Genomic DNA, 113,722 nt, shown 5'->3' on the forward strand with positions numbered 1-113,722 from the left:
TGTAAGAAATCTAAGAGTGGTAACATCAAAAGATGCTAAATTAAAATCCTTTTGGGCCAAAATCTGATTTCTAAATTCTTTTGGAGATATACTGTTTATTCAGTGGTTCTATTATATAAAAATAAATGATGTAAGTGGATGACAAATCAGGTCAAAGTGTGAGCCTGAATATTAACAGAGGAGGAAGTTTTAAAACGGTGAAGATAGAGGCAAAAACCACTTTGTGCTTTAACTGGCTGAACTGGGAAAAATGTTCAGTGCAATTTGTACGTCATCCACCGTTTGGTACATATTTTATTAGATTTTTTTATAACATACACATATTTTGAAAGCAGGTCAAAATATAGAAATACATATTGGCTTGTATTTCTATATGGGGGTACAACATCTATATTTCTATACTTGTATATGTATACAATACATATTTTGAATACAGGTCTTTGAAAGCATTTATTTTTATTATTTGGCTCTTTTTTCTTTTATTGTCAACCCATTTTCAGAGACGTAGTCCAGTGGCATGTCCTCCAAGCCCAACTTTACATCTGTTTATCATTGAGTTTGTTTGTATTTGTCAAAGGATCAGGCATGTTACAGCTTAATCTTTACGAGACAGAAGTCGTTGTTTTGGTCCCAAAATACGAGGATAGAAATCAGCACTTGTCTTGAATTAGAGCTTATGCCAGATATCTAGACGCAGTAACGAGCACAGACAGAAACATGAACCAGATGTCTATTATTTGGTCTATTTATGTCTAAAAAAACTTTGCAATCATTAAGGAGCCTCTGTCAAAACAGCTCACCCAAGATCACCAACACAAAGAAAACCCAAGTACAGCCATTTCCAAACCACCACTTCCCTTTGGTAATAATGGTGGCCTTTGGTCATAATATATTTCAAATAATACTGATTGATTAAAATATTACTCTCTACTGCAATCTTTCTGTAAAGGTGAAACATGGTTTATAATTATTCAGTTTGCTACAAAGGAGATGGAGGGCATTATTATGTATTTTCCAGGAACATATTGACATTTTATGGCTCAATCATGTTACTTTCAGTTATTGAAATGCTCAATATATCAAACAATAACCTAAAAACAAAAGTGACTTCGCATCATAGCTGCATCTCTGTCTTTTTAAAATCTCCTACTGTTTCCAACGCTTCACCATCGGAAGCAAAGGTTTGCCGTACTCTAAAGTCCAGCTGTTTGTGTTGTTTTTCTTTGCAAAGAAACAAGAAAATAAAGGCTAACGTACCACCTTGCCAGCATCAGCTTTGAGAACGGTCACTCATTGAGTCCTACAGTTAGCAGAAGGCTTTTACATGCTGTCTGTTTGTCTGTCTGTCTGATCCATTAGGCCGCATTTGTCACACAAGGGCCATTCAGTTAGCGCAGCGCTGTAAAACCGGCTTTTTGACATGGCCACCAGCACAAAGGCTGCTCTCCACTGTGGCGGCCCGTTTTCAAGTGCAGATGGTCGAGACAGCTGGGACAATTTAGTGATCTGAGGCTTTTAAACTGCCCCCCAGGCATGATAAAAAAAAAAAAAAAACAGCTTGAGTACCCCCTTGCATATTCTACACCACAAGTTTAAGATTGCGTCTGCAACACAAACACCATTTGTTCTCCGAATCTAGAAGACGAGACAACCCCTTCAAGACTCCGGGAACCTTAATCGCAGAACCTCTTCCAAAGTTTTAGAATCACTTGTCTTGTTTTCCTGAATGTATTTTGCTGTCTAGAAATAGGTACACAAGAACATCTGCATCATCTTGTTGGGATGTGGGTTTTGAAGTTGCTGGTAGCCGCTCAGTCAGAGAGGAACGCGCAGCACATGACGGAGCGGCTCTGATTACCAGCCGTCTAACCAGCTGTTTAATGAACACAGGGACCTCTTTCTCTGGAAATTAGTTTTCCCTTGAATACTGTGGAAGCCTTATCCAGGTCTATTTAAATGAGGTAACATGGGGAAGGTAAGCACCACCACATGAGCATTGTTTTCACAGTTCAAAGTGAGGAGAGAGTACTTTGCACTTCAAAGACACTCTTCTGGGAGGCAGTACAGTGGGGGTGGAGTGGGGTGGTGGGGAGAGGGGACAGGAAATAAGAATCGGGGTAATTAACAACTTCTGCTCAGTAATAAACCGCAGACACGGTACACTTCTGCCTCCAAAAAGCACTCCTTTAACGTTGTTCCGTTGCATCGAAGATGTTTCCCCTCAATTTGGAATTACACCGTTCATTTTGAGCTTATTCCGGACTAATAAAATCAGAATCAGAATCAACTTTATTGGCCAAGATTGCTTGCCCAAACGTGGAATTTAACCTCACTTTCAAGTATTACATACATGGTGATAAGGCAATGGTAAAAATAAAATATATTTGTATGGGGAAAAAGGATGTTGCCAACACCTGAACTACAGTAAAACATGTAAAAGTGGGTGCAGCTTAAGTTGGGTGTTGTCTGTTGACACTAGCCTAAAACTCAGTCGAAGTGAACTAGGATTAATGAACTAAACTCCCCCCTTGGTTTCAAAATCATTTTAAAGCATACGTCTTTTTATAGTTCAAATCCTAATTTCAGGTGGCTTCTCCTTCTCCTGAGGCCGTGTTTATTTAAGGATCACACAGTGGAAAACAGTGAGGAGCAGATCAGCGAGAAGCAGGGTGATGGGAGTTGGGGGGGGGATTTACATGAGAACAGGTTCCCAGCCTGGATTTAAACTCTTAACATTGTAATGGTGAGCAGACTTACAGAATGAGATTAAGCCTCCCGATCTGCATTTAATGGATGGCATGATTTGAAGTGGCCTCTACTTGAACTCTGAAATGTGAGAATGTCACACGGGGCGGCCTATTTGACATGTCGCCTACTGGTGAGAACTTGGAAAGGCTTTGATTGAGTTTTATCAATTAACTCTGTGAGGGGGGAAAATACTGTGACTTTCCTGGGAGTGTTTGAGCCTAATCATGACCACTGTTTGCCTCCTAAAGGCACAAAAATACTTATCTGGATAATCTAATTAGACACAATTCACAACAAAAGTGTCTGCATATATTCGTTTATTTGTTAATTCATGCTGTAACTGCCTTAACGAGATTAAGTTTCGGTTTTTGAAAGATTCCCTTTTCAATAAATGGCTTAAAATGAGAGAAATGTAGCCGTTGTGACTGAATAAGATCATAGTTGGTGATTTTGCAAGCATCACTGATACTTGATAAAAATACATTTTTCGTATTTTCTGTGTTTTTCTCATATCCCACCAAGGGCTTGATGTTGTATGCAAATGTTTTGTTCCCAGTGTGAGCAAATTATTTCACTGAGGTGGCTCTAGAAATCTTAGAACTTTTACCAGAGTAAGCATTTTGTTCATCCACAACACGCTATATGTAGACATGAGCAAAAATGCAGATATACAAACTCTTGAGATCACTTGAGATTCTACCCTGATGAAGCAAAGTGCTGGATTTTAACCAATAAAATCAGTTTGACAATCGGCATGGATTTTATTTTCATGTATTAATAAGACTGGAGTAGAAGTCATGAAGCTCGACACAGAGCTGCGCACAAGATAGGAGAAAAATAAGAAATCCATTTCTGTTTAAGTTTAGATCCACACATTTACAAGAAGTATAGCTTTGTTTTTAATTTGCTCCACACACATACAGAAGTGAGATTTAGTGTTTGTGCCTAAATCACAAACTTCAAGACTCTTTTAGCATCTATAAATTTTCATTTTGAGTCAATTTTGAGTTAAAATAAGATATCAAATGAGTTAGGCTCTTTTATCATCCTGTGGTAGGTCACAAGGAAAAATCCGTCATCATGCTACTAAAGTTGTTTCCCCTGTATTTCAAGTGTTAATGCAGTCCTCAACACATCAGAGCATTTACCCTTTACATGCACCTTGCAAGCAGAGCTGAAGTTGTGCCAGAAACCTTTGGGATCACTTGTGTCTTCCATGTTTTCATTTCTAAAATGGCTTCACAAAGAAGTCGCATTTGCAAAAATACTGTGGACGGTGACATTGGCTCTCCTTATTCTTTTATATGTTCTGTTACAAAATTTGTAATGTTTTAAAATGTATCCTTACATTGTTATAACAAACTTGTTGAATGTATCCTAGGGTTCAGTAAAACGAGTCTTGCATCTCTGGGAAAAAAAAAATTTGAGTTTAACATTTTAAAGAAACTTAACACATTAGGTAAATTGAAACCTGTAAACTAACTAATAGTGACTAATTATGATAATTTTGGTAACCTTATTTGTCTTCCCATGTTAAAAAAGGAAAAAACAAAAAATGTTAGTAGCGAAAGTGTAAGATGTAATATAAATATTAGTGATAACATTTTCTAAATCTAATCCAACATGCTGGCATGCCTCATGTTAGCCTGCCAGTACGTTTGATGTTGATATTGGTGCTGCCATTAAACTAGTTGAAGTTGGATATAAACTTTTTGAAAATAAAAGAATGAGATGATGGCATGTTAACATTTATAGGAACACAGCTAAGATGTGTCATGCATTAGAAATAGCTGCTTGAAGGGTTAAAAGCCTGAATTTACGTGCAGATTTGTCTTTAGCATTAGCATTGTCACTAAGCTAGCTAAAACTGGATAAAAACTCAAATTCTTTCTCCAAAACAGAAATTTTATCAAGCATGCCATTGACATTAGTATGAAGAACATCTTCGTCTGATTTATAATCCAAATATCTGTTGGATTTACTGCTAAAACTAACGACTGAATAATTAATAAACCTTACATTACAAACTAATGCGCTTGATTAAAATTAAATTTACTTAGCTGTTACTATTCAACACTTTCTAAAATTCATTTAGTGTGTGGGGCCTGGGCTACTTCCTTTTTCTTCTTTCTAAAGATGAGAGCAGCCACAACATGTCCAGTGAAGAAAAACACCGTGGAGGAGAAAATATTCAGTGAGATGTTTTTGTTTTTTGGTTTTTTTTTTTTTGTTTTTTAATCAAAGTCTTTTTGTCAGAACAATTGGAGGAGGAGTCAGCTCTCGGGGTCAGCATTTGGTTGAAATTGAGTGAAATTATGAGTAGCCCACCCCTTCACCTAACACGACCCCCCTCCTGCTTCCTCCGTCTCATCCCCACTCTATTGATGGGCTCGCCTGCATCATACTGGAGACCCCGTTGAGAGGATCTTTTCTCTCTATAAAGAGAAGATGCGGCTCGCGCGTCTTTGAGTTGTTCGCACTGGATTTTTGCAGCGCGCGCGCCTCTGTTGGTAACTTCAGCTGGCTCAACTGACCGCGAACAGAAAATACTTTTTTTTTTTTTTTTTTTTTTTACCCGGAACATTTGAATGAAACAGGATTTCCCAGAGTCGGAGTGTTTAAAAAAAAAAAAAAAAAAAAGAAATAATAATAATTTAAAAAAATAAAAAAAATCTTGATGCGCGCATTCTGCCGCATCTCCAGCGGCAGTTTCATATTCCGTGCGTTCTCGGAGCAGTTTGTGCTGCGGGTGGGGAACAGGAGCGCGAGGACAGATGGCTGCGCTCACGATACAGAGGACTGACAACTTTTTACACACCTTCCTGCAGGTTTGCTTCTTTTTAACTGGTATCACTTTATGTTTGATTTCCTCTGCATTGTTCCCCCTTGACTGTGCTGTAGTCTTTGCACATTATATACAAATATATATATTTCCAGTTATCACCTTTCTTTATCTATATCTATATCTATATTTCAAAACTACTCAAGTTTTGTGTAAAAATGTCGATTTCTGCTTTTTAATTGAATTTGGCCAACTTTTTGAAAATATTTATTTAAAAAAAAGGTAAAACAACATAACTTTTCCTAATGGTAATGCGTTTGTGTTTCACCGCACAGGACCGGACGCCCAGCTCCTCTCCGGAGGGAGCGCCCAACGCCCTCTCCTTCCTGGCCACCACCTGCAGCCAGGCCTGGCAGGTGGGCAGCACCATGGGCTCGGATGGGTCACAGTTTCCCTACGAAGGCACGGTCAGTTCCACATCTGGAATGTTTCAGCTATGGAGCAACGACATAGCCCCCAGCACTGCCCTCAGCACGCACCAGATGACTTTCACGGTGCCCAAGGTGCAGTTTCCTGGGCACATGCAGTCCGGCCTGGGTCACCACCATCATCACCACCACCACCATCCTCATCATCACCACCACGAGCTGCCTCTGACCCCACCGGCTGAACCTGCGTCCTCCTACTCCTTCGAACTGTCCCCTGTTAAGGTGCTGTCTTCGCAGCCGCAGTCCAGCAGCCCTTATTACCCCCAACACAACAGCGTGGGGCAAAACTTCCCCAGCTTTCTGCAGAATTCCTCCGCCAGGCATCACCTTTCGGGCGGCCACGTGGAGGACGGGCAGCAGTGGTGGAGCCTCCCACAAACCAACAGCGCTCCAGCCAACCATCCCTTCTCCCTGGGCAGGCAGCTGGTTTTGGGTCACCAGCCGCAGATAGCCGCTCTCCTCCAGGGCACCTCCAAGGGTTTGCTGAGCTCCACGCGGCGCTGCCGGCGATGCAAGTGTCCGAACTGCCAGACGAACAGCGGGGGGCTGGAGTTCGGCAAGAAGAGACTGCACATCTGCCACATCCCGGAGTGCGGCAAAGTGTACAAGAAGACTTCCCACCTGAAGGCGCACCTGCGCTGGCACGCCGGGGAAAGGCCCTTCATCTGCAACTGGCTCTTCTGCGGCAAGAGCTTCACGCGCTCGGACGAGCTGCAGCGGCACCTCCGCACGCACACCGGGGAGAAGAGGTTCGGGTGCCAGCAGTGCGGCAAGAGGTTCATGAGGAGCGACCACCTGTCCAAACACGTGAAAACCCACCAGAGCAGGAAGGGTCGGTCCGGGCAGCCCCCTCAGGGCACAGACCCAATGCTCGCTAGTATTAAAAGAGAGTGATTTGCTTTATGCAGATTAAAATAAAGCAAGAAAAAAATATATATAACTGTGGGAATCACATTTACTGCCATAGATTTGCACTACGGGGTAAGCGCTCCCTGAATGTTATTCTTCCTTGTCAGAATCCTGCTTTTGAACTAACCTGGACTTTGGTTGAGTGAAATTCTGACTGTTTTTGACCCTAAGATGAAGCTTTTGCAGTGATATTGTGATAGTTCAGCTTGAAGGATTAAAGAGCCTTTGATATTCATTATGTAAATCTTATTTAAATTTCAACTGGTGTGAAAGTCTATTTTTTCAGACTTTATTGTGTAAATATTTGACTATGTTAAACAGCTGATGATAGGGTTCTACCTTAATATGTGCTCTAAAGAATTAAGTTGAATATAAATGTATGCCTTAGCTGGAAAACTGCAATTATCTCTGAAATTGTTGGGGGGAAAAATTGCAAATCTTAACTCGGTTTTCATTCCGGATTTGCCCAACTGAAGCCCAGAAATTGTTTGGAAATTTGAACTCTCTGATTTGTCTGTTTTTAAGAGGCAACGTGATAAAATACGCTGCAGATCGATCCTTTTAAACTTTAAATTGTTTGTAAGTCATGTAAAACTATTCTGAACGATTTTATTTGGGTTTTGGCAGCATGTAAATTTGAATAAACACTGTCATGGAAAAAAAAAAGAAAAATAGTTTCTTATTGCATCATTCCTGAGTTTTGTAGAGTTTAACTTTCTCACCAGTTTTGTCCATTCGGAAAGATCTAGCATTTTGTTCCGATGGTAATTTGATTGCTTTTAGAATACAAATGCTGTCCATTGTGATGCCAGCGTGAAGGAAGAAGCTCCTAAAAAACACCCAACATGCTGGGGCTGTTCAAAGATTTTCACACCTCAAAGTAAATACTCATGCCATTGATGGGGGGCCGATTGCGCCGCCCGCTGCAATCAAGTTCACAGTCATGTGGCTTTTTAATGAGTGTTTTCTTCTCTTTTTTTTTTCCCAATAAAGAGGATTGAGTCAACAGCTGCATCACAGGGGCAGTGAAGAGGAATTCCCTGTGAATGGGACCCCTGTTGCCCGAGACCCCTCTGTGGTGACAGGAACTCCCTTTGATTTTGCACCCTTGTGAAAGTTAATACTCCCCTCCCTCCCTCCTCCTTCCCACCCAAGACCTCCATATATCATGGCCGTGTTACGATGGGCTCTGCTTTTACAGCCTAGAATGAGGCTTTATTCAGATGGCCAGCCAACCAGATGTCTGATCATCCAGGGGTTTCTTCTCTTTGTTTCAACTTCCTCTGGTGGGAAGCGAAAATAAGTGAAATATGTTGTCTTTGTTAAGGGTCCCACAGTGGAGGCCGAGTGATTCCAAAGCGACATTTGTACTTTATTGCTGCCATCGGCTTATTTTCATGCAATCAGAGTGAGAATCGCCTGTGCAGAAACCCCCAGGGCCAAGTCAAATAACCTGAAATTTATTCTAGAAAAAAAGCCCTGGCATGTAGTTAAATTGATTCTGTGAGTGAGTGGAAAACACTTCTTTTTCTTTATTGCAACAGCAGAGTCCACAGTGTGACTGAGAGCAGTGCGGCCAGACTAGTACTGCACAGAAATCAAAAGTCAAGTACAGTACTGTCAATCCAAACTTTATGGAAATTAACTCTATTTCTATTAATTATAGCACTAATTTTCAGCAATGACAGCATAACTGATGATAATGTCACGGTGATGACATTTTAAAAGTTATTTAGAGTCATTCCAGTCACTGGAACAGAAACTTAGCCAATGTAGACATTCAGAGTTCTTGCAACATTTAGACATACAGGCTGCAGAACTTGTTGCTAATGCAAATCTGACCATCTGACTTTATTTATGGTAATACTATGAACAGATGAGTTCAAACATTAAAGCTGAGACAGCAGCACTTAGAAAAGCCATTTTAAGGGACAGCATTAATTAGTAAATATCTGTGAAAGTTACAACATGCCAGACGTGTATCAAGACACATTTGAGTTCACAAATAAATTTAGAGTTCACAAGTAAGCAAAGAAAAAAAAAGTAAACTTGCTGCATGACAAAATCCTTGTATTAATTTCGGAAGAAACTGAAGAGACTCCTACACATAAACCCACACATTTTGCTCAGTTTCAAAAAGACACTTTTATTTTATATGATACAACTCCTTCTAGTCGCTCAAACGTGACATCAACCAGCCTTCTCTCTGCATTACACCTGTTACTTTTGGTTCTCTGTAGAGGTATTCCTTTGTGTGTTTCATGCAAAACTGATTGATCAGTCATTCCAATAAGAGCTCTGTAAAATAAACTGAAGTCAAAATCGGCCAATGTCCTATCTTTCTGGATTGTTTTGTTTTCAAAGTGAATGATAGTGGTAGTTTGTTTTGTTGTTTTTGTGAAAAGATTTCCAAGTATCTTTTGGACGTGAAATGTGAGGCCTTTTGATCTTTGGTGCAGCTGTATGATCTAACTGAACTGGAGTCGAAAGTCTTTAGGGACCCCTAGTGGCCACAAATAGGAGAGCTCTTCTCCTTTTGCAACTCCTGGTTTTTTTTAAACGCTAACAGTAATTAACATCTTTGATTCTTTATTTGAAAGAGGAATGGCAAGCCGAACCCTATAGTAAGGACACAAAACATCCTAATTGCTGAGCTGCTGTTGTTTTTGGCACTTTTTAGGAAGAAGAATCATGCAAACAACCAGCTGGACAGATGAGAGTTCTTGGCATACCAGGGTCATAGTTCATCCTTCAAGTGGCTGTGTTAAAGTACGCTTTTTTATGGTATGTACAGTATATGATCCATGAGGGCAAAAGTTATAGAACGAGGGTCTTGACATGACAAGAATTGACTTATAGTATAACTTACATTTTTTTAATATCATTTCTTATTTAAGGTTCACAAAAGATAGGTGTAATGTGGCATTTCTCCAGTCAGTGACGACTTAGGAGATTTTGCATGCAACACTTTGGGTGAGTCTCTATGGATGCGTTTTGAACTCTTGAGGAGTTGCCCAAAGAGGGGAAAAAGAAATCTGGGGTGACGTCATACCCACAAAGAACCTCCAGAGGGCTCCCGTATGCCTTCTTGTCCAGATCAAAGGGAGGCCGGTCAAACAGAATATTGGAGCACACAGGGCGCCCCTCAACACTGTTGCAACAAAGAAAGTTCCTCACTTTTCAATGAAATTTGAGAAAATAAAGTTCTTGCGATGACCACGTCAAATGTTCCAACTTTTCCGTGTTTGTTAACATAAACAGCAAACTCAGGAGTCAGCAGGGAAATTAAAAAAAAAAAAAAAAAAAAAGAATATAAATGGGGTTGTCTCCATTGCAGGGTATCAGAATGAAACTTAAAGAAATTTGCAGAGGAGACAAGAAGAGGCGCTCCTTGCCCGCTCTCATGTACACCGACATAATCCACAAGTCATTGTCACAAACACACATTCAGGCACACACTTAGCTCCAGTGATTGCCCCAATTAGGAATGGAATCATCCAAGATTTCGCTCCATCCCTTTCAAAGAGAGGAATACAAACTCTTCAAAAGAAAACAAACAACAACAAAAAAAAACAGAAGGTAGAAAGCAGAAATTGTCATATCACGGAGTGTTTTATAATTCTGAGCCTAACAGCATCGCGCTGGATGCTCTCGCTGTTCACTGAAGGTGATCAAGGCCACATCACCTCCCTTTTAAGTGGCTCTCTAAAAGGGAGCCAAGCAGTTTATATATATCTATATATATATATATATAGATATATATATATATGCATATATATATAGATATATATAGCCCACTGCTCCTTTATACTTCAGTTTCCTAGGAAGTCCCGCAACAAGCATACACCTCAGGTGTGCGAACAAGTACACAAGTGGTGTATTCACAGCGTTAGTTAGCTGTTGTCCTCCTGACTCAGAAGAGTTCACAGGTCGTCTTCGGCTAGCTGGGCTAGGTTGCTGGGACGTCGTCCGGCTGAGGGGCCTGACAGAGAAGCCTGGGGCACCACATCAGAAGCAGAGCCTCTGTAGAAACCCTCTACTGCTCTCTGCTGGGGGAAAAAGGGAACACTGATCAAAGCACTGAGTGGCCCTAATGGAGCCAGAATGTAAGACAGGGGTGCCCAAAGTTGGTCCTCGAGGGCCGGCATCCTGCATGTTTTGGTTCTCTAAAACATGCAGGATCCAATGATGGCTCGTTAGAAGGCCTAAGAAGAACATTGACATGCTGAAAAGGTTGTTACTACCACCAGGGAGAGAACTAAAACGTGCAGGATGCCGGCTGTCAAGGACCAACTGTGAGCACCCCTGATGTAAGAGAAATCACTTTTTTTCTGTATTTATAATACATCTTTGAAATCCTTCCTCATTTGTGCCTGTAAGGGAAACATTCAGGCACCAAAATTAAAATTATGTGCATGTGAGAAGCTTAGCATGTAAGGCATTTTGTAAAAGTTTCCATGCCTCTTAAACTTTTTTAACATTGTCACGTTACAGCCAGATACTTTAGTAGATCATAATAGGATTTCACCTGATAGAACAACAGCAATGCCTAATTTTAATGTGGGCAGAAAATACAACTATGACATCACTGAGTAGGGCATAGCTACAGTATCACCAGGAAATAACCATTCTAAATTGACAGGCAAGGAATAAAGAGTATAATGAGAAAAGCAGCCAAGAGTGCAGCTCCAAGGCCTCATTTACACATAACTTTAGCACAATACTTTGTTGGTGAAAAAAAAAAAACTAAAAAAAAAAACATAATAAGTTTTATTTGTAGTTTGCACCAAACACAGAAGAAGGTGCTCTGGGCAGATGAAATCAAAATTGAGCTCTTTGACGTACATACAAATCTCTATCTATGTGGTAGTGAAGAAATATGCTGCATCAGCTCTCGGAGTGAGCTTTGCAAAACGAATTGACGGAAAATTCAGTTTCTCGGCGTATAAAGCATGAAAGTGAAATTTTCTGATTCACTTTTCCTAAAAAGAAATTGGGAACTCTTCATCCTTTTTTTTTCGCTCTACAATTATTCACATTTTGTTGGTAGTATACATAAGATATCATAAGATTTGTGGTTGCATTGTGACAAAACGTAGAAAAGTTAAAGGATTATGAATATTTTCCAAAGCACTGTAGATGGATCTGACACCCCATCAGACTGGGAAACCGTTTTGCATATTTGATAGGCATCTCGTGGACAGGAAGTAGCCCAGGCCTACTTCCTGTTTGCTTAACATAATCAGCCCTCTGAGGACAAAAGCCCAATGATGACAGACGTACATCTTCTTGATGATAACGAAAAACAACTTTACAGAATGCTGCTGTTAATAGGACTTCTTCAAACTTCTTGACTTATTTTTTAATAGTCCATCGGTTTTCTTAATAATCTGCAGTAGATTTGGTCGATGCACTTGTTCTCCAATAGGGGGAGGTGTAACTCTTTTTGTCAAACACATTTCTTCACTCAGTCTGTGTCCACAGAAGGAGTTGCAGTTACAGTTTAATTAGCATTAAACAGAAAATTGGATTTGTTGTTAGATGTGGCAACATGGTCTGTAAGCAGTTCCCCACAGGCTTGTTTTCTGTGGTGTGTAATTCTGCAGCTTGTTCGGTTACCCTGCTTGTTGACTGCACAGCTCAGTGGTCATAATAACGTCGTAATCAATTGCATATATACACTACCTGTGCACCCTGAGTGGCCGGGGTGTACAGCCCATTTGATACAGCTGGACAGTTTGACTGATCGGAGAGACCCAGTCGGACGTGTGATGGTGAAGCAGTGTGGGAGACAGCAGGGACCGGAGTGGCCTGCAGATGTAGGTAAGGAAAAGGTGAATCACTCACTACTGAAGGTCATGCCCAAAGCAGTTTGCTGTTTTATTATTCTTCTTTCTACATTTAAGACATACAGCCACAAAAGCTTGAAAAACAGAGTTTCTGGCACAGCATGCACTGAAACAGTGTGCAACGGGTAACGGCAGTTTCATTTCCCACAGAGCGATACAGCTTGAGATACCTACACTCCTCAACGAGACCATCTCGCTCGGCCCTTGGCTCTGGCTTTGGCTCGGCAGGTAGAGCGTTGGCAGAGAGGTGTTGTGAGAGTGGAGGGAGGGAAGCTTGTGGCGGTCGATGGAGGCAGATGAGTGGGGCCTCAGGGCGCTCGTAGCAGACAGAGGGGGCCTCATGCTGCGGCCCAGGCTATTGGACTTGCTCTCTCGTCGCTGATACTCAATTGGTGATTGTAAGGCTGAGAGAAAAAGGGAGCGCAGTCAGTTTTTTGGCAAATTTCTGCAAGTGCGCTAAAGAGCATTGCATGAAGCAGATGCGTGTTTTTATTTTGTGAGAGGATAAAAGCCCAATCATGTTAATTATCTGGCAACGTTGTTCTTGTTCCGTTTGATATTGCAGTGTTATGACACGCAGTAATCCATTATTTATTGGTCCAGATTCACACACAGAAGCTCATTGATGTTAACGTCACCTACAAAATAAACAATCCTAGGGTGTTTATGAGCACTTATTAAATATTTGGTAACCCTGTCCATGAGGTTGCAATGACTAAAAACATGTTCTCAATTCATTTTATCCACATCCACAAATCACTAACACTTTAAACATTTGTTTCATTTTGCAAAATCTATCACAAAGTCTTTGATAGCTTATTTTATTAAAACAAAATGCATCTAAAATACTTAATGTAAGATGTTTGTGGGTTCATAAAGCTTTACACCTCCATGGCAATGTGTGAAGAGTGCTTAATGAGTGTTATGTTTAGACAGAATCTGTCCTGTGAAAAGCTTTGCATTAAAAAGTGTTATGACTGTGAAGTCGATGTTAAACCCCGGGCAGCTCAGGAACAGAACATATCTAAAATTGTCAGTCAGAGAAATGTTTGTCGATGTGTTTGCACCACAGAAAACTCTCCCTTTTTGAAAAATAATCACCCAAAAGTCTTTCTGAGCGATCAATGAAGGAACCGTTTGACTCATAATTACCTAAATAGTCACATCATTCTGAATTATTCTTTTCAGTGAGAGCTTTTAAGTTTCAGTATTTGCCTGAAGAAATGAACATGGTTCTTTCGCTCAAATGGAAATTGTACCAAAGGATAAAACCAAACTTTTTCTTCTTGGTATTTTGTGTTTGTAAATTTAGAATATCTTCACAGACTTACTTCAGTTGAACTTAAAATGCTCTGAAATAAGTCATGATGTGATCATCAAGGCTATTACAAATAACTGAAAAGTTTAGGACTATTATTGAATGTAAACCTAAAATTTAATTTAAAAAAATTATTTTGATAATTCTTACTGACTTAATGTTTGGATGATTTAATGTTAGACACCAAAAACAATGATTGTCTGTCTTTTTATACAGTGTACGTTTTGTCATTGTGTTTAAGAAATGCCAAAAAATCCCCATAACATTTATTTACTTAATCTCATGACATGCTCAGGCATTGATGAATAAATCAATGATTTATTACTTCTAGAGATAAATAACTGTCATTCAAGCATAGGCTGATCGTACCATTAAGAAAGTTGCGCTGACTTTCCAGGATCTGACCCACGTCGTTAACCCAAGCTCTGCAGATCTCAGCGGAGGAGCCCTGCAGCTGGTACCGCACCACGCTCCCATCTGGGTTTCGTGAGGTCAGTGCAAAACGCGTATCGTCGCCATCAACACTGGGCTCCATCCCCAGGCAGCTAACCTGCAAAACAACACATCTGACTAACACCTGGGAGGATAACATCCTGCTGAATCGCTTGTTAAATAACTCGTGCGATTCTCTGGAGACTCCATAATGAGGAGTTACACAACATGCTAATTCGGGGGGAAGAATTAGTGTGATACAAATCTGTTGTGTAACTCGCAACCTGGGTGGGTGTTGCAATTTTTTACTTCTAGGCATTTTGTTGTTTTGTTTTGTTTTTTTGTTACATCCTGCATGACTTCATGGAGGATGGAAAAGCACACACCTTGATGCTGCTTTTAAAGATGTATCCAGGGATGGAGAAGTCTTTCTTCTTGTCAATGGGCTCACTGAAGATTACCAGCTGCTCAAACAGGAAGACTCGTCTCTCCTTGGCTCGAGATAGAAAGCCACTGTCCTGCTCTGTGACAGTGAAAGTTCCCTGCTGAAGCAGCTTGCCCTGGGCTGTGATATTTCCCTGGTACACAAACATAAAAAGAAACAAAAAAAAAAGACGAAAAGTGTTGCTTCTCTTGTACCGTATGCAGGGAAAAAGCTGCTGTAAAGACAAACCTCAAAGCCTTGTAATCTGCCCACATTCATCATGTCATCGCAACGTTTTGGCACCAAGCACATCACCTCCACCGCTTTCTGTGTGCGAGACAAGAATAAGAGTTGTTGTCTTGGACACTCACATTCACAAAATATCTTCAAATCATGAATGTTTCCATCAGGACTCTCACCTCTAACTCTTTAGTGTCCTTCCCAGCTTTGACACAATACGTCAAAAGGTCCTGTAGAAACAAACACAGCACGGTCACCGGAGCATTACAGGTTTACTACCCAGAGTAAAGCGAGGATATCTGGTGGTCTGTTTATGGGTGTTTAATTCATTAGAGTACAATACAGTAAAGTTTTAAAGAAGCAAGAGCTTTATACAACTGACCAGAAAAGACATTAACATGTTATTGTTTGAATCATCTGTCAGGGAGGGAGTCCCATTCTGTAATTTGCCTCTTCATCTGTTAGTGGAAAGCAGCCTGACAGACAATATGCTCAGTGTGTGTCTTGATGTTTTAGGCACACGATGTTTACATAAGCCCCCATGCCATAGCTGTGTGTGTTCTGACAACTGCTCTGTGCATGTGCTTGGGTTGCTGGTGTGTTGGTCAGTGGCGAAGCAATGACCCATTTGTCACCTTCAGCAGAAGCTGGTACTTCATGATCCTCTGGACAGGTTTGATGAGCAGGTCATTGAGCTGCAGTCTATGTCCCAACTGCTGTCTGAGCTCCTAGAAAGAAAAACAGCAATTCACATGTCAGCAACATCTCAAAACACGACCTCTGATTGATGACTTGCGTAATCTAACTCAAAGTGATTGGGGATAGACACCAAAAATGAGGTGGCAGCTGTAAAGGGATTCACGTAAACATGTGTTAAACATAGCAGAGACATCAGTGCATGCTAAAATTTAGAATGTGACAGCAAACTGCTGCTGAGACAAAACGAAAACCGCAAACAAATTAAATTGTTCATTTTTCCGGAGAAAAGCTGATTTTTCTCACCTCAAAGTAGGTCTCAATGTACTCTGAGACAATATGTTCTGACTTGGGCTTGTTCTGGCAGTACACAACGTACATATGGAGACGTCGCTCCTGAAAACCAAAACCAAAAAATAAATAAATAAAAAACTCTCAAAATGAATGTTGGTACAGACTAGTAAATGCTACTGTTGGCTTTCAAAATACAATGAAATTATAACAAATTCCCCTAAAAGCAAATCACACATTTCTCTTATTTTATCACAGCATTTTGAGTATTTCATAAATCAAGTTGTCTTATGCATATGTATGTGAATTATTGGTATTGCTCATTACACATCTCTGTTTTGTGGATTGAACTTATTTATATTTACCTTAATATGTTACTGCCAAAAGAAATGAAGGTCTATGCAATGGTAATGATAAGAAGTGATCGGCTTGTGGGTGTGAAATGTCGGCACGTGATTATGAAATGTGGTGAGAATTAGCAAAAGGGGGAAATTTACTCTAAGCTTTTCTGAATTTTTGTATTTTTTTCAGACTAATTCCTTTTTTCTTAAGCTTTAGCAGTCAATTGTATGTTACCCTTTTAAATATTTTGTAAATTGAAATATTTGTACTACTGCTTTGTTCTCAAAATTAATTAAAAGTCATGTATGTCATTTTGTTACTGTATCTTTGTAATTGTCTATTCCTAATATTATACCAATTTGAGTCCCAGTGGGGGAACAATGTTTCTTTGATAGCAGCACAACCATACGAAATGCCTCCGAAAGTGAAGAGAAAAGGAAACTGTTTTTCAATGTGTGCTTAGTCTGGCTGCTGTTTGGGATGAAAGGCAGGCAGAACAACAATGATTTGTCTGCAAGTGCAGCGCCTTTGAAGCTGACTCTGTCTGGTAGTGCCTACTCTTCTGTAACTAATTGGCATGGGAGAGCAGATATGGCAGCGCTGAGAGAACTAATGGCTTTACATGTAAATGAGCACCAGGTTATGTATAATTTACCCAAGCCACCCTTCAGTGTAACCAGAGCCTGTCGATGTATAACAGCACCTAGCAACCAGCCCGCCCAGATCTGCAGACTACGGGCCGCATGTAAACAGCCGCCGTCCACGTATGAAAGGCTGTTCTGTGTCTGCCTTCCAGTACTCAGTATAAATCTGTTTTCACACGTGTTGCAAGCTGCTTGTGTGTAAGTGAGCACACATGGCGCATATTGGTGACACGGATCTTGTTAAAAGCGGCTCGAGCTTTCTGCTTTTCATTAGGGCCTTGTTCCCAGTCTGCTTGTTTTCACAGTTTGACACCGTGCTTAGATTTAGTTGGAGCTTTTTATTAATCCCCCACCGGCCTTTTAAGTTGATTATCCGGTGGGCTAAGTCTCTCTGGATTCCAAAAGGAGCTTCAATAAGAGAACGAGTGAACAAAGCGGGAAAGCGGAAGAGATCTTTGACTTAATTATGTTTGAAGCAGAAGCAAAGTCGAGCTAGTTGAACTGGCCGTTCGTGTCTGCCTAGACTGCATGTGCCACTACTTAACCAATACACATGAATCTAATTTTATTCCCCATGTGACCCCATTGTGACTGAAGATCATCTCTTCAGCTTCCCAATGGTTCTAAGTTTCAGACAGAGGATTTTGCGTCAACACAGCAGTCCTCCCGAGGGGAAGAACATTTGGTCTTCTTCTTTGTACATTAATCTGTTTCCACTTAATAAAAATGTTCCAAAAATGTAATTTATTCTTTTACTTTTAATGATGAGTATTACCAAGTTAATTTTTCCACTGGAGCACGTTGGTGACTGCTCATTTCAGCATATGTCTGTCATGGTGTGTAATGATTGCTCCTCATTTGTTAAAAAAAAAGAGATCATGATACATTTCAATGGTACGTGGAAGACAATGGACAACTGTCATTTTTTTGGTATTGTGGAGGACAGCAGTATTATTGCATGTACTGTAGGTTTTTCTGTGTGCCAGCCTTTCATTAACAGAGCGGTTGATGAATGGTATGGATCTTCTTAATTTTTTAACTAAAACAATCCTGAAAACATGTTATTGTCCAGCAGGACCTTTTGTGTCCCTCTCTGGCCTCATGTGGGGAAGGTGTCCCCACAAATTCAGGTGTGAAAATTGATTTTCTTATTTTTTCCTAAACATTAATGTCATGTGAACAGAGTGGTACAATCTTTCTTTTGAAAAATAAATCCATGTATGTCTACAAGAAACTTTGGCACAATAATAAGTGCTTGTATAGCCTATGATTGATGAAAATGTTTTTCTTTTTGGAATTACTCAGTTTTCTGTTCTTGAACTGGTACAAAATGCCAGGACGGGATGTTTAACAGGTACAAACACACAAAAGGCACATCGATGCATCTTGGTTTCCAAATACATTTTTAATTTTGATTTGAATACATTTTTTTCTAATTGTGGTCCATTTTATCTGTCTGATCCTTTGTAGCCGTCTACACTATGCTTTCCCTCGGGTTCAGTAGACCAGATGCCTTTAATTGTTTCAGACATATGTTGCACAGTCACAAGTGAAACAGCTTTTGTGGTCGTAACTCCAAAACTTTAACCTATTATTTTATTACTTTTTGTTCTATTTCTTTGAATTTCTGCATGCTCTTCTCTTGCTAACTCAGTTTGTGTTCACCACTTGTCCCTTATTCTTATTTCTGATACATTTACTATTGGTTGAACTTGTTTATTTTGTTTCAGAGTATATTCATGGTATTTGTGTTTCTTTTTACTTACCTTTGTTTGTCCCATGTAGATCTGCAGCAGGGCAGGAGTATAGGAGGGGCCGGCCCAGTATTTCCTGCTTAAATGGCTAGATGATGTCACTGATTGCCTTGCTGGGTTCTACCAATTAGAGGGTTTTCTTTGAATATTGATCTGTTTGTTTTTCTTTAAAGTAACTTTTTGAGTTATCTTACAGGGTTTATTTTTGCAGACTATTTCATTATGTAGATGAGTTTGTAAATTTGATTAATAATTGTATTTTTGTTTCTGTTTAGACTTTTTTGTTTTGTTTTGTTTTTTTACCTGTTTAATTGTGGTTTGGTCCACTCATGTGCAGGTGTGTTGCCAATTGGCTATAAAACGAGTGTTTTTGGGAAGCTCAGGAGAAAAGGTGGTTGTCAGAGTGTGAAGAAGCAAATAAAAATTAATCAGAAGACTCTGGAAACTGGTGGCTGGTGCGTTGTTGTTCACCTTGTGGTTCCTTGACCACAGTATTTTACAAATGGTGGCAGCGGTGGTTCCAGGCCGATAGGTGACGGATATGCAGAAATCAGCCAAGACAAGGAGGCATCTGGGGCCAGTGGATTGTTCCACAGACGAGGCCTTTGATGAGGAAAACCAGCCAGAAGCTTCTGGTAAGCAGCGCCCTGAGGCACAAAGTTTTTTCTGAACTCTCATCTTTATTGAAAGGTCTGATGCAGCAGCATGCTGACCAGGAAGCAAAATGGTTTGACTCATAAGTTTTTGTCTGGCCTGCATTTTTGTTTGGTCGGTTTTGTCAGTTTTTGGTTGGTTTGGGTTGCAGATTAGGCCTTCCCATTATCATTTTCATTTCATACCTGACTTTTCCAAGTATGAAATAAGATCTTTCACACCGGTCATGTGTAAGCTCCTTCCTGCCATGTGGATGCTTCATTTCTTCCTTGACAACCAAAAAATGTAAGTAATTTTCTATGATATAGTGCAAGTTATACCAAACCAAAATAACACTGAGTTATTTTGGTTTGAGTCTTGGTTTTAAACGGTAACATTTTATGAAAGTAAATATGCCTAAACAAGGGGTGAAAATAAATGTGAAATGAATGAAACAGAATTAAATACAAAGTGTCCAGACAATAATGCAAGACCAGGTTAGATTATGGGTGAGATTTGAGAATTTTTGACTAATTCTCCATAATTGATGAAAAAGAAAAAACTATGGCTACAAAATGCTTTTGTGTTTTCTCCTGTATCAAATTGCGGTAGGATGGGAAGATCAGCCAATGTGTAGGTTTGTTGCTGTCACTATCAGAAAACCGCTACTGCTTTAGTAATAAAAGATAATTTTATGTATGTATATACGCAAGATATGTGATTAAAAGTGAAACTTTCTCCTCCATGTCTTGTGTTTTTTTTTTGTTTTTTTTTGCTTGATTCTTGACCTAGGGTAAACAGAACTATGTCAAGTAATTTGGGGGAGGTTGGAAGTTTTACATCAAAAAGCTTTCTTTTCTTTCTCACCAGTCCAGACTGTTAGATCAGCCGGTAAGTCATTTCACTGAGTACTGTTGCTAAAAGCCCAACCTGACTGAGAAGTATCAGTGAGAGGGAAGTGGAAAGAGCCAAGCTGGGAGTGGAGCGAGGAAAGGAAAGAGCCACGTCTGTTTTCTTTCCTTTCTTTTCCATCACACCCAAAGCAGCAAGGAAGCAGACACAGACCCACCTACTCCTCTAATATGCATGTATGTATATGCCTACATGATGTTTAAATGTACTCACATGTTTACTAAAAAGCTGAGCCAGGTTTTCTGGCTCCTCCAAGCACTTCTCCAGCTCTTCCAGGAAGTAGCTGCACAAAAAAAGAAACACACACACATTCAGGCACGCACACACACAAACACAATCATCCTCCCAAAACGGAAGTTCAGATTTGCTTCATGAACTTTTGTTCCTTCGTTTTCCACTGAGACACAAACACATTACACCCCGCAGACTGCCGTTTTCCTTTCACTTTGCCTGCTTTGAAACACGGAGCTTTCAACATTCTTTAAATGGAAGAAAAATCCTTAAATACTTGCAACTCACTCTTTGTGCCAGTCATATATTTGGTGAATGTTTCCAAAAACAATCTTGTCCTTTCCTTTCATACCCTCTGGAACACCTCTGGAACTCATTGTAGCCATGTAGCCCTGCAAAAGGACGAACAAGCAAACCAAACAAACAAAAAAGCTGATCATACCAGCAGTGCATAACTAAGTCATTACAGCAAAGAGCAGCAATCCCACACCAGATAATGCTAAGCTTTTATTAACTTTCAGATGGCAAGAATTCCTCTCTAAACCAAAATATCTGCTGCTATTTAAGGCAACGGGAGATGGATTGCACTGTAATATAATACTCCTTAGGCTTATAATTCATGAAATCTGCTTAGGACTGGAGACGGTGGGATGGAAGCAGACCAAAGCGTGGAGTGAAGTGAAGGGATTGCGATGATTAGGATTTGGACCTCTCTTTGATAGACTGGGTGGATGAATGTCAGTGCAGACTGTGAGGTTTACCTCCACTATGAGCCCCAGGTCTGCCACATAGTCCTTCTCTGTCTCTATAAGCTCATTCAGTACATACCTGGAGGAGCAGACAGAGACGATTAGTGTTTCTGAAGTTATTTCACATCTTAAAGCACATGACGGCACTTTGATAATTTAAAGAATTTTCTTTATGCCTTTCAAAAAAAACACTCAGTTCCCAGATTTCTGGATGTCGCAGAGAAAAACGCAGGCGCTTTTCAGCTGGTGCATTTTTACTTGAATGGATCTAATTTAGCAGAACATCCTGCAAAGGTTTTGAAGTCAGCAAACAGGAAATCAGCTGTGCACACACAAAAAGTGGACACTCGCAGGTTTTTGATCCCTTTTCAGTGTCTCCTAAAGAACAGCAACAAGCCTCAAATGTCACTTGAAAGAGTTCAGCATAAAACATTTAACATAAGATAGTAGCTAAAGAGTACCAGTCAGGTTAGAAGCTCAGAGGGATTTCAAGTGTATATACATTAATACATTTGCAGTTCAGACGCATATTTTTATTTTTATTTTATTTTATTTTTTGCATGCCTGTCAGTTTATGTAAAGTAAACTCTGCTTGCATTAAATGTTTAAAAATGTCAACAGCAGCTGCTCTTGCTGCAAGAAAAGTATATTTTGTTTTGGCACCACAATGCCTTTTTTTTTCCCAGTTTTGACCAATATTAGATTAACTTTCGATTACATATGGAGGACCATGAGCAACCGTCCTGTTTCCAGATGCTGGGGGAACTAGGCAGGAGGCAGCAGGATTATTGTAAATAGGTGCTTGATAAAATGAAGACTTAAAAATTACTGTTATAACACAAATCATATTCTTCTGTCAAACCTTCAAGGTGCAAAACTGAAAATCTGAGAAAAATTCAGAAACATTACCAGAAGTTATGGGGACTACCATCACCTAATGGCCAGAGAATCAGCTGGTTACCATGGAGACTGACCCATAGTACTTTTGTACGTGAGTGCTCTTGATGCTTGGGTATCAAAACAAAAAAATATTACTTCATTGATATTTTCTGGACAAGAGAATTAGAATTTTTTTTCCTCGTGTTTCATGAAATTATGTCATTTGCTTGCTGCTTGTGAGGACAATAACAAGTCATAGCAAAAAATTGAGACAATAATGTTATCATTGCATTTTCATGCAATGCAAACGAGGAGTTTAGTCATGCTAAATGTTGTAGTCATGCTAAATGTTGTAGTCAGATTGTGTGCAGACAACATGATCTAATTCCACAAGTAGGTGGTGCTCACTTCTCTCCTGAAAACACCTTAAATTTTTACTATTATCCTTTTTCCAGCTAAGCAATATAGATTTACTCCTTTAGAACAGTTTATCTCAGATTATTCTTCCTCTGCCGCATCCACCCATTAATCATTACCTCATCGGGCCAGGATATTTGTATTTGTGTATTTTTGGTAGCCCAGTAAAACCGACGTACCAGAAACATCTGCAAACAGCAGTGATGGATGACAAAGCCCCATCTAATGACTCACTGGAGGTTAGTTTCATAGTTTATAAAGTCGTAACATGAATGGTAATAGCACCTTGCACCAATCTGGTGGCTGAAAAACACATAAAAAACAATAAACATCTTTGCTGTTGAGCTCATATGTCTAGTTATTAAATAATTTAGCAATTAATTGCGAGTAATTAATTACAGACCCTGCAATAAACTTGATTGAAGATTTTAAGAATCCCACCACTAACTGAAATAAATTAAAGTTTGCTATTTTAACATCACAAAATGTTAAAAGGTTCAGGGGAAATGAAAAAAAAATCAAATCTACCTGTGTTTTGGTAAAACTGGACTCCAGCTACTATCCTCAAAAACGTAATAAAATAACGTTTGTCTGGATTAAGTAATTCTGCAATGTTGTCTGTTCCTGTCATATGTGTAATTACAGTAGTTATCTTCTTATTCATAAGAATCACATTTGAAAAACCCAGTTAACTGAGTGCAAAATGTGTATTCCATAATTGTAGAATTTAAAGAAGAGTACTTCTTGATATTTTCCACCCTACTTATACATTATCCAACATTACTAAGCAAAGGGAAAACTATGGGTTATTGGTTTGCAGCCTGACTCAGATAATGTCCCTGTCATGTAACTGTCATCATTTGATTATTTCTTGGCGTCTTGTTTTACGAGCTCATCAAGTTGAAAAGTTGCTCATTAATTCCAATAAGAGCCGGCAAACAGGCGAAGCCTCAGGGGTTAAATCTTGGCATAAGTGACGTTCTGCAGCTGCGCTCACACGTAACGCTGTTTGTGCCGGGCCACGTTTAATGTACGACTGCAATATTCCGACGACAACTGCTGTGCCATGCATAATGTGTGGACATTCATCCTGATAAAACACTTACATGCTTTTCTCGAAGGCACTTCTCCTTTCCTCTTCGGTCTCAGCCACAGCGGACCATTGGCTGGAGGTGTCGTCCATCAAGACAGAATCACTGTCCTTGGGCGGAAGACCGGCAGACTGGGTGTCCTGAGGAGGCAGAGACAGACAGACGGATTGTTTATCAGGAGCCTTGTGCCAGTAATGTGGATCATGCCAGGAATAAAACAAACAAAGGGAGATAAAGAGCAGAAGAGCAATGGTAATGATGCAGGTTGCTAAGGGGACCGGGGGGTGGGAGGGGAGCAGACGGGTACGAGAAACAGAGATTGAAAGATAAAGAGATTGGAATCAGATTGCTGCTGTTAATGATCGGCGCTGTGCCACACATTACAAACAATAAATCAAGAGTCAGAACTCGACAAGCGACACAGCTGTGGGATCTAATAAAACTGTAAAGACTCTTGATAAAGTTGTTGCTCCAGGGGAAGTGGAATTACAACCACAGCAGACTGGGCTCAGCGTATTCAACATGTGAAAAAGAAACAAACAGAATACGCTAAGAAATATTTAGATGTTCTTTTGGGGGCGAGGTTTCTTTCTGCTCACTTTCTTTATGTACCATCTCTCCGACTGTATCTATGTCAGCATCTCTAAGTGTGGTCTTTGTGGCTGCAAAGCAAACAGGATAAACACAAGGTTACCTCAACCTAATCAATTGTGTTCATGTGTTGTATACATGACCTCATTTTTTCTTGTTTTTTCCTGGAATTGATGTCATTTCCTTGCGTGGGGCTCTCATGGAAAATATAGACGCTGTACACAAGGTTTCGCCTAAACAAGCTGAAATCTTCTCTAGCTCCGTGAATTCACATTTACCCACTAACTATTTATTTATTTGGCACAAAGCCTCTCCTAAAACAAACTGACAGAGCGGATACAATGCCCTGCGAAAATATTCTCACCCCTTGAACTTTTTCACATTTTTATCACATTACAACCACAAACTCCATGTGTTTCGCTGGGATTTTGTGTGATATGTGAAGATGAACGTAATTGTGAAGTGAAAGGAAAAAGGATAGGTCAAATGTTTTAACATTGCACTTCTAAAAATGAAAATTATATTTTTGGTTCTTTTTAAGTTGATGCTGCTAAGAAAATTCAGTGCAAGTCTGCAGTCTGAGGTGTGGCTTTCATTTAAATTCATTTTATTTTTCTGTAAATACAGAAGCCATTTGGAGTATCTCTCTGCCATCTTGGCACACCAGAAAAGTGAAATTTGTGTCCATTTGCCAGTAAGTTGGCTGAATGTGCATAATAATGCAATCTTTAAATTTCTATTTCCAAAGAATGTCAAAAACCTCATATGACTTTCCTTCCAGCTCATAGCTATATGCTACTCTTTGTTAGCCTACCTCATAAAATCACAGTATGCTATATATGTGCTAATAAAATGACTCGCAGTAATATGTTGGGAAAATGGGTTAATTTTAGCCCTTTTTTCCCTCGAGCCACATGTTTCCTCTTCACTCTCCTGACAAAGTAAACTTACAAAAGTTTACGTCCACCTCCAAGTAAAATTCTCTGCGTCTCCTTGTCCTACACAGCCATTGCTTTTGCACCTTAAACACACACACACCACAGACATTTCTCTAACTGCTCGTGCAGACGGGAACCTCACAGGGAAATAAACAGATGGGCGTACACTTGCACACAATCCAGCTGAAAGCAGCAGAGCGGTTTGTCCTTTTCATCCCTGGTCTAGTTCAACTTGTTCACCTGTCGTCTTTTTGATAAACTCATTTGCAAAGTGTTGAACTTTCTGTTGTGTCACGGGGAATGAGACAAAGCAAAGTGAAGGGGGGAGACAGAGAGGCTCTGTTTGGACCCCCCGCTCCCATTGGCTCATCTCTCCCTGCTTTTAGAGCCCAGGCCTGGCTGACAGGTCTCCCTGGCTCCCTGATCATTTCCAGATGTGCTGTGGCAAAGACCCACAGGAAAAATTCCCATCTGCCTCTCTTCTAAATTTTGTTTTTAATATTCAGAAAGCACAGAAGAGGGGGAAAAAGAGGACAACAATTTTAGAATAATCTGAATTAATGATTTAAGAACTATTTTTCTGATATCTATCCTAACAGGTTAGTCAGTTTTTAGTTATATGACAAACATTGGGGTCAAAAAAGGTTTAGACTGTATATTTATTGCAAAAGTGATCAGAAAGCTATACTGGATGTACTTTGTCTGATTCAAGCTAAGTCATTAAAAATAATTCAGATATCTCTCTCACTATTTAAATTAGATGTACAAAATCTAAACAATACATTGTTTGCTAAAATACTGATAATCCAACATATTTAATTTGTTTAGTTTGGCTTTGAGACCATTCAATTATTTGCAAAAGGCTAGCATAAAAACAAAAAATAAATAAAAACTCAAAACAAAGTCTGATATCACATGACCTAAAGATGTATTGTCTTAAAAATGTCTCTAGATGTAGGGGAGAGAGCTGAAAAGCAAATGCGAATGCCTGTGAGCTGAGACAGCACTGCATTAAAACCAGACAGAAGCCTTTTGTGGAAATTACAGCTTGTGCTCGAGACCATTTCCGACGGGTAAAACTATAAACACCGCAGATTCCACCATGTCATTATTAATTAAACAAGTCATTCTGAAGAAAATGTTTGCGCATCCCAAAACACACACACACACACACTGACATAGCTAAAGAAAATATGTAATAAAAAAAAAAAGAAGACATGCTTCTGAGTCTTCATATGATGTCACCCCAATCTCCTCAGAGATGGCCTTTTAGTCCAGCAACAATAACACAGTGTTATTCTGGTTAACTAAGCAGCACTCAACTCAGTTGTTTTGACTTTTTGATTTTCAGTTAGCGGCTCAATATGACAAAACTAATATAAATGCATATCAAGTATGTAAGTACTTTACATCACAGTTTCAGTCATTTTGAAAAAAAAAAAAAGTATATGCCCCTTCAGTCATACTACTCTTTATCAGGACATTATAAGACTAATTTTGTCTTATCCTTTTTTAAAATCGAACCTTAAGTCTAAAAAAAAAAAAAAAACACACACAACAAATTCCTGGAATGTCACTATTTGTAAAGTAAAGATGAATCCAGCATTTCACATCCTGTCCTACATGTGTCAGTGATTTGGAAAACCACCCAGTTTCTGTTCATCTTTATCAGTTTTTTTGTAGAGGAATTTTAATCCACACTTTTATGCAAACCTGCTTCACTTCTTTAGATCTGTGGACAGATTTAAGTTATTAACACAGCAACTCATGATGCTCCAACGTGGGACATTAATATATTTTTTAGTCATTCTGTTCGGTCGTTCTGTTGTCTGACTCCACTGTAGGAAAGCTCGTGCAGTTACAGAGATGGCCTCACATTTGACTCTAGAATACAGAGGCATTGATGGTTAGCTGGACTGCGAGTCCAGATCACAGTGCGGTCAGGGGATGCAAGATGCAAGAGGCGGAGCCTCACCTGTCATAATGGAAAAATATAATGATGAAATAATTTATATTGCTATTTTCACCCTGTGGCTTGTACTGTAAAGTATTAGCTTAACAAATTGTGATTATTTTTTTCTTCAAAATCGCTGAATTTTCGCATTTTCCCATTCAAATACAAATATTTGCGTTGTTGTCAGTTGCTAAGGCAACGAGTCTGCGTGTAGCCTGGCCAATGCAGAGAGCGAGAAAGACGTGGTTTTGAGTTGTACTTCAACGAGTTTTTTCCCTTTGCTGTGGAGCATAGCACGAAATTAATAATACTTACATTTCCAAGTTTGATTGAGTTAAGGGAATTATTCTACCGCGGCAGCGCGGCTATGGATGGCATGTAAAAGAATTGTCTTTTTGCCTTCCAGCGTTGTCCGCATGCGCGAAATTTCCTTATGTAAACAATAACATGCAGGTTGTCTACATTTGTATGTCTGATTATGATTAAGTCAGTGCCTCACCAACTCTGCACTTCACCGCACGTCACTGGTGTAGAGGTGGAGCGGCCGCCCCATAGGAGGATGTTGGTCTTCTGAACACCCTTTTGGGCTTCAGGGTTGGTCCAGTTTCCACCCAGTGATGTCAGTAACGCGTTACTTAGTAACTTAACAACTTAGTAAGTGTTATTTTTAGTTCAATTTTTTTATTTATTTAAAAAATTATTTATTGACTATTTCCTGTATTTTTCTCAGATTTCTTTTAGTTAGGTTAAAGTATACCAAAAAATGTTTATGATGGTACAAATAACTTGCAGTTACTGGCTATTTTTATTTGTTTTATATTCAGTGAAAAGTTAACATTGGTCAGTGGGGACATGCTCATTTGGCTGATCTCTACGTTTCAACAACCCATAACATTTTTCAAAGCATGATTTGTAAAATATATTTGCATGTTATACTACCAAGACACATGGATATTTCCATTTCTTGATTTTCTCAAAAAATGTGGTTTGCATTATATAAAAATCTTTGAGATAAACCCGTGGGACACAAAATGCACCGAATTCAGAGAATGACCCAACTACCATCATAAGACCAGGTTATTTCTTTTTTTGTCCTAACCCATTAAATAGAAGCAAGAATACTTTTTTCCCCCAATACTTTAGTTCAACAGCTGAAACTTTGACGTATGTCTAGCATTTAAAAATCAGTTTGTTTGATCACGCAGGTGAGACAACGCCATTTGATGAATGAATGGTGAGCTAAGTCCATAAAACAAATGTGTAAGAAAGCAAGTTTACATGATTTCACAGCCCGCTCTCTTCCCTTGTTTAGTTTTAACTCTGTCTTCAAAGCCTAGCAATAAAAACACCAAAGAACTGACCTCATCCTACTGATGTAATCCCCTTTTGATGTGCTTTCGGGAGAGAAATTTTGATTCAGGTGTTGATTCCTAAACAGGAGATGCTCCATACCACTCAGACATCCGTGTTGTTGTTTCATTCTGACATGCCTCGGGCGCAGATGATTAATGCAACGTTTTCGCTTTGCAAGCAGCTTCGCCGTCTGGCAAGCTTTTATTTACAGCCGAGAGGCAACATATGAACACCCAACCTGGGACGCTCCTTTCCCTCAAGCAGATGACTTCAAGAGCTTAATGGAGAAGTGGAAACTCGTGTGTTTTATATGCCGTTCTTTCATCTCATCTGCCATGCCGTGCTGTTTCCTGTTTATCTCTCGGGCTGGTCCTTTTGTAATATTTTAAACGTGAGTCATGAATCACTCAGGTTGCTGTCAGACTCTTCCCTCTAATCCTTCTTACATCATTCTGCTGTGAGACAACCTTGCACCTATTTAGACAGCCTGACATGTAGATGTGTGCTCTGTATGAAACAGTAGTGGCCCACAGCCATGTGCATGTATAAGAATGGGCCTTTTATATATTTCCATTGATTGGTCACTGAGCTACTTCAGCAGCTATTAGCCATTTCCAGACAGTAATGGAGGACAGCGGAGGCACAGACTACACACCATGATAGGAAATTATTTCTGCTTGTTCTCAGAGGAGCTATGTGCATATAGATGTTTTAGTAATAGATCTGGATTTTATAGATTGTAGTACTTTGTAAAATTATTCACACTCTTTCAACTTTTTCTACATTTTGTCACTTTACAACCAATACATGTATTTTATGGAATTTGATGTGATAGAGCCACACAAGTGCTTAACTATGTAAAAATACATGGTTCTCAAGTGTTTGTTTGTTTTTTTGTTTTTTTTACAAATGAAAATCAGAAAGTACACACTTGTATTTAGCTACATTTGTCTGAGGCCTCTAAATAATTTCTAGTACAACCAGTTCCATTTAAGAGTCTATTTCACTCTTCTGTAGTTTCATCCGCAGTATAGATACACCATTTCTATGAGGGTATCAGCTCGTTGGCTCCATAAATAGTCGCTAACCCTGTTGAACTACAATATCTTCTGACTTTCTCTCAACAAGAGACTTCTTCTTGTTGTATAGACTTGTTCAGTGCATGACCAGTGGTTCTCCTGTTGGCAGTTTTCGCCCACTTCAGGTTTACAATAAGTGTTATGGTAGTTTTGGTATGTTTTTTATTTTCTAGCGATGCTTTGGACAAAACCCGGTGATATTATCTAAGCTTTGTATACTGCTTTAAACTCAACTCTGCTTTAAACATCTCCAAGTCTTCATCTCTGACCTGTCTGCTTTGCCAATTGGTCTTCATAACACACTTGGTCTTCAATATTCCATGATTTAGTAGAATCAGAAGGTAATGAGCTGATCTGCATTAGTATAAGAGTTAAGGACTGATTCCATTGCAGGAAAGCTACTGTAGTTCATTTTAACTCAACTTAAAAATTGCCCAATTTTTTAAAATACATGTAGGCCAAGAGTACATTTGGGAAAATGTCCAAAAGTTCAAGTACGATGGATTAAAATTGAGTGTTTGACAGACCTGTGTGTTTGGCAGTGCTGTGAAATCCACCGGCAAGGCAGTCATGAAACCAGATGGTTGCAGGGATTCTGGCGACAGGTCCTCCGGGCTGGCCAGGCCATCTTTCCACTCCTTAAACCCAAACACACACACACACACATAGATATATATGTAGCCCTGTGGTAAACTGAGGTTACTGTAATGATGTATGTTGAGGTTAATAGAAATCTTACATAGTTCAAGACAAGACCCAAATATATTAAAAGTGAACGTTTATTTACTAATGCATAACATTGGTGATAACTATGGATTTCATATTCTTGTCTTTGGAAGAAATACAGTAATATTTTCCTTTACTTTAATATTTCAGTAATTTAAAGGGTAAAGGTAGCTATTAAGTAATTTGCTTACTTAGTAATTAAAGCTGTATTATTTGTAAATCAACGAAGAGCATTATTTTATGTAAATATTGCCATTGAAAGAAGTATTAGTGTGACGTAAGATGCACTGTGTATTTTATTTGGCTTTGCCATTTGATTGGTCACTGAGACGGTCCGTCCGGTGCGTGACTCGTGATTGGTTGAGAGAAGAGGAGGAGGGAGGAGGAAGAAGAGGAGATCCGTGATGGTAGAGAACGGAGGGTGAGACGAGCGGACAAGAAGTGAAGAAAACACACTCAAGGGAGAGAAAAACTGGACAAAAGTACGGAAGAGGACGAAATTCGGGAGACGTTAGAAGAGCTTGGTCGCCGCGAGAGGGACAGGACCAGAGGAGGTGGACGCAAGTAGTCCTGACGAGTTTTGAGCTAGCTATGTGAGCTTAGCTACGTGAGCTTAGCTACGTGAGCTTAGCTAAGTGAGCTTAGCTAAGTGAGCTTAGCTACGTGAGCTTAGCTACGTGAGTTTAGCTACGTGAGTTTAGCTAAGTGAGCTTAGCTACGTGAGTTTAGCTACGTGAGCTTAGCTACGTGAGTTTAGCTACATGAGCTTAGCTACGTGAGCTTAGCTAAGTGAGCTAGCCGTTTCAGAACCACGTGTTCAGCTGCGTTCAACGGAAGTCGAGGAGAAGTGAATTGCAGTGAGGACGAGTGAATTGCAACACTCAATGTTTTGCAAGTGAATTTCGACTCATTGTTTTTTCTAACAGGCCTGCAACGTTTTCAGACTTTCCTGGAGGTCGTGAGTAACAAACTGACTGGGTTATATTTTGTTTAGAACTGTATATTAATATAATTGGACATTTCTTGTTCTGTCCTGGTGCTGTGGAAAAACAAAAAGGGTGGCCGTTAATATTTTATTTATCTTGCCTTATGTAAAGAGGTTTATGTTTGTTTAGATCCTATTGAAGGGTCTTTCAACTACAAAGCTACGGTGGTGACTAAATAATAGGTTTTCTGTCGTTTTAGTTTAATAAAGTTAGGCTGAATCATTTTGCCTAAAGTTTCGACATTCCTCTGGGTCGTGTTTGTCATAAGGTAGGTCATTATTGGGGTACCGGACTGATGTCGAACCCAAGCACCCTCCATTTTAGTTTTCTCGAATAGAATGGAAAAGGGTGCTACATATATATAGACCAAAATTATGGAAATCACCATGTGGACACAGTCAATCTAATGCAGAAAACAAAAAAAGGGGAGCATGAGTCAGAAATTGTTGCATTAAGAAGAGCTGAGTCAGCTGCTGTCCAGTGTGAGACTGAAAATGTCAAACTTTCATCTCTGCTTACATTCTTTAGCTACCTAAGGTCAACAAGAAGCAGCTTACCATGAACATGGCCAGGATTTATGTTTATTCAAGGCAAAAACTTTGCATATTTACTTCAGAACCAGTTTCAATAGGACCATGTCATGAGAATATGTAGGTCTAATTTGGATCACTGAGTTTACTTATGAGGAGGATCAAGTCACCTGTCTAAGGTAAAACCCAGACTGCAAACTCAAGACTTGTCTGACTAGCTCATGTGACCACAAATTAAAGAAAACATCCTGGTGGTAAGTGATACTGCTTGTTCTCACTTGTTCTCTGTGGGTGACGGGTAGAATGGTAAACGCTTCATCGGGCCTCACTGGGCTGAAAAGGTCCTGGCTCTGGTTCTGGCTCTGGGATGAAAGAGGTGGAGTTTTTCCCTCAAGTTTCCGGACCTGGCGGTCCCCCTTGACGGTGGATCCAGTACTGAGTTTGCGCACAGGGTTGGTAAGCCACTTCGTCAGGGCACTAACAGAGCGTCTGGAGCTCGGTGAGCTGGGGGCCGAGCTGCCTGAAGGCTGCGGTGGCAGCGATGCCACAGAGGTGGAAATGCTGCCCTCGCTGCCCGCTGCTGAGTACGAGTCTGCAGAGAGGACACAGGCAGAGAGAAATCAATGTGATAACTGCAAGATAAGGAGTAACTGCATCACGGGGCAGAGTACGCTCTCTGTTAATCAATGAAATTGTCAAAAGTGCAAAGAGATTTTTGTCTAGGAAAGATAACATTTGACTGATAATTGAACTGCCGATCTGGTGATGAGTGAGGTGAGTTGACACTAAAAACTGGTAGGCAAAAAAAAATTAAGCACAGTCTTCTTTGTTAAACAATTTTTATGATTCACAAAAAATGTGGCCAGTCTATGCATATTTCATGGTATTTTGCCTTCCTCTACTAAAGTAGTTTTGTCACACAAAAAAAACTCCCACAACTCTAAAGTCCTATTTATGTGCTTTGTCAAATAAAGTAAGAGTTAATCAAATCTTTTGAGGAATCTCTTTTTACAGTAGAATGATCAGTTCCAAATTAGCCTGTTAAATGTTGTCCAGATTCCCTAAAGACAGTGGAAATGCAGAAGGTTCCAATCTCACACCTCTTTCATCATCCTTTACACACTGCAGTGCATTGTCAGCTTCCGATTGACTGGACATACAAACATTATAAAATGTTCCTGAGGACAACTGATTGATAACGTTTATGGTTTTATACCAAGTGCCATTGCTGACCTTGAACTTGATGATTCTCTGGGCAGTGAACCATTTAGCATTCATCAAAAACTGCACTCAGGACTCATTAAGAAACTCAGAGCTTAGGGCAATTTGTAGAAACCAAAAAACCTCATTGTGGGAAGAGTAGTTAAGGAGAATGTGCAACTTCATTCCTAAAGTTGGACAAAAATCTAGGATCTTCTTGCTACGAAGCAACAGTAATAACGAATTGTACTACTGTGCACCCTAAGCAGCTTTTATATTTGCAATCCAACAAGATTAAAGATAGTCAGTTTTTGAAGAAATAAAGACAGCCTCATAAGTTTTATAACTGATAGTTATTTCATAACAGTATTACTATTAAGGTCAACTTGTAAATTCTGATCACCATCATTAGCATTTGCTAACTACTTCACAGCTAAGAGACTAAAGTTATCCTACATAAACAAACACATTTCTAGTCACTGTAAAGTCAATAACACAACCTGCTAACATTAGCATCATTATAGAGCACATATTTGTAATGAATCTTTGTTATTTTATCATATGTGAGGAACAATGGTCTATCTTCTCTAGCCCAACAAACTGGGTCACAGTTTTTTTATCCAGTTTAGATTAGTTAGCATCACCTCACCTGGCCTAACAACATAAACACAATATTTGAGTGAACAACGCAAACCCAGCAGTTTTTAGAGTGAACACAAGTGGGAAAATCTAAAAGTAAAAATCTGCTTTGATTTCAAAATCAGCCCCACATAAAAAGGAAACCAAAGTGTACATTTTACATTATTACCATACATGTGTCATCAACACATATCTCCACTCCAAGGCAGGAAAGACAACCGGAGTGAGGACGGCTGACATCTGGCATAAAATAAAAAAAAAACACTGGAGGATTTACAGAATCTGTGCTGCACAGCGATGTCAAACGCACATGGGAAGTGAGCAGGAGGTTTAGTTGAGACCGGACATCCACTTTAATCTTTTGTGGAGATGATGGGTTGGTACGAGGGGGCTGGGGATCCTTGCCTGAGTCTGTTTGTTTTTTCTGTATTGTCTTCAGTTCCCATCCTGCCTCATCCTCTTCCCCCGTCATCCTACCGCAAATTTTCTTCAGCAGTCCTCAGTCCTGCAATCTTCTACTAAAGTGTGTGTTCGTTTCCAGTTCAGTCATGTTTGCCATCCATCATTTTGTTTTTAGACCTTTGACCCTCAATCACCCACAGCAGAGGGATTCATTTCTCATGCTGTTAGCTTACAATCTGGTCTAATACATCATCTACTTCACCTCAGGTTTCGACCTGCTGTGGCTCCTGAATTAACTTCTTTTTGTTTTTGAGTAAGCACTCTGCAGCGGAAGTTTCTACTAGGTTTGTAAATCTGTTGCAGTTTTGTTTATAAGGAGATAACAGTGTTTATTATGGTGGCCTCAAAGTGAGATCTTATCCTGGCCCTGTGCAAAGTGAACCCAGACTGCAAACAAAGTACAAACCATTCTGAGTAGGACTGCACTTAAAGCTCTCCTCAGTCCTGTAAACACTTTTTTTCTCTCAAACAAAACACACTACTAGCTTGTGTATTACAGATGCAAAACTCTTTATCTTAATGGAGGAAACCAGCAGTAGCTTTGCTGATATTTTATACCTGTCAGAACACAAAGATTTTGGTTGAAAATGTTTTTTCTCCCTATTATTGTCTGACCTGTTCCAGACACTGGGGCATCACGTGCATGTTGCTGGTATAAATAATTGGCATCTCCCCTTTCAACAAACTCCACCCTGCTTTATTAAGTTGGAGGCAGTAAGGAAATCTGAGCATACCATAACAAGTAGCTGGGCAGACGGAAGAGATAAGAAACATAACATACAGACTTGTGGGATGTACAAAAAGACAAAACAAAACAAAGAATGAATCATCTGTGAGTTTTACAAGAAAGAGACGACATAACAATCTGGTTGCCTCTTTTTACCCTCCTATGTCAAGTTCTCTGATCTTCCACAAGGCACCAAACCTTAAAATTTGCATTTCTCTGCTCAGTGTTTATAGACTGAAATCCACAAAGATGCATGGAGGCAATTTTTGCATTAATGAGCCATGATGGCTGGTGCTAGATAGACTGGCCTTACAAACTGCTGATCTACACACAGCCATCCATTGGGTTTACATCATGGTCATAAGCAAAAAAATATCCATTAAGCAGCAGATGTGTGGATATTTGTCAGAAGAGAATGATCAGAATGGTTTGAGATGATAAAGAGGCAACAACAACCAGTTATTATAGCCATCTAATGAACCACATGTCCAGCCCTAAAGCAGATGTGAAATAAAAGAATTGGCCAGGTTTGACTTCTGTCAGCTGAGAACAAGAAACTGAGATGACAATTCACATGGCTTATTAAATTGGAGAATAACACATTGGAAAAATGTTGCGTGGTTTGATGAGTCTTGATTTCACATTTGCCATAAGAACAAGAAAACATCTATCCTTCCATATGTCACTAATTTAACCTGGTGCTGGAGGTATACTGGTGTGAGGGATATTTTCTCACTTTTAACCTCTTGTGGTTACTTTCAGCTGGGTAATGCACCTCTAGGATATTGTGGAATGGTAGACTATCAACATGGATATGCAGCCAACATCTTCAACAACTGTGTCATAATAACACATCAAAGTGAGTCAAAATCACTAAAGGATGCTAGAGGCTTCTTCATGACTATGCCACGAAGAATTTCTGAAGGCAAAGAGAGAGTCCAGTAGAGCAGTAGAAAAAAAAGTGTGCCTAATAATGAGGCCAGTCAGTGTGGAAATTCACAGTTAAGTACAGCTAGGAATCACAGAGCATACATCATCCACAGGGTTTATAATGACGATCCTTTCGATCTGTCTCCATGGCAATACTGCATCATCACTGTGCTCACACTATGGATGAGCTTCCCTGCTGACCCTGCAAAGTTTACTCTCAATATCCTAAGTACTGTCTCAGAAGGAGCTATTAGAGAGATTTTTATAATGAACTAGCAAAAAACTGATAAATAGGGAAAATGATGAGCCTCCTCACAGAAAAAAAGAAACACTCCTCTCCTCCCCCGCACACACTGCCAGATATGTAACACTGATATTGTTATACACCTACAAAAGAGGAAATTGAGAAAAAAAAACATTCCTCCCACTTGCTGTCTTGCTGTATGCTGATGGAATCTGATGATATTCATCTCCGTAATGGTCCTACTGAGCAAAGATTACCCAGGCTGATTTTGTTAATGCAACTTGAATGTTGTTTAGGTGCTCGCAAAATTAACAGTCAAAGGCGCAGGGCGACAAGACCGCATTAAGCCGCCCCGCTCTGTGGTGATTTGTTAATGCTGGGCTTTCACCGGTCGCCCACTCATTGTCTGAGAAGCTCTGCTGCTCCTCGGGGAGAAGGGGAGGCTCATCCAAAAGTGCTGCACTCTGTGACTTCAGATGCAGTACGAGGAGATGTTGTGAAGTAGTTCCAGATTTTTCTCTGATGTTTTTCACCCAACTGATGTCTGATCTTCTCATTAGGCAAATAAATGCCTAATGAGAAGTTGTTCTTTGTAAGAACAATTTTTAAAAAATATTACTCCCGTGCAGGAGTGTTTATTTCTATTGAATTCTCAAATTTTCTGCACATACAGATTGCTCGATTTGATGTACTTTACTCAGAATTTACCTATTAGATTCTCAAATAAACACAAAGTGGTCGATAATTTTTACATTATAGACTTTCAAATACACATGTTTACAAATTAAAATCTATAATCTCTGAAATGTATTGGATTTGACCTGCATGAGCCAATATCTTTATAGATACAAGTCCAAAAGTCCATTGCTAACAGCTTTTCACATCTAAAGAAATTTTGTGCTTATTCTTTTTTGCAAAATGTTCAGTCAGACTGCATTGAGAGAGTCCATGAACAGACTCTCTGTTTTATTGGCTCTTGCTGTACGCTTAGTGTTGCCTAGCAGCTGAACTCCACTCTGGTCTTTTGATGTTGACAGATTTTTTTACAGGATCAACTTAAAATTAGCTCCATCCATCTTCCCTGACAAAGAAGCCCATCTCACAGCATGATGCTGCCACCACCATGTCGAACAGTGGCAGTTGTGTTCATTGCTTTAACTTTCTCCACTGCTTTATTTCTCCTCTATTGTAAGTGTATTCGAGAATAAAGGGGGGTGAATACAAATGTGCTACACACTTTCTAACCTTTTATTTGAAGAAAAAAAGCACATTTGACTGTTATACATTTATAACATCTATACCATAAAATCCTCATCAAATACATTAGAGTTTGTGTTTTAAATGTGACTAAGTGTGAAAAATGGAAGACTGTAGATACGTTATCATGCTACTTTAAGTAGCAACATTCCTCTTACACTGAAAATGACCTCATTTGTTACTGTAGCCATTTCCAAGCTTTAAAATCACACTATCTAATCAATAGCTGTTTCTTTTCTCATTTATTTTCATTCAACAGACGTTTAAGACCAATTAACTCATAAAACTGAGTCAAGCAATGCATCCTTTCAAACTGAATCAGGATGGAGTCTTGAGCTTTCACCCAGACCGGTTTGAACTTTGAACTACCGGTGTCCATCTTTTCCACTGTGCTTCGGGGTGAATCGACTCTGAGTTTGATTGCAGATGAATGGAATGATAAACAGGGAAATTTAATGTTACAGTACTCTCTCACAAAGATTATAAAAATATACTGAAACGAAAGTTCAAATGGGAATCCCTAACATTATTGATTCACAAAGGAAAAAAGTAGACATGTTTAGGACAATGAAGTTGATTTATGAGCTTTCACTGATGATCCACCGGAAGTCATCTCCTCCAACTTCCCCGTATCGATCGGCTGCTGAGTGAGAGCTGCTGAGCCAGCAAATCAGCCTAAAAGCGTTGGCTGTAATGGAGCAAACTTGTTCGCAGCCCTTGCGCGGTGGAGCTCTTTGTCGAGCCTGCGTGGTCTCTCAGGACCAGAGGCAATTTAGGCATTGCGGCACTCCTCCGATAAACACAAACATGCAGACGTGCAGATGCCCAGAAACGTGCATGTATTAAGACGAACTGCTCAAGGACATTTTTTTTTTCTTTTCCACAACCCAGATGGTGCGTGTCTGCAGGGTGGCCACCTGTGAAGTGGAAAACGTGTCAAATGTCCAGCTGAGTATGAGATGGAGCTGCCAGTCATTGTCAGCACTTCACAGATAAGAAGTGCAAGGTATTAGAGATGTAATTTCACAGCTCTGCCTCACTAACTGGAAGAACTCTCAAAGCTTCATGAAGCGTAGTAACTTTCTCAAGTGAATCCCTCTTTGTACCAGAAAGAGCTTTATTCTCCAGCAAAATTACACTTTATCCCCTCAGAGCAAATATCCCAGCAGGCCTAGGCTGCAGACAGACACTATGTGCAATCAAGCATGCGAGAGTACTTTAAGCATTCGCCTCCAGGTGGTTCGTAGCATAAAATTTAAAATCTTGCTTCATACTGATCCCTAATACAGAGATTTTTCTCTCATATTTCTGTCCTTAAAAACATTTATTTTTTCATTATCTTACATGCTGTTGGCCCCAGGCGTGTTTTTTTTTTTTGCTCTGCTCCTGATTTATGAAACCTGCAATATGCCTCTTTTTTTGTACTTCTCACTGTCCCTCTTTTCTGCACTGTAATCTTCTGTTCTATGCATTGAAGCATTTTTTCCAAAATGGAACCGCTTTCCTCCTCTTTAGAATCAGGAAGCGCAACTCTTTGCTCTGATGCAATGTCCTCCGCTGCTGTGACCCAAAGCTGCTGAGACCAGCACAGCTTCTGACATGCAAAACCATCCAGCAGAGGAAGCAGTGACACAGGAGGAAAGGGAAAAGTGTCTGCAATATCTCCTAGGCATTCCTTTTCCATTTCACATTAAGACTTTGGATGAGTATTAAGTGTTTATACCTCTTTAGCTTTCTCACATTTTGTGACGTCCCAGCCACTAATTTATAAAACATTTTATTAGGATTTTGTGTGACGGACCAGCACACAGCTGTCAGAATCAGAAGAAAAATGAGACATATTTGTAACCTTTCCAGATCTGGAAAGTGTGTTTGCATATGAATACTTTCTATAACCACCTTTCCACTCTATTCTTGACATGTCATGCAGCCTCAAGCAGGCTTCCTCCAAGAACTGCTCTGAATTTAGCTCCATCCATATTACCATCAACTGTCTTTGAAGGAAAACATCATGACGGTGGTGTGTTCAGGTGCTTTAAAGTATTCGTTATTTTGGGTCAAACGGGTCCGCTGTGGTCTCATCTTAACAAGAACATCTTCTATATGTGTGTTGTCCTTAGCATTGCTTGAGGAATGATACAAACAGGTTTTTCTTTTAAAAATAGCTTTCTTCCATAAAGATCGTGTTTATGGTTTTCTAATTGAATTGACAGGTTTTCCAACCTGATCTATAGATCTCCCCAGATCCTTAGCTGGGTTTCTTAATCTTCATGGTGCAATTTGTTCCCAGGAGTCCTTCAACAAACCTGAGGCCTCCACAGAAGAGGTTGATTTACACTTATATTAACTTACACAAAGCCTGGCTGCATTTCCTAAATTATTTGACTTCTGGAGTCAAATGGTAGCACTGCATTTGATTTAGAGATATCAGAGTGAAGGTCCCTAAAAAAAAAAAAAAAAAAAAAAAGAAACTAAAATCTACCACACTTTTCAAAACCGTTTGAAAACGTAGCTTTTTTAAAAAAAAAACTTCGTCTGGGTATATTAGTGTAGACAAAATAAGAGGGTGAATCTTGGGCAAATGGAAAACATAGGGATTTTTCTGCCTTTTATAGCATAATTATGAAATATTACTAAGTAGACAGAGGTCAACACTTGCCAGAAGGACTAAGGAGAAAATTAAAGCACAAAGAGAGCAAACACTGAGAGAGTTGGTATCATCTTACTGTGTTTAACAGAAGACAGGAGGAAGGACAGCTCCACGATTGTTGTTGTTCCTGTGTGTGCCATATGCGAGTGTTTTTATGTCCATAAAGTCACACACTGCACTCAGACAAGTGAGCAGTGGTTTCCTGTCCTCCTGTTGACCTACTTTAAGCAGACACACACACACACACACACACCAATGCACTCACTGCTGAGATTCCCAGAGCACAGAAGGAAATACGTGGTAGACACATCAAGCGGCGCACAAACAAGTCGCCAGGGTCGGCTTCCTGCTGTCAGCACTCACAGTGTCACATTCTGTGGCAGATTTTTAAAAAAAATTTTTATCAGGATCAAAGCGATGTCATTCTCCAGCAACAAAAAAAAGAGAGAGAAATCACGCTTTTGTTAATCCTGTCGTCTTTATAAGGAAGTGGGGGAAAAAATTAATCGAGAGGCTCCTCATTACGGGCTTTAAACAACTTTAATTATTAGACAGATATCAAGCATGCCTAGTGTGACTCAGAACCAGGTCAACAGCAGAATGGTGATACATCTGAATTTGTGAAGGGTGCATGTTTACGTCACAGATGTTGCTCCCTGCTGAAATAATCCTCCTGACATTTCAGATGAGCTTTCGATTGTTCTTTCAGAGCTCACTTTGCATCTGAATTGGATCTTTTCATGGACAAAAAAAAAAAAAAAAGATGAGCGAGACAGAAAGATAGAGCGAGAGAGTCAGAGTGACAGAGAAAATCTAACCGCAGACACTGGTTTTCCTCAGACCAGAGTGGGATACTGGAATTGTGTTTGTGGTTACTGGGCCTGAAAGCTCCAGACATTCCTTTAGAACCCTTCAGGATGATTTTCTGGTTCTATTGGGGTTTTTATTTATTTATTTATTTTAAGCCCTTGAAAAACATATCCATTCATTCACACAGAGTAGGTGCTGATTATTTTTCTCTCTTGGATTACTTTCGCAAAAGATCAGGTGCTGTGATTTTACTGGACATGTGTTAATAACACCGGATGCTCAAACAACTGTATAAATCTGTCTGTCGGACCTGCTTAGTTTTGGGCATTTTGTACATTTAAATTCCTTACAATTAATGCAGGGAAAATAACTATCAGAATCAGATTACAAATTATTTTATTGTGTGTAACAGTGTATTTATGTCTCTGTGTGTGTGCCCTGGTTATTATAGCAAAGATCTTCTCTGCGTCAGCTGCCAGAGTGCTCACAGAGGGTTGATTATCACAACAACTGAAGACACACACAGAGTAAAAGACCAAAAGCAACCCCCCAAAGAACGGCAAGAACACACTTATTTCTTGGGGCAAACAAGGCTGCCATTAGGGCCCGGGGTGCCTGAGAACACACAGCAAATTAAAAGCGATTATGATTTCGCTTGGCAGCTGTGGCAGTGCCAGCAAGGAGGCCTGAAAGGAGAGCCGGGCACAAAAACTGCAGTTTCCTGCTGGGCTGCAAAGACGTGGAGCTTCTCCAACTGGCCCCAACCTGGATCGCGCACATCACACACACGCTCTCCAGAAGATCACATCTGTCAACTGCAAGATTTAGACATACACACACACACACACACACACACACGCAAAAGTTGAAGTAGAAGTTTATGCCTCATTCTGCTCTGGTACACAGGCTTGGCCTCCAGACATGGTGGTATAATGATCCTCAGTTAGACTTGATGGTATTTCCAGACACATATTTTCATTCCTTTCCACAGCTCTGCATTTCTCCCCATACTCATTGCCATAGCAACTAAACCCAGTAGAAGAGGGAGAGAGGGACAGCAGCACAAGAGATTAGCCATTTTAAAAAAAAAGCTCAACCTACACATGTGGGCACGTACAATAAATCATGTTATACATAGCTACATACGTGGCGCTCGCGCACCCTTTCTCACACATTCACACAAAAGGAATCATTAGCGTGGATTGGTATAAACGCTTCTGCAGTAACCCAGCACAGCATAAAACTGTCAGGTTTTAGTGGACATTTGTAAAACAATACGGTGGGTGCAGAGAGGATGCATCTGAAGAGCTAATTTCACATTCAGAAAACCATCTGCACCTGCCATCCTTTGTGTGCTTCAGATCAGATCCTCTCCATATGGCCATTCTCAGGATGTCTTATGAATAATCAAAATCTATTCAAGTGTTGTAGGGCGAGCTTCAACACTCACCTCCACATTTATATCCCAGGCCACATCCACGCTCTGGATCTTTACTCGGGGCTTTCAGGTTAATCAGACCTTAAGATTACAGTGAATAAAAAGCTGTTACAGCTTTATTAAGGCTCAATATATTTATCACTTGGTCCCATTTAATTTTGGGGGGGCAGTGGGAGGGAGGAGTGTTCCTTACCTCTCAAGTATTGCAGCTATGTTTTTGGTCTTGCTAACATCAATTAATTTGGAGGAAATAAAGGAAATCCCATTATTTGAAACCTTGTTCCCAATACCAGCTCAAACCAAAGAGATGTGTGTGCTCAAGTGTGATCATCTGATTCGTCAGGGCAGCTGTTGGGCCAAAGTATTAGCTGCAGTGAGGTTTCTCAAGGCTATCTTTAAAGTGAAAGTTTGTGTCAATTGCAGTGATCAATAGTACGTATGGATCAGTGACAATCGCTGCGTCATCTGATGACAAACAGGGGACAAGTCAGTGTGTAGCGTACTGATGATACATTGATCAGGCAGAATACAGAGGAAAATGTTTACAGAAAGGTTATTTTGTGGCTAATGCTGTAATATCAATGAGGTTCACAGAGAACAAAGCTTTGCTAACCCACTAATACTGAAGACAATACTGTGGTGTATCACTGATAAACCATCAGTTAATCTTCATGTAGTGGAAGAAATACCCACTGGTCAACTTCGTGCTGTTTTTTCTTTTTTTCTTCAGATCATGAAGCTTTTCTTTCTACACAGCCTTCTGTGTAGCTTTGGGACAACATGGAGCTTTTCTATTGTTATTAGATTTTACAAACTGAAGACTGAGGGTAACTGAGGCTTTGTACTGATGGTCTCTTCCATTCTGCAGATCTAATATCATCTCTCTGATTTTCATTGACAGATCTATTGTCTTGCCTTTTGTGGTTGGAGAGAGTGAACTGGAGACAATATTATTTTTTTGAACAGGTGCGTTTTATAGACAGTCAGAGATCAGGTCAGTAGAATGTGCAATCGGCTGACTCATTACTTAGGCAAATATAAATGTTATCAGAACCAGAACTCTGAATGAATTTTTGCATTAGAGCACACACCGAAAAAATATACGTGTTAAAAAATAACCAAATTTGGGTTATTTTCAGATCCAGTATTCAGCGAAATATGAACTGATTAAACTTTGGGTTGATTTAACGCAGCAGATTTGAGGAATGGGTTTGACCCAGCATACTGATTTAGATTTCAAACCCCAAAATGGGATAAAGTGACTTGTATAATATTCATTCTTACAAAAAGAGGGTTCAAAAATCAAGAATCACCAAAAACCAAACATAGTAAGTCAGTAGTATTTGTTTTGAGATGAAGGGCTTTCTATGTGCTTAATTGTGTATTAACAATTATAGAATCAAGTTAAATAAAAGCTAAATATCTTTCAAACTGTATACAATGTATTTTTTACCACCTAATAATTTTGCAGTTCATCATGTTCAAGAGTCTTTTTCTGAAAATCTATAAGTTAAAAGAAAATGCTAATTCAGAGCTTTGTGCAACAAAACCCCTTCAGATGAAACTGGTACGTGTAGTTTAGATTGCACCAAAGTTCACTCTCAATAATGTCACTTCCCATTGTTTGCTTTGCTTCGCGTACTGTTTTGGAAAGTTTCTCAGTTGAGTATCCTCTGGGGAGAGCTGCAGAGAATACAAAGGAGAGACACCAGGATCAGAAATCCCCCTCTGGTCTGTCAGCCACACTGATGTGTTGTAAATCAACAGTCACAGAAAAAATGCACTAGTGACACTGATAAATAAAAATATACTTTAATAGCTGCAATACTATAGAGTCTGATTTCAGATCCAGATTAAGGAAAGACATATAAACATAAATCTCAATTAACCTTTAAATTGGCAGATAACGTTTTTTTATTAAATAAAAATAAAATCCTTTTAGGTCACTTCCACTGAAACATAAAGTCACTGCCATATATGTATGACAAGTCTGTCTCTTTCTGGTCTTCACAGAAAAGATTGCCCTTATTAAAAAGACATTTTAAAAGATCATGCAAGCCAATTGTTGCTTAAACAAAAAAAGGATCAAATTAGCACTTTTACAGAAATGATTCTATGTGCGGGAACATTTCTCATTCCTCACCAGAAAAAGGTTTCTCACTTGGAAACACATGCCTGCGAGATTATAAATTAATTATAATCATGAAATTAAGAGAAGGAGCCATCAAAGTTGAGGAATGATGATAAAACATGATTCATGCGACACCACCAAGGCGAGGTGTTGTTAGACTTTTCATAATGTGTGTAGCATTGGTTTAGAATGGATTTTTAAGGCCAACCAACATGTTGTTGAATAAAACTAGCCATAAACAAACTTTAAAAACAAGGTTTTAACAGATTCTTTATTCACTCATCGTATTCTGATGACCCAGTTGATTGTTGTTCTCAAAAGGGAAATGGGTAGTATACCGGTTTGCTAGGTTTCCATCCACTGCTCTAAGAGAACTGTTTATTTGACTTCCTCCTGGTCATTGAACAAATCCCTATTTAAATCTTTGATATATAAACTAAGAGTCAGGTTTGATCTGGACATTTTCCCATCACTACTTTGGACTTGGGTGGCCCATTGTGTTACTGTATGCACTGATGCTTGAATTTGGTGCTCTAAAACTAATCGCATTACACTTTGGCTGCCGTGACCTCACTTTTTCTTTCTTTTATGCATTTTACATCTTTCTTCATTTCTGACATGGAAACAGCTACATATTTTGTGAGCTAAAAACCTGATTAAAAAGGAAGGAGCTGTAAAATAACCAAATACTGTATACCTGTTAAAGTCACCACAGCACAGCACTGATTAATAATTAGTATTTTACCAGAATGCAATGAGTAGATAAGACAATACAACAACTGAGTACAGAAAGCACCGTTTTCATAGATTTCCCTGATGGCCGCATACATAAAATGAGCCAAATGGGCTAAACGAGGGTATAGTTTTGCAGGGGTAAAGAGGTTGCTCTCCCCCTCTGCACTGTTGGAGAATTCTTTCTAAACAAGGTATGGAATGCACTCCTGTGTTTCATAATTTGTTCCCTCATTCTTCGCCTCTGCACGTTTACAAACAGAGTTCTGAGGAAGAAGGAAAAAGAGGGAGAAAGATTGTGGGAGACGGTGGAGCTGACATAGATGGAAGCCCTGGAAGCATGTCAGGGCAAGGCGATTAAGTAGAGGAAAAAGGAAGGAAGAATGAAAAGTGAAAATAATGAAGAAAAAAAAGTAGGAAAGGTGGGAGGGTTAAGATATGATTAATAACTGGATGACTGACTGTGTGCTGACCAGAATGAAAAAGAGAGAGCTGTGGGGAAACAAAGAAAAGAGAAAATGAGAGTGGCCCAGGAGGGGTCCTAATGTTCAAGTTGGCAGATCAACCCAAAATTCTGACCAGCAAATTTCTTCATACAGCAGGAGACTGGGAACAATTGGTCCACTCCCCTTCAACACCGCCATACTACATTTCACATTTCACACACACACACACTCAGATTGCGTTTCTATCCGTCGCTGCTTTCCTCTGTGCAAAGAGCAACAGTATAAAGAACATCTCAGCTGCACGATACAGAGGAGGCAGGGGGGCCTGGAGTAGGAGGGGGTAGAGGAGGTGGCGAGAGGGAGAGAGGGGTGGGGAGGGGCTGGGAGTGCAAAGTTTAAAAATATCTCAGAAACACAAGGCTAGGGCCACAGCTCGCCAGCATACCTTCAATTTCAGCTATTTTGGTTGCTTTTTTCCATACTGTCTGAAGTCTGCCTTATAAGCTGATGACAGCAAAGATGATTCATCCAGCTGAGGCATAAAAAGACTTTCACAGAAACTTTTCTCCCAGCATTTGCCAGCAGGGCTGTTTTCTGTCAAAAGTGGCCCCGGCTTGTTATCAACTTGTATTCATGCGTCTCCGAGGTCGCAGGTTAGAAATCGAAAACTTGGGGGTTGGGGGGGGGGACTGAAACTGAAAGCAGACATGGTAATGCAAGACACTGAACCCTTCCACCTCTGTGTCTGTAACACATCACCACTAATCTCCAAAGGGCCAAATGGACAAAAAAAATGTAAAAAATGTTCACGTTTTTTTTCTCCCTTTCTAATCAATGAGTCATGTGTTCTAGTCACTGTCTGTGTATTGCATGCTCTCTGCAGGATTTTTTGTTTGTTTGGAGGTGGGGCGGAGGGGGTGATCTAACTGTGCCCTCTTATGTGCAGCAGGTTGAAGATGATTTGCCTTCAAGGCAAGTGTGTCATTCTAGACTTGGAGATTTGGCTTTTATAATCAGACCCACACACACAGCAAAACTGTGTCACAATACCATGACACGCAAAGTTTAATCAAACATCTGCAGCATTTTTTTTTTAGCAGTGTCATAGAAGCCTTTGTTCTCCCTAGCTTCACAATTCAGCCATGTAAATGTGTGTGTGGTGGGGTGTGTAGGCGTGTGTATCATTGCTGTGGGGGATCCTTGTTCTCGCTGCATGCATGAGTCAACATCAGTCCCCCTTACTCACAAACAGGCTCAGATGGGAAAAGGAACATGTACAGTTTAGATGCAAGAGGAAGACTTGAAATAGATCTTTTAGAGAAGAACAAGAGACAAACTTCAGAAAAGATTGATAAAGATTAAAGCTGCAGAGTTTAATCTATAGATTGTAACCTGCCACCCCCCATGTAAAGTCACTTTTCTTCCAGTCGCTCAGGTGAAGCAGTTTGCTACGTTTATTAGCAGAATGAGTCAAATGTCAAGATTCTTCATCTGAAAGTGTTACTTCCTGGTTTGGGTCCTTTGGGTGGAGGAAAATAGAGCATTGGAAAATCTTGTTCCTTACTGTCAGTTTTATTGATTCATCCATCCATCCATCCAGCCAGCCAGCCAGTCAATTATCACTGCAGCGTTTTGTGAATTTTTCCCGATGTTTAAAGCACAGAGATTATTCTACTATGAAAGGCCTTTGAGTTTTCTTTTACTTTCACAAAATACTACTTTTTTTCTGCATTCTCTCACATAAAAAAAGAAGGATTATCCAAATCTATTTCATTATTAAATCGGTAGCTTGGATTTCCAGTCTCTGGCCCATGAGTCTAATTGACTGTGGGCATCATAAGCACACCATTTTCCAAATGGTTTGTCAACAGTCTTTGCTGGGAAGCAGGTCTCCCTAATGGCCCTCTGGTAGGTAGCCTGCTAATGTGTTGCACAGAGTTAAAGTGGAACGGGCTTTTGTCTTTCATTTTACTATCCCTCTACCTGTGTACAGTGTCCTCTTGGCTGTCTCTATCACATTGACTACTCAGTCAATAGTCCTTTCCATGCTGTGTTGTCATTATGTCACGTAGAGTCGTGTGCAAAATTCTTGACTCTTTCCCCACACATTTCTGTGTTGGATCTAAGGATTAAAGATTAGTTTTACCGGTATGTGAATATTTTTTGATAAATCACTTGTTTAGTTGCCTTGATAGGAATTTTAACTGTGAGCGAAGTGTAAAAAGACTCTAAAACTCGAGGGACAAGCTCCCGTTTGTGTTTACTCATAATAGATAGCTAGCATACAAACATCTCACAAAGACAGTTCACCTTTCTGTTGTATAACTGAAGCATTTAAAATCCCAAACACGATGTATGACGCATATTTACTTAGCGCTCTTAGCTGAAAACTTGGTAAACAGTAGAACATTGCAGGAGAATAGGATCTGTGTCAAGTATAACCTTTTTTTGTCTTCTGAAGACATGATGTTCATATACCTTTATTCTGCTGAAAACAATATTAATGTCTTTGTTTACAATCTACTTGTTCACACTGACGCTGTCACAGCGTCAGTGACAAAGTCCATAGAAAACGCTGAAAGACCTTCAGAAGGCCTGGAGAACCATCGATCAAAGCGACTTCTTACTCCCCAAAACAAATTTCGTGAATAAATCAGCTGTGGTTTGAAACTTTTGCTCAGTGCCATATTTACGGTAAGCATTATTCTTTCTAAATTGTCTCAGTCATGCAAGCCGTCACACACACACACACGCCTGCTTTCCAAATAAGTACTGCTTGTATTTCATGTCATATTGATTAAAATGTGGAAACAATTTGTGGCAAGGGTGTCTGTGCATGAAGCCACAGAAAGACTCTGATTAGCCCCACAACCTTCTGAGGAAAAACGAATGGGTTACACGCAGGAACGACGGCCATCTAGCAAGGCATTTAGTCTCAATGACAGCAGCTGAAATCGCACAAGTTTCTCTATTTTTTCTCTCTGAAATGTGGGAGGAGTTGGTTTCTCTCTGCATGCAAGCATCAGGAAGGCAAATTCTCTATTTTGCATCTATTTTGTGTCATCATTTAGCATATAAAGTAATTATTTCCATGATAGGTAGGAAATGAATCATCCTGCTCTCTGACATTTCCTCCAGAGTCTACTGAGAAGCCTTTTCAGAATTGATGACTCAACATTTTTCATTGACAGATTTGTCCAGGACAACCAAACAAAAGCTGTGACGATGATGACGATGATGGTCACATCAGAAATCCGGCAGCTCACACTTCTTTGTCACACAGTCCTTTGAAAAGATATTTACCCCGTTATGTACTTTTATCTATTTTTTTTTCCTTTTTTCAAAATGAAATGTTTCTGTTTATAAAAGAGACAACGAGAACCTGAGTAAATACAAAAAGCTATTTTCAAGTAAAATGCAATTAAGTTATATGGCGCCTTTCAAGATTTAAAATTAGTAAATGCTTCACCACCGCAAGTGAAGAGCAAAAAATTAAGAGAAATTAATAAAAAATAATATTTAAAAAATATGTTTCTATTAACAAACAAGTTCGAAAGCAGATCATTTCAGAGTCCCGGTGTCAGTGAACAAAAAGCTCTGTCTCCCTTCGTGGTCATCTTAGTATGTGGAACCATAAGTAGAACCTGAGCATGGGACGTAAAGGTGAAGAACCCATCTGAGAAAATTCTGGTGCCTCTCTGTGTAAAGCTCTCCAAGTCAGTAAAAGAATTGCAGTCTGAAATCAACTTGAAGCCAGATGTACTTGCATCCAGATTGGAGTCACATGTGGAAACCTGGAGGATTTTAATAGAAGCCTGGCAGCAGCCTTTTGAACAACTTGCAGGAGACTTATATGTAGTGTGTTGCAATAATCTAGTCATGAGGAAGCAAAAACATGAATAATCATGTTTAGGATGAGAGAAAATGGTATTTAGATTGGCAATATTTTTCAGATGATAAGAACAAGAATAAAACAGAGAAATTGACATGCATCCGAAGTAAAAACCAGAATCAAAGTGCAACCCAGTTCCTTACAGAGAATTTTGGCAAAATAACTAAGAGGTCCAAAGGTCTCTTTTGTCCCAAACATACATTTTCCTGGTGTAAAGATAATAATTTTAGTTTTACTTTCATTTAATTGAAGAAAGAAGTTTGGCATCTACTCTTTACTAAAGACTAAGAAATTTACCAAATAGTGGAGTTCAGACATTTTATATGGGTAAACCAAATGAATATCTTCTGCATAACAATGTATTTAAAGGTTGACAGGCACAAGGGAGAGCAAGTACTATAAAAACAGAACAGGTCCAAATACCAAACCTGGGGGTACACCAAATAGAATTGAATAAATAGAAGATCTGTATTTACATTATTGTTATTTTTAGCTACTGATTTCACTTAACAAAACAGGATAACCAAATAACCCACAACCTCTGTGAAAAGGAATCCTGAGTAAATTGTCTTATACTGTATCTGTTGAGTTTCACCACCCATACACAGAGAACTGCATCACCCATAAATCAAGAAATCACTTCAATAGAACATATTAACACATGAAGTAGGAAAGAAATTTGGAAAAAATGGTCAATTGTGGAGACTTCCAGTGCTGATTTTATCCTTAGTTCTGATGTTGATACCACATGAAAGGAGAAAAGGTATTTGCAGAGGAGTTTGAAGACCAAAACCGCTGTTGACAGTAAAGAACTGGAAAGCCCATCTCAGATTTCCCCCAAAAAACATTTTGATGACTTTTCAGAATTCTGTCGACTGACAAATCAAAAATGAAATTTTTTGGAAGTGGTGTCCAGTTACACATGGCTTAAAACTAAACCCAGCATTTAAAAAAAGAACAACATAACTGTGGTCAAACATTAAACATGCCTTTGGTAATGTGATGGTGTGGGGCAGCTAGGCTTAGGGTTGAATTTTGCTGTCTACCAAAACAAACTTGAGGAACAATCTCCCACCATTAGTTTGAGATCTTCACCTCCAGCTCTGCAATTCCACTCTAAAATAGCTCAGAACAAAAACAGAGTAAATATTTTTAGAATGGTCTAATCAAAGTTTGAACTTACAACTAATATGTCACGACTGTAAGCATTACCATGCAACCCTGCAATGTGGTTCAAAATAAAGAGAGTCAAAATGTATCCACAACAATAAAAAAAGACTTTTTGTCAGTAGTTCATACCATAATTAGTTGCATGCATCTTGTGCTAACTCAGATAATGATTGCTGCCTTATATAAAAACTAGTGTTGTGACCTGAAACACTTAAGCGTTCAAAAACCACAGAAAACTGCAAGTGGGTTTTTTTAATGGCACTGTTTGTCATTTAACCTCAACTATTCCAGTTAAGATTTCCAGACAGTGTTTCAGCTAATGTTTGTTAGAAACACTCTTCCAAAGACAAAAAAGACATTATGTGCTGCAGTGACATGCCTGACCTATGAGAACAATGGTGAGGGCTGAGGAACTACAAGTCCGGCCTGCATTGTTCAGTGTTTCCTATAAACAACACAACAGCGCCTAAACGTTATTGCAGAGGTCACGGTTTCTTCCACCTTATGTGTGCTTATTGTGTTGTATTAGAGTTCTGATCAACATCAGCGTTAAAAGAGCTATTCCCTTTCTCACCTCTTGGCCTTGGTTCATTAGTTACTGGTAGGTAGCATTCACATAACCCAGCTGACAGACAAGCAGACGGGCAAAAAAAAAGTCGCTGAAAACAGCAGCATATCCAGATCTAACCTGGGAGAAGAAACAGTGAGGTCGTCTGCGTTGTACTACCAGAGGGCATGTTCCGGTAAACAAGTTTAAATTTATTATGCGATGTCAGAAGAAACAAAGCAAGTAATGAGATTTTAATGGTGGTGATTAAAAACAGTGGTAGAGCACTACCCCTGCTAATATTTTCCCTCTGAAATTATGTTTAGTACATAAGTTGTCGCAGACAATTCCTCAGCGTAATAACAAAATGTGCAAGGGAGTAGTACAATAGGACATAAGAAATTGTTACAGTAGACTTCGTGTGGTAGACTAACAGCATTGATGAAGGACAGATGGAAGGAAAAGCTATATGGTTTTAAAAGATATTTTCAAAATAAAATACATTTTGTGTTTCTACCAGCTTTGCACGTCAAGAGACTGAAATAGCTTCTCTAAAACATCTCAAAGTGACTCATGTTGAACAATGAGCATCTGTGAACATAAATGTTCAGGTCTTAACACTGGTTATGAATTGGAGGTAGGTCTGGGCTTTGACTAGGCCACTCTAGCATATAAAGTCACTTTGAGCAAAGCTCTGGCTGAATGTTTAGGGTGGTTCTCCTGCTGGGAGGTGAAACTTAAAAAAAAAATTGTTCATCCACCTTCCCATGAACGCTGATCTTTTTCCCCTGTTGTTGACGAAGAGAAGCGTCCAACAGCATGATGCTGCCGCCTTCATGTTTCCGTGTGGATGTGGTGCATTTAATAATGTGATGTGTTAGTAATATTCTACATATATAGCTTTGAATGTCAGCCAAAAATTTCTGGTTGCACTGACCAGAGGACATTCTTCCAGATGATCGTCCCCAAAATGAATTGTAGCAAACATGGCTACTCTTTGTTGCATTGTTTTATCAAATAAAACCATAAAAAAATAAATAAATTAAAGCTTCTGGAAAATTGTGAGTGAATTGAAAGTGCTGACTTTGAAGTCAGCACTTGGTAGGTACTGCCTGGCTGTTCTGGAGCCAGCGTTGACTCTGTTTAGACTGACGTGGTTAAGCTTGGTGCTTACTGTTAAAAACTGGAAGCACGCAAATATTTTCCAACTGCCTGATTGCTGTTTTATTTTTCAGACAGACTGTCAGCACAGATAATCAGGTGATTCAAGTGCTTAAAAAAATGCAATATGTCAAGAGAGAAGCTAAGTGTTTATTAATGTTAGCCCTCTAAAGCTGGAGGCGATTTGGAGTCAGACTTCAGCAGCTATTAGAGGTTTGGGTTTTGTATTCCACCATTGTCATCATGTTCGTCTTTTAATAACAATGTAGTCATGAAATAGCACATTTTATTGTATGAAGGAATAAGGTTTCTTTCTTGAGCTGTTAATGGGCATTGATGATATTCAGTTTACTAAGCGTAGTTGTGCATGGCTGATGGTCAAAAAAATTTGCTTATTTGCAGAGACTGAAGTATTTCCAACTAATAGACTCAAGCTCAGACCATGAACTCCAGCTCTCATTCTGAAGGAGCACAAACTGTTCAACAGCTGTTGATATTTTTGCTCCAAACAAATAATTTTTGCGGCCAATCCCGCTGACAGTTCCCAAGGCTGAAACGTGTCAACTAGCAACACACTGTTTTCGTTGGCAGATGTCTGAGCACCTTGAGTGCCCATTGTTTTGATTAACGTGGCTCATTGAGAGACAACAGATTACTTAGCTGTGTTCAGAATGAGAGTAGGCTGTTGATCCTTTACATGTTGTACTTTACTGCCAATATAGTCCTGAAACACTACAAGTTGTTTAAAATTGGGAAAACTGTGTTTATTAAGGCGCCTTTTAATAGTCTGAAATGTTTAATTCCTCCAATCCCCCACATGTTTACATATTGCGAGCTAAGCGTGTGTGTGTACTTGCTATGATAACACATGCAGAAGGTGTAGTAGGGGAGCAGCAGACGATGGAAAAGGAGAATATCCATTACATAAGAGATTAAAACCAAAGGAATTTAAGGTATGCGACCAAGAACCCTGGCCAATAATGTGAAAGTCAACTCCAGGAGCCCCCCTGAGTACGGAGACTCGGTGGGTAGCTCCACTGTACGTACCTTTGATGTAAAAGAGAACAAGCACACACCAGGGCACCAAGGCATAAACTCATATCATGCAATTAGACACCACTGTTGTTTTTACTTTGCTTTGGGCCACAGCAGCAGAGGTCATACTCTATGGGAGTGCAAAGCAACAGCAAGGACAGTGAGGCGACTGGCACACAGTTAGCGACAACCTAGCAGGAGAACTTTCAGCTCTACAGCAGAATGAGAGTATTTATGCTGCTTTTCTTTACAATGAGAAAGCACGATTTGGAGACAAAGAAGGCAAGAATGCTGAGTTGGACAAAGATAGGATAAGTCATTGCTTTGCAAGTTACCAGTAAAGTTGCAGTCTTTCCACTCAGCTGGAGGCTATCAAATCAGATCCCAAAGAAAGAGATTCTGATCACAAGTGAAGTTAAAACACCATGGCAAAACCAGGAACAAGCTGCCAGGGCAGGGGAAAAGTCCAAAATCATAGCTTATGGGGAAAATACTCGTTTTAGTTTTTTTGCTAGATATACAGAAGTCATGAAGAAACCAGGGCCTGCTTTAAATAGCAGTTTAAAATAGTAAACTTTGTGTTTTAATGATTGGCTATGCACACACTTTTGTCATTGGTTCCAGCCAATAATCTGCACATTTGAAAGGATCATATGACTACTTGTCGCTACCACAGCAAGATCTGTAACTTTGATTGTGAACTCTACAAGAGAAAAAAATATAAGTCTCCACTTGGCACACTGATGCTGGATTCTATAGCAGCAGAAAGAGAGTGGAAGGACATGAGAATAATTAGACGTTTTAAAGTTAAGAGACTATAGTCCTTACTTTGCATACGACAACATCCTCTATAAAAAAAATTAGTGACAAGAAAACATGCCAGGACCATAGTATGAACAGAAGTATTATAGTCTGTCTTTGGTTTACCTAAAGCAGATCAAGGCCTATATCTTTTGGGTTTTTTAACCCCACTTTCTTTTCCAGTTAGTCTTTGTTCTGACTCTTGAAGCTTCTTGTTGTTCCTTTGTTGAGTTCTGGAGTTATTTCCTTGGTTATTACTGTAACAATTTGAGATAACTTCCACTCCTCAACACACTTGCATAAAACACTTACAAATGTGTCTTTTCTCCTTTTCATCACAAACGTAGCTCTACAGAGAGTGATGCGGGGCAGCAAGGTGCTCAACCTGCAGCACCCTGCAGTCTTTGGGGGGCTGAAAGCTTAAATGTCTGGAGCGAAGTCAGTCAGTTGGCCTCAGGCAAAACAGCACCATGTTGTCTGGATTGGTGGATGTATCTGTGGCTTCACATCAATCTGATCCAAGCATGTTGTCAGTAGATGCTCTGATATCAATTTTGAAATTAATTTGCCCAATTTATTATCTGCATTAATAAAAATGGCTATGATGATAGCCGAGCAATATCAGATCGTAAAGCAGGCTACTTATGAAAGAGTTTAGTAATTTTATAAGAAATTATTAACTCACCTTCTGCAAGCTCTGTATCAACCTTGGATGCACTGCATAGCCGCATAACATAGCTCATATTTATCCAAGGGTTAGCAATAAATATGAGCTGACAACGTAAATAGCATTTGCTTTGTATGCTAGTAGAGATGATGCTTTGTGTTTAGTGCATCACAAGATGTAATAAGATGTCCATGCTGCTTTGGGGTGTCCGTGTGTCACTAACAGGATAGTGTCTGCACAAAACCATGTTGTTGGAACGGCACTATCGTATTTATTTTTCCCCAGTATCTGGTACTCACCATCTGGGGTCTGTGTTTAACATGACCATAACGTGAAAGCTATTGTGTTTCCCTGCTAATCCTGCATCCCTAATGTACCACTTGGGTTTCAGATGAGGTTCTGCGGATAGAGACTGAACTCCAAATGCAGCAACTAGAAAAACAAAATTTCTGAAGAAATTTAGCCGGGGCCTGCCAAGGCGCGCCCGTCGGGCTTGGGCCCGGCGTCGTCACGCCACAAATTGGCGTCGACGCCAAAGGACGCCGCAACGTAATCAGTGGCACGCGGAGAACCGCAAGAACGTTAAGCGAGGCGGACGTGCACCATTCGGTACGATTTAAAATTTTCTCAAGGCTTTTATTTTGGAAGTTTTGTTAAACTTCATTTCAAAGGGCCAAACTAATCCCATGCGTAATAGTCCTTGGGTTAAAATAGTTATATAATGCTCAAAACACAAGTGGCTGGTGTAAAAATATTCAAGGCTTTTATTTTGGAATTTTTGTTAAACTTCAATTCAAAGGTCCAAACTAATTCCATGTATAACAGTCATTGGGTTAAATCAGTTATATAATGCTGAAAACGCAAGTAGTTGATGTAAAAATATTAAAGGCTTTTATTTTGGAATTTTTGTTAAACTTCATTTCAAAGGGCCAACCTAATCCCATGTGTAATAGTCATTGGGTTAAATCAGTTATTTATTGCTCAAAAGAGCAATTATCTGATGTAAAATATGTCAAGGCTTTTATTTTGGAATTTTTGTTAAACTTCAATTCAAAGGTCCAAACTAATTCCATGTATAACAATCATTGGGTTAAATCAGTTATATAATGCTGAAAACGCAAGTAGTTAGCAAAATGCTAATGTTAGCATCATTGCTGTCACTAGCATGTGGGACATCACTAGGATGTTCTCTATAATGGACTTACTCCATTCAGTATACTAAACATGGCTAATAAGTCCAATAAATAGCTAATAGCTTATTTAAGCCAAAATGCTAATGCTAATGAACTGCCTTGCTGTGCAAGGCAGTTCCCTAACCTGAGAGAAACAGATAATGCAGAATAATATTATTGCACTGCCTGCGGCGGTGCACTAACCTCAGGGGCATGTTGAGGCTTTTATTTTGAAATTTTTGTTAAGCTTAATTTCAAAGGTCCAAACTAATCCCATGTGTAATAGTCATTGGGTTAAATCAGTTATTTATTGCTCAAAAGAGCAATTATCTGATCTAAAATATGTCAAGGCTTTTATTTTGAAATTTTCAGTATGCTTCATTTCAAAGGGCCAAACTAATACCATGTGTAACAGTGCTTTGGATGAAAAAGTCATATACGGCCAAAAAAAGCAATTACGTCATGTAAAATATTCAAGGCTTTTATTTTGAAATTTTCAGTATGCTTAATTGTAAAGTTCCAAACTAATCCCATGTGTAACAGTGCTTTGGATGAAAAAGTCACATAAAGCCAAAAACAGCAATTACCTGATGTAAAAATATTCAAGGCTTTTATTTTGAAATTATTATTATGCTCCATTTTAAAGTTCCGAACTAATCCCATGTGTAACATTGCTTTGGATGAAAAAGTCATATACGGCCAAAAAGAGCAATTACGTCATGTAAAAATATTCAAGGCTTTTATTTTGAAATTTTCAGTATGCTTCATTTTAAAGTTCCAAACTAATCCCATGTGTAACAGTGCTTTGGATGAAAAAGTCATATAAAGCCAAAAAGAGCAATTACATGATGTAAAAATATTCAAGGCTTTTATTTTGAAATTTTCAGTATGCTTCATTTTAAAGTTCTGAACTAATACCATGTGTAACAGTGCTTTGGATGAAAAAGTCAAATAAAGCCAAAAAGAGCAATTATGTCATGTAAAAATATTCAAGGCTTTTATTTTGAAATTTTTGTTAAGCTTCATTTTAAAGGGCCAAACTAATACCATGTGTAACAGTGCTTTGGATGAAAAAGTCAAATAAAGCCAAAAAAGAGCAATTACGTCATGTAAAAATATTCAGGGCTTTTATTGTGAAATTTTCAATATGCTTAATTTTAAAGTGTAAAACTAATCCCATGTGTAACAGTTACTGAGTTAAATCAGTTATATACAGCCCAAAGCAGCAGTAGTTCTAAAGGCCAGTTCTCAGTCCTGATCTGTTTCAACTGAGGGTAGATAGAACTACAGCGATGCGTATTCGTAGTCCAAATCAGCAGCCAATAGCCTCTTGAGTTCCGTTGCTATGGCAAATAATGGTCTCAGCAGGTGTGAGCTGTGAGCTCTGAGCTCTCAAACACACAAGTGTGTTTGAGCAAACACACTTTACTGAAAAAAAGCATTGGAAACAAATCCTTCTTGTTCGGGAACCGTAATACATATTCGAAAAGCGTTTCGAGCGTATGACAGTTCAATGTGTCTTCTGCGATAGTCCCGAGATTCATATCTGTACCTCACTCAGAGCATTTACAGCGATGAGAGAAAGAAATGTTGTGCCCAGATATGAACCGAGATGGGCTGCCACTCTAATTTGAAGAAAAATGAGAAACTTTGGGTCGCTTAGAGGCAAATTGTGGACAAACCGTAACTGGTATCGACGAGCCGTCTTCACTTTCGAAGAGATCACAGACGTATCTACAAAATGAAATTTGAATGGCATTTCTAGGTGAATTTGTGACGACACAGCAAACCCTCAAAAATAGGGTATTTCTAGGATTTTTCCCATTGACTTATAATGGGGTTTTTTTCGTAGTTTTTTGCGAATTATGTCGCCACGTTAAGCCCAAATCCCACCAGAAGTAATAGCTGGAATGGCGTGAATTTTCTGCAGGTTTTGATACCTCATTTGTAGGTGTGCACCAAGCGGTATGAGCCGCATTAACGGTTACGGAAGAAAAATAAAGAAGAACTAGAAAATTTCGGAAGAAATTTAGCCGGGGCCTGCCAAGGCGCGCCCGTGGGGTTTTGGGCCCGGCGTCGTCACGCCACAAGTCGGCGTCGACGCTAAAGAACGCCGCGACGTGACCAGTGGCACGCGGAGAACCGCAAGAACGTTAAGCGAGGCGGACATGCACCATTCGGTACGATTTAAAATTTTCTCAAGGCTTTTATTTTGGAAGTTTTGTTAAACTTCATTTCAAAGGGCCAAACTAATCCCATGCGTAATAGTCCTTGGGTTAAAATAGTTATATAATGCTGAAAACAGCAATTACATGATGTAAAAATATTCAAGGTTTTTATTTTGAAATTATTATTATGCTTAATTTTAAAGTTACGAACTAATCACATGTGTAACAGTGCTTTGGATGAAAAAGTCATACAAAGACAAAAACAGCAATTGCATGATGTAAAAATATTCAAGGCTTTTATTTTGAAATTATTATTATGCTCCATTTTAAAGTTCCGAACTAATACCACGTGTAACATTGCTTTGGATGAAAAAGTCACATAAAGCCAAAAACAGCAATTACCTGATGTAACAACATTCAAGGCTTTTATTTTGAAATTATTATTATGCTCCATTTTAAAGTTCCGAACTAATCCCATGTGTAACATTGCTTTGGATGAAAAAGTCATATACGGCCAAAAAGAGCAATTACTTCATGTAAAATATTCAAGGCTTTTATTTTGAAATTTTCAGTATGCTTCATTTTAAAGTTCTGAACTAATACCACGTGTAAGAGTGCTGTGGATGAAAAAGTCAAATAAAGCCAAAAAGAGCAATTACGTCATGTAAAAATATTCAAGGCTTTTATTTTGAAATTTTTGTTAAGCTTCATTTTAAAGGGCCAAACTAATACCACGTGTAACAGTGCTTTGGATGAAAAAGTCACATAAAGCCAAAAACAGCAATTACCTGATGTAAAAATATTCAAGGCTTTTATTTTGAAATTATTATTATTCTCCATTTTAAAGTTCCAAAGTAATCCAATGTGTAACAGTGCTTTGGATGAAAACGTCAAATAAAGCCAAAAACAGCAATTACCTGATGTAAAACTATTCAAGGCTTTTATTTTGAAATTATTATTATGCTCCATTTTAAAGTTCCAAAGTAATCCCATGTGTAACAGTGCTTTGGATGAAAACGTCAAATAAAGCCAAAAAAAGCAATTACCTGATGTAAAAATATTCAAGGCTTTTATTTTGAAATTATTATTATTCTCCATTTTAAAGTTCCAAAGTAATCCCATGTGTAACAGTGCTTTGGATGAAAACGTCAAATAAAGCCAAAAACAGCAATTACCTGATGTAAAACTATTCAAGGCTTTTATTTTGAAATTATTATTATTCTCCATTTTAAAGTTCCAAAGTAATCCCATGTGTAACAGTGCTTTGGATGAAAACGTCAAATAAAGCCAAAAACAGCAATTACCTGATGTAAAAATATTCAAGGCTTTTATTTTGAAATTATTATTCTCCATTTTAAAGTTCCAAACTAATCCCATGTGTAACATTGCTTTGGATGAAAAAGTCATATACGGCCAAAAAAAGCAATTACCTGATGTAAAAATATTCAAGGCTTTTATTTTGAAATTATTATTATTCTCCATTTTAAAGTTCCAAAGTAATCCCATGTGTAACAGTGCTTTGGATGAAAACGTCAAATAAAGCCAAAAACAGCAATTACCTGATGTAAAACTATTCAAGGCTTTTATTTTGAAATTATTATTATGCTCCATTTTAAAGTTCCAAAGTAATCCCATGTGTAACAGTGCTTTGGATGAAAACGTCAAATAAAGCCAAAAACAGCAATTACCTGATGTAAAAATATTCAAGGCTTTTATTTTGAAATTATTATTCTCCATTTTAAAGTTCCAAACTAATCCCATGTGTAACATTGCTTTGGATGAAAAAGTCATATACGGCCAAAAAAAGCAATTACCTGATGTAAAAATATTCAAGGCTTTTATTTTGAAATTATTATTATTCTCCATTTTAAAGTTCCAAAGTAATCCCATGTGTAACAGTGCTTTGGATGAAAACGTCAAATAAAGCCAAAAACAGCAATTACCTGATGTAAAACTATTCAAGGCTTTTATTTTGAAATTATTATTATGCTCCATTTTAAAGTTCCAAACTAATCCCATGTGTAACAGTTACTGAGTTAAATCAGTTATATACAGCCCATAGCAGCAGTAGTTCTAAAGGCCAGTTCTCAGTCCTGATCTGTTTCAACTGAGGATAGATAGAACTACAGTGATGCGTATTCGTAGTCCAAATCAGCAGCCAATAGCCTCTTGAGTTCCGTTGCTATGGCAAATAATGGTCTCAGCAGGTGTGAGCTCTGAGCTGTGAGCTCTCAAACACACAAGTGTGTTTGAGCAAACACACTTTACTGAAAAAAAGCATTGGAAACAAATCCTTCTTGTTCGGGAACCGTAATACATATTCGAAAAGCGTTTCGAGCGTATGACAGTTCAATGTGTCTTCTGCGATAGTCCCGAGATTCATATCTGTACCTCACTCAGAGCATTTACAGTGATGAGAGAAAGAAATGTTGTGCCCAGATATGAACCGAGATGGGCTGTCACTCTAATTTGAAGAAAAATGAGAAACTTTGGGTCGCTTAGAGGCAAATTGTGGACAAACCGTAACTGGTATCGACGAGCCGTCTTCACTTTCGAAGAGATCACAGACGTATCTACAAAATGAAATTTGAATGGCATTTCTAGGTGAATTTGTGACGACACAGCAAATCCTCAAAAATAGGGTATTTCTAGGATTTTTCCCATTGAGTTATAATGGGGTTTTTTTCGCAGTTTTTTGCGAATTATGTCGCCACGTTAAGCCCAAATCCCACCAAAAATAATAGCTCCAATGGCGTGAATTTTCTGCACGTTTTGATACCTCATTTGTAGGTGTGCACCCAGCGGTATGAGCCGCATTAACGGTTACGGAAGAAAAATAAAGAATTATAATAAAGAGACGCTTCTCTCCGACAATAGTAATAGGTTCCTGCCATTGCTTTGCATGGCAGGCCCCAATAATAATAAAGAAACTTTTCTTGGGAGAATAGCAATAGGTTCCTGCCATTGCTTTGCATGGCAGGCCCCAATAATAACTAGAAAAACAAAATTTCGGAAGAAATTTAGCCGGGGCCTGCCAAGGCGCGGCCGTGGGGTTCGGGCCCGGCGTCGTCGCGCCACAAATCGGCGTCGACGCCAAAGAACGCCGCGACGTAAGCAGTGGCACGCGGAGAACCGCAAGAACGTTAAGCGAGGCGGACGTGCACCGTTCGGTACGATTTAAAATGTTGTCAAGGCTTTTATTTTGGAAGTTTTGTTAAACTTCATTTCAAAGGGCCAAACTAATCCCATGCGTAATAGTCCTTGGGTTAAAATAGTTATATAATGCTCAAAACACAAGTAGCTGATGTAAAAATATTCAAGGCTTTTATTTTGAAATTTTCAGTATGCTTCATTTCAAAGGGCCAAACTAATACCACGTGTAACAGTGCTTTGGATGAAAAAGTCAAATAAAGCCAAAAAGAGCAATTACGTCATGTAAAATTATTCAAGGCTTTTATTTTGAAATTTTCAGAATGCTTCATTTCAAAGGGCCAAACTAATACCACGTGTAACAGTGCTTTGGATGAAAAAGTCAAATAAAGCCAAAAAGAGCAATTACCTGATGTAAAAATATTCAAGGCTTTTATTTTGAAATTATTATTATGCTCCATTTTAAAGTTCCAAACTAATCCCATGTGTAACAGTGCTTTGGATGAAAAAGTCAAATAAAGCCAAAAAGAGCAATTACCTGATGTAAAAATATTCAAGGCTTTTATTTTGAAATTATTATTATGCTCCATTTTAAAGTTCCAAACTAATCCCATGTGTAACAGTGCTTTGGATGAAAACGTCAAATAAAGCCAAAAACAGCAATTACCTGATGTAAAAATATTCAAGGCTTTTATTTTGAAATTATTATTCTCCATTTTAAAGTTCCAAACTAATCCCATGTGTAACATTGCTTTGGATGAAAAAGTCATATACGGCCAAAAAAAGCAATTACCTGATGTAAAAATATTCAAGGCTTTTATTTTGAAATTATTATTATTCTCCATTTTAAAGTTCCAAAGTAATCCCATGTGTAACAGTGCTTTGGATGAAAACGTCAAATAAAGCCAAAAACAGCAATTACCTGATGTAAAACTATTCAAGGCTTTTATTTTGAAATTATTATTATGCTCCATTTTAAAGTTCCAAACTAATCCCATGTGTAACATTGCTTTGGATGAAAAAGTCATATACGGCCAAAAAAAGCAATTACCTGATGTAAAAATATTCAAGGCTTTTATTTTGAAATTATTTATATTCTCCATTTTAAAGTTCCAAAGTAATCCCATGTGTAACAGTGCTTTGGATGGAAAAGTCAGATAAAGCCAAAAACAGCAATTACATGATGTAAAAATATTCAGGGCTTTTATTTTGAAATTATTATTATGCTCCATTTTAAAGTTCCAAACTAATCCCATGTGTAACATTGCTTTGGATGAAAAAGTCATATACGGCCAAAAACAGCAATTACCTGATGTAAAAATATTCAAGGCTTTTATTTTGAAATTATTATTATGCTCCATTTTAAAGTTCCGAACTAATCCCATGTGTAACAGTGCTTTGGATGGAAAAGTCAGATAAAGCCAAAAAGAGCAATTACATGATGTAAAAATATTCAGGGCTTTTATTTTGAAATTATTATTATGCTCCATTTTAAAGTTACAAACTAATCCCATGTGTAACAGTGCTTTGGATGAAAAAGTCATATACGGCCAAAAACAGCAATTACCTGATGTAAAAATATTCAAGGCTTTTATTTTGAAATTATTATTATGCTCCATTTTAAAGTTCCGAACTAATCCCATGTGTAACATTGCTTTGGATAAAAAAGTCACATAAGGCCAAAAACAGCAATTACATGATGTAAAAATATTCAAGGCTTTTATTTTGAAATTTTCAGTATGCTTAATTTTAAAGTTCCAAACTAATCCCATGTGTAACAGTTACTGAGTTAAATCAGTTATATACAGCCCAAAGCAGCAAGTAGTTGTAAAGGCCAGTTCTCAGTCCTGATCTGTTTCAACTGAGGATAGATAGAACTACAGTGATGCGTATTCGTAGTCCAAATCAGCAGCCAATAGCCTCTTGAGATCCGTTGCTATGGCAAATAATGGTCTCAGCAGGTGTGAGCTCTGAGCTCTGAGCTCTCAAACACACAAGTGTGTTTGAGCAAACACACTTTACTGAAAAAAAGCATTGGAAACAAATCCTTCTTGTTCGGGAACCGTAATACATATTCGAAAAGCGTTTTAAGCGTATGACAGTTCAATGTGTCTTCTGCGATAGTCCCGAGATTCATATCTGTACCTCACTCAGAGCATTTACAGTGATGAGAGAAAGAAATGTTGTGCCCAGATATGAACCGAGATGGGCTGTCACTCTAATTTGAAGAAAAATGAGAAACTTTGGGTCGCTTAGAGGCAAATTGTGGACAAACCGTAACTGGTATCGACGAGCCGTCTTCACTTTCGAAGAGATCACAGACGTATCTACAAAATGAAATTTGAATGGCATTTCTAGGTGAATTTGTGACGACACAGCAAATCCTCAAAAATAGGGTATTTCTAGGATTTTTCCCATTGAGTTATAATGGGGTTTTTTTCGTAGTTTTTTGCGAATTATGTCGCCACGTTAAGCCCAAATCCCACCACAAGTAATAGCTCCAATGGCGTGAATTTTCTGCACGTTTTGATACCTCATTTGTAGGTGTGCACCCAGCGGTATGAGCCGCATTAACGGTTACGGAAGAAAAATAAAGTTCTATAATAATAATAATAATAATAATATTAAAGAGACGCTTCTCTCCGACAATAGTAATAGGTTCCTGCCATTGCTTTGCATGGCAGGCCCCAATAAAGAAACACTTTCTCCGACAATAACAATAGGTTCCTGCCATTGCTTTGCATGGCAGGCCCCAATTAGTAGAAATTATTCAGGTTAAGTGAAAGGGTCATATAATATGCAACTTAATTGGATGTAGAGATCGTGTAAGATGGCTACAAATTGATAAAGTTGAGTGAGGTTTACTCGGGTAAGGCTTTATGTAAACACTTTTTCATGATGTCATTTTCTCATCAAAAAGTTCCAAGCGGCATCACGAGTCATTCAGGCTGAAATCATGAACTTCCAAGTCTGCTGTGATATAGCAAATTCAGTCCAAATTCATCAAATGTTTGCATTGAGTCTGATTCGAGTCCACATCTTCTAGTGTCAATGGGAATAGAAAGACCAGTTGTTTCAGATCGGTTCTGCCTTTCACGCGCAACACATCATCTATTGACACACACTCATCACAATGACGAGGTCCACTTTCCAAATCCTACTCACAAACAAACTTGTGTTCCCCTCTCTGTCTTAAAGGGGAGAGTGTGTGATGCACTCCGTCCTTCCTGTTTCCCACTGTGCAGTCTTCTGGGGGGAAGGACATGCTTTGCCTGCTTGGATCCGGACGTGTATCACACACACTCAACCACACACGCACAAACACCCCTGTTGCTTTAGATGGGGGTACAAACTGAAGTCCACATTTTGAACTCGGCATATATTTGGAAAAACGAGTCAGAAAACGGTCTATCTAAACATGCAGGAGAGGTTCAGGTACTGCTTTAAGTTTAGTGATTGACAACAACTCAAGGAAGATTTTTTTTTCTTATGTGTTGGTATGAGCATAATACTGACCTCTGACTCTGGCATAGCAGCAGCCACACTTAACTAGGATTTTTCGGAACAAGTGCTGGCAGCCACAGCCTCTGTGGTGGCGATGGTGATGGTGGTGGCCCCCTTTCATGCTGTTGAACCATGAGCAGAGGTGGGCATGGGGCCCAGCAGTCAGTCTCTATCCCCCCCCCCACCTCTCTTTTTCAGCTTTACTCCAGCAAAAGTGTAAATCTCCAAAAAAGGTGTCAGCTGATCTTCTTCTTCTTCCTCCTCCTCCTTCTCCCCTTTTTTCTCCTCAGTTGACTATTAACAGTGCTGGAGCCCACATCCAAGACACTGGCAGTCCTCAAAAGAAGCAGGCAAGAGGAAATCCACACCAACAGGGGATTTGTTTTTTTGTTGTTGTTTTTTTTTTCTTTTTAAAAGGCGGTGAAATATTCCTGCGAGCTCACCCCTACACTGAACATGTATTCTCTTCTCCCTGTCTCTCCGGGGGTTTTTTTCCTGCCTGTGCTTTCTCTCTGGTGCTGAGCTCTCGCCTCTGTGAACTGCCTGGTCAAATGACAGACGGGGAGACTGTTTCAGAGAGAGAGAGGGAGACGGAGATAGCAGGGGAGAGATAGAGAGAGAGTAAGGGGAGGGGTGAGAAGGGTGGAGTCTACGGATCTAGTTGTCGGCTATTCCAGTATAAGGTTCCCACTCCCTTGCTTTTTCTTTTTTCTCTCCTGTCCTCCGTTCCTTTCTCCCACTCCCCTAGTTGATTTTTGTAGCTGCCTTTTTTCCATTTCCTCTCTTGTCGGCGACCCCCTCTGCCATGTCTGTTATCCTCTTTCCTACATGCTTGAGTCTCATTGTGGCAATCCTTAATGGGGAGCCTTAGACGGGACTAGATTAAATGTGTTCTCCTATGTCTGCTCACTTCTACCTCTGTAAATAGTAACACCCAGGTCTGTAGTGATACTGATTGCTATTTAAAGGCCATATGCAGATTTAGGTTGGGTGTCATGCATTTTTCGATAAGTTAGACATGAGTTCAGTTTCTTTAAGACATGTTTTTGGGTTCTGGGTCACACCTCTTCATAGAGAGTCGTGTTCATTTATGATCCTTAAGGTAGTCGTTTTATTTCTCTGTGTCTCCATGGAGCAAATAAGAAGTCTCATGTTTCATAATGTTGTTACTCCTGCACTGGGTGTGTGTCTATGTGTGTCCAACTCTGTGTGCGTAACTCTCGACATGCAGACTTCTAACTCTTTGTCTGACATGGAGTAACATACTTACATAAAAACATAAACAAAGGATTAGCTCAAAGAGTCCAGGGAAGTACCCTGTGAGCCTGTGGTTAAATATTACGGTAATTATTTTTAATTATGAATAATTTACGGAAGAGATAAGGGCTTCCTAATGCGCAGAGTTGTCCATCTGTACATTAATTGCATTACTGATGCTCTAGATCCATCACAACTTCTGCGGACCAGTGTTATTTCAAAACTTGTTCATTCATATCAGAAAAAACAAAGAGTTCAATGAATTCAGAATATGAATTCAAACTTGAATTCATATTCAAGTTTGAATTCATATTCTGAGGTCTTTCATGTGGTATGAAATACCTCTTTATTGTTATACTATGGTTATTCCTTCTATAATATAAGCCAATTATTTACTGCTAATGAATGTCCATATTATTGATTGTTTAAAAAAGTTATTATGAATTAATGCACATACATAATCATAAACTTAATCATTGCTAGATCATTGTTACCTATTTCTGTGCTTTTTTTACAATTGTATTCTGCCTGTAGTTTTAGCAATGGCAGCAGAGGAAGTAAACAAAGTCACTCAGTTCCATCTTATTTGGCTTTGTACTTTTGTCTTCATAGGGTAGGGTGGTTTGATTATAGTGCAATTTCTGGTAAGCTTCATTATGTCAAATTGGTGCATTACATAGGTCATGGCCAAACGTTAGCAATTCAGTAAAATCAAAAACAATAGTTTCTCAATAGCTTAGGGTCCAGTCCCTCTGTAAGAAGTAAAGCGTAGAAGCGTATGAAGGTTACTTTAATGGTTCTTAAGGGTAGAGCCTTACCCCATCTTCCAGAAAATTAATTTCAATATTCTGAGAAAGTGTACATGTAACCTCATGGATAGTAATCAGTAATGTTCAGTCCTGAACTGTCCCACAGGACAATATCCTGAAAGTCTTTAGAGTATAACCTCCTCTGGAAAAGTAAAGGTCTGAGAAAGTAACCTCTAATTTCAAGAAGACTTACCTCAAAGTTCTGAGAAAACAACACATAAGTTCAAAAATTGTAAGTTGCATAGTCTTGAGAGATAGCTCCTAAATTCCACAACAGCAACATATAAGGTTGTTAAATATGACCTATTCTGGAAAAGTTTAAGTTTAACATGTGGTAAGGCAATCTGTATGTTCTGGCAAAAAAGAAAAAAAAATCACTGAGTTACAGAGATTTAACATGGAAACATGTAAGTCATGGAGAATGCAGCTTGTAAGTTCCAGCTAAGTAATCACCAAAGTTCGGGAAAACAATGTGTCAGAGCTATAAAAAGCAGCCTCTAGGTTTTAAGATTGCAACATGTTGGTTTTAACCAAACAAAGTTGGTTTCTGTAAAGTTCCCCATACGTTTGGGCCCAGTAACCTGTAAGTACATAGATTGTAATGTCTTAGCTCTGGGATACTAATCTCTACATTCTGGGAAACTAACATGTTTCCAGTATTATATAATGTTTTTAATGCATTGTTCACTTCAACAGTTTTCAATGTTTCTGCCAAAGCATCTCTATGTATATAAGAGATTAAGCTATGTATTGTTTCTGTGGATTTGACCGCTTTAATAAATGTGTTGATAATCACTTCTCTCAAATCCAGATATACTGTATGTACAAATAATTATAATAATAAATATAATCTATTTAACTTCTAATCATACAATGCCTATCAGAGTTACCGAACGGTTTGCATGGTTAGTACAAATTTTTCCAGGTACATCAATGCATTTGCCTTAACAACTGAAGTAAATGTTTTGAACCAAAATACTCATGAATGTTGATCAACCTTATTAGTGAATCTGGTGAAATTTGTTTATGAGTACATAATTTTTGTTCCACTCATCTGCATCTTTGTTCAAGCATGAAGCAGGTACTTTTTTACTTTTCCCAACTCTTAGAAATGTTCAGGGTTTGATTTGTAGTTGTGCACTGGACATTCTTTGTGTCTGGCGCCAGAAACATGTGCACACCTAGCAGAGGAGTCCTACATCTCAAAAAAAAAAAACAAATGCAGTTTCCAGCACTGTGGAACAAACAAAGCAAACCATATTTAGATGTGAACATCAAAACACCAGAAACACAGTTTACATTTTTAGCCTTTCTTACAGATGAAATCAGAGCGGGCCCGTAAAGTAAAACACGTTCTCTTGAGTAAATAACTCCAGACAGACCCGGCGCAGGAAGAAAAATGAAAAAGGTTTTATGAAATGCTATGACATTCTGGCCTGGAAATAGCATTCTCAGACTCGAAGCTGCTCAGATCATGACTCGGCGAATAATATGACTTTAATTTCGCTGCACTTCTCTTCCTTCAAAAGCTGCAACTGTATAAATCACCAGCTAATTCCTGGAATGGTATAGAGACAGGTGAGGATCAGCAGCCATCCAACCACCACACACACACCAAAACACACCATCAAGTGCCTCCATCTTGTCACGGCAACAGGGTGGGGGCAGACTGCTGTCACGTCGTCTCTGTCATCTATAAGTGACAAAGCAAACAGACAGGCCTCACCCATCGGCCTTGCAAGCAGGATACACACACACATCCATTACACAGCTCGCTGACTTGCACAACAGTCTCACTGTGTCTTAATTTACAAACACAGAGAACCCAAAGCAGCTGTAACACACACGCTGAGAGAAAAAAAAAAAAAAAAAAAGAAAGTTCTGCAGAGGAGAAGCCCCACAGTGAAAAATAAGTCATCTATTCTCAGACTCAGTTAGCACGCAGGTTTCTCACACTCTGCACTTTCCCTCTTCTCAGACACAAAAGGCTCTCACTCTCTCTGTCCGTGCCGCTGCATCTCTTTGCTGAGAAGAGATTCTTTAAACAGCCGTGACTGAGGGGGTAATACACCTCAGGATTATTGAGCAGAGTTGTTGAACAGCGTAGCTTCTCACTGATGTGGATGTTAAATGTTGTCAAGTTGCAGGAGATTCGGAAAAGCCATGCGAAGCAACAGATTTAACACAAATGCTAAAAAATATATAGAGAGACTGGAAAGGTATATCAATAAAAATCTTTTCATTGTAGATCTTATTTTAAAAAAATGCTTCAGTTAGAGTAACCCTAGTTATAAAATTTCCGCTCTGTATTCACTGATACGTTTGGATTCTATGCTACTTTTACATCCACTTATTTTACTCTCAGAAGGAAACATGTATCAGTCAGGCTTGATGACTTGTTACTGCAAGTGTAATAAGCCTTTAAAATACCTCCATGCTTAGAGATAAATCAAATTACTTTTTACCTTTTCATCCCAGAGTGCTTGTGATACCGATCAGATTTTAAGTCTAAAAAAATTGAGTTCAAAATTAAATTAAGAATTTTCTGACTTCTCTTTGAATAAATGGCTGCTTTTTCTTCAGAAGTCAAAAAGAAAAGGTCATGATTACCTAAAGCAACTTTCACTCAGGCTAAAAGGATAAACTATCAAGACAACTACCACAAGAAATTATTTTTATAAACTTAGAATTGATCACAGCTGCAGTCAGTAATTTTTATTTTTAAAAAGTTGTTGTTTTTTTTTTTACATATTTGTCTAGACAGTATGACATGAAACAGATAATCATCGAAATAATCTGCTCTTACCGTCATCTGCAGAAATATTCCACTCAGTCAGAAAAAATTAATTAGTGCCACAACAAGAGTATCAGCGCTGTCAATAACACTTAAGTACATGCTGCTCTCACCGTCCCCTTGCTCTCTGCTGTTAATGCTCAGACTAGTAAGCATAGCCACCCACGACGGTGGATAAATAGTTTTTCTGTAACAGTAAGTTAGCAATAGCACAGCTGCAGCAAACAGGCAACCTTCAGCAGCACACACACGAGCTTGATTGGCAGTGCTATGACCTGGCTCTGATTGTTTCTGACCAGGAGCGCTGCATTTCCACAGATGAAACGGAAGGAGGCAAAGGAGCTCAATTTTTTTAATTTTATTTTACAAATGATCTGTCTCATGTAGAACTGCTACGACATAGTGACAGTTTTAAAAATATTTTTAAAACACTTAAAATATTAATTTGCCAACTATTATTGGCAAATTAACCTCAGCAGTTTAAACGACAGCTGTTGATCCAAATGTGTGTTCATCTTCTCTAAGCTCTTTCAGTGACTGCTTTTTATATGGTGGCTATTTTTACATAACGCTGTTCCCCTTTGAATCTAATGAATCTTTTAATTTACTTAAAAATATAAGCAATTTGGACTATTACAGACCTACAATGAATTTTTATTTCCACATTTAAAAATTTCTACTAATTAACTTTGAGAGACTGGATTAGATATCATTGAGTCACAGAAACAGCACTGGCTATAATTACCAATCATCTCTTCCTAGTCCTCCACATTAGAGTTGCATCTATATTTGTCCTGTCAGAGCTTTGTTTGATACCATCTGTTACAAAATGACTTTAAAATATTCAATTAAAGAGGATTTAAAGTGGTATTTTGATGAAAGGAAAAAAGCATCAGACTGATTTAAGCTTCAAATGTCTCCTAGAGTCCAATTTGTTTTGTAATCCCTGAATCTTCCTTCAACAGAATGCTAAATGTTTTGGTTCATGTTGACTCTATAAATGGTGATTTTTGAGAAATACAAGAGCTCTACTGCCAACATGTAAATTTTTGCTTTTTGGGCTTGAAAACAAAACAACAATATACATCTTTTGTTGTTGACAGGTAACCAGTTTGAAGGAATTGTAAACCTAATCAAAGAAAACATGTCACAACTCTTTGGGGACATTTTTTTGTATTTGAAAGCTGAGGAAGATCACAGTTATTGCCATCTACTGGCACACCCAGGGTATTTCAGCCTTTTTGTTAGAAATTCTCCTTGCAAGGACTTTAAAAAAAAAGAAAAAACGGATTAGACTCCAAGTACAGGTCAACAACCTAAAGAGCTGGATCATTTTATTAATGTGCTTTAAATGGAGGCATTTGTCTTTGGACCTGCGCACCAAAGACAGAAACAGCAAGGTATTTTTCAAAATAACATGTCCTTTTTGTCATTTAGAAATGAAATTTCTATCAACTCCTTCCATTTAAGTCATTACAAATAAATAAATAAAAAGACAAGACAAGAAATGGCCACACCCCTGATGTAGCTTTGTGTTCTGTGTCAAACATTTTGTGACTCGGATCGCCGTTTCCGTGCTGACATTTAGCACCAATCCGGTATCTCTTCTGCCATGTGGAGCGGAGTCTTTTAATAAATAAACACTAAAATTAGCCCCTGCAGACATGACAGTGTTCTGAGAAATATGGAAAAAATGTTCCTCCTCTAGCTTTCAGGGAGGAGCGGGGGATGTGAGGTGATACTTGCATTAGCACACATTCATCTTGCTTCTTTTTATCTCTCCTTTGCTCCTTCTTCTTTCTGCATCCAACCCAGAAACGCTCTCACATGCATTTAGTGCGATTCACATGTAGGCATGTCCAGATGCAGACAACTGAAGAAAAGCTTTAAATATGTATTTGGTGTGGACTTCTCTTTAACACGTATCTGTCGGTTAGAAATACAATCCATTCAAAAAGTTTTGATAATTTTCTACCCAAATGCCAAGCAGCTGAGCATGGATTTATAGGGTGCATTCTGATATGAAGTGATTCATGATTTTAGTCCACTCCTGCAACCAAATATGTTTTCCTAATCTTCATTTGATGTGACACTCCCGGAATGCATTTGAAAAGTTATTCTTAACCTGCAATCATAAAGTTCAGACTTCAAGGTTTGGATATCAGGATACCGATTCTCACTTCAGCAGAGTTTGCAGTTACTTATTTAGTGTGTTCACCAACTCCCTATTGACATTAGCCTCTCCTCACCCCATCAACCAGCTGAAACCCAGCCAAAGTATACTCACTTACACTTCACTCTCCAAGCTTCTTCTCCATTGCTTTTCCTCTTTAGTTCCTTTCCCTCCCTTTTCCTTTCGCCCTCCCCCCCATTTCTAAACTGAGCTCCAATTAAGGCAAACTGGCATTCTGAACAAGCTGTTTTTAGGAGGAATTTTTTTTCTCTCTCTCAATGTTTTTTGGCTCCGGTTCCATTATAAAACAGAAGAAGTTAGGGTAAATATCCTGTTCTTATTTGCACTGTGCTGCAGAGAGGTGTGGGGATTTATTTTTACCCATTAGGCCACAGTCACAGTGTAAGCATAAGCCACAGAGACAGGCAGGTGTGTCGATGGTGTACTTTGTGTGTGTGCAGGCAAGTGTGAGAGCGTCTCATCATTAGTGCTTCTCAGAAGCTCCCTCATCAAGCTGTGCTTCTCTGACAGTGTGAGCTCTGCAGCCACCGTGTAGACTAGCTTCTTATAACGTAAACAGCTCTCATATGACACTGCTGCATTAAAGCATACACACTGAGAGCTGCTCTTGCAGAAATATGCTGTCTTTTTAAAAAAAATAAATAAATAAAAGTATGGAAATGGCTTGAGCTGTAGTTATAAAAAAAATACTCTTCCTGAAACCCCCTACTTCAACTCTACATACATTTCTTCATGTAGATGTTGCTCTTGTAGCAGAATGAGTGTGTGACTGCTGCTGGCTCTGTCCAGAGCTTTGGTTTAATGTTTAAAAAAATACTTAATTAAACACACTGAAAAGCCCAGGACTGAAGCATTTGTTTTATGTTACAGAAATGCCATGTAGTAACATGAGTCTGATTTATTGTTCAAATTTTAGTATAACTTTTGGCATCTCTGCTATCCCCACAGGGTCAGATTAATACACACAACCTCAAATATATACATACGGCACCACCAATATTCCCAACAGCTTGCACAGACACCAGCTATTATTAACGTTCTGGAATAATGGCTGCATATTTGAGTATTGTTCTTGTCAAAAATGATAGAACTTATTTAATTTGATTGATAAAACCTTTAGTGACAGTCCGTCAGTGACCTGTACTGAAAAGGCCCTCACGTGTGAGCATGCAATCATCTTGTGCCTCTTTTTACATCTTACAGCTTATTTTGTGAGAGGAAAAATGTTCACAAATAAACTGAATTGAAAAGTACAGTGACCTGTAACATTTCTTTGTGTTCAAACTAACTCGGTTAACTCAACCCAGTCACCCTAAATAAAAATTTTTTTATTAAGTTGTCATTATTTTATAGAAATCAGTTTTCACCTTGACATTGATGAGTCTTTTTTTGTGATCTTTTGTGTCAAAAAGCCACATTATGTTGATCATGATTTAATCTGTAAAAGCAATAAAAAAGGGTAAAACATGCAAAGGGGTGAATATTTTTATAGGCATTGACTGAGTTAGTCTGAGTTGTTCAGTAATTCACAGAAACCTTACAGGGTCATTTTACTACTCAGTTCCATTCACTTCATTCTGATTGATTTATAAAAGCATAAAAAGGGTAAAACATCCAGGGGGTTGATTATTTTGGTAGAGACAAGCTCTAAAATAGAACACACTGAACCACTTAGTCTTACAACTAAAAACAAAGCTAACACAAGCATTAGCTCTTGAATAACTTACTTATTTGAAACAGAAATGAAAAGTCTCTTTTTTTGGTGAGCTTCGAGTAACTGTAACTGTTTGTACTTTGTTGTTGTTTTCCACTTCCATCCCTCGCGTAGAGTAATTTTTAGCCACAGCAGGAGGCGGCTTGTTCTGAAAAAACAGCAATCCGCCTGTACTACTCTCTGTTCTGAAGAACAAAAATATACTTTCAATGATCTGCTGCCCAGCAGCTAAAAGGCATTGGATTTCCTACTAGAGTAAAAAAAAAAGAGAGAGAAAAGAAAATATGAAGCAAAATTGATAAAGACTGGGTAAAGTGTTACGTAAAAGCAGTTAAAGCTAAGCTTTTTTATTAATATTATTTGTAATCCATGTAAAAAAAACGTATCATTAGTTCCACTAATCACAGAAACAGCTTTCAAAGATCTATTGTTGCCTGTGAAACAATACATTTAGAAACTTAATCAATATCACCGGTTTAAATGGATTTAAATGTATGTAATTAGAGGGTAATGGCCACAAGGAGCTCCTTAAAAGCAAACTGACTAATGTCAAAGAAGCAGGTAATTCAATAGAGATAATTAACGTATTTTGTCCAACTAATTGTTAATATCAATCAGTTTAATTAAAACAGGAAAAACAGCACTTACATTTGTCATGTTAAGAATTGATTGGAATCGGATTGTCCTGTTATAAGCCATAACGTACAGCACTCGTTTTATATTCAGTACACCAGTCACTCCTATCAATATTGTCTCATATTAATTAATCTATTTAATGCTTAATCGAATGCAAAAAATCTTTTAGAATTAGGTTACATACCAAGATTTATGAAGATTACAAACTTTTTTTCTTGCTTCTCTGCAAGGCAGGACAGCACTGCACACACATAATCGAGTCAGTCACCTGAGTGAGGCGAATGCTATCTAATCTCAGGCTCTGGTAACCCGATGTGATGCAGCTTCAGGTTGATCTTTGTCCTTTTAAGGTCACGCACAGACAGGCAGTGTAGTCCCAGAGTCCTCTGTATCTCCTTCTCTCCCTGGAGGACACACGCTCCCAGTCTCCCTCAAACCCTGATATGGACAAAGCCCGGGGCTTCCTCCACAGCTCACATCGTCATTACTTACACTCGCACTCTTTAGAGTAGAAAACTGAACGGTTACGTTTGAAACTAGGATGAAGTAAGCTTCAAATTTTGCTCCTAAAAGGACAAGTTTGTCTGTTATTTCCAAGCATATTGAGAGCAGTAGGTGTCTCCCATCTCTCATTCCTAGTACAGAGTTTTGTTACTATTCTGTTCTTGACAGTTATGTCCCGGTAGTAAAAAAAAAAAGAAGATAGAAAAAAAGACATGACCAGAGGACAGCGAGTAAAAGAAATATATGACGTCTGCTGAATGAATGCTGCCAATGTTAAAAAAAAAAAAAAGGTAGCTATTAGCATTGTCTTGCTGCTTAGTTAAAAGAAAAGATGCATGTGAATGTGGAAGAAGCGGAACTAGATGAGAGAAAGTGTGATTCAGTGATCTGAAAGTCAGAGGAAAGCAAAGCAGAACAGGATTGGGAATTTGTGGGCGTGCCGCGGTGGCGTAGGGGATAGCGCGGCCCATGTTTGGAGGCCTTGAGTCCTCGACGCGGCCGTCGCGGGTTCGACTCCCGGACCTGACGATATATGCCGCATGTCTTCCCCCTTCTCCTTCCCCCTTTCCAGCCAGCCTACTTTCATATAAGGGAAACTAGAGTCCACAAAAGACCCCCTGGAGGGGTAAAAGAAAAAAAAAAGGATTGGGAATTTGTCAAAACAAGGAAGATTATCAGAGTTGGCAGATTTGACACTGTTTTGTTTCCAAGGAGGCAATATGCAGGTTGTCTTATTTCTAAGGTCTTCCATCTCCTCATTTGTTTTGTAAACCCCTAAAACTTATTCACGTTTTCTAATAAAGTAGCATATAACTGTGAAGAGCAAGGTAATGGATACAAAGTTTTCTAAACTTTTTACATTTTAAAGTATTAAAGACACTAAATATGTCTTAAATGCAGTACTCAGACAAATAGTAAGTTATCTTGTTTTTATTGTCTAGATGTTGAACAAGTTTCACCGACTTTCCATTTGGTTTCCCAGAGGAAAACTGGCAATTGGAAAGCCCAATGCTAAATAAAATAAACAATTTCCATTAACCTCATCATCCCCTTAGCCAGCCCTCAGTGAAACCTATAACAGCTTTATTTTACTTTTCTTTAGGACTGGAAACTGTGACCAAAAACAATATTTTGGCTGCATTAATAACTGCGTGAGACTATTACAGATAAGCATCGATAACAGCTTCCTCTGGCCTCACTCGCACCCTTTTGTACACCTTATACTGTTCTGCACAACAGCTAGTGAACCACTCACATCACCCATGCATATATATACACGCAGACACACACAAACACACACACGTACTCCATCTAACCCAAACCCAGATCCAGCTACAAAGCTCCTTTTGTTCCATTTCACTCCAGGAAAAGTCGCAACACACGCAAGTTCACTGCAGCAAAATGAAAAGAAGTTGCACCACCACTGATGGGGCAGAAAGGGGAAGGGAGGCAGCTAAGTGTGTTTTCTTGCCCCATCTGGAAAGAATTGCTTGTGTATGTGTACACACACGAGAACTCTCTCTCCCTCTATCGCTCGCACATACTTATGGATTGTAAATTATACCTAAGCAATTTACTGCCATCAGCACTACTAGATCAAGAGGGCGGAGCTTAATAAAAGTGAACTACTAACTCTCAGGTGTCTCCAATCTGATACTTTCCCCTGAAGTTATTATCATCTAATGACCTCCATCAGATATGGCAGATGGGATTTGGGTCTGTTTTGACTCTCACATATGGGCAGCATGCAGAAAGTCTGGCTGCTACGTCACGTTACACAATCACACAGGTGGATCCAGTGCATGTTTATCACCCTGACTCCTGTTGGAAACACATCAGTGTTGTATGTTTGCTTGCTGTTGTGTAAATCATTGTCATTGCCCCCGCTTTTTTTTTTAGGACATTGCTGGAGATGTTTCCAACAATGACTCAAAGCTGAATCGCAAAGTTTGCATTTCAGGACATGGCTTAGCTCTGACTGGTTTGGTGAGGGGTGATGTTTAAACAGTGCTGAAGGTTTACGATGACAAAAGTGCAACTACTTCCGGTCTTACCTGTTCGTTCACTCCCGTTTGGGTTTTGTGTGGCCGTGGCCTGTTGCTCCCACCCCGACCCATACTGGTCCCACTGGCCCTGCACAGGTCCCTTTTCCTCCTTGCTTGACAGGAGGTCCGCCTCGCCTCCCTCAGAGAGCTACACACAGAGATCTCATTGTCAGCATGGGAGCTCTGCTCTCAAGGAGGAAGCAATTGTAAGATTGCACCGGGTGCTTATGGCCACATAACCGCAGAACAATATACCAGTGGCTGATTTTTTTTTTCCTTTTTTTTCCACAATTCCCTGCATCTTTTTCATCCAGTTCTCCATTACACACAGAGCAGGAATGCAATGGAAATGAGGCCCTGCTTTTGCCACAGAGAAAGCAGTTCCACTCTGTATTTAAAGCACAGCAGCACCAAAATGCAGCTTAGCGAAGGAGAGCTGAGTTATCTCTGTTTTGCAGACAGGCAAACAGATCAGATTCCCTCTCGTGGTTTTCAGGCCTGTCTGTCAGGAGGGGGAGAAATGATTTATGATGATAAACATTTTTCAAAGAGACCTTCAAAGAGAAATGCACTGGATGTTCTGGTACACTGTGACCTCTGAATGTCTGATTTCTGCTGCCAGATGTGGTTGAATGTACAGGCTTTACTTTCAGTCCTGGAGCCTCTCCTTCTTAAAATATAATCTGCATCAAGAAGACAAGAAGTTTATATGGATTCTATGTTGTCACTTAACAAATATAAATCTGAACTAACAAGAATCTCTTGTTGGCTTCACCATGGCTCAGTCTTAATGCCACTTTTATTCAATATCTTGGTCCACTCGCCCCCAAGAAAACTTAAATTATTAAAATTACGTCTCACCATAATACCACGGTACTGACAACTTTATATTCCTGTTTCACATTAATATAGCCTCTTGCAGGCATTGACTAAGTTCATACATCAGTGTTAATAAGAATTAAACATTATTATTTTTGCTTTATTGATGGTTTTACATGAAGATAAATTAGTTCATAAATATTTTTTAGCCATCTTAAGATGTCCAAATGAGGATTTCTTTTTTTATAATGCTTACATTTTTCTTTTCTTTATGTTCCAATTTTCCAATTTCCAATTTTTAATGTCACTTTCTTCTCTTGTAGCTCTTTATTTTCTCATAAAACAATTTGAATTACCTTGTGTATTAACAGTGCCACGCACATAACCCTTTGGCAAGAATCCATATTCATGACTGACATCAGAAATTTTATAGAGAAACTGATAAGTTCCTATCCCTTATTTTAGTCTTGTGTGAAGGTAAAGATCAGAGAACGTAAAGTTGAAACAGAAAAGCTATGTGAGAGTTTGAGAGGGAAACTAACGCAGCATGACTTTGTTTATGGTCACGTGTTTTGTTCGTCTCCACTCTGCTTCCTCTTCCACAGAAACATTCAAAATTCCTCCCAAGCACTGAACAGGGACAAGGCATCTCTCTACTTGTCTGCTTTGACCATTTTAGGTGGAAAACCAACTTATGGAAAATAAATTAAAATAACCTCGAGATGAAATGGAGTGAGCCAAAGATAAGATGCAATGCTGTGGCTCTCCAAGCCCAGAAAAGCGCCTCCATATGTGTGGGCTTCCTTTGTGAATTTGTGCTAACTACGCTTTCACATAAACACAAATCATAAACACACAAAGTGATCCACAACAGAGTTGTAACTCACCCACTGCTGATTGGGCATTGCCACGGAAGTCAGCATATCAGCCATGGCTCCCAACATCTGGTCGGTGCGTCCCTGATTCTTCTGCAGAGACTTCATCTTTTCCTCAGCTCCACTAACAACCTTCACTCCTCTCAGGCTGTGCCACAGTGTGGAGCTGAGCCCACCTCGTCCTACACTGGAGCCCACAGCATAAGAACAGCTTATCCAGGAAGAGGAGGGGTGCTTACGTTTGTCCGGACCTGGGAGTGCGCACTTCCACAGAAGCCTTCAGAAGTTGTCCCTTTCTCATTCCAGAGAGGTGAGTCTGCTTCTGCCTGAGTCCAGTGAACGTCTGCCTCGTCCTGCCAGTGGAAGCTTTTACCCTCTTGTCTTTACTACCTGAACTCTGCCCTCCCTCAAACTAAATCAATCTTCTTTTTTCTTTATCTCTCTGTTCTGGGCTTCATTTTAACCGTGTCACAGTGTGATGCACTGTCAACAAATCTGCCCAGGTCTCGCGCAGCAACACGTTGACTGTGTGAACTCTTCAGCGGCAAGGGCAACCCCAACTAAGGCCTGAGGGAATGGCACACTCATGAAACTTACTGAACTGAATGTAACCAACTACACCCATATTTTACTCAGCTTTGTTTACATCAAAACAGCTCATAATTCTAGCATGATTCAAAACTGAAGAAGACGGCAGCAGTTCTGGCAATTAAAAAGTTATGATTTCTGTCGAGGAATAAATTATTTGCCAAATTTAAATGGCAAAAATCACACACATAACACACTGGTGCATATGATCAGAGCTTTATTACTCAGCATTTTGAAGGCGGTTTGGCCTGTTTAAGCCTCAGATGTTGGAGAACTAAAGCTGTCCCTAGACAGGACACCCTGGGTCAGCAGTCGTATTTCCCAAATATCATCAAAGACCACTGGAGGCATGTGTACCAATTTGAAGTGCTGGTCTGATTTTAAAGTTTCAATAAATATTTTTACCGTCTGTAAGAGGTGAGCAGTGAAATTTTCAACAAGAGAATATGTTAATTTACATTAGAGGCAAATAGTAACACTCTGTTCATATTGAGCTTCTGAGCCACAGAAATGTGAGTTTTATTGATTTGGGGATTTCATAAAAAAGCACCTTTTTGTCTAATTTTACTCTTAGATATATATTAATGTTACCAGATCATTGCTAACAAAAAAGACTTTATTTTAGCCTTGAGAAGAGTAAAAAAAACAAACAAACAATGTTTGCATATTTGCATAGGCCATGTTGTTGAAAGCAAATTGAGGTTATTTTGAAAAATGCAAAGTCTAGGCAAGAAAAAACTGGTAATATTATTAAAATATACTTCTGCTGACTCTTCATATTGATCATTTTTATTTTGTTGAATAGTTACTAATAAAACTTATGCTTTTTTGTATTAGTTGAATTTTTCATGACAAGACTGATGCAGACACACCACCATTCTCCACAAAAAGGTTCCCATATTTTCTATATTTTTTATCAATTCTCATTTATATATTGTATTTCCATTTATCAAATGGCTGGTAAAGCTGAACTCTTGAGATTTGTCTCTGTCCTTTAGTCACTGGTTTGTAATCAATAGAAATTAATAATCTTTTTTTTTTTTTGTATGAAATCAAATCAAATTGTCTTAAGTGAAAGATCCTACATTGATAGTAGGGTGAAGAATTTGAGAAGCACAATGTGCACACATTTATGCAACATCAGCAATAGTTTTACATTAAACGATAAAGATAATCACACAGTACTCATGATATTACTTTCTTCAACAACATAATGCTGAAAACCAAAAGAAATTTCTGAGCACTTATCTTATTTCTGAAGTTTCTGTGGGTATGGAGAAGATGCAGAACATAATTCTGGCAGCCAGCGGAGTGTTTCATAATAACATGTTTTAAATTTAGGGGTAAGAAACAAGCAGTTTGAACTTCTTAGAAATATGTGTTTGCAGCAAAACTAGACATTCTCAGTTTCAACCTTTAAAATGTCTTAGATTGTTTTCAGCCAGATGCGAATGCAACATATTTTATGATCAGTGGCACCATTTAGCAAATTATTTTACCACACATCCTGTGATTATAACAAAACTATTTCTCTAAAACACCTTCTAAATGTATTTTTATCTTGCCAGTGAAAGTCTTCAGTATCATGTGAGTCTGGACAGGACATCAAGTACTCCCCGGATTGGCTGCTGTGTCAGTCAAAGACAATCAGGTACACACACCAACAAACACACACACCCACAGATAGTATGTCTTTCTATCGTCACAAGGACTTTGCATTAGTCCAGGAAAAACCAGCCACTTGTCGTGCTCTTTGCTTTTACAGAGGGTCTGTATTGTATTGTATTAACTTTGCATTGACTGCAATTCATTTTTCATTCAGTTCAGTAACGTGACCTTTATCCTAAGCTATTCCTAGTACATGCCTAACCCCAGAGCTAACCTAACCTTAATTCACACCTTAGTCCTAATCCCAAAATATCCTTTCTTCTTATGGGACTTGGGCTTTGGACCCCATAAGGAGCATTCAGTCCTCTCAACAAAGTATGTGTTAGAAAAATGCTCTGTAGATAAAGGATTTATGTTTGAAGCTCAGTTCTGGGTTTGTTTAGTTTTTTTTCCCCTCTCTTTCTACAGTTCTAGAAGCAGACTTTGTCTTATCTCCTTATTTCCCTTTAAATGTTTTCCCCCCAACTTTCTCCCTTTCTTTTTCCTTTTTTTTCTTGTCAATGTGTCCATCACGTTTCTTTTAAGCTGACAGACAGGACACGTAAAACAAAAAAAAGAGACATCTTGTTGAGTTCAGCTAGTAATATGGAATATGCTCTCTACAATAATAAATATTGAAACTTTGATGTTGAATAGTATCTTTGTGCTTGATTTTGAAAGACTAATTTTAGTCTTGACTGGTTTAGCTCAATCAGTCGCTTGAAATCTGCTTTTCCTGCAGTAAATACTGAGGCTTTTTTTTTTAGTATATTTAGACCAAAATAAAGCTTTTTTCATTAATATAAGGAATCTCCTTTTGCAGTGTTATGCTCTTGTTTATATTATCAAACTTGCTACAAACTTTCCAGACAGCCTGAACAAAGCACAAGACGGCAACATCAATTTCTCTTTATTAAATCCTCCCACACATCAGCCCAGACCTCCTTGTCCTACATGAGCGACTTCAGCTCTGCTTCCTTCCTGCTTCCTTTCATTCACCTGATTCCTTTTGGAGGGTTTCAGAAAACACAGCGTGAAGAGGATCTGTCGTCAGTCACATAGATGGAAATGATAGACCCCCAGAGTCTGAGCGATTCACTGCTTAGACCGGCCCGAAGAGACTGCCAGCAGTCTAATATTAGCTGAGCACATGTCTGTCCATACAATCAGTCACTAAGCTGGCTAAACTTAGTTCACTTTGTCCCAAGTCTCTTTAAAGTTCTTTTGCTCCTCATCTGACTTCGGCTGGGTACCAGGGTGTCTGGGGAGAAGAAAAGCAGCCTTTTGAAGTGATGAGTGAACGTCTCTGGGAAGAATTTAAAGAATAAAGAAAACAAAGCTCAAGACCCTAAAAAGGAAATCTGATTACTTTCATTAGGTGTGTCCCAGAATAAAATGCTGTACATATACAAATGTTCTGTGATTATTTAACACAGTTTTGTGCTCTGGGATCAACAAACACAGTGTGTGCAGAATGAGCAATGCTGCCCTCATCTGGTTGGTCAGCATGCTTATTCTGGCATGTCTAAAAGGTTCTCCATGGAGAAAGACATCCTAAACCCCCCGCCCTGCTGTGCCAAACAGACTCCCCTGATATTTCCTGTCAATTTTATTTCTGTTTTGGTCCCTGGCGCTTTAATCTTTGCCCCCCCCTAGACGTCCCCGCTTTCCACTCTTCCTGAGTTTCATATCAGCAGGGACTCAGCTGAGGTTCTTGTGTCTAAACATAGATCATCACCTTTTGAGTAATGGGTCAGGTTGGTGTGATGTTGTGGAGGTAATCCCTCAGTTTGCAGCCAATAGGGTAGCGTTCTGGGTTTAAAAAAAAATGCATGCAGCTTTCCAAGTTTAGAGAACTTAGTCTGTCACCACTGGATGGCTGTGATCAAAAATACTCATAAAGACTCAAACAGCTACTATATGAGGTGATGTGTTATTTTTTTTATCTAGATACATTGCAAAGATGAATTTACATTTCTGAGATTGTATCTTCATTAAAGGTGATACAGAACAGTTAAAATTCAGCAAACAAGGCATCTGAAATATTTTTGACATGTCAACATGTGTCAATGGATACTTGTCCAATAAGTATCCATTTCCTGTTGCGCCACATACTAAAGATCTGCATTAGCATTTAGATCTGATGACTGTGCAGGCCATTGAAGTGCATTGAACCCAAGAAACTTGTTTGGGATGATCTGAGATTTGCTTTATTATGCTGGAAATATACATGAGAAAATGGATACTTTGTGGTCATGAAGGGATCTACGTGGTCCGAGTAGCAGTGAGGTAAGACACACTAATACTCTACCCCCACCATTATGAGCCGTCAGTACATGGCAGGATGGAGCCATGCTTTCATGTTTGCACCAAGTTCTGACTCCATCTGAAATCAAAACTCGTCAAACCAGGTAATCCATCCATCCGTTGTCTGTACCGCTTTATCCTTGTAGGGCTGCCAAGTGGTGACACTAACGCTTATCTCTCCAGCAGCCATTGAGTGACTCAAACCAGGTGATGTATTTCTAAATTGTTGCTGCCTAATATTTAGAGACCCACTTTCAAATGTAGCTTCAGTTTCCTTTTTTGATCCACCAAGCGTTGCAGCCATTGTCGTCCTTTGATGTTGCAGCAAATCTACTTCGAGGTTAAACACAGTCTTCTAGCTATGAGCTGATGTTGCTTTTCGATCATCTTTCGACCTTTCTCTTTTTCCCTAACAAGCAATTGAAAAGGTGCACATAATAAATTGGCCCGTGAGCGTATTTTGTAAAAACTGGGCTCATGTACAAGCATTGCATTCTCTAGTTTGATCAGGAGGGGGCAGTCACATTCCCTCAAACAGAGACAAGGTATTGGATAACACAGACTATGATAACATACACAAGCAGTCTTAGTTTGGCCTTGTTCCCTTACAATATAAGGGTTAATCTTTCTACATGACCTTTGGGACAAAGAGTCATTTATGCTATGAATAAACTTATTAATACAACATTTCTCTCCGCATGGCTTCAGTCCACATAACACTAATCCTTTTAAAAGCACAAAAGGAAAGATTAAGTTAAATAATTGTTTTAAAATGTATAAATATCACAGAAAGCTGCGAAGGTTTAACTAAAGCTTTTACCTTCATGTAAGGCTCTGGACTCTGCAGTGTGTGCACACAGACTGCATCATCCCTGCTATGGGAGCATTTATCACTGAGGCCCTCTGGCTGACTAATTTTTGATGCCCCAGCAAATTGATTTTTATCAGAAAAAAATTTTTTCTCCTATTTCACTGAATAAACCTGTATTTTTCAGGTTGGTGGGGCTATTCTGCAGTTTTTTGTTTTTTTACAGACCCATAGCCTTAATGATTCAGTCAGAACACTTTTTTTTTTTTTTTGGACAACAAGCAAGGTTTTCTGTCACACAACAGACGGGCAGCTCAGAGCTGTGGACAGGCAGAGTCTGTGAGAGAGTCAAGAAGATGAGAGAAAGAGCAGAATATCTCAACAAACTGATAGCAGGGGGAACAAGGTTGGCTTCTGTCTGTTTCTTTCTCTTAATCCGCAAATCTTCTGTAATCAGGATGAGAGGCAGAGAGCACGTTGCCTGACTTAGGACAGCGGAGTCTATGTTGGGACCAGGGTGATGAGGCAACCCAAGTGGCCGGCAGGAGCAATGGAGGGAGGGAGGAGGCAGAAGTTGTGTTCTGGTTGGGGAACGTAACCTTAACCAGTCGCTGCTGTGCACAAACAACAACAGTGGACAGAAGATGGTTTAACACCCGAGGAAAAAAATAAAAATCTACGACAAAAGAAGAAGAAGAAGAAGAAGAAGAAGAAGAAGAAGAAGAGGACTGAACCATGGCTGGAATCCTTTGGGTGAGATCTTAATTTTTTGTCTTATAAAGTTTTAATTCTTTTTTGGTTCATGCAGTATTTTGCATTTTGAAAGCGACTGAGGAATCTCCTGTTTATTAAGATGCAGAGGCACAAGTTTGGTCCGATTGTGTTGCTCAGCAGGAAGCTGAGTCAGAGTTAAAGTGCAACAGTAATTTTCATGAACTTGCGCTCGTGAAAACTGGATGCTGAGAAGCTCTATTTAGGCAGAGTCAAGGTCAGAAATGCTTTTTATAAGCCAGCAGTTGAAATGTAAGTTTATTTATCAATGAACCATTGACTTATGGGGACTTTACTTGTTTTGTCTTTCTTTCTGAATACTCCAAATTGGAATTGATCACACATACAAACAAAAGCAAGAATCACAATGTCTTGTTCTGCAGAGCTGTGTGACTCTGTTAAGAGACAATGACACATGCTGCTACTAAACTGGCCTCCCATTGCTTCCAGCTCCATATGGCCTTTTTCATCCCAGTCCCCTCCTCCCACTATGTCTTCATTCACATTGGTTTCATGGGCAAAATGTCCTCAGGTCTACATTATTCTTTCCATTCATGCTTCGGTTAATGTTTAAGTACAGAAATCAGTCTTTTTTTTTTGTCCTTGCTGTGTAGAAAATAAACAGATATGCATTTCATGCTATGCTCGGTGTAAATCAGAAACTTAGAGATCAGCCGCTGTGACAGGAGGGCTAAGGTGAGGTAAAGCTCATCATCCTCTTTAGCCATCATATCTTCAGGTCACAGATCTATTTAACATAGTAGGTGTGAGTCTTACAGTGTGAGATGTCTATTCTTAGTATGGCACATCAACATCAAACACCAGGCAAGAGGAAATAGAATGATTACTAAATCTCAGCACAACTTGAGATGTGCAGAAATAGTTTTCTTTCATGTAAGAACTCATATTTTTAATCTTTACTGCTGCCTATCATTTCTTAGGTTTTTATTGGTTATAATTATTTAGTAGGACAATTATATTTACACTCCAGAACTTCCTTGTCATATCTATAGGTGCATTTCCACTCCAGGAGCCCATATTTTTTTCTGCAAACCAAAAGCAGATAGAAGTCTATCCTGAAAACAACTTTTCTAGGCAAACATGACTCTTAGCATTTCTTAGTAGTTGACTTCCCACAGCATTTTGCTTCAGTTTTATCTGAGTTTATTTGGTTCTGCTTGGTCATGCTTTTCTGATCAACCTTAAACTATGCGATTTTTGTATTTTTTTCTTCCAAAAATAAAATTTTAACCCAGCCACCCATGCTTCCCTCTCATTTCCTGCATTGGCAGGAACACCTGCATTTGTCAATATCTAGTCTGAAAGACAGTTAAAAAGTTACGACTGGTTAAAAAATTTAAAACAACTGAAACTGTGAAAAGGAGCCAAAGAGAAGGCATATATAGTCACTCTAAAGGGAAGTAAGTTCCCTTTAGAGGGACTATATATATATATATATATATATATAAAAATTCCCTTCTCACCCACCGCGGGTGGTTCTTATCCTCTGAGCTCGGGTCCTCTACCAGAGGCCTGGGAGCTTGAGGGTTCTGCGCAGTATCTTGGCTGTGCCAAGGACTGCACATTTCTGGACTGAGATGTCTGATGTTGTTCCTGGGATCTGTTGTAGCCATTGGTCCAGTTTGGGGGTGACTGCCCCGAGGGCCCCGATGACCACAGGCACCACTGTGGTCTTCACCTTCCAGGCCCTCTCCAGTTCCTCCCTGAGGCCCTGGTATTTCTCTAGTTTCTCGTGCTCCTTTTTCCTGATGTTGCAGTCGCTTGGTATTGCTACATCTATCACAACGGCTTTCCTCTGTTGTTTATCCACTACGACAATGTCTGGTTGGTTCGCCATTACCATTTTGTCTGTCTGGATCTGGAAGTCCCACAGGATCTTAGCTCTGGCGTTCTCCGCCACCTTTGGGGGTGTTTCCCACTTTGATCCCGGGGTTTCCAGTCCATATTCTGCACAGATGTTTCTGTACACTATGCCTGCAACTTGGTTATGTCGTTCCATGTACGCTTTCTATATATATATATATATATATATATATATATATATATATATATATATATATATATATATATATATATATATATATATATATATATATATATATATATATTTGCCACTGCTCCAAAAGAAAAACACAATTTAAGACTTTTCAAATATTTTTGTCTTTTCTCCTGGGTTGGGAATTTGGTACAAAACGCTATGGCACCTCCAATTAATCCTCTTTACCTTTCTCTGCACCATTATCTGAACTCAAAAAAATGAAAAAAGATGTGACCAAAACAAAAGCATATACTAAAATAACAAAATAATATTATGCACTTCCTTTTTGGTGTCAAGCTGTTTGATAAAAATGTCTTATATCAGTGTTGTAATTGTATATGCCGTACAACAATTGTGTATTGAGTTTTTGTAAAGAACATTTCCTGTTATGGGGATGAAGTCATACTGTAGCTACCTCATGTCTTTCTTGTAGCATGTGGTTGTGGTGGGAAAAACAAAATCCAGCTTATATAGAATTTTCTTTAAGGTATGGCTCATGTGACCCCCAAGTGTAATCCCTGACTGAAGGGGCCAAGATGGCAGCTGCAGCCGATGACCCACACCTGGGTCCTGGCCCATCGAATGACGAAGAGGTCCTCCTGGATGACTCTGACTCAGGCAGCATACTCTCTGACGACTCGGTGCTTCCCGACTACGAACAAGATACAGTCTATAGGGAGCCACCGAAAACGCTATATGAGGCCTGTTCCAGGAACGACCCCATTTCCCTCAGCAACATCCTGGAGAGAGGGGTCACCAAGGAGGAGGCCATGGAGCTAGACATCAATGGCAGGGTGCATAAGCAAGCGACAAATAAATTATGTATTACTTTTAGCGTACAACATGATAAATATTTTTGATTTATGTTTTATCTGCACCAGAATGGACTGATGCTAGCTGTGTCCAAGGGTTTTGTGGACATCGTCACCCTCCTGCACAAATGTCCATTCATAGACATCAACCACCAAGACAATGATGGCAACACTGCTCTCATGATAGCTGCACAGGCCGGTATGTGGGAAAATCCCAGCCACACATGATTAACCCGAGGCCTTCAATCCTTTTGAGAATACAAACAAAATCATCCTTTTGTCTCTCACCTTAGGATTCATCACCATCCTAAACTACATCCTGAACTACTATTCTGGTGTGGAGACTGAGCTCAGAGACCCTCGTGGCTTCACGGCCCTCATCAAGGCAGGCCTGCAGGGGCGAGAGGACTGTGTGACCGCCCTGCTGATGCACGGTAAGTTTAGCAAGGCAATACCCGATTTAGACTAACGACGAGTGCGGCCTTAACCGTATGAGCCGAGAGCGCACAGAAAGTCAAAATTAACTTTAAATGGATTGTCTAAAAACAACAACAAAAAAATGATAGTAGGAGTCTTAAAATGTGCACTCTGCGATAAAAGACAGCTAAGATTAAAATGCTGTGTTTCATTGGATACACAGGTCAAACCAGTTTACCTGATCTGGGAACTAATCTGTACTCTCTGCAGGCTGCAGGGATTAGATTAGTCTGACCTGTATGGACACATTTAGAATAGGACAATAATACATTTCTATTTGTATTCTATTTAAGATAACATTGACTGAAAAGTTTAGAAAGAAAATATTATTCCACAGAACTTGCTACAGGAAAAATGCAAAACAAATCCAAGACAATTTTAATTTCTGATCATTCACATCAAAGATCAGCTCACTTTAAAACAAATATAAAAAATCCTTTGACTGTTTTCATGTGTAACATTAAGTTAAATTAACTATATGACAACTATTGACATATAGTTGTCAATAGTGATCTGCATTAAATGACCTCAATTAATGCAGATCATTGTTCTAGTCTGCAAACAATAACAAAAGTATTCATACCACTTTGACTTTTTCATATTTTTTTTCATATTACAACCGCTTTATTGGCCTGTTCTATGTGACAGGCCAATTCAACAAAACACAGTGGACGGAAGATTGTTTTAGTGTATTTTTTAACCGGAAATCTGAAAATTGTGGTGTACTATTTACTCTGATGTCCATCAGCAAAATCCAGTGCAACAATTTTCTAGAAGTCATGCAGTTCATAAATAGAGTGGCCCTGGAGGAAACCCTTTAAACATGACGCCAGAGCAATACTGGAATGTTTTTGAATCTATGTTAACATTCACAGATTCTCTCAGTTCAATCCAACTGAACTTGAACCGTTTGAGAATAAAAAACAAGTCAGACGATGGATGGGTAAATCTGGTAGAGAAATAATCCATGATTTGCATCAGTGATCGAACCAAAGCGCTGCTCTACAAAGTATTGACTCGAGGAATACAAATGGACACTGTATCTTTTAAGGTTTTAAAAAAGTAAAACTCCTACTTTATCCATTTTGAGATATAAACTGAGAAATTATGACAAAGCTTAAGAGGCTGTGACTCATTTTCCAAGTCCTTGTATACCAACTTCCCCCATACAGTGAAATTACCTGATTTGTTCCAAGTTATGCCACACAGCCATTTGCACGACTAAAGCAACCACATGGTGGTGTTGTTATACTGATGAAAGCTGTTTAGTTTCAATACATCCTGTAGACCCATTTTCATGTTGTTGTTTTTACAGCTTTCCTTTGTTTTCCATCCTTTTTGTTGCACAGGTGCAGACATGCATGTGGTGGACCTGGTCCAAGGCAGAGGGCTTAAGGACTGGGTCCTTCGGACTGGACGGTTTGAGACACTGAGCAGGATACGACGCCTGCAGGCTCACCCTGTTGCCGGGCAGTTCTGTGAAAGCTACAAGCCTGAGTGGCCTGAACTGAAACAGCTGGTGGAAAAGACCACTGCCCCAAAATCAACCAATCAGAAGTTGAGACAGCGCTTAAAAGAAAGCCTTTCTTTTAGCTTCCCTCATGACCCCCAAGACAACGGGGTTATGGATCATATGGTTCGGATAACTACAAGCATTCACAGCCCCCTGGTAGTTACCGGTTCCCGGCCGCTTTGCCCCACTAGTCCCCCTGAAATCGGCAAGAGACGGTACGCCGTACCAGAACTGCTTGAAAAGCACAGCAGCAAGGAGCTGGAGGAGAGCACTGTGTCCCACAGCAACGGATCCATCACTTCAGCGTCTCCAACAGCTTTGTCCGCCACCTCTGTCTCTCTGACATCCTGCTGCCAGGAGGCAGAGCGCAGGGAGAGCATGCCATCAGGCGGCATCAGAAGTTTCATCCCCCGCAGCATGGCACACAGGAACAGCATATTCCCCTCGGGTTGCATTCCTAAGATTGAAGTGACAAAGTCTGGGGAGCCCACACCAAAAAAGGAGCAAAAGAAGAAGAGGCAGAAGGGCTACCTGGAGCCGCCCGTCTGGAAGTACAAGGAGGCCAAGGAGGAGAAAAAGAGAGAGAAGAAAAGACAAGAACTGGAGAAAGAAGATGAGAAAAAACCTAAAGGGTCCAAAAAATCCTCCAGCAAACGCTGAGTCAGCCAGATAAAATTTCACTGTGATATGGCCACACACAAAATAAATAAAACAGTGAGATAACGGTGACTCTGATTTCTGTAACGAGAGAAAGTCGGTGCTAAACAACTTTGGGAGCAAGCATCTGACAAATTTCATGAATGGATTTGAACTTTGGCTCCAACAGAAACTTTGATCCACTGGAAGGTCATGATATTTCTAAACACTTTTTGACATCTTAGGCACAAAATTATGTTATTCCTAATGATGTTTGCATTTAAACATCATTAGATTTTCTACATCTCAAGCCTGGTGAGTCTTTTGCTTTTGCACTACTGTGTCTGCTTGAGCTGCAGTTTTAAAGACACTTCTTTTTTCTTGGGGATCTTACCAATGTATACTTGGTGAAAAGCTTTATGGTAACTGAATACTAAATAAACTGCCAATAGCCTGTACTGTAAATGAGACATATAGGATCAAAAATGTCATCAGTATCATCGTTAAATTATAATAAGTTGTTATATCCAAAGGACCTAAAAGAGACAAAACAAGGGGCCAACAATAGTCATGTGACTACAGAGGAACAAAAGGAAGATGACTCCCTGCTCTGATGAATCACCTTTTAATTTCTATCATGTGGTTGGCTTACGTAAGGAACTTATGTGTGGTGGTTTGGAGAATGTTCTGGTGGGGAACATTTTGTCCTGCCATCCAACCATTCATCCATCCACTTAATAACTGTCACAGACCATGTACAGATAAACACAACAAGAGGAGGTGTTGACTTCAAATTGTCCATGGAGGCTTCACCTCACAACGTGTGCAGTCTACTAATAACATTGTGGTACCACAACACACCTTCAGGGGTCCATACCTCAATGAGGAATATTAGGACCAACACATACATCATTATGGTGGCATTCATATTGTTATTCCTGACTGATGTTTGTTTTCTAATTGCCTACCCAGTTCCCACCTCTCCTGCAACATGTAGCATCTACCAACTTGGCTTTCTCCAAGTTTCCGACACTCCAAAACGTTTTTGAACCTCATTACGGACATTTATAACTGAAAGTGCTAAGTCTGCACGCTTGGCTTGTGGTGAATGACGGACTTATGGTACATTTGCAAGTCCTCGGTCTGCAGCAATGTTTTGTGTTTTGTTAGACAAAGTCAACAGAACATGCTTTGTGTGCAACTTTGCTTTTTGATAAAAGGAGAAGCCAAGGAACCTCTGAGAGGAACTGCCTGTACCAAATGTTACTCAGGGTTATTAAATTATGGACTTTTCACAATCGGATTGTTTGTGGAAACTAGAAAAAAGTGTTAATGTTATATTTGTGTATTCAGTTTGCTAATTACAGTAACACAACTATTAATGCAAATTAATCCAAAACATATCCAGTTGTAACAGATTATATCTATCTATGACGTCAATCTAATTAGGCAATCTCTTCTTTGATAGAAAGTTTGAAGACTACTTTAAAAACAAAATACTTTGAGCACTCAGGTTTTTTGTGGCATATTTAAGGTGTGGAATCAATGACGAGTGTTTGTAATGCAAGCTTGTAATAAATTTTCTTGACCTTTGCAACACAGAGTGAGTTATTTTAAGGCATCATGTTTGATGTGGCATAGTCATATGACACTATATTAAGTTATATTTATCTTCAGAAATCAGTCAGCCTCCTAATCTATCAAAAAAATTAATCTGAAGGACGACCTGTCTATTATTATGTGGGTTTACACAATCAGGTAAGAATAAGGATTTTCCAGTAATTTTCTCAGGATTATGATTTATTTAGCTACCAGTGATTAATAGAGCAAAAAAACAAACAAATGTAAACATAACATATGATAAAAAAAAAAAAAACACATTTATGGGAAACATATCTCACTTTGTATATCTGGTCAAACCTGGTTGATGGCCCCCAGGGTTTTTATTTTTTTATTTCCCAGAGCACAGCAATCCTCCACTTCCTGGAGAGGAGATGCCATGACGGACTGGTCAGCCAATTGGAAGCTCAGTTTGGCTAACATTAGAGCTAAATCCCCTTAGACTGCCAAAGAAAAGCAGATTCAACTATTCTTTTCTAAAACTAATTCTTCGGACTCGGCGAGACCTCTTTGACTTCCAAAATGTTAACAAGCTGTCAATTTAGACATAAAATCTGATGAATCAGGCTGTTTTCACATGCAGGCATTTCAAACGTAATAATTTCATCAACTAAAAGGCAGATTCACAATAGCTTCTCGTATTTTTTTGAAATGCTCGGCTGCCATGCTTCCACTGGTAGATTTTGAAGGGACTTGTAGGTCAAAGGGTAAACTGAATAATGCCATTATTCAGTGGTGATAACATATGAAAAACATTAGAAAGATTTGTAACTGCTGTAAAAATCTTGCATTTATGCCTTTATCCAGATATGTGGAAAAACTAGTAATAAGATATTTTCTAAAGCAGAATACACGTGACTGATTAGTCTTGTAACCTTATTTACTCTTTTAAAATAAGGATACTTTGAGCTACTTAAGACTCTGCGGTGGCATGGGGTGGCTTTTGAACTCTGGTTGCCAGTAATCTTTTAATCCACACAAGATTATCATTACACAACAATTACCTTTTATTAGTGATCAAATGTGATCAAAGGCAACCTTTCATGTTTAAGCAAATTTTGAAGTTGTGACCTAAATGAAGCTATATTTTGCAATTATGCTTCTTGTGGGAGAAAAGCTCACAGTGGCAGTTGGAAAAGGAGAAGCAAAATGTGTTCTTTTTCTGGTATGGTGTAAAACAATGTCTTATTTTATTTTCAGAGCTGCAGCTCACTTCCTTTCATGAGAGGGGAACTTGATGACCTTAGGTCAATCCTAAAATAAATCCCTCACTCGAGTTAAGAAGGAAACACATCTTAGTTGAACAATTTCTCAAATTAAGATTCAAACCTGTCCATGCAGATAGAATTGACCTAAATATCTTGAAATTTTCACCTTCGTGAATAAGACACGTCAGCATTTAAATGAACTGCTTATTGCCGAAATAGTTTGGGTTTTTTTCTTTTTTGCTTTGACAGGACTGAAATGTTATTTTATTTACTCCAAGGAGTTGTGCTACAAATGGAAACCATCAAGATTACATGGCTCTTCAAATTACAGAGATTAATGGTTTAAGAAAAATAAGTCCCAAAAGTGCAAAGAACAATTTGCTCATTTTGCAACTTGACAACTGATGTGAAAGTTTCCAGCTGGTGTCTGCAGCCATGAGCCAAATGTGAGAGAAAACAGAGCCTGTGAGTGAACAGGGAGGGAAATTTGTATTACATGAAGACATCTGCAGAAGGCTGTTTTAAGTGAAATGTCCCACACTGAACTCCCTTTGGCATTTGTCTTTATGATGGGTATTAGCTGCCACAATCGCTAAACACACGCAATAAAATAAGTCAATTTAGTGGCATCATGTCTTCCCACAGCTGCTAAGCGGGCACATTTTGTCTTATGTTTTGGTAGACTTTATGTGACATTAAATGTAATAATGTATTTAATGCATTTAATGTAATTTATTGATGAGTTTTTGTGTACATACATTAAGAAAAAAAATAATTAGATCTAACTTTTCTTTCTTCCAACAACAGCTTTCTTCTTTCATAGATGTCAGGTTTGCTCAGGTAGCAATCTCTGCAGCTCCTTCAGAGCTCCCTCATGGGCCTCTTGATTGCTTCTCTGATTAATGCTCTCCTTGTGCAGCCTGTCAGTTTAGGTTGACAGCCATATCTCGAAAGATTTACAGTTGTGACAAGGACTTTTTATCTTCAGATGATGGGCTGAAAAGTACTCTGTGAGATGTTCAAAGCCTTGCATCTTGTCACACAGGCAAACTGCTTTAAATTTCTCCACAGTTTTATCCCTGGTCTGCTTGTGTTTTTGTTTTATTCTGTTGCTTTTATTCACATCTTCATGTGGCTGATTGTTCATTAATGTTCTGCAATAAACAAGTAAGACTCTCACTAAAACAGAAGCTCTGCCCTGAAGCGGTAACCCACATAAAACAAATACTGAGCACCGTGGATTGTCGACTTTCTGCAGAGCCAATATAGCTTAGAGACCTTGAGGTTTTCAGATTAGCTCAGGAACAGTGCATACATATTTCCAGAGAAAATAATTATGCAACTAAATGGTAAATGGCCTGTACTTGAACTATATAAGCCTCGCATCGCTAAGTGCAGTGCAAACTGCTGTAGGAAGTGGTGTATAGCACGCAGACACTTCTCTGTTTGGAGATCCAATACATGAGTCTGTTTTGATGATTGGCCAAGAGAATAGCACTTACCTACCTGACTGCAATATGTTGAAGTTAAAGTTAGGGTCTTCTGTAGGTTTGTTTTATTTTTTATTTATTTTATTATTTTATTTTTGTTTTTCAAAAGATGGGGTTGCCCCTTCGGTTTCAGTGAAAGAAGTTCTTAATTTATGGCATTTGTGTTCGAGGGCGTGTGTTTGATTTTTGTGTGCTAGTCGGGGGTTGCCTTCTGGACAATTTGGGTTAGGGAAGTTCAGACAACAATTCTGAGTGCTACACTGTCAAACAGGACATGATAAGAAAGAATATCTTAATGCTTTGGCCCACCAAGAAATTTTGGACAATCTCAATTCTCCCAATTTTGTGGGAACAGTTCTTAGGCAATGGTCCCTTCCTGTTTCAACATGCTGGCGCAAGAGCTATAAAGACAAGGATGAGTGAGTTTTATGTGGAATAATTTGAAAAGTCCTAACACTTTTTCTGATGCGGCCGCTGGGGGGGAGCCTGCTAGCCAGGCTTCTCATCCAACATCACTGTCAGATCTCAAAAAATATGGACCAACAATACCATCAAAAATCCTATAAAAACAATCTTAATCCTTTTGGAAATGTTTCCAGGACAGTTTGCGCTGTTAGGTCAAGGTGGGATCATACTAGACCCTATGGATTAAGAAGAGGTTTCACTCATGAAAATACTTGTGTGAAGGCACACAAGTGATAACTTTTGGCAATATGTGTGTGAAATAATTTAGTTTGTGGAATCTGCACTGATCTTACATTGAAAATGATATAATTTCTGGGTACAGCAATAAATTCCAGCCAGAAATCTTCAAGGACTACTATACTTTATTTTCCTGAAATGGAAAATAAGAGTCCTTCCAGATCCTATTTTACATCCATTAAATATGTCCTTGTTCTTTGCTTGCGTTCTAGCACCGCAGGCAGGTTATGATTCATACACAATAAGCACTACTTTAACCATTTCTTACATTGAGGGTGGAAATCTGGCCCGACCGTCTCTACTTCTTGGTTTAGTTTGGTGCAACTCTTTGACGCACATTCCTGTCAGTGCAGCAAAAACACAAGTCCACAGGGGGAAAGGAAAATGAGAGGTTTAGCAAGCAACAGGAAAACCGCTAAGAGAACACATTCCAGGCGCGCAGAGTCTGGACGGAACAATAAGGGGTGGGACGACAACTCTATGCCTACAACTATTTAAAAATCTCTAATCTCGCCTTTTAATCGGGAACACGGACGGCGGCTGAAGAATTCGTACTTAATGGGAACCGCGTACCCTCCGCCGTCTCTTGTGAAGCCAGTCGAAGCGGAAGGAGTCTGGTCCGAAACCCCACGACGATGTTCCTGTTGTGGGTTTTATCAGCGCAGATTTGGACCCAGATGAGATAGGTTTCACTGAGGTCGATGTGGACTCAGACAGCCCGCTCTGAGGTCCTCTTCTTGCCTTCCCCCCCCCCACGCACACTTTTGAAACACTACTTTCATCTCTCCGTGTGTGTGCGCGCTGAAGTGACGCGGTTTTAAGTTTTAAACCGCTCTCCGGTTTACCAGAACAGTTTTTCTGTTTCCACGAAGCTGCGGCTGGTTTTTGTCGTCGAGGCAGCGGAGAGGATGTGAGGTCTCTCCTGGATGACACATCTGCAGCTGGGCCTTCCAACTTTTAACTGGTTTATTTCTGTCTCACGATGAGGCCAGGTTTACCTCCGGCGCTGGTTTAAACTCTTACTCGAGCTGTTTGTGATATGGGCTACGCGTGGCGGCTCCATCTGACAAGTTAAAAGAGGAGCAGAAAACAGGTAGTAAACGCATTTTGACTTTCTATTAACTCTTGCCTAATAACCTAATTAGTGCTGATAGGTAGCAATACAAAGTAATTTACCTTAAATCCCTTTTCGAAGCGGGTCACATGTTTCCAGATGTGAACAGGTGTCACGTGTGTAGACAGAAAACTATTAGTTTTCCATCTATGAGCACCTATATTTGGTCTAATGTAAAGTCATTGATCATAGAAACTCAATTTTTCACAAAAATTGATATGTTACCCGTTTTAATGGGATTTTTGCTCACATGGGAAGAAGTAAGTAATTAATCAAGATATTTGCATTATTTCTTTGCTGTAATTCTAGGGAAATATTCACTTATTTTAATATTCACAAGAGCAATTCTGATTTTTATTGAATTCCCAAGTTTAAATGAATATGAATAATAAAAAAAATATTTAGCCTGAAAAAGAGGGAGCATATTTAGTTATTTCTCATGTATTTGTTTTAAAAAAGAGTACCTTCATCCTTTCTTTTTAACTTTTCCACATTTTGCTGTAAGCACAAACTTTACAAACACAAGGTAGTGTAGCAATGTATAAAGAAGATAACAGATAATGTTTAGATTTGTATTTGTTTTTTCACAAATAAAGTATGAGAAGTGTGAGCATTTATATTCAGTTTTACTGAGTCAATACTTAGTGAAGCTACTTTCTCCTGCAGTTACAGCAACAAGACAATAAATATCTTCCAGCTCTGCACATCTTATAGCTAAATGAAGATGCTATAACTTAGCTATAAGCTCGAGTTCAGTCAAGCATTTGACTGAGCTTGAGCCAATGCAAAATGGCTCAAGCTCAGTCAGATTGGATGGAGATCAGTATTTAGGGGTGGAGTTTGACTGGGTCATTTTATTGTAGTTCTAGCTATATGTTTAGAGTCACTAATGTGTTTCAGCAAGGGGTGGTTTGTTCAGGATGATGAACAGTCTCATTTTTTTTCTTCACATATAGCATTTTTAATGTAGGCCAAAAAGTCAAATAGTGAGCAGAACATCTTCTTCCCCATGGTGGCTTGTAACAAACTGCAAACCAGACTTTATGTAACTTTCTCTCTCCACTGAAGTCTTCTTGCTATTTGACCATAAATAGGCTGTCTTTGAAATCTTCACTGAACATGATTGAATCCATGCTGAGATTAAATTATATGCTGATGGAATCTATTTATTAGTTAGGAGACTTTGGAAGGGAAATGTTTGACATTGATTTCAAATTCCAAATACAGATTTCAAATGTGGATTTGTAAAAACAAAACAACAAAAAAAACTGTGCAAAGAGCGTATAATTTTCCTTCTGTTTTATAATTGAAGGAAATCTGTGTTGGTTTGTTGCTACGTTTTAAAAGAATACGTGTTTTACCTTAACCAGTTGCGGTGGTCATAGGTAAAAATTCAATCAAGGCATATATTTTGGGTAATTCCTAAATGAGAAAGTCTGCACCAAAGACCTTGTGGTTGTGTTTAAGTTTAATTTCTCTTTTTCTCCCACTGAACTTACACCACCACAAACATGCTGGAGCATTTTGACCTTCCAGACTTTAGGTCATCTTTCCATGTGACCGCTAGTGTTAGCTCATCAGGTGCATGCTGTTCACACTAATATCTGTGTGTTTGTTATTTTCTCTTCATGCATTTCCCTTCATTGTTTTCCGTCTTCTGTTTGGGAGGCAGCGTTTGTGTGTGCAGCTGAGTTTGAAGAATTTCCCATTTCCTCTCTCAGACAAACGTTCATTTCAGGTTTGATTTAAGGGGGAAAAGCGTTGTCTGCTTTTGTGCTGTAGGCTTCATGATAGAAGCTGTTGTAATACAACAGCATTTATTCTCAGAGGGGAAAAAAAAACAACATTTAATCTAAAGAAGAGGAAAGTTTGTGTGTGGTGAGGTGCAGCAGTGTGTGATGAGGTGCCCGACACATCCAACCACCGCAACCGCACAGTCATTCAGATGGAATGAGAGATCTGCCTCCCTGAATTAGAGCCATGCAGATGAGAGGAAGAGATGACAGTGGTTGTTTTCCCCTGGGTCACGTGGGTGTAGCTTTGGACAGAATGGCGACAAACAGAAGCTAAGTATAAAGTCTGTACGCCTGCGGTGGGAGATTTCCCTTCACTGAGATCTCTGAAACATTTCAGCGATGATAAAAAATAGCAATAGGTATTTTGTTCCATATAACACAGTAGGAGTGTAACAGGTGAACCTTTTATGGATGCAAACTCGACTAAAAACCCACCTGTTTAGGATTGTATTTGAAACGTAATCAATTACAAATTTATTGATGGAACCTGACTTAATGTCGTGTTTTGATTGTTGATTCTATGTTGCATTGTGTTTCTGTGTTTGATATGATGTAAAGCACTTTGAAATGTCTTGCTGCTGAAATGTGCTATACAAATAAAATTTGATTGATTGATTGATTGATAGCTAGCTCTTCAAGTCGACTATTTAAATCAAGAATTAGTCCAGTTTGCGTGTGGCATTTGTGTTTAGGCCAACCATCAGATTTACTTTCTTGGTTGAGGTTACATTTTTAAAAAGCTGCATGATTCAGGAAGCACTTTGTGCCGGGTGATAAGACAAGGCGGTTGTGGTTTTAACATGTTCTGTACTTCGAGTTCAACCCTGACAAAAGCGGCGTCTCAAGCTAGAGGTTGCTATACACTGCTATCAGATTGTTCTGGATTCAGAGGAGATGTGAGACACCAGTTCGCCCTTTGCTTCTCAGAAGAACCTCCTTTTATGGTCTGTTTTCATCAGGAAGTTCAGCTCAACTTGCAGGAACTGTGCAATTTAAGAGAGAGAAGGGAAAAAAAACAATTAGAAATTTCAGAGCACCAAAAAAAAAGTTCCAATGAAACTAGGTGTTTGTCTGGTTTCTGTTCTGTCACATCGCACGCTGCCTTTGAAATGCAACAAGATGACTTCCTGCAGTCTGGACTTGGATTTTTTTTCAAGCAGATGCATCTAAACTAAAGGAGGATATCCAAAGGCTTGGGCTGAAGTTCACTGGTTCCACTGCCAGATGTGTTGAGATCTCTTATATCTTCCTACCAACAATTGTTTTGTTCTTGCCATTCTTCTGCAAAATCCTGATATTTAGACCACACAACTAATAGCTGTCCAATCAGCAGATTCTCCCATATGAGCGGAGGATGTCTGCAGCTCCTCCAGAGTTACCAAAGGGCCTCCTGGATGCCACTCTGAGTAATGCCACTAAAATTCACAATATGTCACGTCACAGAAAATGTTCTTAAAACATCAGTTAACTGGGACAAGACTTGAACTCATTTGCTGAAGTTGTCTATTTTTCACAAAACAAAAAACATGATGGTTCTGTTAAATTCACGCATGTAGCTCCACTGCTCCTCTTTCTGAACTCACATAATGCCGTTAAAGGTCAGCTAAATGCTGCCGCTTGTATGCCAGTAGTCAATGGGCCGGTGGCAGGGAACACAGACAATCATCTACACACACATCAAAGGGCAATTTTTAAATTTAGCAATAAAACTAACAGCTAACAGGCATTAGCTGTTAGTTTTAGCGCAAGGAAATCCATGAAAGCACATGCATATCACGCAAACTAGAGACAGAAAGGAACTGACGCCAGATCTTGTTAACCAAACCACCACAAAGGCAGGTTTGTATATCTTGGCAGGTGTTAAAATGCTTCTCAGTATGTTGGCCTTTATAAACTTGGGTTTGAGATTTAAAAAGGTCATGCTTAAACCCATTATTCCTAAATAAATGCTTACTGAAGCAGAGGCGCCAGAGAGCCAGTGGACCATTTATACTAATTTCTTCAATCAAAACCTTCCTCCTTTAGGAGGTATTTGTAACTCTCGGTTTGCTACATCTACATTTAGTGTAAAAAAAACATGCTTTAAATCTTCATAAAAGCATGAAGAAACACTTGAGAGCTTGCTGGTTCTCAAGTGTTTTGAGAACTTGCTGATTTCAACACAAGATCAGCAGTAATGATATCAGAATTGTGGAGGTGAACAAGCCTTTTTTATTAATTTATCAATTTTATAAACTAGATGACAAACACCTGTTTCATTCATCAAAATGCACTGGTCTAGTGGCGGTGGTCTGCATCCGTTCTGTTTTACACCTTTCTCCTTTTAGCTCCTTCCTTTTTTAGATTTCACGAAACAGTGTGCTACAGACATTAACTTGTTGAACTGGTTAAAAGACGCTTTTATGTTAGATATTCTTGGACGCCTATGTGCTTTCATTTAAGCCCTTTTATTGGAGCTCTTGCTATATGTTTAGGATCTCCGACCCCCTGCAATGTGAATTTCTTCTCTAGTCTTTAGAACCTCTGTCACAGGGGTGTCCTAAGTGAGGCCCAGGTACCGATTGCAGCCCAGGTCTTAGATTCATCATTTTCAACTTAAGAATCATACAAATCTGACCAGCTGGGGCTGGTGGTTAATGCAGATTGAGACGTTTTATTTTTAATTAGATTAAAGTTATTACAGACAGATTAAAATATTCTTATTTACTAAATGTTGTTCATATATGAAATTATTCTTTATTCATTCTCTTTGAAGTCACTATCAAATAGAATTTTTGTACAGGAAAAAACTCTGGTGCACTCAAATCTGCTTTTATTTTTATTCGTTTATTGAACTTTGCTAAAGAAACCAAGTTGTTTTTTTTAAATGAGAGTAACCCAAATACTGGTGTTGTTGCTGAGAATAGAACAAATCGCAAATCAGTTGAGCCCAGATTAATTAAACATTAATCTTGAGTTGTGGTCCTTCTCAGGAGTAGGCATCTCACCTGAAATTTTTTGAAAATCAGTATCCTTACTCTTCCACTTTACTGATATGTACTACTTTGTGAGGGTGTATATTATAAAGTTTGTTGCGTTTGTAAGTCAGTAAATGACCCAAGCAGAGGAACTGACTGTGGCAAATCCAGGGTGTATAGTAAGAAACAACAGAAGGCCTTATAATATATAATTTGAGAATCCAGTAAGGAACAAATAAAAACCAAAAGCTTAAATACTGAGGCATGTGTGGAACATGACAAAGGAAACGGTTTGCTTAATTGGAAGAAACTAATTAAAACAAAGGAAGGTGAACTAAGACTCAAAAGAATTAACAAGCCAAAAGGGAAAAGGCCTGAAACTAACATAAGGGAATAAATCAAAATGCATAGACAAAAGTAGGAAAGATATATTGATAATAAAATAAGAAACTAAACACAAACAATTTATGTTATGTTAGGGCAAAACCCTAGCACAATAATAAACAAATGAATTTGGCAAGACATTTTCTAGCCAAAGGTCTAGGAAAAAAAACACAAAAGAAAACCAAAACACAAACATCTGTGGATCATTTTGTAGAAAAGATATAAGCAATACAAATATTGTTGCAACATTCTGTTTTGTGGTTGTCATATTTTGAAAAATAATTGGAATCTCGCTAAAGTCATTTAGTTGATGTAAATGAAAATAGCTAAAAACAAAATACGAGTGAATTAAAGTTGAATTATATCCACTGATACTGTTGAAAGATGTTGCTTCGCTTTTTAATAAAAGCTTAATTCCGAGCTCTCTTAAGTTATGACTGTGTATCGCAGTCCTCTCACTTTGCGTGACTGCCAGCACCATGGCCCTAAACAATGAGCAGATCCGAGTCTCGCCGGCCAGCCGGGTGGGGCCACTCAATGGCAGGAAGCATAGCCATCAATATTTACTCTGTGAGCAGGCTAGCTGTGGAGTCGTCAGGCCTGGAGCCCGTGTAGCACAACGCCACAAGCAGTCCAAGAACACACAAACACAAACACACTCAAGGGCCTTTTCAGCCCGCTTCCCCTTAAGCCCCCTTTTTTTTTCCCACCCAGTGCAATTAAACACAGTCAGACAGGCTGGATCCTCTGGTTGTTGTTTTTGACCTCATAGCTTCCTTTAGGGCCTCGACTTCAGCCACCGCTCTGCTCCTCATGGACACAACTATTAAGTTACCATCTGTAAACTGAAATCAAGCCGCAGCTGAGCTTCTCTGGGTCACTTCTCCCTTTCTAAGTATAAAAAAAGAAAAAAAAACTTCTGCTAACACTGTTTCTCTTTTATTTCCTCAGTGATGGGAAGATCTGTTCTGCTCACGGTTCTGTTAGCAGGAGTTTTTCTCTTGACTTCCACCATTCATGCAGGTGAGTTAAATATAAAGTTGTTGCTGTTTTTTGCTTTCCTCGTGAAGCGTTCACTTGTTTTATTCTGCCGAAGTTCTGTTCAGTCCCCTGAAATGAAACTGTCTGTGTCCAACCAACAAGCTTAAACAGGTCCACTGTTTACTAGCTTCGTGACATGATGAGCAATCAAAGTAAATGAGAGGCAGAAGATTTTCTCCACCCACTTCAAGAGGAAAGTTTCTTATATGCTCGACTGTTTTCCTTTTAGTTTTAAATTGCCTCTGGCAGTTTAAACAAAGTTGCATTCCTGCAGAGCTTTGCAGCTCATAAGGGGATATTTCTGTCACTCTGTGCACAATATGGGTGAATTTTAATGTATTGTAATATTATCAAGAAGTTAAAACATGTTATTAGTTTATTTCAAAACATGAAACTGAAAATATTAACTAAACATTGAAGGATGTATCTTAAGTTTTGTTTTTTGGTCAGCTTTGATGATTGTAGCTTACAGCTAATGAAGATTTTTTTTTTGTCATAAAATGACAGAATTTTTTATAGAGATATCAGCTATTATAGACAGAGAACACCACTGACTTCACAGTTGCCAAGCGGAGAGTCACTGACACTGTCAACAAGGAGTAGCAGCCAAGAACAGTCCAGCTGACTCTTCACAGAAGTCTGCATACAAACATGTTGATGGAAGGTTGAGTGGAAGGAAAAAAGCATTGCAGGAAAAAGTGCATAAGCAAAGGAGACAAGAGTTTAGGGGAGTGGCTGGAGTCGGTACTTCAAGAGCCACCCTAGAAAGATGAGATTCATTCAGGGACAAGTCGCATTTCTTGCAAAAAGTCACTCCGGAACCAGGACAATTTCAGTAGCTTCCTGCATTGGCTAAAAAGAACAAAGACCGGACCGTGACTGAGTATTTTAAAAACTTATTTTTAGATGAGAGTAAATGTTTCATTCAATTTGGAAGTCAAGGTCCCGGTATCTGGAGGAAGAGTGGGAAGTCACAGATTACTACAGTAGTTGCTTGAGGTTCGGTGTTATTTGGGCCATATCATCTCCTGGTGTTGGACCATGTAGTGTTGTTGAGTCCAAAGTCATTGCAGCCTCCAACCAAGAAATTTTAGAACACTTCATCCACCACTCTGCTGATAAGCTTTATGAAGACGCAAATTTCAGTTTCCTTTGGTTCTTGTCACCTACTCACACTTCCAAAGTGCCTGGAGATGATGACACTGTCTGAGGCCACTGACCTGACCGGAACCCCAAAGCAAAATGTCCAGAGGAAGATGAGAGACACCAACAAGATGCAGACTGCTATCAGAGCAGCCCGGGCTTTGATTTTACTTCAGCAAAACCACAAACTGATCACCAACATGCCACGCTGCACTGATGCAGTGATACAAATATTCTATATTCTATATAGTACATGGAAAATGTTGGTTTTTCTTTACTCGTATCATAATCATCAAACTAAACAGAAATGGAAAATTTAGAATGCATTACTTTGTGTGAATGATATATAAGTTTCACTTTTAAATTGCATTTCTGAAAAAAGTAATTTTTTGATGAATTACCTAAAGTACCTGTGGAGAACTTCAACTTTTAAGTTTTTAACACTATATCCCATGAGTTCAGATCATCGTCAGGTATTACATGGAATCTTTAAAGGCCTAATAGCAAACTGAGGCTTACATTTTGGGTTGTGTTGTCTCATTTTTGACAATATTGTCATTTGAAACCAAAATGGCCCCTCCCAATGAACGACCACAAGGTGGCTGTTGACGTGCCATCATGTGGCAGCACAGGAAATGCGGCTAACTTATAATTTGTGTTCTCCTAAAAGGAAATCATTTCTGACCTCCCGCCTATGATTCTTACCTCACCGTTATGTGACGCGTTTTAGATTTAAATTAATTTCTATTTTATATTTTGTTCTTGTGCCTCAGAGAACCAGGATGGCAGTGAAGAAGGGAAGCTGCTGTGCAAATGTGAGAACCCAAAGAACCCAAGCATTTGCAGCAACGAGACGTGCAGAGGAAACTACTGTTTCTACTCCTGGGTGCTAAACAAGGACGCAGAAGCAGAAAGCTCTGTCACTGAGACATGGGGATGTTTCCCAGAACAACACTTCAGAGAGCAGTGCTTTGGATCCTTCCCCGGCTTTTTTGTCCAGTGCTGCCAGACGGACAAGTGCAACACCCTGATCACACCGCCTCCAAATATTAGTCTGTACCTATAGTCATACTTTTGCAATATTTATATATCGTAGAAAGGTATTACTAAACTTAATGGATCTGAGTGATTAGCTTCCATGAGGTAACTTTGGTCAACTTGCATGGGTTAGTGGCAAGCAAGTCTTCTCTAGAGGCTGTAATTGCTTCCCCCTGGTGGCGAGTTACAGCAAATAAGTACTTCAAGACTCATCAGTAGTTATATCTCAGCACATTAGAACTTCATTGAAAAGTTAAATTATTTCATTTTATAAAAGGACTGTGCATAAAACTGTGCATGTGCAAAGTAATTCTGCTAATACGTAAAGAATAAAAAAAAATGAATTTCACATATTATTGAATATTTGCAGCCATTGCTGTGATGTTTCTATAACTTGAATAGACTCCACCTGTGGTAAACTGCGGACTGAATTGGATTTGGAAAGGCACGCACCTTTCTACGTTGGCTGTAATTATCAGAAGGAACAAAAATAAAAGCTTGAAATATATCACTCTGTTATTAATCAGTGTATTATGAAATAGTTTTTTAGCTAAATTACTGAAATGAGTTTTTCAGAGGATTCGTGACTGAATCATTTGTATCTGTCCAGATGGGGAGCCGACAACAGTTCCTCCCCCAGAGTACCCACATCCCAAACTGTGGATCGCTGTGGCTCTGCTGCTGCTATTCACGTCTGTAAGCGTGTGTGGTTTTCTGCTGTTTCTGCGATTTCGACGTGCGCCCAGCAAACTGAAAGACCCCGAAGATCATGGCCTCACGGTCAAAGTCCCCACCGGAAATGACCCCACATACGGTGTAAGCAACACCTCGTACCTTCCAATGAGACAGAGTAGAATGACTATTTTAGCTCTTAAATATATCTGCGTCTCTTGTTTTTTTAGGAAATTTTTGATGAGTTTTGTACTTCAGGAAGTGGGACAGGCCTTCCATATCTGGTCCAAAGAACTATGGCGAGACAAATCTCTCTTGTTGAATGTGTTGGTCAGTTTTATTTCAGTTTATTTCTTGTTCTCTTTCTCTCTTTTGCGGTAACCCTGATTAACTCTGTCTTTTCCTATCCAGGTAAAGGCAGATATGGTGAGGTGTGGAGGGGCACATGGATGGGGGAGAGTGTGGCTGTCAAGATTTTCTCCTCCAGGGACGAGCAGTCCTGGTTCAGAGAGACAGAGATCTACAATACAGTGCAGCTGCGCCATGAGAATATCCTGGGTACGGCAGCTAAAGCTGTGAGAAATAACCTTTCTACATCAAGAAAAACTTTTTTTTTAAGCTACAATATGTGCCTTCCACCGTTTGTATGGCCACCTAAAACTTTGATACCCATCAAATTAAATGTGAGACTAAAAGAAAACCCAGAAGTCGGTTTCCTGACATCTCTCGTTTTGTCTTTCAGGTTTCATTGCCTCGGACATGACGTCCAAAAACTCCAGCACCCAGCTGTGGCTCGTCACTCACTTCCATGAGCTGGGTTCGCTCTATGACTTCCTGCAGTACAGCAGCCTGGAGCCAGAGAGCTGCTTGAGGATGTGCCTCTCGGTGGCTTGTGGCCTGGTCCACCTCCACACTGAGATAGTCAGCTCCCAGGAGAAGCCGGCAATCGCCCACCGAGACCTCAAGAGCAGAAACATCCTGGTGAAGAGGAACGGACAGTGCTGCATCGCCGATCTAGGTAAAGTGTGCATGTTGCATCTACTTTCAAATTTGTGCTGATTTCACTCATTCATTCAAAGTGAATGATGAAATAATTCATGTTTATTTTATGCACCCCGCCTCCTCAGGCTTGGCTGTGATGCACTCTCAGTCTCATGACTACCTGGATGTGGGCAACAACCCTCGTGTAGGGACGAAGCGCTACATGGCCCCTGAAGTGCTGGATGAGACGATTCGTGTTGATGTCTTTGAGTCTTACAAGCAAACAGACATCTGGGCCCTTGGCTTGGTCTTCTGGGAAATAACGCGCAGGACTGTCGTCAACGGTAAGCCGGCAGTAAGACCCTCAACCTAGCAACAGTATCCATATTTTGTCATGTTACAACAACAAATTGCATTATTTGACTGGAATTTTGTATGACAGATTGGGCTGGACTCTAAAAAGGGTTCTGTGGGTTTTGTGGATTTTAAGCAGATGAGGTGCTTCAAATGTACATATTTAATGATCAATCTGCAGCCAAAAACTGGCGGATCCTTTACACCCTTTAGGGGACCACTGTTCTCATTACATGACAAACATGGATAAAAACTTCTTAGATGCTGCAAAAGATATGAGTTCACATTCAAGCAGGAAAATAGACCTAAATATAGAGCCAGAGTTACAATAAAATGGCCTAGATGAAAGCATTTCAACTTGTTAGAACAGCATAGTCAAAATTCAGAGCTAAATCAAATTAAAAAATTGGAACAAAACTTGATCAATTCTGACTGGGCTTTATGCTGCAGAGAGGAATTAGAAAAGATGGCAGTCTCTAGATCTGCAAAGTGGGTGGAGAATAATATACCTCAAGGTAGTGAAAGATGGGAGTGGAGACAGGGTGGTGTTAAAAATAAATACATGTAGCACATTTTGGATTTCTATTTCTAAAAGTGCCCCATATGTTGCATTGTTTTCCTGCCACCTTACTTTGTCCATCTATAACATAAAATCCCAATAAAATCCACAGAGGTATGAGTTTCTCCTAGTGATGTGGAAATAGTCCAGGGGTGTGAGTACACTTGTCAGGCATTGCAGTAGATTTGTTGTTTTAAAATCTGAGCCAAATAAAATAAAAAGAAATGATTAGTTTCTCCCTATTTGTCGGAAACACGAAAATGTGTCCTTTCTCACCCTGTTGTTGTTCTGGTAGTATACACACACAAAAGACTGCATCTCATCAGTGGAGCAGTTTTGTTTTTTATTTCCTCCTCTGTGTCTGTCTCTTCTCCCCTCTCCCATGATTAGCACTGCAGTAATTATAAACAGTCTTATCTGTTGTCAGCACTCACTGTTACATGGCCCAGATGCCCATGCACACAAGTTGTCATTGCAAACACATTCCCATGTGCAACCGGTTACACACTGCTGCTGCACACATGGACACAATGTGCAGATGAATACATATGTGGGGGAAGGTCTTCACCAGGGAACCGGTATCTCTCCTGCTGTCCTGTTTAGCCAAACATACTTTACAAAAACTCCCACTGCAGCTTATCTCCCGCAAGCTTATCTTCCTATTTCAAGCCTTTTATGAGAGGAAAAATGCATGTGCTGTAAATTTATGTGGGAATAAATAAATAAGAAGCTGATATAAATTTGAGGTGGTATGACGTGTGATCTTTCAGTTTGCCAGGGAGTATATTTACTTTCATGAACTGCATTTTCTCTGTCATGGTTGTTATTTTTAAAATGTGTGACTAAGTTTGTGTTGTTTATTCCTGTCCCACTTTTAGGGATTGTTGAGGAGTATCGACCGCCCTTCTTTGACTTGGTGCCCTCTGATCCTAGCTTTGAGGAGATGAAGAAGGTGGTGTGTGTGGACCAGCAGAAGCCCAGCCTGCACAACAGGCTCCACTCCCACCCAGTAAGTCCTTCCATTATACACACACAACCAAACACGCAGCTATATTAAAGAAGCAATTTGCTGGTGTAAGAAGTACCAGGTGAAATTTACACACTGACATGGTAATCTTTCCAAAAATGAAAATATTTCATTTTAATTTCGTAGTAAACAGAACCGAAGACATTCAGCAAGTTTTACTCAAAAGCAGATTTGGACACACCCATTCATTGAACTTGGCTAAATAGAGTAGCCGGTTTTACACACAGAGTCACTCATGTCCTGTTCTTTGTTGCTGAATGTGGGCAAAAAATGTTGTAAAGCCGCAACATAGGAATCATATTCTTTTCTTTAATGAGGCAAACATGCAATACTCTTGTGTGTTATTTCTACAAGTATTTCCCTTTTTGTACAAAAATCAAACATTTTGTGTCAATGAAATGTTCACATTTTAACTGATTGTTGAGCAGGTGAAAAAAAAAACAGTTTTGTATTTTCAGTTTTAAAAACATTTTTTTTGTAGAGTAACTTTATGTTGTTCCTTGTGAATAAGATTAGCGCACCACTGACCCACACTTGCAGCTGGAAGGAGAACCCGTCTCAAATCTATGCAGCCTCCAACAGATTTTCTTTTAGGATTACCCTGAATTTACTTTCCCCTTTTCTTCTGAAAATCGGTTCTTACTGAAGAAAAAAAAAATCCCCATTGCATAACCGATGGCGTTTTGCATGGAAGCCAAAAAAAGGTTACATTTTAATTTTATCTGACCACAGCACCTTCTTCCACATGTCTACTGCGTCTTCCAAATAACAAACTCTTGGTGTAATTTCTAATGACTGCTTTTTATGTACTTTCTTGGCATTCTGCTATGAAGGCCAGATATTTGGAGTGCACGGCTTGTTGTTACTGTTCTCCTTTTGGCTCTTTTTGTGGTTAATCTTCTCCATACACATCATGTCAGTATAGGCAGACGGATGTCATTTGTCACTAATTAGGTGACAAATGAAGGCAAATTTAATGAAGGGAAGGGAATTTAAAGTTGAGGAGGAATACAAATAAACATCCTACTTTTCGCAATTATTTGCTACTTTCTCCTGGTTTATTGCATGAAATCTCAATATAATACATTGAGATGTATCATATCAAGACTGTGGTTGCAGTGTATGAATACACTGTATTTTATAGTATCTTGCATTGTTACAAGAAAGATTGGCTCATTTGAAGAAAAACTGAAACAGTACTATGAAGTTTACTCAAATAAGGACATATCGCCAGTGGCTGTTACTTTAATTACATCTTTGTGTTTACAGATCCTATCAGCCATTGTCAAGATCATGAAGGAGTGTTGGTACCAGAACCCAACGGCCCGCCTCACAGCCTTGAGGGTGAAGAAAACTCTTTCCAAGCTGGACGTCGAAAGCGACTTCAGCATAGAGAAACTCAAACGTGACATCTAAGCGAAAACACCAAGAAATATCATGGAAAACTACAAAAACCAACAGGAGGAATGTTGAACAGCATAGTCATCAACTCTTCCCAAAACCGTACTTTGGAATTGCACATTTATAGCAGTTCTCCAAGCAAGGGGTCATAAAGGGAACTTGTTTTTTTACTCACCACTACAAGACGGGAAATCATTGCCTTATTACTCACACTTTTCTAAAGTGGGTTTTTCACAAAAACTTAGTCACAGACAGCACAAAAGCTTGGCTTGTTTCACTATGATTTACAGGACACGTAAAAAGACAGAAGCTCTCACCAAAACAGTATTGACTATAATGTAAAAATGTTCAACTTAAGTTAAAGGAGCATTTATCACAGGTAGCAAAGACAGACTGAAATATTTAGTTGTACATATTCTACAAGCATTGAACCTTGTAAGGGTTCAATGGTTATTTACAATCTTGATATTAGTGTAAATATATTTCAAGAGATGTTATTTTCTATTTTAAAGCACATTTTATACACCTTTTTATCCCAGTTTTTAATTTGTTTGTTTATTTAGACCTAAAATGTACTACCATAATCACTATGGTCAAGAAAGTAAATCACAGAATGATATTAAATATTGGAGATCTTTAATAAAGGTTTTGTATTTTGCAAATAAACCAGTTCTTGTTGTTTTCTTTTCGACCAGCAGAGGGTATCAGAGAGTCAACATACAAGCATTTCTTATGACTACTGAACTATGGAAACATTTTACATTTAATTGTTTTGATAAATGTGTTTAATTTTCACTACATTACCTCAGTTGTTGCACAGGAAAGAGCCTTTTCTTAAATACAAATGTCAAAGTAATCATTGCGACATTTTTAAAGTACACTTTAAAGTGTATTACTAAAACAGGATAAAAACAAAGTCTCAATAAATAAAAGTACTGTTCTGCGAAAATATCTTCTGTTAAACAGCTTTATAATTACATGTGATTATTATGTTTTGTGATAGTAAATGTGAAACTGTTACATATTTTTAAACCTTTAGGATTTAACACCAAATCCTCAAACTACCAATACGTTAAATATGAAGCATGAATTGGATTGTTTAAGCATAGACAAATGGAAAAGTTTTCTTTGATCTTACTTGGAAAATAAACTTTTAAAAAGTAAACATTTGATGTCTTCTCAGAGTAAACAAAATATTTTCAATGAGTTTCTTTAAGGCTTTATCTTTACAGGAAGTCTATGTCTGGTTAGGTCTTTGGTTTATCATATTTGCTTATCTTATTTTTTTTTTTTAAATGTGCATAAACAAAAATAATGGCCTCTGATGATAAATGGCTCACAACACGAATTACAAACGCAACAGATCGCAGTCGACGAAGAATCAGAACCGCCGCTGAATTCTGCAAAACCTAAAGGATGTTGCAACGGATGTAATGAAGATATTGAAATCAGCTGGGTAGCATCTGCAAGATTTCATTCTGCCCCAGTCGAACGTTTTCCATTTCTCCTTTATCCGTGGCTTTGTGTGGGTGTGTTTATGTTGTCTGGCCCCTGTTAAACAAACCTCAGTGAGATAATACTCCCACTCTGTCTGCTCAGTCAGATGAGGGTTATTTTTAACACTGCAGGAGGGGAGCAGTTAGATATCTGGGGGTCCAAACTCTCCATGCTAATTTACATGGACTCCCTGCCCTACGTCTAAGTCCTGCTGTATTTTTCACACTGGGGTCATTGTTGGTGACTCAGTAGAGACACCAACAATGCTGAATATCGTTTTTACTTAAGAAGTGTGGAGATAAAGTAAATCTTGAAAGAACTGATAATGGAGTGGTCTGAAACAATCAGTCAATCAAATTTATATGTATAGAACATTTCAGCAGTGAGGCAGTTTCAAGTGCTTTACATCGTAAAAAACACAAAGTCATAAAAGACACCATTCAGTCAACAACTGATAAAACCAGTAATAAACATTACATTTTAATGAAGGCCATCATCAAAATCATAAGTACACATCATGTGTATTCATGATGTTGATGATGAATACACATCATCAAATTATGATAACACATTTAGTACTAAACATACTAAATACTTAGTATGCTTAGTACTACGTTTAGTATTTAGTACTAAACATACTACACATGTTTAGTATGAAACATATTTAGCATGTTTAGTACTAGCTATATTTAGTTTGTTTAGTAAATGTTTCATTTATTATGGTTGAAAAGAATCTCTAAACAGGTGGGCTTAGAGTCAGAACTGGACTATGGGAATCAGTGAGCGGCAAAACTATTTGTGTACCTTCAGTTTTTCCGATTTTGGTGTGTTACAACTAAAATTTTATTTTACTTTATCAGGATTTTAGGTAATAGACTAAAAGAAAGCAGTGCATACTGTAGTTGTAACAATTTCAGAGATTTCTTTCATAGGGTTACAGCATCTATTACAGCAGTTTGTCAAAACAGAAAGTCATACTAAATGTTACAGTTTCAGTTCTTCCCCTGCTGCCCTTTAAACTTCATCCTACATCGGGGAAATGTTTCATTTTCAAGCCCACTCTCAGCACTTCCATTTGCATCAGACAACTTCGTCATATCTCACTTTTCCAGCCACTGTGGTTTTATAAACGCTCCTGCAGACACACGTGCTTCATTTTTTTTTAAATGATTGGTTTCTTTTCACAAACAGGTCGCAATATTCAATTAAAATTTACATCTAACTAAAATTTACAGACACATTTTTCCAAGTTTAAAAAGATGCAGCACAGTAACACAATGTAATAATATGCAGGCATTTTAATTTTTCTTAAACAATTGAATTTTTTTTTAATTTATATATACATATAGTTTACCATTTTTTGTACTTCATGTATTTTTCAGACTCTTCTGTTTTCTGGTTTTCTATTATTTCATTTAATAGGGCAATGCATCCCTGGACAGTTGGAGTGTTTTTGTATTCATTAGAAATAGGCCATATCCCAGAAAAGGGAATAAAATGTCCTAAAACTGTCATAAAATTACAAGAAAATATATACTCGAAAAAATAAAACAACACAGGCATGAAACTGATACATGCTGGAAAAAAAAACAGATTTTTTTTTTTTACAGATAACCATCTCAAGATTAACGGGATTTTACTCAAGATTAACGGGGATAAATCTGATTTGAATCACCACGTATAATATTCAAAATTCAAAATGTGGCAAGTATAAAACAACATATACACAAGTACTGTTTTTCTGTGGCACATAGAGGAAGATGACATCAGACTGAATCACTAACCAGACAGGCAGACAATGAATGAGGGGGCGGCTAGATGAGGGTCACTGCTGATCTTGGGATGAAGCAACAAATCCAGCATCTCAAAGAAGACAATTGTGGATTTGTCCTCTCAAACTGTAGTCAGTCATAGCGGAGAGCCTCTCAGTCTGAGCCTGGCTCTGCTGGAGGTCTCTCCCTGTTAAAAGGAACTTGCTTCTTTCCATTGTCGCCAATAGGTACTCAGGGGGAGGAACTGCTGCATAGTCAACGACTCTACGCAGTCAGCTTGGCTTCATTATGTAACTTTTTACCAATGTGCATCATACCCAGAATCTGACTGCACCATAACTAGGATAAAATGTATATGTAAAATGGATTTGAATCCCTCTATGCCTCTGAAGAGATTTGGTTATATAATTATATTTGGATATGAATTGGGCCTGTTTGCCTTGTGAAATCCATTGAGGTGACATTTATTGCAACAAAATAAATAAACTGAAGCCAATTAATGTCACACTGCAAAACAAAACAAAAAAAAAATCGAACACATACAAATTGATCTAAGAATGTCTGCAAAAGTCAGAAAAAATATTTTCATTTTTGTGACAATATTGATTTAGATATTAGCCGTAATTAATAGAACAAAACGGGTCCAATAATAATAATAATAATAATAATAATAATAATAATAATAATAATAATAATAATAATAATATGTCCTGTAAAAATACACTTAACATCTTAGTAAGTTCTGCTTCATATGTCAGAGGAAAAAGATGTTTCCTCTGACA

At 38.9% G+C, this 113,722-nt stretch overlaps 4 protein-coding genes across 10 annotated transcripts; 3 read left to right on the top strand and 1 right to left on the bottom strand.

Annotated features, from left to right (window-relative positions):
• The first annotated feature begins 4,888 nt into the window (after positions 1–4,888).
• Positions 4,889–7,578, top strand: LOC102228929 (transcription factor Sp5-like). Its single transcript, XM_005814541.2, has 2 exons — positions 4,889–5,576; positions 5,866–7,578. Exons 1-2 carry the CDS (start codon positions 5,523–5,525, stop codon positions 6,910–6,912), a joined length of 1,101 nt encoding a protein of 366 aa, XP_005814598.1. The 5' UTR covers positions 4,889–5,522; the 3' UTR covers positions 6,913–7,578.
• Positions 7,579–9,055: 1,477 nt separating this feature from the next.
• On the bottom strand, positions 9,056–78,750 carry LOC102229446 (rho guanine nucleotide exchange factor 25-like). Of its 3 annotated transcripts, none has more exons than XM_023336218.1 (17): positions 78,579–78,750; positions 76,882–77,020; positions 32,265–32,578; positions 30,272–30,382; positions 23,845–23,969; positions 21,455–21,521; positions 20,982–21,085; positions 20,676–20,745; positions 16,193–16,282; positions 15,826–15,918; positions 15,370–15,420; positions 15,200–15,277; positions 14,913–15,104; positions 14,464–14,644; positions 12,951–13,180; positions 12,613–12,738; positions 9,056–10,973 (listed from the first exon to the last, which is right to left on the bottom strand). In XM_023336218.1, the coding sequence occupies exons 1-17, from the start codon at positions 78,672–78,674 to the stop codon at positions 10,851–10,853; spliced, it is 2,190 nt and encodes a 729-aa protein (XP_023191986.1). In that variant the 5' UTR covers positions 78,675–78,750; the 3' UTR covers positions 9,056–10,850. The 3 variants fall into 3 exon arrangements, with proteins under 3 accessions (XP_023191986.1, XP_023191980.1, XP_023191991.1); XM_023336212.1 differs by having other exon boundaries at positions 9,056–10,976; XM_023336223.1 differs by lacking the exons at positions 76,882–77,020; positions 78,579–78,750 and adding an exon at positions 64,932–65,485 and having other exon boundaries at positions 9,056–10,976.
• A 5,632-nt stretch (positions 78,751–84,382) lies between these two features.
• Positions 84,383–91,778, top strand: LOC102237354 (ankyrin repeat domain-containing protein 33-like). Of its 4 annotated transcripts, none has more exons than XM_023330730.1 (5): positions 84,383–84,669; positions 87,234–87,540; positions 87,628–87,757; positions 87,852–87,992; positions 89,385–91,778. In XM_023330730.1, exons 2-5 carry the CDS (start codon positions 87,283–87,285, stop codon positions 90,206–90,208), a joined length of 1,353 nt encoding a protein of 450 aa, XP_023186498.1. In that variant the 5' UTR covers positions 84,383–84,669; positions 87,234–87,282; the 3' UTR covers positions 90,209–91,778. The 4 variants fall into 4 exon arrangements, with proteins under 4 accessions (XP_023186498.1, XP_023186518.1, XP_023186510.1 ...); XM_023330742.1 differs by having other exon boundaries at positions 84,638–84,669; positions 87,257–87,540; XM_023330750.1 differs by lacking the exon at positions 87,234–87,540.
• A 3,788-nt stretch (positions 91,779–95,566) lies between these two features.
• Positions 95,567–110,337, top strand: LOC102237610 (activin receptor type-1-like). 2 transcript variants are annotated; one of them, XM_023336024.1, is made up of 11 exons: positions 95,567–96,114; positions 96,197–96,296; positions 102,407–102,478; positions 104,413–104,691; positions 105,288–105,493; positions 105,580–105,679; positions 105,761–105,907; positions 106,092–106,367; positions 106,477–106,674; positions 108,122–108,252; positions 109,540–110,337. In XM_023336024.1, coding segments are annotated over exons 2-11 (1,557 nt in total). In that variant the 5' UTR covers positions 95,567–96,114; positions 96,197–96,295; the 3' UTR covers positions 109,687–110,337. The 2 variants fall into 2 exon arrangements, with proteins under 2 accessions (XP_023191792.1, XP_023191785.1); XM_023336017.1 differs by having other exon boundaries at positions 95,567–96,296.
• The last annotated feature ends 3,385 nt before the right edge of the window (positions 110,338–113,722 follow it).

Source organism: Xiphophorus maculatus, chromosome 1 (assembly GCF_002775205.1).
Source record: "Xiphophorus maculatus strain JP 163 A chromosome 1, X_maculatus-5.0-male, whole genome shotgun sequence".
Classification (NCBI taxonomy): Eukaryota; Metazoa; Chordata; class Actinopteri; order Cyprinodontiformes; family Poeciliidae; genus Xiphophorus; species Xiphophorus maculatus.

Excerpts from the sequence above, each read along its gene's own strand:
- LOC102229446 (XM_023336212.1), bottom strand. The coding sequence starts at position 78,674 with ATGAAGTCTCTGCAGAAGAATCAGGGACGCACCGACCAGATGTTGGGA. Across the intron at positions 20,746-20,981 it reads ATATATGACTGGCACAAAGA|CTACTTCCTGGAAGAGCTGG; the intron begins GTGAGTTGCAAG and ends TTTTTTGTGCAG. Across the intron at positions 12,739-12,950 it reads AGATGGTCTCGTTGAGGAGT|GCCACTCCGGTCCCTGCTGT; the intron begins GTAGGTATCTCA and ends CTACATCTGCAG.
- LOC102237610 (XM_023336017.1), top strand. Across the intron at positions 105,680-105,760 it reads CTCTCTTGTTGAATGTGTTG|GTAAAGGCAGATATGGTGAG; the intron begins GTCAGTTTTATT and ends TTTCCTATCCAG. Across the intron at positions 108,253-109,539 it reads ACAGGCTCCACTCCCACCCA|ATCCTATCAGCCATTGTCAA; the intron begins GTAAGTCCTTCC and ends TTGTGTTTACAG.
- LOC102228929 (XM_005814541.2), top strand. The coding sequence starts at position 5,523 with ATGGCTGCGCTCACGATACAGAGGACTGACAACTTTTTACACACCTTC. Across the intron at positions 5,577-5,865 it reads TTTTACACACCTTCCTGCAG|GACCGGACGCCCAGCTCCTC; the intron begins GTTTGCTTCTTT and ends TTCACCGCACAG.
- LOC102237354 (XM_023330730.1), top strand. The coding sequence starts at position 87,283 with ATGGCAGCTGCAGCCGATGACCCACACCTGGGTCCTGGCCCATCGAAT. Across the intron at positions 87,541-87,627 it reads AGCTAGACATCAATGGCAGG|AATGGACTGATGCTAGCTGT; the intron begins GTGCATAAGCAA and ends TATCTGCACCAG. Across the intron at positions 87,993-89,384 it reads GACCGCCCTGCTGATGCACG|GTGCAGACATGCATGTGGTG; the intron begins GTAAGTTTAGCA and ends TTTGTTGCACAG.